Here is a 112437-nt window from a genome sequence, read left to right as displayed (position 1 = left end):
CCACATGACACAGGGAGTTGGGCCCGTACTGGTGCCCACCAGTGATCCAACATACAGCCAGCCATGGACCCTCATGGCCTTCCAGTCTGTAAATTCAGATAGTTCTGGGAGTGATGGCTGCAGCACACTGGCTTTCCCCAGGCAACTAGCTCTGCCAGCCAGTGAGCTATGGCAATATGGTTGGATCCTTGCCATGCCACCTTCCTGCTGGTTTTGAAGTGACTAGTGACCCTGGGAGACCTTGTGAAGAGTGAGCTTTTGCAATCATAGCTGGAACACTTGCTGTGGGAAAAGCTCATTGTGTACCTCTCTTCTTGTGTAACTTTCAAGGGTAGGCTGCAGTCTGAATTACTCTCCTTCCTCTCTCTTATCTGTGCTGTACCAATAGCAATGTACCAAAACCCAGAACACCCATTTGCTTTCTTGCTGGTGGTCTCAGTGGAAAGCCAGTGGTCTAATCAGTAGCCATAGTTGCTTTAGTATGTATTTTAATTGCAGAGGGCATGCTTAGGAAGGTTAGTTGGATGCAACAGGAATTGTGTTGTCTGGTCTCTGGGGGAATTCAGTCTCTGCAGCTGCTCAGTTAGCATCTCCCTGCATAGTAAGTCCACTACCTTTTTCTTTAGCTTCATGCATGTTAAACAACACTGAGCTGTTTGCTTCTGATTTCATTTTTGTGCCTTAGCCCAATATGTTTGCCTTTCTAAGACTTCTTGATGTAAGCAAAATACTGCAGGTTTAAATTGAGTGCCACATAAGCAAATCAAGGAAGTGGAGTTAACGGTGAAGTTGAGCTCTTCTGTCAAATGTGACTGGGAAGAAGAAGTACCCTCTGAACTGACCTGACTTGCTTCAGGTGAGGATGACTGCTGTGGACCAGCATGAGGCTTGTCAGTCTTGGTGAAAACTCAGAGTAGGGTAGAAGTGGAGCTTGAGGGCCTTTAAACCCCATCTTTGCATATTGTCTCAAAGCGCTAAAGGCATGGCTCTCTTCCTTCTTCCTCAAGCTATGGCAGAGGTGAGAGCAGAGACGGGGTCTAGTGTGGCAGCCACCCTTGTGGGAGTATCTGTGAGTAAAGGGTTGCTTAAGCATTGCTGGCAGTGAGCTGTTGGAGGTTTAGCCCTGCTATAGGGCAAGAGATTGTGGAGAAAGAGCCCTTTGGAGGGCTTCTGGCTGTTGGAACAAGTGTTGCCTTTGCCAGTGCATATGTGCTACAGTTGATATGTCAGCCTGGACGCGATGAGCTGCAGCAGTTGGAAAGCCCTGAGATGGCATCTCGGTTGAGAACAGGGCTGCCATACAAACGTAAAGGTGAGCTGTGGGAGGGCACCTGTAGGAAGACCCTGTCTCCCCACCCCTGCCTTTGGGAAGGGGTGCATTCCCACCAGCGGCACCCAGGGAGGAGGAGACAGGCACCAGTTGTGCTCCCTGTCTGCAGTAGTCCCAGGCAGAAAGGAGCTGACAGCATAAGGGAAACCTGGGGAACATGGGCATGAATGGACCATTTGTGAAGGCTGGCAACGGGAGGGAATGGGGCAGAGCAAACCTTGTAATTCCTGAGGAAGCAGTGGCCTGATCTTTAACTCGACCTGGCCTCAGAAAGTAGGATACTGCATGGTAAAATAAACACTCCAGGGTTGTCATAATGATCTTCAAAGCAGGAAACCTCAGAAATTCAAGCTTAAGGTGGCTCTTACAAGACTAATGAGCAGCTATGGTCAGTATTTTAGAGAAGGCATTTGCAAGGGTGATTATTTATATCTAATTGACCTTTTTTCCAGTTGGTCAAAGGTAGAAAGTGACAAGCACCCAGCTCTAAGCAAGGAGTAGTTCTTTGTCTTGCAAAGATGCAGTGACCCCATTTAATGCCTGAATGCAAAGCAATGGACCTGTAGCTCAGCTGGTAGAAGGACCTCTGGTTTTATCAGTATCTGTCCTTTAAGGAACCTAACATCTGCAGGCTCCCCAGTTCTTGGTCCATTGGCTCGTGGGACTAGAGAGCGAAACCGGAGTGTGCTGGTCTTTCTGAGGGGCAGCAGGTCCCTGGAGGCTTTCCCATCACATACTGGTTTTAATCAAACCACTCAGACACAGATGGTTGTGAATCATGTTACATGTTCTTCACCTTCTCTTGCTTACACTTTTATTTTCCAAATTTTTATTTTCTTTGGGGTTTTTCTCCCAGAGTAAATTGTTCTGGGGCAAGACCTGTGTTACCTGCTGCAGAGGCACAACTCATGCATGCGGCTGGCCTCCGTGGTAAAGTGTCTCTACTTAAAGCCATTTGCTATCAAAAGAAGACTGAAACAGTAAAGCTGCTGGGTGTGGGTTACTGTGTGGGTTACTAAAAGGCAGGCAAAAGAGATGCTGTTTTGAAACAATCTTCTGGATCTGGCGTGTGTGACACGACATAGCTTCCAGCAGAAACTGCTATTAAATGAATTAAATGAACCTGATGCTTACCATTGAATTGGTTCTGCTTTTGCTTATTGCTGCGTGGCTGTTGTGCTTCATGTTGGAAGAGAATCTATGCCAGTCTTTCAGTACCAGTTTAATACTGAAGCTGAAAATCTGCAGAGCAAGTGATCACAGCAAAAGCAATAGGAAAGGCCCTTTAAATTGTTTTTTAAAAAGCAGTGGACCTATTAAAATGCTTGGTAAGAGACAGATTCCAGTTTACTATTGCTCTTTTAAACAGTGGTGGTGGATGAGTGTGTGTATATGTATATTTATGTTCTTGTTTCCTATTTTCAAACAAAAAGATCTGAAGAATTCAAGAAATGTGATGTCAACATAGGACATGTTTTGAAAAGGATGCTTTTACTAAGTACTCTAGAAAACTTACTTGCTGGGAGCTATATAGAGTGCTGAGGAAAGTTTTCCTCCAGCTTTATTCTACCTGCAAGCTAAAGGAGATGGTGGGGTGAAGAAAACTCCATAGCAAATTTGTCTTGCCGAGAGCAGAAGCTGAATGAACAGCTTTCAAATGGATCATCTGCTGCTGTGAACCCCAGGCAACAGGCTCAGTGTGAAACTTTAATCCTGTTTCAGAGGATAGACGCAGGGACAGGCTCATTTTGTTTGGAAAAAAGGGGGCGTGGGTGAGGGGAAGGAGATGGGGGGCACTGAAGGAGGTGATTGGAAAAAAATGAGGCCAAAATACTTTTGTACCAGGAGATAAAATGGGAAGAGATTTGCTTCTGAAAAATGTGTTGCTTATTCATAGGGGTTTTGTTTTTGTTAGGGTATGTTACAAATACGTCTGTTTAGCCCTAACAACAAATTAGAGGAGCCCATAAAGGTTGTGTAACCATTTCCGTATTAATTGCCTTGTTTGAGAAGCTTAACCCTTTTCTAACTATGCTTTGGAAGTGACATTGTGTAAACCTTGATTCCTGCTAGAAAATTGACTTGGTCGTGGAAGAATGCTGGTGAAAAAGTCGTGCTATCTCTTCTTGATCACTAGGTTGGGGAGGGAGTGTACCTCCTCCTTACTATCTGGGATAGGAAGCAGTCACACAGTATTCTTCTACATTTTAATAAATGTCTTGGCTTTCAGAACAGGTAGGGGTAGCCAGTTGACATGTTAAATTATTGATGGTATACAAAATCTCTTTGAGGAACACACTGAGATCATGCTTAGTATATTTTGTCTTATGCTCTGTCATCAAGATTTAAAAACATATAGCTCAGAACTTGTTCAGTTGCCAGCATGGTGCCTATGTAGAGAAGTCTGTATACAGAAGAATATAGTAAAATGAATGTGAGCCACTCTGAACACATGGCAGTAGATGAAACCCCATAACTGCATTCACAGACATGACTGTAGATAATATAGGGAACTGAGTGTTCAAGCTTTTCTTTCTGCTGTTTGCCATCAGCAGTCTCAGACCTTTCATGACTCCCCACAAACATTATTTTGAGAGAGAGGCAAACTTGCAAATCATAGAATCATAGCATAGTTAGGGGTGGAAAGGACCTTAAGATCATCAAGTTCCAACCCCCCTGCCATGGGCAGGACACCTCACACTAAACCATGTCACCGAAGGCTCTGTCCAACCTGGCCTTGAACACCACCAGGGATGGAGCATTCACAACCTCCCTGGGCAACCCATTCCAGTGCTTCACCACCCTCACAGTAAAGAACTTCTTCCTTATATCCAATCTAAACTTCTCCCGTTTAAGTTTGAACCCGTTACCCCTTGTCCTGTCACTACAGTCCCTAATGAAGAGTCACTCTCCAGCATTCCTATAGGCCCCTTTCAGATACTGGAAGGCTGCTATGAGGTCTCCACGCAGCCTTCTCTTCTCCAGGCTGAACACCCCCAACTTCCTCAGCCTGTCTTCATACGGGAGGTGCTCCAGTCCCCTGATCATCCTCGTGGCCCTTCTCTGGACTTGTTCCAACAGTTCCATGTCCTTTTTGTGTTGAGGACACCAGAACTACACACAATACTCCAGGTGAGGTCTCACAAGAGCAGAGTAGAGGGGCAGGATCACCTCCTTCGACCTGCTGCTTACGCTGCTTTTGATGCAGCCCAGGATACGGTTGGCTTTCTGGGCTGTGAGCGCACACTGCCGGCTCATGTTCCTTTTGTCATCGACCAACACCCCCAAGTCCTTCTCCTCAGGGATGGTGGAGAAATGAAGCTGGTGAAAATGTGGTTGTTCTGCCCCAAGACTTATGTTTGTTCAAGTAGTTGAGGTCAGTACACCTTGGGAAGCAGATGTAAGGCCCATTTTCCTGTAGGATTCTGATCATAGAATCATAGAACCACAGAATCACAGAATGGTTCGTGTTGGAAGGTTCCAACCTGCTGCCATGGCAGGGACACCTTCCACTAGACCAGATTGCTCAAAGCCCTGTCCAGCCTGGCCTTGAACACTGCCAGGGATAGGGCAGCCACAGCTTCTCTGGGCAACCTGTGCCAGTGCCTCAGCACCCTCACAGGAAATAATTTATTCTTTACACCTAAACTAAATCTCCCTTCTTTCATCTTAAAGCCATTTCCTCTTGTCCCATCCCTCCATGACCTTGTAAAAAGTCCCTCTCCAGCTTTCTTGTTGGCTCCTTTAGGTACTGGAAGGCTGCTATAAGTTCTCTCCTGATCATTCTTCAGGCTGATCCATGTTTACATGTAATCTGCTGACTTCTGTTCCCCTTGCTGATGAGGAAAGCTGGTACACCAGCAAGTTTGGTTATGTCAGAGTTGCAGGCATCCAGTGCCTTACAATACTGTTTAAGAGCAACTCCTGCCTGAGGGAAGCTGCCTGAATAAAACAAGCTTCCAGCACAACCCGTTCAAAACTGGTAAGGAGAAAGGTTGATGTTATTTGGAGGAAATGGATATTCGGATTGAGAAGATGGTGGTTTGGTGTTATGCTCCTTAAGTCATTAGGCAACCAAGAGGGAAAGGAAAGGTGGAGAACTGGGAATGTCATTTGCCATGCCTAAGTGCAGAAGGAGTATCACTAAACCCAGACAGATAGATTAACAAGAGGGTTAAAATGTCTGCTAAGAGGACTATGATTCAAGCATGAAGTTGTTCTTAAGCAGCAATGTTTTGGAGATTTGTGAATGCCCACTCTAAGAATTATGCTGCTGTAATTAGCAGTCACATTGCAAAAGCAGGAAGCATTTGTTGACAGGGGTGAGAAACACCACAAGGCAAATATTTCTTAGACCTTCTTTTGAAAGCTGTAGAGACTAAACCAGTCTGGCTAATTGCCCACTCTGGTCCTGGCTAGAGATGGGAACCAGAAGGGATTTTTGCTGTTCCTCTGTCACGCAGCTTCTGGGACACCAAGGGATGAGCTTTGGTTTCAAACAAGGCATGGAGAACTTCTCTCAAGTCACTTCTCCCTTACTGGTGTATAGGAATCAGTTTGTTCTTTGCCTTCTCAGGGAAGGGGTCGCTGTGCCTCCATGCCAGTTACCTCCACAAGTTAGCAAGTGAAGTTCATTCAGATTGGAGCAGTCAGAAGAAATCTTGATTGAGACCCTCAATCCCAAATGTCTGCAACCCTGTGGGCAGTCCAATTCCAGCAGAAAGATTATCAGCCTGTTGGCAGGGGTGCTCAGCCTGATCAGCCCTTGCACTTAATGTTATTCATTTAAGCTGAATGACAGAAGTGCCAACCCCATTCTGGTGTCACTGGAGATCAAGCTGGAGTTAAAGCTGTATGTGACTCTCTGCACTGCCCTGAACGACCCGATCTGCTTGTGTAACATACTTCAGCAGTTACAATAGCTGTAGTGTAAGAGACACAATAAATTTTAGTAGGCAGAAGAAACCAGCACCCAAGTTCTTCTCTTTGCCATCCTGCTTCTGGCTGTCCCACTGCTGAAGACTGGGATCTGCAAATCAGTCCAGCGATAGCTGCTCAGAAAATGGAGTTCAACTTTCTTTCAATATTAATGCTTCTTCAGGGCAAAGTTAATTGTTCTCTCATTTAATGAGAGTCTCCAGTTATAGTGAAAGAATTAGGATGTAGAGTAGGCACAGAAGTTAAAAACTTCAGCCAGGCAGCTTTTATTTCTTTATTATCCTTGTCTGTTCGTACTGTCTTCAGCATGGGCACTCCTTGGGCTTATTACTGATGATGAATAAGAACAGGCTGTGTGGAGATTAACAGAGATGGCTGTAGCCCCAAGACTTGATGGGCTGTAACCAGAGGAAATAAATCTCTACTTTCAAGGAGAGCCTTACACAACAGAATTCCATGTGGCTCAGCTGTATTCAGAGTGGAATATTAAAATTGCTGAGCAAAGAATTGAATGGCTCATGTTGTGAATAGCCGTGTTGTACGAGTAAGTTGCTTACCACAGCCTCTCAGATGGAAAAAACTCAACTACGTTGTTTTCTTTTGGGTTAAAACAAACAAACAAACCCATAGAACAAACCTGCTGTGATTCAGAAATCTGTGGGAAAAAAACTGTAGTTCACCACAGCAAATGGTGAACTGTAGAGGCAGCGCCTCTGGAAATTTTGGCAGAGAAACGCTTAAGCTCTTGCTACAGGAATTGGTGTAAAAGCTAGAAAGTAAATTCTCCTTTCCCTTCAAAGTTTCTTTCATGTTTTGTACTCTTCTTGCGTCTGAAAACGTGACACAAGGGCACCGGTATGGTCCAAACTCCTCTGCGAAACCACGGAAAGTCAGTTTTAAAGCAGCAAACAGCAGCGGAAAACAGCTGAGATGATTGTGTAAGTTCTTGCTGCCAGCATCTGGGGCTTCAGCAGCTCATGGGAAAACAGGGACAGTTCTCTAGACTAGAGGAAACTTGGGTCTATTGCCACGTTCTGCACTGCGAGTTAATAAATCGCATCTTCTTTTAAACTGATGCAAATTAAATCTCCTTATAAATTAGTCATGATACTCTAGTCACTTTGTATGGGTTTCAGGCTAGATACAGCTCCCTTAAACAGATGGTTGAGCCGATGGGAATGTCTCAGGCTGTGACTTCCACTGCGAGGAAGAAAATAATGGAGTGTTATATTGCACAAGCTCCCAGTCCGCTCAATCATATAATCCAAAGGTAAAGACTGGAAGGGTTTTTATGTTTTTTAGGGAAGGGAGGGAAGGGAACATACTCTTAAAGAGCCAGTATCTTTCAGGTTGGTCTCTCTGAGGGACTCCATGACCTCACTTCATGACAAATTCTTTTCTGGGCTGGAGATTCAGCTATCTTGCCTTAATAGGAAGGTACAAAGTACGCTGAAATATTTTTGAGCACTCCAAAAATATATTCCTGCTATAGAATTCTATCATTGTTTTTCATGTAATGGTTTAAAAACAAACAACAAAGCAAGACCGTGCCATGGGATTTCAACATTCTTGAAAGTTTTGGAGTTTCGGGGGCTTTTTTTGGTGTAGAAACCATTAAGTTTCCATGTCATCATACTGGTTTCTTCTCCTGCTATGTTCTATAGTAGTCTTCTATAAATAACCATAGTTACTAAAAATAAATATTACTTTTACTTTATTGCCCTATTGCAAAAAAGTCATGAGGACATGTTATTGAATCAACCAGCAGGTTTTAGAGCAGCAATTCTACTTGTTTTTCTAGCTTTTTATATATCTATTTTCCCCCTTAAGAATGCTATTGCTAAGATGCTCAGTTGCTGTTTGAAAAGTCTGTTCACTGATTTACTGGCTTTTGCTCTGTGGACAGCAGCATTCCAGCTGTAGGTGTGTTTCCATGTGTCTTCATGGGCTTCTCCAATGTCTGATCAGGTCTTCAGTAAAGGCTGCTTCTCTCTACTCAGCTTCTTATCTTAACGAAACCGCAGATGGATGTCCTTAAGACTCCTGCCACTTTCTCAAGCCTAGTGATGAGTACCAAAGTGAGGAGAAGAGGCCAGTGTGTGTCAGATCTTTAAGAAATTAAGGAGAGAATAGCCTGAATGGTTAGCAAATTTAACGTCACAGTGATAGATGTCCTATCATATACATTCAAAAGACTCTTTTACAAAGTGTCTGAACTTCCTGCTGGTGAGGAATATTTCAATTTCTCAGCCCTGTGGCCTTGCAGGCTTTCATGCTACTCCTTTATCTTTCTAATCGAGGCTCTGCTTTGGGTCATAGACTGCCATTTCTTTAATATTTGTCTGTAATAATTGTGCTGCCACCATCAATTAAATTCACCAGATATTTTGCTTCCTGGCCTCCTGCAGCTTTAATCCGAAACTTTCCATTTTCCTGTCCATGGTCACCATCGCAGCCTGAACAGAGTCCAATTTTCCATTAATGGACACAGCAGGCTTTTAAAATAAATCAGACAAAGGGTGGAGTCTGCAGCTCTGGATGCACCGTGTGAAAGAGTCAGCCAGACCCGACTGCCAGCAATGCACCAGTTTCTTGCTGCTTTTCTTTCCATTTACTGAAATAATAAAAGATGAACCCAAAAAACCATCTAAACAGCAGCAGCCAAGCGAAATGTGCCTAACAAGGAATGAAAGAGGAAACGGGATCTCATAGTTCTTAATTCATCTACATGTTCCATAATTTAAACTGCGTTATCTGAGATGCTCCTCGGAGAGTACCTGTAAATGCAATGCCTCGTATGCTCCACTGACTGATAGAGGTCTCACTTGGCATGATGTTGCAGGATAAGAAAGAGTGGGTACTGGACAAAAAAAAAGGGTAATTTTTTCTTCTCTGTCTTAATTCAGCTCCATTCTGTACAGAAATGAGATGATGCATGGGTCACCCTGGAACACAGATGACAGCTTGCAGAGTCTTGGATTCAGAAAACAGTAATGAACCTCTCAGTCTGTCGTGGGAGATGAGCACTTTGCAGTTCCAGTGTTGGCTTTGTGTGTGTTATAATCACTGCCCGTGGAAATACTCTAGGTGCTGATTGGCTTCCAGTCTGCTGCTCATTAGAGGACATGTCCAGATAGCTTGGAAGATGTTGCTCTGGAAGAAGGGATTAAATACTGAGCTTTCAAAAAGCATAGTATGCTTTTGAAAGATGTGCATGAAAATGTTCTGTGATGGCTTATAAGCTTAAATTGGTCTAGTTTTGGCTAGAAAAAATGCTTACAACTAGAAGAGACTGAAATTGGAGCAACCTACTAATGTTTGGAAGTGTGTTTGGCTTTGTCCATCTAAAATATCTTTAAAATGATTTATAATGCTTAGATGTTTCATTAAAATCCTCGTGCTCCATGAGGAGCTACAGTGCAGTTAGACTGTGGGCTGCATCACGGGAGGTCAGAGCAGAGACCTAGCCCTCTTTGAACAGCGGCTCACTTCTGGCCTTGAAGGCAGAAGGAATGTTGCTAATGGTTGCGTTTCAACCATGCTGTTCAGCACCCTTCTAGTCCTTTCACAGCTAGTGGAAAAGAGGTCCTTTTCTTAAGAAGCGACAACGATGATGACCATGACAGTGATGATGTTGAATATGATGACCATGACGATGTTAACTATGAATGGGTAGTCATTGCTTCAATTCTCCTTTCTTTAGGTGGACATGTCTTTTAACATGCCTCAGTTCTCCTTTCTTCCTTCTCAGTTCACCCTTTTCCTCTAGGAACGCTCACACGGACAGCCCCTTGCTCCCCTTCTTGCTGATGCTGTGGGTTTCCTTTTAAAGGGAAGCTGAATGGGTGGGTGCACAGACAGGTCTTACCCCAACATACAACCAAGAGGCAGTCAATGTATACAGGTGGGAACTGGACCCACAGTGCGCTCCTGCCCTGCCCTGAAGGCAGAGCTAGTATCCTTCCCGATTAAAAAGGACTGCATATGGCAGTTTAATTGGCAGGAGCCAATTGCCTCTCAGGCTGTACTTTCACCCACAGATGCAGGACAGTGTGAAAAAGGTGTATGGGGGTTACGCCTCTGATTAGGGTGTTCACATGTGCATTGTGCTGCAGGGACATCTACCCACTGGCAAGTGGGGAAGGACTGAGCAAACAGCATGCTCTAGAGTGTTAAACCAACTCAAATGGTAACAATTCAGTCATTTTTGCTCTGAGTGGGATGAGAGCAGTTTAGAAATAAAAGCTTTTTATCCATCTATTTAGAACTCTGCAGCTACTATGTTTCTACATTAGGTTTTCATCTTTTTAAAAACAAAACAATCAGGCTGCTTTTGTTGCCAGCAGAAAATACTGCTGGAAACCACAGACTCCCATTGTTTTCTGCACATTTATAATTTCAGGAACCCTTCCTCCTTCCCTCACACAGGCTGCTGAGCCCTGTAATTCTTCTGAATCTATTCCTGGTGTGTTATCTTCCCTGCCCATCACAGGGGCTGTTAAGTCAAGACCACGTTGAGGTATGGAGGGGTGGAAGAAGCTGTCACAAGTGTGCTGCTTTACCAACCAGGGACTGCCATTGCCATGCATCCTCCTCGCAAGGAAGGGAATAAACCAGCAGCACATAGCACATCTCTTGCGCTTACCATTTGGTAAGCTTCTTGTTTGACATTCTATAAACATGTTGAGATTTGCCATCTTAACTATTTATTTTACTTAGTGGGTATGTACTGATGAGCTAAGTGTGAGAGAAGGAGAAAGAGGTGATACCCGTGTGCTCTCAGTGACAAACAGGAGGACAGAAATTTAGGGACCAGAACAGAGAACCTTTTATTTTCTGGTGTGAGACACTAAAAGCTGATGATGTCCCCATTGTTCTCATGCTGCAACACATTGCCTTTATTCTTTCTAAAACTAAGCACAATGCAGCCACACAGGCAACATAATAATTGGTGTGGCAACAGGAGAAGCAGGTGGCTTGAGGTAGTCTGGATGTCTCCAAACCTGTCTTAGCTGTAAGGCTCCAGCCTGAAGAAAAGCTTGTCTAAATCTCAGTCTAAAAACTAAAGGAAAATCCCAATATACCCTGACAATACTGAGTTATAAATTAGTCACCAGTGAAATTTGACTGCAAACTAGGAGGCTTCTTCTGGCATGAGGGATTAAGTCCTGGAGCATGTCTGAACAGTGTAGCAGAGACAAGGGTCCTAGCTGATTTGGGACGCTGCTCAGCAAAATTATGGAAAAGGGTGTATGCATGGAAAGGGCAAATTAATTTATGATAATAACCAATATTTTGTTATCACTAACAAAAGGAAGTGTTTGCTCAAGTCAACAGTACCTTCTTGGTCCCCTTCACCTTGCTTTGAAGGTACACAAGCCCTTTTCTGGGATCACAGCTCTTGCTCTTTCCTGGTAGTATGCTATAAGCATTGCTTCTCCTGTCACTGTTGGCCCTGGTACTTCCTGTTGGGATCTGGGCAAGGTTTCTAGTGACTGTAAAGCTCTTCTCTGAGCCCATCTGGACCAGCAGGCCCCAGGCTAAGGCAGGGAGTCTGCGGCTCCATGAGCTCACAGTGAATCATAGAATCAAAGAACAGTTAGGGTTGCAAAGGACCTCAAGATCATCAAGTTCCAACCCCCTGCCATGGGCAGGGACACCTCACACTAAACCATGCCACACAAGGCTCTGTCCAACCTGGCCTTGAACACCACGAGGGATGGAGCATTTACCACTTCTTAGGGCAACCCATTCCAGTGCCTCACTGCCCCGGCAGTAGAGAACTTCTTCCTTGTATCTGACCTGAACCATTTTGCTTGAGTGCAACTTTCTTTGAAGGGATAGCATCTGAAGTTTCTTTTCCCTCTTCTTTCCCCTCCTCTCCCTCTTCACTACAAAGTTTACAATGTAAGACGTACAATGTAGGTTCAAATCTGCCTCCCACACTTCTTCCTTCCCTTCCCAAAGGTGCAACCTGGGGCAGATTTCAGCCTCAGCTAGTGGCGTTGGCATTGTTGCTGTAATTGCTCAGTCTCTCACCTTGCTACTTTTACCCTTTTTAATTTGAATGTTTAATGTGGGGGCTGGTGCCAAAATCCTTTAGCATGGTGGGAAGGTGTTACCATCTCCTAACAAGTTACTCCTCACTGCTTCCAGGGAAGGCTTATGCTGCCATCTCTGCATTTCAGGAGGCTGGAACAACTAGCTGAAGTTGTACCATTTAAAGACATTACAGACCATCCCAAATAAGCCATTGCATGTCATTGAGTACTTCCGAAAAATAATTAGTAAAGCATTTTTTGTGTACTTGTATGTTCTGTGGTCTTTGTAAATCCAGCTGATGTTTGTATTGCCACAAACACGATTTACAGCTGAGGGTCTCTAGAGACCCCAGTGATGGGCAGAGATAGAGGGCCAAACCTTTGGCAGACCTTCACTAATGTGGGTGTTGTTTGGTGAGAGCACCTAGCTAGGTGTTGGGTTTCGGGGGTGTCATGGGTGGGAAGAAATAGCTTGAACGCCAATATGGGGTGGATAATTGGGGGTATGACCATGTATATTCAAAACTGAATTTTCAACCTCCCATTCAGAAGCAGAACTGCAACTCCTAAGGGGGCAGCTGTAAATTTTACTACCACTTGGAGTAAATCCCACACTTCCCAGTGAACCAGGGGTTGCGAGACACAAGAAATGCTGGGGAGCCTGCTTGTGCCTTGTCCTTCTGCACACCAATGGTTTGGGCTGGGAGAACCGGGCCCTGGCAGCTGGAGGAGGAGCTGGTGCCAAAAAGGTCTTAAAAAACACCAACAAACCCAAAACAGTGGTCTGGGACGAAGAAGATTAAGATCTTAGCTGGAGGAAAGATCCTGGAAGGGAGGGATCTTCAGGGAGATGAGTGCCAGGAGATGGGGAGGGCCCTTGGGCAATCCCACCACTGGCCTATTAATAAGTAGCTTTATGCCCCAGAGGCAGACAAAGCCAAAACCACTGAACACATACAGGTGAGAGAACAGAGTCACTTTACGTACCGTCACTGGTGGAAAAGAGTCTGGGATTTTCAACTTTTTTAAAACTTTTATTTTTTTAGAAAAGGAATAAACTCTGCATGGTAGAGTGTACGGTATCATTTCAGAACAGAACAAGTGATATGGAATGGATTATTTTCCCAAACTATGTAAAGTTGAACCTAAAATCATTCGTAAATCAATACTCGTTACCATGTAAGACAAAGGAAAACAATCAACATGGGTTTTGTTTGGTGCAGATTTCCTCTACCACTTCAGCCTGAATTTTCCCAAGGTTGGGGAGGAAATGGGGGCAAATCCTGCCCGCTGTCTTAACCAGAATTGTACTGACCAAGCTTTGTGCTCTGAGATATAGCATCATATGGCTTTATATATGTTCCTAAGCGAACAGTGCAACATCATCACCACCTTAAGTGTTTATTCCACATTCAAACTGTAACTGAACACCACTCTGAAACCCTTTTCCATCCCCAAAACAACAACAATGAAAAGCAGAAAGTCTCCAGCAATCAGATTTCATCCCAGAAATCTGTGTAAACTGTAGATCAGGGTTGGGTAGCAGCAAAGAAGACAAAAGATGTGACAGCATGATTCAATAGTGTCTCTAAAGACTACTGTAAGACTGTCATTCTTTAGTCTGCATCTTGCAATCACGATTTGCTTTTTTCCCTGCAAATACTATAAAGCAATGTAAGAAAAAAAAATCAGACTCAAAACAAAAGGTAGAAGCCTTTACTGAAAGGTAAAGCTTCTGCTTAGCATTGAGTGGTTGCTATTAGAAACAGATCTCTGCTATCAGAAGCAAATCTTGAATGTATATACACTGTTTTGGTGGAAAGGGATGCAGCCAAGGACGGGAGCCCTCCTAGCAGACCCACAGGCCTGTAGGTCAACACTGTGCTGCCTTTTTGAGCTGAATAAACAGGCAGGGCAGACAGAGGCATTAGGTGTGCTCCAAGCTCGTGGCTCCTCTGTTCCTTGGCTGCATGAGGGCTGGGAGGAGGAGGAAGCAGGAGCACTGGCAAGGGCCCCCCTCCCCTTGCTCCACAGCTGCGTGAGTGGCACATGGGTTTCAGCAACGTGGGGCATTGCACCAGGGAGGTTAAGTGCATGCTTTCCTCTTTACCCCCTCTTAGAATAGTTAGGGCTGGAAAGGACCTTAAGATCATCTAGTTCCACGGTAAGTATTAATAGTAACTGTAAGCTAGCATAGTCACCTTCCCCCTTAAAATGGAGGAAGAGCAACGGCATCCAACAAATTCCCATTTGTCCTGACATGTGTAACCTTTCCAGATTCTATAGAGCAATATGCAGGCATTTTTCATACTAGAATTTAAAGGAGTCAAAGCTGGTAAAGAAACTGGATGTTTCCTGGCCTAACTGAAGGAAACAATGAAACTGATTAAAGCAAGAGCGAAAGAAAGTAAGCATTAGTGTGTTTACATCTTCTGTTATGTCCCACTTCTCTATGGTCTGCTCACAAGCCCTTTCCATACTCTGAGCAAGCACTCCCAAACTTGGAGAGGTAAGGCTTCAGCTAATACCTCATAGTTGAGATTATCATTTATTTTATAGAATTACCATAAATGTAAGTATTTGACTTTGCCAGATACATGTGGGGCATGTGAAGGGCAAGGTTAAGTGAACCAGCACAGGAGAAGATTGGACAGGGGGGTAATCCCACAGGATTAACAGCAATCAAATGATGTCCATCAGCACAGCGTTAGCTTAGTGTGTATGTAGCATCGGGGTGCTTGGGTGAAGCCCTCCAGATTTCTGGGTGTCCAGTCAGAACCAGGGAAGCTGCAAGAAGTTTTACTGTAAAACTCCAGTACTGAAATGTCTAAAGGAGCTGGATCTCTTACTTCAATGGGCACTGATTTTAGGTTCCGCACAGTCAATTCTAGTTAAACCCCAAGCCTTTAATAGCTGATGGCCCTGGTGCTGAAGCCTTAAGACACCTGTTATACTGCTGAGCCCTACTCTTTTTGCTTTTTTTGTTTAATAAAACACTGTTTTAAGATAGAGCACAATAAATGTGCTTATTACGCACTCTAACATAGAGCACAGAAATACAACACTACAGAGTGCAAGTCTAACCATCTCCACAGTGGGAAAAGTGCGAAGGTTAAAAATATGCATGTGGCTTAACACAAGATAGTTTTAAAAAACATGACATGGAAACCTCATACTAATGCTTTCGTCTTTATCACAAACATGACTGAAAACTTAAGGTCAGTTGCCGATCCTTCTCTCATAGTAGTAGTAGTGTAATCCTGTCAAAGGTACAATGTGTGAAAGATCAGAGACTAAAAAAAACCAAGTGTCCAAAAAATGATCCCATTTACCACTTTTCCAGTAGTTATGTTTTTAAAGAAGTAAACACGTAAGGTCACCTTGATCTTCGCCATCGGTAACTGAGACACTTGGAAACAGCTAAGCCAACCACCTGGACTGAGATCAGCTCGGTGTCGCACACACACACACACGAGTACACACACAAACACCCCACAGGAAAAAGTGCACTTTCAATTGCTGATACAAAAATAGATTGGCACATTCTTTTTGACACAGTGAAGATATCCTCTTTAAAAGCTTTTTCACTTTAAGAAGTCCTCTGGGAAGTTGCAGTAGGTTGTTAGAAAAAGCGCTATGAGAATGCACTCACGTGGGCTTCCAGGGTTTGTGTGATAGAGAGAGGGGTGGTCATGGAGGCTGCCCTTCTAATTTTTGCCTACTTTTACAGCTGTAGTCCCCACAGATAGGGCCAGTCACCATGCAGTTTCAGCATGTTAACCATTTACCAACAGCTCAGACTTCACCTGCCTTGAGAAAGTAATTATAACGTAAATCTGTCAAAGCTGAGAGTCTTGAGTCAATGCAGTATCTCCTATACGTTGTTGGAAAAACTGTTTTGGGGAGAGAGAGAGCGAAGTGTCAGGAGTCTGATTTTGCACTTCCAGCAGTAACTGCGGCTCAGGAGAGCCAAGCGGGAACAGTCGGGAGCCCCTTCCCCGCAGGGCAGCCAGCGCTAGGAGTTCTGCACCAAGCGTCTGTAGTGCGGCATCACTTCGTGCTCGGGAAGGTGGAGAGCAAACTCCAAGGCCACCAGCACTGGGAACTCAAAGGCAATCAGCTCTCGCCTGTTCAGCCGGAACTTCTCTTCCAGTTTCTGCAAGGACAGCCAAGGAAACAGAACAAAATCTCTCTGAGTCAGTATGTGACTTTCTTACAGATGCCATGATTCAAAAACATGCATGCTGCTGTCATTAAGCCTCTGTCCCACTGGACTTACACGGCTCTAGGTTTAGAAAATGAGAGCAGGGTGAACTGGAGGTACTGATTCCTTAATGTAAAGGTGAACTCACAAAACTCAGCCAGCCATGCTATTTCTGACACGTTCACCATTTCGCTCATTCCACCTCCAGCAGCTACATCTTCTAATGATCACAGTGATTACCACTGCAGGAAGAGGAAACTCCTGCCTTCATGCACTGAAATCAGTTGTGTAATGGAAGACATGCGTCTGCCCACAAACTTCCTGCACTGCTTGAAATCACTAATTTTCCTTTCAGCATCACTGTGTTACAACACCCTATTGGGAAAATTGTTTCTGCTACAATTAGATACATTTGATCTTAATACCTCAGTTGTCATCTGCAACAGCCATAAGAACAGCAAGTAATAAAAAACTGCTATTCTCAAGGGAGATGAGATGGGTTTCATAGTTGGCTTTCTGCTGTAAAGTACTAAACCTCCCATCTGCTCTACTGTTCTCACTGGATTTGGATGCTACAAGTAGGCAGCCAGATGTTTAGGGGTATTTCCCCACTCCCTTCTTATGATCTCCCTGGCTTGCTACTTCTCTGTGCCCACTGTATTTTGGAAAAACTCTATGTGTCTTAAGGATGGCTCAGTGTTTCAGGGCAGCAAGAGAGGCCAGATCTTCCAACTCCCACCCGGTTGATTCTTTTCCCTGGTTATTCAGAGGGGTTTAGGACAAACTGACTGTCAACCCGAGTCTGTGATTGTGGCAGAAGGGCATGAGTCCAGTCCTGCCCTCCAGCCAAGTTCCCACATCTCTTCAACTGAGTTGGTTGTAGCCAAGTACCCAGTTACGCACCCAACTTCCTGTAGTATTAAATCAGATTGGTATCTTGGTGCTTGCAAAAGATTACGGAATAACACTCCCCTCTGTTAACATTTTCATATGGAGTGGGTGGAAGAGGAAACACCTTACTCTACAAAAAAACAGCTCGGGTGAGACATTCTGATGGGAACACTTCTTCAGGTTTTCTTGCCCAAAAGTTTAACTTGATGAAAGAAATAAAAAATTGTTAGTCTATTAGACTCCCTCTGAAATTAGTATCTACATTTATCTCTCAAAGGAGAGTCCTGTTGACACTCTCGAAAACATAATAAAAGGCAAAATGAATTTCCTGAGGGTTAACTTTTCACTTGTATTGACAGAATGGGGGTCAGATACCTTTCAGACCTCACAGTACCTGACACCAGGGTTTTCAACCACATCAAATGAGCGTCCCACACCTCTGCAGTGACATGGATCACTACTACTTCCACATAAATGTATAACAAAAAAAAGGTATGTAGCTGTCTGTACAGCTGGAAACCTAAAGGACAGCATGACCACTGACAAGCTGGCTTGAATAGACCACATACTGGCATTTCACGTAGAAGGAACACTGGAAACCTATGGATACGTACATCTATAAGATGCTTGACTTCATGTTTTCTGAGGTCACTGCCAATTTTGGCTGCTAAAAGAACACAGGCTCCAGCACAAAGCTTTCTATTCTGCTTGTTCAGCTTCCCCTTCAGAGCGAGCTTCTCAAAGTAGACAAAGGCCATGGCCACTGTGGGCTCTTCAAAACCACATTCTTCTTGAGCAAGCTTGCGCATTTCCCTCTTCAAGCTGAGTAAAGAGAGCAGACAAGTATGCTGTGAACTGTGTTTTAAAGCATTTCTCATTTTACACTAAGAATCATCCTTTCAGAGATTCCTGATTAGTCAAATGGAGGGGAAAAGGAAAAGGTAATTTACTGGGCAGCTGCCTTTATACTCTGTTCTGGGGACACATTTTCTGGCATGTTTTGAACTCATCCTTCCCCCTCACCGCCCCCAGAAAGTTGTGTCAAACTATAAAAGCAACTGAAAAGCTTTGACATTTTCAGCAACAGTATTTCATCAGAGGTCTTAAGCTGTGTACAATTTATTCAGCATAAGTAACAACAGGTTGATTGCTTGTGCTCTGTATGCAGCTTTGCTGCTGGTTAAGGTTGGTCAAATCCAAACCAACAGTCTTCCCATGTACTGCAGTATTGCTTGGCTACAGAGCCACATGGCTCAGTGTCCTTCTGGCCACTTCAGTCAAATGAAATTATCATTACTTCAGTGAAGCAGTATGTCTAGCTTGCTACACTGGAAACAGTGATGAAATACTACAACTTTGCTCTGAAACTGACCACCTGTTTTGCTTCTAACCATGCTCTTGGACAAGGCACAAAAGTCATTTCTCTTTCCTCAGTGCCCTTTTAAGCTAACTGCCGTGAGCTTAAGACACTCTGTGTTATTTTTCTGGGTATTTTAGTTTAGTGCATACCCAGCTCACATCCTCATCCCTTCAGATGTTGCATTTCCCTGATCTTCTTTACTCAGCCCACTAATCAAAGCAATCATCTGACTTGTTCTGCACCTCTGCTGGTCACTGCTCCTGGAAGATCAACCACTGCTGTGCTTCCACTCACGTACAGCAGCAATTGCACCGACATGTGAGACAGCTGCATCACGTTGCAGCCTTACCAAGCTTTGCAACGTACCTTCTTATTTTACTGAGGGTTAACTTGATGTGAGGGAACTTCTCCTTAAAGGTTTCATTCATGTCCTTCTTGAGATCTGATGGCTTCACGTAGTCTATGACTGTGGTCTGTAACACATGGTCAAGACAGAATTCTCTTTTAGTTTGTACCAAACAAGATCACTCAATTCCCAAAAGCAAGGAATACCAAACAAGGGCCAGTCAGTTCCAATGCTTTCAGCAGAGGGGCAAATTAAGTCAATTTGTTTATGACTGCTCCATCAGAACAAGTGATCCGGAGTCTGAGATAACCATTCAGCACAAGCCTTGAACAATACATACCTTATAAGGATCCTCCAGGTATTGCTAAGAGTGAGTTTAAGCTAAATATGGGTGGATAAAACCTGGCTGAGAAGTCTTGTTAAACCAGAAAAACCATCACAGTAACTGATTTGATGACCATATTTTGTGTGCATATGTCCATGCGGTTCTGAGACTTACTGTGAGTTTCTCTTACATTGATTCTTCAGAGGGACTGCTGGTACAAACTGCTGACCACCATAGCACACATTTGCTTGCAGGTATTTTCAATAATTAAAATAATATATGGGAGGGCTTGGGGAGGAGACAGAGTAATGGCTCTGGAGAGCAATCAGACAACTCTGTCACCTGACTATGTCCTTGTCTGGTTCTGAAATCAGCATGAAGGGGAGCAAAACACACCTAACTTTTCCTGCACCTTATTTAGGAGATACAGTACCGAAATAATGGATAATTAAAGCAGTTTCAAAGAAAGCATGTGTTTCCCCTGAACAACACACAGCAGGATCTGAGGTATACATATAGAGGAAAAAAACAGCTTCTTGCCATGGGGTGTTGTTAGGGTCATACATGTTTTAAAATGCGGGCCATTCTGCTATCTGATTTGCAGGGTGAAAACCATCATCTGTCCAGATAAATTGATCCCCAGAACAACCTGGCAGGTAATTCTGCTGTGCATCTGTCGTCCCAAGTATTAATGCTTGTGAGCCCTCTCCGACACAGGTATGTGTTAAGCATTAGTCCGAATTTTACTCAGTAAAGAGGATAATTTCTTAAGGAAATTCACTCCTATTAAGGAAAGCTTTCAGTCGTAAGGAATTGTCAAAAAAGGAGAAAGTCACATCAACCCTCTTCAGTCACTCCTGCTGCTCTGCATGCATACAGATGAGCTCAAGCGCAGATCTGGGCGGACACTGCAGTGCCACTGAGGTTAAATATTCATATGCTGTCTTGATGCTGAGGCAGGCAATGCAGTACTATGCCTGAATAAAAAGGAGAGGAAAAGACAGGGAGAAGAAACCTTGCCCTACCCAGGGACACAGGGAAAGGCTTCAACTGAATATGTGGGACTGGTTTTAATCTTGATGAGGTTGGCAGGATATACTCATGCACTCATGCAGCCGGGCTCTCCGTTGCAGAAAGCTTCTCATGTGGCAGGGGTCAGCCCTCTGAAGCAGGAGAATTAAGATCTTACTGACTACTCCTTTCTTTCTCTGCAACATTGCTGCCGGCCTTCCTGCTCCTTGGTTTTGCTGTCAGAGGATCAACAGCAAGTTGGGTGCTTCTGACACACAGATACACTGGGAGTTTTATGTGGTTTTAAGAGGGTTCCTCTTAGTACTGCTATAAAAGGACTATTGAAACAAACCACGTAACATAATTCAGACCAGTGCCATCTGCTACTCAATGTATAGAAACATCAGTTCATGCTGCTCTTACTTACAGAGTCAAGAGGCACTGAGCACATAAAGGTTACCTGCTACTAAATCCAAAGATGATTTTAGTTACTAAATCCAAAGTTGATTTCTGTTACTACCAGAGCAATTTTTGGTTGTCTTGGGCAATCCTAGAACAAGTGAGTTCTCTGTTACTGTGCAAAGCTACACAACACCTTATACCATGCTTTACTGCTCAACTAACTGCCTGTTGTTTGCTTTCCATTAGCTCCTTAGTTTTATCTTCATTATCTCCCTCAAAGTGATTACTTTTTTCTTCTGGCAGCCTTGCCTTTGGCTCTCTGCAGGTAATCATCCTTCCTTGAACAGAGGAAGATGCAATAAGGCACCAACCTCATGAGCACAACAGAAACCAGTTCACAGCAGACAGGGCTCAGCAATGGATGGAGGGCCTGCCCATCCTCTGGACACAGCTGAAGGGCTGCACACAAATCATGCTGGACAGCACGTTTCAGTTGCTTTCACCTCTAGCAAGCAGGTGCCAGTGTGACCCCAGATCTGTGGGCAAGGGTGCAGAGGTGGAGTGAGCCCTGGGCTCTGCCATACAGCAGCAGCAGCCCCCTGGGGTGCACCTTTCCCTGCAGCCGCTCTGCAGGCACCATCTGCTTTACCTGGGGCTCCTCCAGCCCATGGGAGGTTTGCCAGAATTCAGCTGAAATTATCTTTAGAAGGAGAAAAGCCCTTCGTTAAAACTGTATTTAAAGCAAAGCACTCCGAGGCTTCAGAATAAGCAGAGGGCTTAAAACTGAAAATGGTAAGGAGGTATGGCTATTTTTAAACAGGGAGATTTGTCAATTTTGTCCTGTTGATAACAATCTCCCCCATCCAGTACTCCAAATATTGCAGCTTCCTGCGAGACAACAGTCTCTATGACATAAATCACAATAATGAAATCCAGATGAAAGCTGGTGCGTGCTGGTTTTGATTCATGTAACAGGATAACGGCAGCATGTTTGAACACACTGGCTCTAAGGCAGCTGTCTCAGCTTGTCAGTGCCATGCTGGAGAGTGCAGCCAACTGCCCTCATTCTCAAGAAAAGGAATCGTGCAGAGTCTTTTTTCTGTTTTTTTTTTTCATTTCCCCTTGACTTTTTTTCATAGCTGCTGGAGAAGCCCAACTTGGTTTGAGCAGAGGGATGCTCTTTGCCTATAGAAGTGCATGCATGTGGGACTCTGCCCACCAGAGAGGCAGGCAGCACAGACCCCAGACATTTTATCTGTTGACAGGTAATATAAAATCAGTGCTGAATTACTGTCTGTTGAGTTATCGAAGCAGTTACCCCTTCTACTGGGTACCAGAGCACCCCTCTCACTGTCACACCATGGCTGGGGCACAGCACTCACAAGGCTACATGGAAATCCTTGTTCCAGACCCTGCTCCTGCCTTGGACATCTCCTGCAGCACTGCCAACCCTGCCCATGAGGAATGGATGGGAAGAAACCACTGGGGTGGCCCAGTGACCCACAAGGACAAGCTGGGATCTGACATGGGAAGGCTCTGACCTAACAGCACCCTTCACTGTCTATTCTCTGCTCAGCATTTACGCTTCTCTTCTCTTAGGCCATTTCCTTGTGCTTGAGCTGCCTGCAAGTCCCAAATGCCATGCTGGGGAGAAGACATGACTGTTAACAATGTGGATTTTTGTCTGTCCAGAACAATGCTGGTATTGCCCATGTAGGAGCACCCTTCCAACACCGATGCCCCAAATTTTATGAAGGATTTGCAAATATTTCCCTAAAAGTAACACAGCCTTTTTCTATCCAAACATTCTTTCTTATACAAAATGTTATTCCCTGCCAGGCAGGCACTCTGCACTCCCAGAGCTGTCAGACGCAGAAGCAAGGCACTGGGAACTACCAAACTGTCTCTCTCATACGCCAGTCTTGAATGTTTGCAACTTCTGTCATCCAGAAACATCTGTCTTGTTTCTCACAGCTTATTTGCACAAAATGCATTTCACTGCAGTATTCAGCAATCCCCCTTCCTGAGCTCTGTTCATGTTCTCTGTATACAAATCTGTGTATTTTAGTTTGGAGATGGAGTCCCACAAGACAAATGAAAGCCTTGATATATGGTAGCTGACAGATGCCTGGACAACTTGATGAATGCTTTGGCTGGAATCTGTACTCTGCACACTTTTTGCATGGCTGGCAGTTTTGAACTTGGAGGTTAGCTTGTGTGTTATCCACAAGCATTTTCAAACAGCTGCTTTCTCATAGGAAAGCTGTATATATAGCTTCATAAATATGGGAGAGGGGAGGATGCCTGAAATGGCTGGAAAGACTGGCAAGATGAAATATTGTTGAAAATAAATCCTACTTTGGCATGCTACCACTAAAAGATGATCTAGCCTTGGATGCCTCTATCTCCTTAAGAAGGATAAAATGAGAATAAAATAGGTGAATAAAATGAAAGATACACGATAGGCTCTCTTCAGTTGTCATTACTGTGCACCCCTGATAAATCTGCTTCACAGAGAGAGCCGACAGAGGACTGATACCTTTAACAGACTTTCAGCAGATCAATGGTAAATTCTCAACCACATAACAAATGAAGTCAATGACTGTGCACTGCCTACACACTGCAAGTGACCAGCTATGTACCTATAAACTGTCAGCAATCAACTCCATATACTTAGGCTGAAGATGCATATATATGGAAAATCCTGACAGAGCTTAAAACAGTGATGGAAAACTGGAGTGGTTCCTTATGCATAATTAAAGTAAAAAGAACCACAAGAGGAAAAAAAGGAAAGGAGAGACTAAAGATGTCTCTGTTGTTAGATGGTTATTAACATTCAATGCTCATGAACTGAAAGATTTTGAAGTTGACAATCTCAAAACTGCCTCTTTGAATTAAAGTACATGGAAGGGCACCAGTTTATGCAGTTAACACACTGGAATCATTCAATTAATGCAGTGTGTCATTGTTACAAAGCAGTTGTTTATTGGAGTCTCAGCCAAATCTAGCACCAAATTCATAGAGCACAGGGTTTAAATATGACTATGCACCACGACTGCAGTCCTCTGCTCCATGAGACTTTTGGGTACAAGGTCAGCAGCTGATAAAAATGCAATTTGGAGAAGCTTAATTTACAACTACAGAAGCAGCTCGATGAACAGGGTGATGGCACTGAAGGACACTGTCAGTAGCCGATTACCCCTGACCTTGATGCTGCTTGTGAAAGACGGAACAGGGGAGCAAGAGACTGAACGCGCTGTATCATCATGCAGGGTTTTTTGTTAGACTGCACAGCCAGGGCAGCAAGCAGTTCTAATTTTAAAATCATACTGAAGGACTAATCTGTAATAACAAAGCCTGGCTGTGCTTGACACTAGTGCAGTACCTGGCAAAGTCAGGCTGACAAGAGCTGCAAGAGCACTGCAGACCTTTGCTACAAGCTTTTTTGATTAGTGGGGTAGAGATGTCAGTTTGTTTTGACATATTTAAACCAATATACTGAAATTGTAGTGAGGTACCCAAACCAATTTCCATGTGTACCCCTTAGGCATGGGTAGATGGATATAGCAGGGATGTTATTACAGAAGGGGCACTCAAAGTCAAGATGCTACTGGTCCAGGCTTTTCTTCTTTTGCTCGAAGTTTTGGCAGGGCACAGCAGCCAGCTAACACACTCCTCTGTAGTTTCTTTGTTACCAACAAAAGCAGGAGTGCAGGGTCAGCCTCATGCCTGTTGCAGAGCAAGTTTCCTCCTGCACATAAGGAGTTTTCTTTCTGCTGGCAAGAACACAGGGAGGCAGGGAGGCACTCATGAGTCTGGTTGTATGCTAGTCAATACGAGGCTCTAGCAAAGAAATTACTGCTGTCTGGTAGATAAAATTCCTGTTCTAGAGAAATTTAAGAATCTGCAAGAATTCCTGGTTCAGCGCTATCAGCCAGGAAGACATCTGTTAACCATGACATGATGCTTCCCTCCTCCCCCTGCCCCCCACCATGAATTTTTCTACCTCTGACTGTTTATATTGTGGCAGAGATAGTAGACTCTCCTACAAAGACAACAGCAAGTGGAGTAATTTCCTGATGAGGACAGACCAGAAATTAAGTGTTACTAATACAGTAAACAAAAGCCACGGTTTGTGTTGGTAAGGCATTGAAGCTGCTTTTTCAGAATCACCCAGACAGGCTGTTTGTGTTAGAAAAGCAACAGGGAAGTGGGCATCCTTTCAAGCCAGGAACTTCACTGCAGAAAACAGACCAAATCAAAAGCACTTCACCTTCCAGAGGACTTACAGTTAAAAATCCTCTGCAAGCTGGGACTAATTTAGCTCAGTAAAATTACACGACCATAAAGTCAATGTCACTGATGATAAACTTGGGCTCCACAAAAATGGATGGAACCGTATGTTGAGTGTTAACTGCATGTATTTCAGAGTAAAATTCAAGCCAGACCACACATCCTGCCCATCTTATGCCTTGGGATAAAGCCTGCAGTGTTTACTGATGCAGCATTCACACAGACCTCAACAGAGTTTTACCAGCAGAGAAATGCTGGCCTACAAAGCATGAGCCAGGCCCCCAGGAGTAATACCCCAGCAGCATGTAGCTCTATCCCACTGTCATAACACACAGCTATATAGCATAGCACCTAGCATAATATCCCAGGAACATAGCATATCCTGCATGCTGCAGCCCAGCATCCACACTTGCTCATCCACACCACCCTGTGCTGCTCCCCTTCCTCTCACACACCTTCCCCCATTGCTCTGATACCCATAAGAAGGAGGGTACATGGAATATCTACAAGCTTGCAGCTGCCAAGCATTAATACTAAATGCTGCCCAAGTAACGAAACTTTAATTACAAGCTGCAACTCTCTGCACACAACACAATGTTTGGTGCTGACATCAGAGCTGCTCTCAGCTGCTCCAGCACTTGCAAAAGGCAGCAATTACTACTATGAGCTAGGTTCTGCTCAGGACCAGAGAATGGTTTCAATCTGTGTACAGCAGAGCTCTGTCACTACCTCGATGGCTGCGCTCAGTCAAGGAAAAACACAGGTTTCTCACTGGCCTCAGACTGCAATTTGCTTTAATTGCTGATTTTTATATTTGGGAAAGAAAATTACTTGAAATTACAGCCTATTATGCTCCTGTTCACATTGATTGGAACTGCAGGGAGGGGGATTACCAGCTGAGTCAGGAAAGTCTAAGATGGATGTGAGTAAAGTCTCCTACACAGCCAATATAGCCCTATATTCCCTAGCTCATTGCACAAGCCCTCCTTACCCACAGCCTGAGTTGCAAAATCCTATTTAACCTTCAAGCTCCCAGGACACACTGGCACTACCTTTTCTCCCTTCTCTCGGCTGAAGGAAGTACCAGTCCATTGAGAAATCTCAGCAGAGCACTGAAGAACAATCACAGACTCTCTGGTTTCTTACAAAGGTGTGCAGCTCTTGCACAGCACTGCAGCTATGCTGCTTCAACCAGGGGCAGGCAAAATCCTTCCGTAAGATAGCTCCTGGCATGTGCCTGTGATTCCCCCCAACAAAAGAAACACAGCACTTAATATACTTCAGACCCTTCTCAGATCAGTGCCTGCCTTCAGAGAGAAGGGAGTGCTGCAAAAACCTCAGGCAGTGATGAAGAAATGACATCCGAAAGGCAAATTCAGGCAAAAAGTACCAAAATGTCAAATAAGGCAAAAGTAGTAATTAACCCCTAGAGAAAATGAAAGAGCTGGGAGAACCCTGTCAATTCAGATATATTGTTGATAACAATGATGTTAACAACTGCCCTTAAAGCCCATTTTTCACCTTTGAGGTATCCAACTGTACCTCTGTTGCAGTGGAAATTCCCAGTTAGCTCCTTTTTCCAATAGAAGTACAAATATGGACCTCAAGATTCTGTGGTTAACCAGCATATGGAAAAGAGGGGCATTGAATACCCACTCCTGAGTGGAAACCTCCCCTGCAGGATGCTATCCTGGCTGCCCTATTTTAACTCACCCAATCATATCCATCTCAACACCAAGCTGAAAAGGGATCAAAGATCTCAGATGATCCAACAGGACTCATTGCCTGGTGCACATTCACTGCCTAGGGAAGGTTAGAAACACAACCATGACTGCTAAAGCTATGTTCATTCTGTATGCTGGTTAACAATGTCTTTCTCTTTGAGGGAAGACAGTTCCCCGTCCATGACAATAACCGTATCAAAACCTAACAAATATTTTCCCACCCAGATGTAGTTGCCATAAAAGGTTGAAAGTCTGTGAGTTGGCAGGCAAAAATTGACTTGCCAACTGGCTGAAAGTAAGCAGACAACGTACCGCACTCCCCATTTGAAAACTTAGCACAAACACAACCTCAGAGCTCAATTCAACTTCTCTGTGCAACAGGCAAAACACTCCTGCCAGCAAGGAGGTAACCTTCAAATCTATGTGAAACACTTAAAATCCATTTATTTTGAAGAAGTAGCACCCAAGAGCCCTATTATCGAATACAGATGAGGTTGGGTTGCAGAAGAGAACCTACAAAGACTGTATCTTTACATACATTAGTAGTTTCTTAAATAACATCTTCTGTTCCAAGTTAGGTGAGGACATGGATGACACTTTAGACCCCAGTGTTTCAAATCCTATCCTATTTGTACATAGATAAGAGTACTAGGTGACCACTTCGGAAAAAAAAATGCTTTTCCCTGCTGTCTACTATTACTTTGGGTGTATAATTCAGACAGATCCATGCTCACACACATACAACGGCACTGCATCTTGCCACAGTCCTGCCAAAATAGCACACTGAAGTCTACAGACTTGGTGCAATTAAAACAAGCCTACAGAAGTCTCTCACCACAGAAATCATCGAGCTAGAGGACAGAACAAAGAACAGTTATGTGCCTGTATTGTTACGGGTTTGGATATAATGAAAAACATACAGGCTCTGCTATAATTGCTGCAATTAGAGGAAGAACTATCCCATGGTGAAATAAATACCTGGGAAACAAAGGCCCTACTAGACACCAAAATGCTGTTCCGAGGAGTGAAGGATAAGCATCAAAACACAACGCAACTTCATGACTTCAGAAAAACCCCAATGGGCATCCTCTGATTTTGTCACAGATGCCAATTAGAGGAAGTATAAATTTTCCTCTGAACGCGAGAGAATGAACACATTGTTCTAACAAGCCTTTCATCTAAAGCATTTATGAAATACAGCGGTAATGCTAGCATTTACTTTTGTAATACCTCCACGAGTTTGTTTTTACATGTCTTGGTAAGTGTCATTTAGAACAAAGCATTCCAAACAGCTGTTATTAGTAGATTAAAAATAATAATAATAATCTTCTTAAAATACAGCCAAATGTAACCTCAGCCTTCAAAATACTGTTACCAAAATTTACCCGTGCTACCCCTAATTTTGCATATCACTCACCATATATGAAGGGAATATTAAAACCCGCTTATGTTTGCCACATGGCCACTGGGGATCATCTAAAAGATTTGGGTCGTATTCAACAAAGTCTCCCAGGTCACTACCTATAAAACAAAGGTAAATATAAGAAAGGAATTCATTATATCAAGAAATCTCTGGACTTAATAGATAATGACACAGAAGAGGCAAATGACTTAATAGATAATGCACAAGATGATCTTCATGGAAGACTTTTGAGAGTTAAAAAGTTACCCTATATCTTGAAAACTCCAAGTATTTCAACACTAATAGAATTTGCAGAGATATAGAGGACCTACAGCTTATGAATTACCTAGTAAATGTGAAATTAGGGTTCACAGAACTGCAAAACTATGCAAAGCATCACAATGACTTCCTGGCAACAAGTTTTCATCTGTTTATGCAGATGTTTTGATTTGTTTCATTTAACGTGCCAAAATATCTTAAGCATACAGTGCTTTGGCTTATGTTTTGTGCCCAGCTTTGTAAACACAGCCCTTCCCAGCCTAATAAAGGTCATAAGTATGGTTTACACTTTCAGCTACTGTGTTGTCACTGTAAATTTTCCATAGCAAAGGAAGGTAATGATAAGCCTGATGCAGGAGGAACAAACAATGCCCGTGACAGGAGGAGGCACGCTGAGTGTCATCAGGGCTGTCAATACAACCAGCAGTTTTGTTTACTTAACCTTCCATCATCTGTAAGCCAGCTTTGCTAAACAAACAGGGTATGAGCTGCACTTCACCCAACACGCGAGACTACATTTTGCTTAATTTAAGCAAATAGAAGAGCTTAAAATATGGCCATGCTCCACAACAGCTGCCTATCACCAGGATACCCAAGGATATTAAAATAAGCTTCTTGAGAAGTTACCTGCATCAATGCTCCCCTGGGTGCTGTTAGCTCTTGCCAAAGAAAGGCTACGATGGCTTGCATTGCGAAACTGGGAGAAGGATGAGGTGGAGTCTATCGTGTTTCTCCGAGTTCCCAGAGCATTGGTGGGAAACAGGAATTGTGTATAAGAAACCGTCTAAAAGGAAAGTCAGAAGAGACAGTTACTCTTAACCCAGCTCAGTCACAGCAGGATTCCTTCTGGTGCATCGCAGTCAGAAGCAAGGGAAGCCAAATTAGCAGAGGATTTTCTGGGTTTAATAGTTACGCATAAATGAATAAGCACCAGTCACCTACATTTGATTCAGTGCAGTCAGTTTATCCATGAAAAAAAAAAAAGCATTTCAAAGGCATTAGTTCTTCAACGAAACCACACACACAGAGGCACTAATACACTGGATTTACAAAATCCTACTCAAGGGTCAGATTTAAAAATAGGTCTGTTTGGCTGGGTTTTGGCTGGGTGTTTTCTGTGGGCCTTCCCTGTAGCAGATTTCAGCTGCTTCTTTACTGAAACAGCATCATTTATATGGGTCCCTCAGCACAGATGTGCCAGAGGCAAATCAGCTGAATGTTACTGAAATTAAGCACTTTCTCTGGTATTTTTCTCCTTCAGTATTTTGCCTGGCAGAGTCTTACTGGTGTAGTAAGTGAGCTCCAGTTTGTAGCAATGGTTGCAGGAGATCATTTACTGCCTCTCAACATGGACTAAGTGTGAATGAAGAACTTGTGACAAAATTATTTTTAGACCACACTGCTTCTCTGCCTGTATCCCTGGCCAGGAATAGGCAAAGCCTTGCTTCTCGTTGGTTTGTTGTCCAAAAATAACATTATTTGAAGAAAAAAAAAAGAGACTCAGGCTCTGGACTGGTTTACGATGAAGTCAGAACAGGTATCAAATAAAACATGTGAGCTTTCATTCATTTATAAGCAAACAGATTGTCCTCAGGAATTTACAGCCTGTGGTCTGGCCTGACACCTGGTTAAGTGAGCACACCATGTGTAGCAGCGTTGACCGAGGGCCTCTAAATCCACCTATGACAGCAGACTGGGTAAACTGAACTATAAAAAGTAAATCAGGCTTTCAGCAAAAACTGTTTTCATGTATGAGTTGTTTAAAATGGATCATTTTCCTTAAAGATTCGTAACTGCTTATTCTATTCAAGCGAATAAACTCCTGGATTTTTAAATACTCATCAGATTTGTGCTACTGTCTTCCTGCTCTGTGGGAAAACACACTGTTAAGCTAAAGTTATTTTATTAAATAAAATTGAGAGCAAACAAAATTACAGCTTACAACTCTCAACAGAAATTATTTTCAGGCCCCTGACAATATACTCTGCAGTGATACCACCTGCTAGAGCCAGGGGAAGGCTGCACAATTCAGCAATGCTTTACAGACTGAGATGTTGCCAGAGGCAAATTTCTTCAAGGAGACAGAATTGTTCACATTGACAGCTTGGGCAATTGTCCTGAATTTCTGCTAAGCTTATTTGCAGTTTGCACAGGCTGTGCTTTAACAACTACTGTGTTGCACTGCATGTTATAACCTAGGTTTATATTTGTGCCTGTTATTAGTTAAGCTATTTTCACCCTTATTACATAAACTCTAATGGACTAGGAACAGAAGCATCCCCACCTTCCCGTCTGCTCCAAGCTCCACACCTTCAAGACCAATTATCTCTTTCAGACATACTCCAGTAGAATGGCACTGGCGTCCACCGTCCAGCTTCATATCCCTGGGAAACAGAAACCAGAGCAGAAACAGCTCTTAATACCAATGCCTTGTTCACCTTCCACCACCCAATGCTGAAATGAGGTAGCAGCATTAATCCAAACATGCCCATGCAAAGCACAGACCAGACACCTTTTCCTACCAGAAGCATTTGTTACATTACATACGTTATAGAGAAAACCCTCACTTTGTTCCAGGCTGCACCTCTTACCCCACCTATGGTGCAGATCAATGTTCCCTACTGCTGGGTGCCTCTGACAAACCCTGGTATTGGGAAGCAAGTGAAGTCATACACACTTCAGGTGAGATCCAGCAACTGAGACTGAACACTTGCCTGCCACATATCTAGCAGACGGATGCTCCCAGCGTGTATACCCACATCCCCCTGAGCTGCTGGACAGAGGTAATTGTCCATGAAAGCCTCCAGGAGGGATTCCTGCTCCTCTGAGTGCAGGACAGTGTCCAAAGCCCTGTGACCTGCCAGCAGAAGAAACCCGGCACTCCATTGCCTGGGATGGAAACTTGGGGATCTACTTGAGGACTGACCCACTTGGCACCTTAGTCTTGGAAGAAAATGATATGACCAAGACAACAAAGTTGTATCCCATGCTTTAGCCTCAAGATCAGAATGTGAGTGAAGGCAAGAAAGACTTTGAGCAAACCTGTGCTCTGTGAGTGACAACCATATACAACTCCAAAGTATTTCTCTCGCAATATCTTCCTGGCTGATTTCCATCGAGGTCCAAATATGTGTGGAAGACATGCTAACACTGAGGCAGGGAGAAGCCCTGCAGGCTCTTCACCCAACTGCAGGGAGACGGGCTGTCTCATAGTGTGTCTCTGCACATCCTGTTCCTTGCCTTTCTTTTCCAACCTGTCACTCACTTTATTTCTCTGAAACATAGCAATTGACGAGTCCCCAATAAATCATGTATCTCAGTGCTGGAAAAATCCAACCCATCTATCTGCTGGAAAACATACTCCTGTGACAAAGGAAAAGACTGTATCAAGTTTCTAATCCCAACAAAGTCATCTTAGTTCTTTGATTGGGGTTCACTTAGCACAGTGTCACATTATCATTCCTGTTTCCTGATACCATGTTACTGAGGAGCTGGACAAATAATTACACAAAAATAACCCTCTGTCAGAGGCACGGGATTAGCTTCTCCGCTCTTGTGTGGAACATGCTTAAAGGAACTATTTCTCATAGAGATAAATGTCACACAGTAGCCATTTCAGCAGGTTTTATCTACAAAAACACACAACCTGAGGACACCCCAAACTGAAAACAAATTATCTCAATTAACTGAAATAACAACACAACAATTTAGTTCCCTTCCACTCAAACCCTTACGGACACAGAGTAAGAAGTGATGCCGTTACGACTTTGGCAGCAAGTCACAGAGAAATTTCCCCATGCAATTAGCAGGCAAGGATAGACAACCCAGTAATTCATCAAATGGAAATCCGGCACCCTTTGAAGAGTCAGCACAGCAGAGCTTTAAAAAGCAAAAAGAGCATCTCCTGGGACTGCATGACTGCTCTGGGAGCAGGGTGAGCTGGCACATGTGAGCACACACGGGAATAATTCCTGGGCATTAGCTGAAGATCAATGGACATTAATGGCTCCTTTTTCCCATCTTTCTGATGTTTCAGGGCCCTGTGAAACAACACTGCAGTCATTCTCCCTCATCCCAGGTGTTTTGCAAGGGCTACTTAAGGTCTTCCCCTCCTCTACGTATGCTCTGTATTTGAAGGCAGTATATGATTGTGTTGTAAAAAAGAGTAATAAAATATTACAGTTTGGAGAGAAACCTGTCCATAAACCTGAGAATTAAACTCCTTCTCCTGAGAAAAATCAGTACTAAACAATGTGCAGTTCCTTACCGGTGTATAAATGGAAAGGCTCATTTTAGCTTTTACACATCTTTCTCTCACTGGTAAATGATCTCAGTGAACGCCTAATAAGATTACTAGGTGATTTTACTGTATCCTTTCTGAGTTCCCTGCCACTAGATCAACACCAAGCTAGTCAAGTTTTCGCAGGACACACCTTGATCTTTTTTCCCTCCCTTCTATTACAGCCAAAAGCTCATGAATGCCTCAGCAAAACTCTTGCTGGGAGACCAAGCTCAAGGGCTCCCACCCTGCAGTTAGGGGAGCCCCAGCACTGCTGCTTCCTTCCCACATCCCCAAAATCCCAAGAGCAACTAGGAAAGACCTGGGGGATGCCTCCACTTTGCTCTCTCCAAACGGGTACGTTGTGCCTTGGGAACAGTCAGGACGGTTGTTTGGGTACCAGTGCTGCCAAGCACTGCCACCCAGTTGTTCTTCAGGACAAATGGCATGGCACCACAGTCAGTGGGCCCCACAAGCCAGAAGCATATGGAGGATAGGCAATTCATACAAAAAGATCAAGCTTTCACTGTGTTTATTAGGTTACTGATGGGACTGAGGAAGTGCGCAAACCAACATCCAGTAGTAAAAGGTGCTTTCAAAATGCAGAGTAGGAAAGATGGTCCTTACCAAAAGAGGCTTTTAAATGATGAAAAGTTTCCTCTTCCTCATTTTTGATTTTCCTGTTTTCCAAAAGCTTTGCTTTTTAACAAAGTTTTCAAGGGATTCAAGCAGACACCAAAAAGCAAAACTAAATTGTGAGAACTTAATCCTACCACCTTAACTTCGAGCAGGGAAGGCTTGAGGAACTTAGAAAATCAGGGATGATGTTTCCTTAGAAAGCAAAAAAACAGATCCCAGTTTCTGACAAAGTTTGGGGAGTTACCTTGATTTACACCAAGCTCTAGATATCCTACCCGTACATACCATTTCCAGAAAGCTGAGCAGAGTTATAAATTACACTCAGAAATAAGCATATTGTTTCAGTTATCCAGGACTACAGAAAAAAGAAAGGCTTCTCCCCTAAGAGTTCACAGATTTTATTGCAACAGTACCAGGTGACTTGGGATCCCAAATCTGTTGTGGGACAGTGAAAAGCTTTACTGAGCAGGGAAGGTAAGAATCAAAACAGGAAATCTCACCATGCCTTTTATTAGCCAGGCCAGGATTAACAGAACAGAAATTGGATGCTATTACCTTTGGAAGTATAGCATTTCTTTAATGAATCAAACATTACACTTTGACATGATCTCCAAAGCCCTATGCAAGACTCCTGCTGGGTACTTGCTCTTTAAATGACAGCAACAGTTGAACACTTTAACCTGTGAATAATTTAGGAGTCCATTAGGTATTAAATAGATTTTAAGGTACATGAAAAAGCCTTCTGCTTATTGCAAGATGGCATCTGATAATTATTTAGAGATGTAAACCTTTTGTGCCTGTATTTTATGCTTAGCGATTGCTGACTGTTAAGGTTTATTCTAAAAGCAGAAGTAGTTCATGAGACATCAAGAAAAGATAACTGTTCTTATCCATGACTGTAAACAATTTCTACTTATTGTCTCTGTAGGAACAAGGACAATGGCAGCTTTGGAAAAGACATGCTGCCAGCCAGTCCAGCAGTGGATCTCCTGCTGCCTAAGACTGCCTGCTTTAATTGACCAAGGGCTATCAGATCCTAATGATACAAAAATTCCACTGGGGAAGAATAGCAAGGAATTTGGTAACAAATCTAAGGACCTATCAGGGTATTCTGCTTTGCTGTGAGCTTATTGCTACAACCCCTATGGCCATTTAAATTTTTCCTGTAAATATGCCATTAGTACTGCTAGAACAACAACTCCAGTGGCAATTTACAGGGAGAGGAGGAGGAAAAAACCCTGGAACGATGTTTTTAATGGGCCAGTATCATTCTTCTCTCTCCAAACATATTCAGTTGTCAGCATGTCGGCGGCTCCTGACCTGATGTTTTGCCCAATGCAGAGTAAAAGTTCAAAATTTAAACCTATTAGGTTCTGGAGACTCATTGCTTCATTTAAATCTAAGGGAACAGGACAACTCACAAAAATGAGCAATGGTGGCTCTATAAAATTCATACATGAGATGATTACCTTTGAAGTGTCTTGTTGAGGGAAAAAAAAGGAAAAAAAAGGATTTATATCCCCTTATGTAAAGCTAATATGCACTTGGTTTTTTGTTCAATTTAGGAGAAGCAGGGAAAATGGGCAATGGTAAAGAAAAGCAGGGATATTTCAGTTTCCCTATTATCGGCAAAACCCAGATAGTTATTCTTCCCCAGGCCTATGGAACGATAAAAGCTCAGGAAAAGCACTCGAGATTAATGACTTAATCAAAACTGCCTCACATACAAAAATTTCACTGGGGAAGAACAGCAAGGAACTTATAACAAATCTAAGGACCTAACAGAGTGTTCTGCTTTGCTGTGTGATTACTGCTACCACCCCTACGGCCATTTAGATTTCTCCTGTAAATATTCCTGTTTTCCACACTCACTAAAATGTTTGTTACCTGACTTGCCATATAACTGATGGCAGGGGTGCAGCATGCAAGACAACCTTACCTAAATGCTTCTTCTTGCCTTATTTTGCATATGACTTTCTTACCCAGTTCAAACACTGAATATGAACAAAGATGCCAGAGTTTAGATAATAATGAAGCCCGCTGGGAACAACTGGTGTCGAACAACAATCAAACTCATCGATTGTTGTAGCTACATGTTATTGGGAGTGATGGTATTGAAAATTTCTTGCTCTCAGCATCACTGAACTCATCAGTGTCCTGGCCAGCACTTAGTTAAGTTCAAAGTTAAATTCAGCAGTGATTTATCTTTGGAAACTGGATGAAGCTGGTTTGTAGCATTTCTGAGAAGGACGCAAATTCTTTTTTATCTAACAACTTGCTGCTTTAATTCAGAAAAATGGTCCACTTCCTGGGCCTCAATCCATTTAATTACTTATATTGCATTATTTCCCTTAACTGGAGGAAAGTTTAGTCAGACGAATACCTACATTCTTGTCAAGACAGCAATATTCAAGCACTATTCCTGCTCCAGGTAAGCTTCTAACCACTTAATTAATTCAGTGACATGAAGAATAAAAGATGAGGTGAATTGGCCATTTTCATAAGAACATGCACTATCTGATGCTCTGGATTTTCCGTCCTGTTGCTCATCACCTCCAGCCCCAGTGGCAGTCAGTCACTGTGAGCCCAGCGGCATGACACCACCAGCTTTCCTCCTCCCCCAGGTCCTCTAGATTCATCTTCTGGGCAGGACTGGAAGCTCTTAAAAGATTCTTACAATACCACAAAATAAAATATCATCAGAATAGGTATAATTTGTGAATTAACAAAAACAAGCCTAAAAAGTCCCTTTCAAAAACACGGGTTTTAATTGTGAACATGATGCGTGCCAAACGAAAAACCCAACAACACAATGGAACTATGAACCCATCTAACTACACCCTGTGTAGGGGCTAATGACTTTGGGCTGGAACACTGCAGGAAGCTGGGGGCTAAGGGAAGCCAGCAGGCAAGATGCTCCGTGCCTCTTTCAGCTCCTGACTTGCAGTATAGCCTTCCTTACATTGCTTTCATGTGGCTGTGAATGCTCTCACAGCTGCTCTGCTGCTCTAGATGGGAGAAGAAAAGCATGCTCTGGTCCTGTCCATTACCCTGCTCTTGGCCACGGAAACAGATGAAGCTGTGCCCGTCTTCACACCACCAGCAAAGATGCCAGCACTCTTAACGCAGTCAGACCTAGAGAGCATTTATAGCCCAGATCTACAAAAGTACCTGCCTCTCAGTGGCTCCAGCAGGAGATAAGACATCTCAAAGCCTCTGTCAATTCAGTTTTAATTTTCCCCTTTCCCCTTACACAAAAGCGCTATAAGCCAAAGCACTAAGTTTCCATCAGATACAAGGTACAGACAAAATTTCAAGGACAGAAAGTTTTAGTGATTACTTCTGTTCATGACCTTTTTCCTCCCCACCACATCACTCTCAGCTTTGTGCTTTCCATTTGTCTTCAGCATAACGAAGAAAACTAGAGAAAGTAATTCCCCTGGTACAGGGTGTCCTTCATTCTCAGTCCTAGCAAGTACCACCAAATCGGCCTTTTGAAATCACAACAGAAAAACCTGTCACTCTGGATGGAGTATGCTCCCCTTCAAAAGCACGCTGCCAGCCGCACTCTGGTGAGGCTGCCTGGGAGGGGCATTTGGGAAACATTTCTCAGGGGATAGCTCAAACCTCATCCTCTCACATACTCTCATGGCTCCCCTCCCCTCATCCCCCAGACCTCCATTTGTACTTGTACAACCACTTAAAAACACAGCTTGGGGGTTTGGGGAGGGCTCTCGCTATTGTAGCTTGACCTCAGCATGGAGGGTGGGCAAGCAAGGGCTGCAGCCTGGAGTACACTGCTTGCACATGGTTAGTAGGGGGTGATGCTGCCTCATGCACCCCAGCCAAGTACATAGATTTCAGCTGTGATGGCAGGAACTGCCTTTCAGACAGGTTTTTAAAATGAATCTGTTAGTGCAGCTTAGCTGCCAGCATCCATACAGTAGGGCTCTTCTGTGCTGCCTACAATGTAATGGGACCAGCAGCCTCCTCAAAACACAGCTGTGCTTGTACATCTTCTTGCTGGCCTCAATGCCCATGAGTCAGAGCAGAGGTGGAGAAGCAGCGACAGCTCCACCATGTGCTACTCTCACATGGAACAGTCCTCCCTGCATGTACATTCACCCTGCTCTCCTGCTCCTGCCAGGGCTCATCCCAGTCTCACTGCAGATGTGCCCATGGCTCCCTGCATCGATTTATGTTTGTAAACCATTCAGTAATGCTTGCAGAACATAAACCAGTTCCAACATCTTGCCCAGGGACAGACATGAGCAATCCAGAGGTTCAGAGAAAGCAAAGGCCAAAGGATGCTGTCACTACAGAACTTCAAAAGCATTACCAGTGTCTCTCCCCATTCCTACTACACATCCAAAATGTGCAATGAAGTGAGCAAGCACTGTGCAGCCTTAACAGAGTGCCTACAGTTTATGCTATACTGCCTCATCTGTTCTTTGCACCAGCTGTTCCTAGAAGGAGGTGCCACTGAGTTGTTTCTCTCTTCCTCTGATGCTCTGGAAGAAAGACAGAGGGCATTTTTTTAATGTTGTGGGGTTTTTTTAGCAAAGGGAACAGGGCTGCATTGTTTCGTACTGGCACTTGGTACCTTCTCGGCCCATGGTTTCTTGCTGAGCAAGCATGGTACAAGATAATTACATGCTGAAATAACGTTCAGGTTTGCAGCTGGCTTTGTAACTGCTGTAATTCAGAAGGTGTAACTAGTCATCAGCATTTCAAAATATATTCACTTTTCAATAGAGGCAATTTCCACTGGGCAATGACCATAAATGAATGACAATAAACCCCAAAAGAGCAAACAAACCCACCAGTCCGTCAAGAATTTGCCTGATGAGTCATCCCAGTTAAATTAAGAGAAAAAATTTACTTTAAGAGACAGAAGAGCAAGTCGACTCTCCTACAAAGGTGCCTCCTTTCAGTTCTGCATTAAAAATAATCTCCCTTTGTTTTGAATTAGTGATGCACAAGCAGCTTGTGGCAAACAATCCTCCAGAATTAAGCAGAGCTGCTAATAAACATGAAGCCAAATTCATCCTTTATGCACTTGACGAATTTGAATCTAGATGATTTACAGGTCTTTCAAACCCACCTCAGTGTATTAACTGAGTATTCCCCCCAAATTCTGTGTCCCGCGAGTGCTGAGCCAATCCAACTACAGGTAACTCTCAGCTGTCCCGAGTGGCTCTGGTGGCCAAGCTTTACTCCTCTGCCCCAGGGGCACAGAGCTGCCACAAACAAGCACTGCCCTTCCCAACATTGCACTGTGTCTCTGAAAGCATCCAACAAGCTGTGCCCCAGAGCCTGGCAGGCAATGTCTCCCAGCTAAATCCAGTTTCTATCAGAGGTCTAGTTGAGGTTTACAAGGCAGCTCCACGGGTGCTGCTTACACCAGCTAAGAATCTGTGTGGTAATACGGAAAAAGAACCTTTCTGGTACTATGGCCAAAACAAGCTGTTTTCAATGACTGAACAATCTGACCAATGGCCAAATGTACAATGAAAAGGTATTATGCTTAAATCCAAGTATTTCTCTATAGTTCTGGAAATCTAGATACTACAGCACCACATTTGCATAGGAGAATAAGAAATCTAAGACTGCTTATAAAAAATGTTCTGTCTAGAGTACTTGTTTTGTCAAAGATGAGTGAAGTCAGAAGACACAATAAAAACAGTGCATTTTTCAAGAACATTTATTTCAGGGGAGTAGTTTCTTCCAGTTTCATAATCAAAGACACCACAACACATATATATAAACTGGGGACTGAGAGTTGTAGTTTTAACCTGGTCATGTTCCACAAGGCAAATATATCTAACTGCATTTATCTACTCAGAGCAGATACATAAAAGCAATATCCTCCATCATGCTGTTGTCCATTATCAGGTCTACATGCAGGCCCAGAAAGACTATGTAGTACATGTATAAATATACATACCCGACTTGGGTACAGTCTCGATATGGCAGCACTGAAAATATGCTACAGAAGGATCTTCTGCTGCTGATAAGGACTATTCTAAAATATAAAAGAAAATAAAAGAAATCAAAGACTAAAATTAAAAAAATCCCACCACAACAAGCAAAGCAACAGATGTTATCGCTGAGGAATTCATAATCATAAAGCTTTCATGACGGATAATTTCTCCCTCTTTTTTATCTTACAAGCACAAGGGTATTATGCTACCGAGTCTTTACAGAAGTGCTGAAGCCTGTGCCATACCTTACACAGTGAATGAGCAGTGCAGTTCCATCCCCTATACAAGCTTTCTGGAAAGACTATTTTGAATACATTACTTAGAACCTAGGATAGATGTTTTTCTAGTGAAAGGAGACCTAGTAACTAGAGCTCACCCAGAGAAGCAAGGAGTCAATCTCACAACTCACCACTATAGCTGAAACTAAACAGACAAATACAGCAACTCAGGTGATGCACACCACCACTCTGTGGTGGACTTGGAGTTTGCTTTTATTGGAAGAGAATTTCCACAGGCTGGTTGTGACCTTTCTCTGCTAAACCGAAGGACTCCCTTGATTTTCAGCTTCCTGTTCCTGAAATAGCCTTATTCATGGCTGAAGTCAAAGGTTGCTATTATTATAAGCTTTCAGATCCTTTCACTGTTTTCTAGGCTCCTCCATGAATCTTCTCCAGCTTTTACCCATCACCCTTCTTGGTCTCTAGGCAGCATCACTAGCCTCAGCAGTTGCACAGATGGCAGATATGAACATTGTACCTTTCAGTCTTAACCTTAAGATCAGTGTCTAGCCCTGATGACCCACAAGTGCCTGTGCTCAATAATCACATTAGCCCTCTTGGTTATGATGCTGCATGACTGATTCAACAGTTCCTTGCCCCTTCTCCTCCAGTGCCACGCCTATCTCAGCCACTAACTGCAAGTGCTGAATCCTTCCTCCTGTAAGCATGGCATGTCTTCATTCCTTATAGGCAAGTAGTTCAAGATGTGGCTACAGGAAATCATACATTATCTGCCTGCACAGAGATTATCTCAGAATACTGGCCACTGTTCCAACAAACACCGTGTATTTTTAATCAGTCTCCAAATCTCTGCATCAAAGTCATAGTATTTAATCAAGTACCTTAGAGCAACCTATCTGTCTTACAGCCATATCATTGCCTTTAGCTGTCAAGCTCTGATGTATCATTAAACAACATCAAAACCACCCTGAGTCAAGAACCACCTTCCACGAAACTGAATGGACTGCCAATAGCTATATTATACTTTGGGGAGATGCAGATTGGCAAGAAGCTAAAAGCAGCTTGATTAAGATGTAAGATAAAGAATGCCAATAAATAACTGATTGTTTATAAATACAGCCTCTTTCCTTATTACCTTCAGGACATCAACAACTCTACAATTGTACAACATACACTGAGAAAGCCCTTTTTCTTTCTAAAGTTGGCCAACAGGCTGCATCACCTCAAATTCCTCTGAGAGACAGTGATGGCTATTTGTGCCATCTTCTAATGTGACTGGTGTTACAATTTACTGATATTTTATGCTTCTAAAAATCTCCACTTGTGGTCCAAATGCTAGAATATACTCCTAGGTTGGTTGTCCAGGCTATTGCGGCTCCGTGCTCTGCTCTCCAGCATTGATTTCATGACATCGGGTGCCACAGATCTGTATGTAAGGGTTTCAGCTCAATTTTTCATCCTTTGTCCTACAATGGTCAGAGTCAGACAACAAACCCTAGCAAGCTATTTTGTTCTTTACTGACTGAAAACCACCATATGCACCCATAAATCTTGTACCAGTTATGCTGTAATTAAAACACTGCTTCCTTAAGGGACCAGCTTAGTCATCGTTCTTGGAAAAGATTTAGAACCCCAAGAGAGCTGCTGCATGTAATGCTTGGAAAAATGCAGAATGATCAATTTTCTTCCTCCTGGATCATTCCATTACAGCAATCTTATTTTCTCCCTTGAAAGCAAAGGGGTATTTACCCTTTAATAAATGAAGGGTTTCTAATAATAAACATGCATACCAGCATCAGAAGAAGTTCTCCTGCCACAGCAGAAGTATGATCTCATTGTTTGTCTGAATGCTGTAACACTCCTTACCTATGGTAAATATCTCATATCCTGTAAGACTGTCTCCTGGTGCAGCAGTAAGCTACAGAGTGGAGGGGGGAAAAAATTTCTAACATTTGAGAAAGGCAATCCACAAGCAAAAAAACCTGGCATGTGATTAATTTCGTGCTTGCCACTGTTTATTGCTGAATGGCTGGCTACTCACAACAGCTTGCTTGTTCCCTGGAAGCCTTGTTTGCTGATGTATGAAACTTGGCACAGACTTCGAGGCTGACATCAGAAAGTATCTTTGAATTTGGAAAACCACGGTACCCACTAAGAGCATTTCCCCCACTCCCTCTGGCTCCTTCTGGAAATACAGCTCTTCCGCCAATGCCCTACAACTACCTAAAAAACACCCAACTCTTAAAGAGAATACTCTGCTTCCATGTCGAGAAGCAGACACAACAGCGGGAAGTAACCATAGAAGACTTGCTGTATCAGAAGAAATCAGACCAGAAAGGAAATAAGAAGCACCAGCCCAGCCTCTATTCTTTTTCAGACTTCTTTCCCTTGGGACCCAAGTATCGCTTTCTTTCCACAAACTGGGACTCTCTTTACATACAGATCTCCCAGGCAAAGCAGGAGAGAAGCCCATGGCCTCCACTGCCAAGATGACACAAAACTTCACCTGCATGGCTGATGGAGGGGGCTGGTGCAAAACAGCCTTAGGAGCTGGACCGGAGGAGAAGCAGGGAAGGCAGTGGTCAGAAGCTCATCACTGAGGGATAAAATGACATTTTATTTAGAGGTCTGATGATATACACAGAAAACAAAACCTGAGGGCCTGCAATGGTTTGCTGGGGCAGAAAGTCCAGAAACTTGTCAAATAGTTGCTTTTGGGAAGGTGTGGTGGAATCCCACTGCTGTTCAGGAAAATCTAATCATTTTTCATGGGAGAAAAGCATTTTCCTGGATTTCAGCTCTTCAACAAAGGGCATTTACAGTATTGCGTAGCTCTGAATAAGACATCAGAAGCAGCCTGAGCCAGAGAGGGTTTACGTGCCCTGACTGCCATTGTGCCACGCAGACATGTTTAAAATTACTTCATGAAAAGGTTTTTATCCCCTAATTCTCACATTTCACCAAGAAGTTGTACTAATTACTATGGTTCAGAGCAACCATTAGTTTACAAGAGAGCTCTGACAATGTCCAACTTCTGAGACTGTAAAAGCTAATCTTCCAATTTCTTTAATGAGGTGTACGCTATGAAACTATAAAACCTTAGTGAGCACAAGGCTCTTGACAGAATCAGTAATCCACTGGACATAAAGAAGAATGTCTGCTTTAGTATCTGTCTAGGTTTGTGCTTCACCAAAAGGTTGAGATCAGGCAATGGGATACACACAGTATGTACCATTCACCTGTGAAATACCATAGGCTCTTTTCTCATACCGGATAGATGATGTTTGACTACAAGGGCTTTGCTACCCTGCATGCAACGGTGAACACACAAACCATGGATGCTGTCTGGTAGCAACTATCATTTTGGAGTCTCCCAGGTTCAAGATGGCGCTATTGGAAGGTGTCTGAAAGTAATTATGAACTGTGAGGATGCTGCAAATAGTCAGTTTCTTAGAGTGCATATGTATGCATTTCCACAATTGAGGAGCATTAAAAGAGACCTTTCATAGCTTATGGATGCTGTTTGGCCTTGGCTTAGATCTGTATACTAACAAAAAAATTGAGAAAGCAATAATATGGAGGTGGGAGAAGGGCACTGTTTTACTGCTTTTTTGTCTGCTATACAAGGTGACTCTAGAAATCTTATCTCGTTCTCACCACGTATTGTTTGTTCAGCTGGCTCAGGTTGCTGTTTTGGTGGCCTGTTTCTGGACAGGAAATCTGCTTCACAGCTTACAGAAGATGCCACCAACAAACCAGCTGAGTAATATGGGTGAAACGACACACTGGTTGGTATCTGTGCTAATTTGTATGTTAGGGTTGACTATTTTGTCTTGTAATGTGAAAACTTATTCTGTGCTATTTGACAAGACTGCTTTTTGATAACACAGTCTGGGAAACAGAATTTTCCAGCTCCTTTACTTAGCCACATCCTACAAATCCGAAGAAACCGGTTTAACCAGTGCACAGAACAGTCAACAGGAAGCTTTACAAGGACTAACTGATAAGATGCGGTCTGCGTATAAGTGCTTTTTCTCTGTGCTAAATAGCTGAATTCTTATTTTAGAATCATAGAATCATAGAATAGTTAGGGCTGGAAAGGACCTTAAGATCATCTAGTTCCAATCCCCCTGCCATGGGCAGGGACACCTCACACTAAACCATGTCACCCAAGGCTTTGTCCAACCTGGCCTTGAACACCGCCAGGGATGGAGCATTCACAACCTCTCTGGGCAACTCATTCCAGTGCTTCACCACTCTAACAGGAAAGAATTTCTTCCTTACATCCAACCTAAACTTCTCCTGTTTAAGTTTGAACCCGTTACCCCTTATCCTGTCACTACAGTCCCTAATGAAGAGTCCCTCCCCAGCATTCCTATAGCCCCCCTTCAGATACTGGAAGGCTGCTATTTTAACCACAGCCAGTCTGACCCTGCCACTGGAACACCAAAGGCTGGACCCAGAGCATCACTGCTGACCATGTATCATTCCCAGGGTTGAGAGAGGAAAAGCATTCAGTGTCACAGGACAAGGACATGTCACTTTGCAAGCTGAGAGCCACAGATATGGCAGTCAGCAGAGAAGGGAGCCCTGAGCTACCTACCACACTGCAGTTTGCTGTCACTCATAGTCACAAGCCAATGAAACAGTTACTGAATGCACTGGCCATTTTAATGCCCAGCTATCAAATTCACCACTCTCAAATATGTTCTGTATAGATGGTTTCAAAGCTGGTTCCTCAAGTTAAGTGAAAGTCTAATATGCTGTGACAGAAGGGTCAGAGGTTTCACAGAGAACCCAACTCCAGCCTGTTTCAGCAGTCGCATCCTGCGTGACCCTGCATGAGCCACGTGGGATGAAGTCCTGGGCATGGGAAGGAGCCTCAGGAGGGTTTTCTATCCATTGCAATAACTATGTTCCTCTTTGTCACAGGGAACTGGGGAGGACACCAACTTTAAAGGTCTTAACGTACTCAGAACCTGTTGATTTTACAATGAACACATGAAGTCGATCCAATGCCTATTATTTTCCCACTAACTTGAGTGACTGCAACAGAACCCAGACCCCTCAGAAACACCGGGTATGAGCTCAGGTTACTTACTGCTAGACTGAGCTGGCCACAGAAGCAACACAAAGTGTTGACTTTGCATTTTATTTTTAGCTAGTATCGCTGTGTATCCGTAGGACAAAAAGCATTTTCAAAACTGTCTAGCTTATTCTTACTGTGTCTGTGGTCCAAATAAAGAGATCTTTACTATGATTATGGAAATGTTCTGCAAAACTGTGCTGATGACGATAAGCCAGCAGAATAACAGAAGCTTACTCACTGTTTTCTTAGCAAACAATCTATGAATTAAGATAAAATGCTGCAAATATCCTACAAATATTTTTTTCAAAATGTGGAGAAAACAGTTTACAAATCACGTATTTATTCATTTTTTTCACAGGTAATATTCCCATAAAATGTATGCATGTATTTTATCTACCCATCTCAGAAAGCACTCGTTATCTGTGGAATTTGCATAATACCTTATGAATAAGTATTTTTTGCCATAAGAAATTCCCAGAGCACACATCTATTATGCACAAACCAGACTAAAATTAGAGGTCTGCTTTTCAGTGTTTGATTCCACATGTATTTATTGTAAAGACAATGATCAGCTGCCAGCTAGACAGTAGTCAAGTCAACAGTTCTTCATGTGTTTGTTTGCTACAAAAGCTGTTTCTAAAAAGCTGCCATCCCTTGAAGCCACAGTATTTCTGTTGATTACTACCTTTCACTGCATTTAATTGTCTGCATGAGAATAAACATGAGGAAAATTTTGCTTGAGCCAAGTAACACCTACCAGAATTCAACTCATAAAACCTGTGGTTCAATGTGATGTCAGAATTTCTACTGACCTGGTTCCACATTTAATGGAAACCATAGGCACAAATCAGTCCACAGGAATGTACGCTGTTCTCACCCACTGCAGTTTTGTAAGAACAGGCATATGCAAGGGTCAACTCTCAGTGGGACTACATGTGGTCTCTAAGCAACCTCTTCAGATAGCCTATTTCAAACCTTTCATGTTTGGAAGGGCAAGAATAAAACCATGAGGCACACAGGGAAAAACACCAGAGAGGGCAGCTGTCTTCTTTATAAGCAGGGAGGAGCTAGTTTCACTTCTGAGGTGGATGATACAGCAATAAAGAACCTACTTTGCTGATGGGAACATCACAACAAGCGCCATGCCTCTGCTGTAAGGGAAGTTCTGTCTGACCATAGACGTCAGGTCTGACTGTCAGGTCAGACGGTGCCCATGGCAGCAGTCTGGGCAGTGCACATCCCAGCTCAGGCTGCACCCCTCACACATCCAATGGGAGCCCCTCTGCCTGCCTTGAAGACATGGATCCCACTCCTCACCTTGCCACAACCATCCCCAGCTGTGTGCTTACCAGCCAGCACTTTGTATCCAACTGATAGATGTTGAAATACCATTCAGCCATTGCTAAACTTGACCCAGCAGGTTTGGCCATGTGTGCCTCTCACACTTCGCACTACCCTTGAAGAAGTGCAACAAGATTATGCCTAGTTTACTCAAACAGCAACACAGATTTTCCTTTTATACAGGTTGTTTGTACTAAGGAAACACAGGTCTCAAAAATGCACGGGCTAGCACTTCCACTGACTCGTGCTTCACTCAAGGAAGCATGCACTGCAGCCTGCACCTTCGCAGGCTATTTTAAAGGCCATTACTATGTATGGGGTAAGTGGCATTGGCACACTGTGCACTTGCATGGGGATGCTGACCCTCCCTTCCCTTCACGCCCCATGGATCGCCTTTGCAGAAGCAGGCTATGCATGCACAGTACCTGCCGTTTCTGGTATCGTGCTGCCGCATGTTCTTGATAAAATGAACCTTCTTAAAGTTCTTTGGTCTGGGTGATCCTGAGAGTGTCCGACATCTGAAAAATAAATCAGTTGGAGGGAGAGGGGAGGGAGGAAGAAGAAGTGCTCAGTTCCCTGCTGTATGGCCAAGAAGTCTACACAAAGGCAGGAAGGAAAGACGAGACAAATGATTCAAGTCACTCCGTGTTAGGAATGGGCAAGAACAATAAAGACAATAAGTCTGGAAATGTGACAGCTCAAATTAAAAAAAAGATATTTGAAATAATAATAAGAAAAGGCAACACCCTCCCACCCCCCTTCACGCAAAAAACACATCATAAAAAAATCTGAGCAAAATAAAACTTCCTGTAATCTGCCGTGACAGCTCAGCCAACGCTTTCAGAGGAAAAAACAAATGAAGCCAAAATCTGGTAAATATGTGATTTTCCCACTCACACCAACCCTCAAACTTTTGTGTCCTATCCTCCTCAGTTATTGGTAAAGGAGCTACTGAGGAAAGGTCTTTCTTCTTTTAATTTTAGAAAGATTTAAAATCTCTAATTTGAAAGGATAATTCCTATTTGCTTTGAACTCTAAATATTAATTTTCACGTTCCTGACAGCATACAAACCAACAGAATATGAAAAATTACCTCAGGAAAAAAATACCATTCTTCTTAACATTAATCCTTAAATCTATTTTACATCTGAACATACTTTTTAAATCACAGTTACAGAAAGAAATAGCCGGAGGGAGAAGAGATGAGACAAACAGCAATATTCCCCACCCCCTTCCAGCCTTGCTCTTTTTAATCAGCTAAAACCACAGCACATGTGAAAGCTTTCTCTGTTTCATCTCCATGCTGTTTTGTTACAAGGCACGGCACGGTGCACAGACACTGGAGATAACTGCGCACTGCCTGGCCAGGGCTGCTGCATCCTCCATGGGAGCTAAGGGACAGGCACAGAACTATAGGATGGTTTGGGTTTGAAGGGACCTTAAAGGTCATCCAGATCCAACCTCCCTGCCATGGGCAGGGACACGTTCCACTGGACCAGGTTACTCAAAGCCCCATCCAACCCAGCCTTGAACACTGCCAGGGATGGGGCAGCCACGGCTTCTCTGGGCAACCTGTGCCAGTGCCTCACCACCCTCATAGTGAAGAATTTCTTCTTTCTTTACTAAGTACAAGCAATCCTCAAAAAAGCATGTATCAAATGCACTACCAGCATATGGGACCAGCACAGTACTTCTGTATTAAGCCTCCCTAACCTACTTTTCCCATCCTCTCCTATGCACTGGAAGTGTTCATCAGCTTCCCAAGCCCAAGAGGTCCCTTTGTTTGACTGAAACAAAGAGACCACTGGTCTCAAGCCACCAGGGACTGTCAGTTCCTGTTGTACCAAATGCCATCACTGTGCACAGGTACACATCACTTGGCCATTTCTGCCTTCCTCCTGCTAGTAAAATCCTTGAGATTCCCTTACCCTCTGTTTGTAATTAATCAGCCTTGTTAGCTTCTTCAGGGGAAAATACTGTCAAGAGAGAGGATCCACCACCAATTCTGCAAATTAGCAAGTAAAAATACTGCCTTGCAAACCACACTTTGTTTGTATCTTTTGCCAATTATCCGTGTTTGAATAATTTATGAGAATGCTTCATAACATGCTGGTAAGCATTCAATGGTAAGCTTTGTAAAAATAATCAAGCCTTGGTAATAGGCCAGTTGGTACAGCCTCTGCTATTAAGTCTTTGCTTTGAGGTGTGGAAGAGACAGCCGATCTGCATGTGGATAAACAATGTCATAGGCTAAGCACTTACATAAACCAGCTGAATTACAGGTCCCAAGATAAAGAGACATTGAAAATCCAGCTGCCCCCTTGCCGAACAGCTGACCTGGGAGCATACCACGCACTGGTCAGATTACTGATCAGCCTGCTTCTGAACTGTTGAACAGTATTTTCATTTCCCATCACCCCAGAGCATTCCCTAGACTAATTACTGCAGTCCCCATAGAAGCTGTGGTCTCCTGGATGCAGAAATAAAACCACATTGAAGCTGCTGATATAACAAGGATAGGGGCAGTTTTGTAAGTGAGGTGGCAGTCACAAACATACCTGCCAACATGCAAAGACAGTAATGCTGGCTACCGAACCAAGACTGCATGTGCTGAGAGAACAAATCATAAAAATTCATTACAAAATGAGAATACTAAAAATACTGGCCTTCAGAAGCTTGCTTTATCAAACCAGCTGTACTCGCTCATTAAAGGTATTACTTACATTACGGGTCAGTTACGTTAGTGACAACTAACTTTTTTATTACTTGAATCTGACTTTTAATTTCCTGACATTCTATTTAAATACTGACTTCTTATTTAATAGCCTAAAGCCAGGGAATGTGTAATTTATGTCACCTACCACCTTGCAGGTTGCGTGAAGTTTCAATACCTTTACCCACTAAGAACATCTTAACGCAAACACCCAGCTGCTTTTCAACATGGGAACGGCCAGCAGGTCTGTCCATGCATGTGCCTTACAGACAAAGTAACCAGAGAGAAAGTGAATAAAAAGACCTCCGCAGTGGGGCATTTTCCTCGATGTCCTCCAGAGTCTCCAGAGAAGATCGCTGGGAGATCAGCCGACGTCTGCAGAGAAAACAGAACACAAAACATCACCACTGGTTAGAGGGCACGATGAAGTCCTCATAAAGCTCACAAACCACCACTCACTAGCCAACCCACACCTTTGGATATTAATAAATTTTGACCCATTCTGCTTATCTCACTGAATCTATCTGGTGCCAAACCAAACTTACTCCATACAAGCTTCTACAGCAAAACAAAGGTTGACACTTTCCAGCAGCTCCTCCTCAGTTTGTGTTTTCAGATTTTCCTTCCTTCAAGGGTTTAACACCAGCCTACCACCAGTCCCACATTTGCTGTGGTATAGTTTGCAATGCTATGAGTACAGTTCTTTGATAAAATAATGAAGACATAGAGCTACAGAGACTGCCTGTCATTTGCACAGCCACATGGGACAATTCTCTTTCCCCCTTGCCCTTTTTACAAAAAAAATGCCACTTGTTTCTCAGTGATATCCATCTCATCACTCCAGTGAGGAACGACTGAAGAGAGATGAAAGATGACAGAGCCGGCAGCACTGGGCACAAACCAGCAGTTTCAAAGGAAGCTGAGTAGCACAGATGAATTTAGTCCTGTTTTAATCAGTTTTCTATGGCTGAGCCAGATCCCTCCTCCAATTCAGTGAAATGAGGTAAAAAATTCTTAGTATTTCAAGTTTTTTGACTGTTCAGAAAAAGGGCAGGGAAGAAGCCCTGAAACAGGCTTGTGTTTAGCAGGAATTGCTGCTGCACATCCTCCAAACAACCCAAAGGCAGCACAAAATGAGGAGCTGCACCCAGCCCCCACAAAAGCCACTGTAAATACAGAAACCAAATGTGTGAGATACAGCCTACATAATAAAAAATTAAGCCAGCAATCATCAAAATGACCCTACCGGCAGATGGGAGAGCCAGCAGAGTGAAGGGACCATGCCACAGCACCCACCTAGCACAAGGACTGTCAGAACCCATCACTCCTAGGTGCCACTGCTGAGGTGTACATACCTGACCAGTGATTTTATGAGTATGAACTTAAATAAGCCTCCACAGACTACCACTATTTTTCCCCATTTACCTATTAATAATATATTATTTATATGCATATAATATATCCATTATTTTAATAATTATTACTCATTTATCTTTCCCACCAAGCTGCCTTACTGCCTTGATCTGCAAGCAAAGAGTTTCCAGAATCTCACTGTTATGAGCACCTCTATGCTTTCAAGGGTGCTCACTGATTTATTCCTAGGCTGTAGTTTCCCATTAAATTGTTTTCTCTGATGCCAGTATAAGCAGTTTCTAATCCCTCTTGCAATTTGCTAGCCACTCCAGTTGTGCTGCTACTACTGTTCCTGCAGCCGTGATGCAAATCTGATTACCAAAATGTTTTTCAGTTCAAAGTAACCCTGAGGCTCAGTACTTCAGTTTACTACTAGTTCAAACACCACATTTCCATTACTAACCCCCAGACAACACATTTCAGGACAGTTTGAATATGTATGCAGTGTTTCACATACTTAGAAAATCATGAAACCCCCCCTCAATTCATAGAGCAACTAAGTGTGAAACATAATCCTCTTAGGAAAAATATGCAAACCTAAATCCCTTCAGGCTTTGTCTAAACTAGAATTATAGATACGGTGCAAGACAGGATACGCCTTCAAAATGCTAAGAGAAAATAAACTGCATTTCAGGGTGTGCTGAATTTGCTGGGATGGACAAGGAAGAAGAGACCAAGTATCTGTCTCCTGTACCCATGGGTGCTCCTTCAGCTCCATTATCAGAAGACACAGAGATGCTCTTACAGGGAAAAACTCAGATCAGGAGGAGCTACCCCTCCATTTTCAGTTACACTGGCCTATAAACAAAGTTGGAAGGGTCAACTACCAGCCCCACTGATGTAGCAGATGATCACTGTTGCTTTTTAGTACCTCTTTATATGTCATTAGTTTAATAACATGCTTAAATGATAATACCCTCCCATCTTGTGGTATTACACCACCAAAAGCATACTTGGCATGTTGTTAGTCTAAGGGATATAAACAACAGTACAACTGTGCCACCTTCTTTGTACTAAATTTATCAGATTAGTCACAAAGTATTGCTTGTAGATGCCTGTTAGATGTCACAGGTGCTTGTACACCACCAGATGCATATTCCGGCCACCACTGCAACCCTCCTCCAAGTCTCTCCTCACCTAAAGTTATGCATCATCCTCAATTTCATTGCCAATAGCTTGGCAGAGGTGGGTTTGAAGAGCTCACATTTGCATCTGTTACTAAGGCAGATGCATTGGTTGGCTGAAAAACACACAACTGCATTTAATCAGCTGGTCATTCAGTTGCCTGGTGACTGTTCAGATTCCTCTGGCTTTCCTCACTGGTCTCAACTTCTTAAACCCAGAATGAGGGATCCTGACTCCTGGCTTTTGCTTGCTAACACTGAATGCAACACAGGCTGTGTAATAATTGCTGCCACCCCTGTTGGCACTGAAGCTCACAATGATTTTCATCAGTAATGATTTTGCAGTATTCTGGCTGCTAACATGGCAAGTGAGTCTTCACAGAGAAGGGGAGAAGCTCTTTGCTCACACAAGCTTGTGAAAGGCACACTGATACCTCAGTTTCCTTCCAACTGGTGTGAACATATGTACAACTCTGGATAAATTCATCCTGGAAGGAAGAAAGCAGATGAGCTCCCCTCTGCCACCAAAATCACCAGTAATGAAGAAGCATGGGTCACACAGAAGAGTGCAGTGATATAAACAGGGGCTGGCTCAGCCCAATCCCCTCCCTGTGCTGGCATCGTGGGGGGGGAAGATATCCAGTTCAGCATCCAACCCACCTGAAAACTGCCGCATCTTTCACCTCTTCTCAAAATCGTTAGTTTAACAGGTTCAGCTCCCTGCACAATCACTGGAGCACCAGTGAGGCAGATCTGCAGCAACTCTGCTGAAATCAGCTCATACTTCCTGTACCCTCTTTTCACTGAAGAAGCTCAGCCACAATGAATTATGTGCAATTATTCCACTTTATCTTCAATCTTTATTTTGAGGCCTAATTAAGATGACCTAAATACCAATACTTTATAAGCTTTCCACAGCTGGATATTACACCAGAAATGCTGGCTAATGAACCTACCTGCTGCGAACCAAGTCACATCCTGTGCCACACACACAGGAAAAACACAATTCTGGAAAAGCAAGGCTTTTGAAAGCATGTACCAGAGAATACAAGCAAAACCAGTTTCCCATTGTCTTCCTTTAAAATTAATTGCCTCAACTGGTGTTTAATATTCAGATTAATTTATCATCTTTCCTCAGGCAAGCAGTCAGGGATTGTCTATACAGCTTCTAAAAGCGTTATTGATTAATGTGCTCCAGCAGCTGGTGTATGTAGACACCTGCACTGAAATAAAGTGGTTTATATCACACACTACCATCATTCTTACATAAAGCTGTGTTGATACTTTATAATTAAAAATGTCCTATTTCAATAATAATTAGGGGAAAATCCTTCTATTATTAAGGAAGAGTATATGCAGACCAAAACAAAATAGCATTATGTGAATCACACAGGATTCAGGCTTTGGGATAAGTCTGTAGGCAGATACATTTTCAATATAAAATGCTTCAAAACTTGTGCAGAGTAAATGTCAGCCAGTTAACACATGGAACTGCCCTTAATAGCAAAATGAAAGATGTTTCAGTAAAAATGTTCATTTCTCCTAGTTCACAGAATCATAGACTCAGAATAGTAAGCCTTAAAAAACTCCTCCTAGTTTAGCTACTACATACGAATTATGACAAACACACCCCTCTCCCCAAACCCCCATGCATGCAGAAGAAAGCTGTTCAGCTCTGGGAAGATAATGACCTCCCAGTTCTAATGACCATCAGCTCCCGTAGGACACTGCCAGTCACAGCCTCATGCAACTTAAGGACTTTTTTTGTTTTAAAATCATGGAATATCACTTCCCCTTAAACATCTACCTAAATATTTGTTGTTTCCTCCTTGTTCCCTGTGTAATTGTTACACGAGCCCAGAAATAACCAATACCCAACAATCAAATTCAAAGCTCAGTTTAAAGACAGAGACTAAGGAGATATTTGATGCCTTGGTCTTTTAAACAGATGTTTTCTGAGATATTCATGACCCTGTCTGCATACTGGATTTATCTTTGACCAGCTGTCTGAATCTCTTTGGTAGTTTCTTGAAACCTACATTTTCCCTCTCCAAAGTCAGATTAATACATGGCTTAATGGCAAGAAATAAAGTAAAACAGAAGGACAAATAAAATAAAGGAGGTCTGTAATCAGAGCAGCAAACTGTCAAAGTGAGTAGACTGCAAAAAGATTCACCGTAACCAGCCCATCAATCGGTAGAAAATTAACTTCACTGTCTATTGCTGCAAAATATTCAGTTCAATTATGTTAAACATACAAAATCTTAAGCCCCTCAGACAGGAGGTGATCAAAAAATTAAGCTGTAATCAGAACACTGAATAAATTCATTCAGGAAGGAAGGAAGCCGATGATAATCCAAGAGATAAGGAAAAATAAATCCATGTGTAATGACTTTCTAGGACAGCTACAAAGCCAGGAAGAAAAGCTGCATTTTAAATACACCTAATTTTTGTGAAAGCTGTGAGTGTAGATCTCCTCTGCTTCTGTTAAGATTACAAACCTAAGGTGGCTGAAGCCAGCAGAATAGGTGTCACTGGCTCCCAGAACAAAAGCGTCCATCAAGACAAGCTTTTCCACTTTGTCTGGGACAACTGCATCCCTTCAGAGATGCAGTGATGATGGGACATGAGTGCTAATCATCTGAACATCTGCAGATTGAGTTAACACTGATGGGAGAACTTGGGAGGGCAAAGATGTTTCAGCAGCTGAAGACTGCTGGTAGTTCACATGCCCACCGGACCACCTCCTCCCTTCAGGTGGCCAGGGATGTGCAGATGTGCACCAACAAGAGCCATGGTGCAGAAACATGAGGGTTAGTACCTTCTGTGTGGTCACAACCACATTTCTAATACTGTAGCTTGGGAGCATCAGAGAAGCACAAGACTGCCTGGCACTTGGAAAATTCTGAATTCCTTATTTTCACAGTACCTTCATCACAAAAAAATGTATCCTACGCTCAGGAAGACTACCCTAGGTATGTACACAAAGGGAATGGAAAGAAAGCCATTATAAGACTTGCAGCAATGGGGAATGAGATCAGGATACCCCAAGGCTTGCCTAGAGGTGTAAGTGGAGGGTTTCCCTCTACCATCCATCCACCCTTCTGAAAGGTACAGGGTCCAGACTCAAAGAGGAGCACTTGCTCAAAAGCCAATCTACTGTTGCCCAAAAGCCAACACAGTCCTTTGCAAACATTTCCTGGGGACTTACCAAAACATCTCTCAACATGCAACTCCCACAGGTCTAACCAGGCAGAGCCTCACCGTGAACTCTAAAGGAACAGCAACCCTAGGACTGTTTTTTATATTGTGCCCTCCAGCACCAAAAGAGTTTGAACAGTAAAAGAAGGACAGTATGCAATGAGAGTTAAGACCAGGCTTCTAGGTGCTAGAATGCAAAAAGTCTAAAGTCAATGTATGTATTATATTTTACAAGTACATTTATATACAGGGTTTAGTGGTGGACTTGGCAGTCCTGGGGTAACGGTTGGACTTAATGATCTCAAAGGTCTTTTCCAACCTAGTTGATTCTACATATATATATAAAAACATAATTCTGGTCTATAGCCCACAGCCCCCTGGCTGTTCAGTACTTCAGTTCTTTCAGCATGTGCTGGCCACAAACACATCTTCCATGCAAGTCTGAGTTTTGAGTAAGTTACATGTACCATTCTCCTCCCTAACTCCCTCGGAGTAAGGATTTGGGAACAAACAGAAACGCAGCTGCCGGCTGGCTCTCCTGGGCCAGGGGAGCACACAGGCAGCAGACACAGGCAAATGCCCTGTCCCCAGCAGCCCCAGCCACTTCTTCACCCTGGGGAAACAGCTGAATGCCTCTGCCTGAGCTCCCAGGCTAAGCTGCCGTCAATTAATACACTCGTCTGAAATATTATACAAGACATCAGCTGTGTACAAATCCCTATTCACTTCCTGACCCCTGACTTCAAGACCCAGCATGAACCCAGATGAAAGACCCACTAATGAGTCACCTCTCACCCTCCCCCTGAAGCTTTTACTGGGATTCCTATGTCCCAGTTCATTTTCTTCCTATCTTTTGCCAATATCGCAGGAAGACAAACACAGGAAAAACAAACCCTGAGACTATTAAAAATTATTACGGGAAACAGAGTTTCCAGGAGCTGCCCAAACTGATATAAAGCGGGTTTTAATTGTATGCTATCATAATTATGTAGCGGAGGCAGTCTCTGCAAAGAACATCAAACTCCATTTAGGACTTCCAAGCTGCACAGCGCATTGGCAAGGCTGCCCGCAACAGGAGTTAAAAGCATCTGGCTCATGCTGAAAATGGGTTATCTTGTTAATTCAACAGCCCAACCCAAATACACAGGGAGCGTACACCAGGAGACCTCCATTTAGCTGTCATCTATGTGCGGGCAGGATGCAAATGCAATTTAAGACCACGGCCTTCTGCAGTGGGCTCTGGAGGAAAGTCTCTGACACAGAAATCCTGAGCTAGCAGGACCCCCGACAACCTGCTCTTCTTGGGATGCGTACTGTAAGGAGAAAGACCTTTAAACCTTAGGCTAGCAATAATTAGAATGACATGCCTCCTTGGTCTCCATCAACCTTTCAGGGTAAGCAGGAAGATGGGCAGAAAACAAAGGGAAAAGGAGAGAGCTATAACATGAACATGCTCCCATGCTAGACTCTTCCCAAACCAGATGTCTCTCCTGAACTTGGTATCCTATCTGCATTGCCATCCAACTCGTTCCTCACCCTCCCACAACACCCAAGGCATAAACCTCAAAATACACAGCGCTCAAACTGCTGCCTGCTGACCCATCTGCACATAACATCTCAGCACAAAAAAAAAACTACATTGCCACCCCAAAGGTAGGATATTTATTTTTTGTAGTGTACAAATCATACTGATGTTAAATACAGAGTACCAAACGAAAGAATTAAGAAAGAATGAAAGACATCAACATGAAAATACTGAAGTATCTCACTGACCTTTCTTTCATAGTGTGACAATTCAACATAATGCTTTGTTCACAAATTATTATGTAGCTTTACACACATGATCCTTGAAAGTCCCCACAAAATTTTAGCATGGCTCTATCCCAACGTTCCAGAGGTCTGGTTGTATCAAATATAAAAACAAGAGTACCAGCAAAGCTAAGAGACAGAGGATTTACACTACAATTGTGGAGAAGCAAGCTGTTCAATGACAAAACATTCATATAGTGTGAATGTGTATATGCATGTGCACAGAAAAACAGAAGGTATGGTGGAATTAGTTGGGGGGGGGGGGGTATAGCATCCTGTACAATTCATCTTGATGTATTAATCACTATCTTGCTATAAGACATGATTCTGGAAGGAAGTGCATTCAAAATTGGGCATTGATATGAAATCTCTAGTGAAGGAAAAACATGTGGTTGAGTATAAGGAGACTGGAAGAGCGATCACCACATGTTGATGATTCTGGAGGCCCTTTCATTTTTCCCTCCCCAGCTGGATTCCCAATTCACCAACAATAGATCTTGTTTGAAACCCACTATCTTCCCTCTGCAGGCAGCTGCCCTTGCACCCAGTCCTCCTACTGCAGGCTCTATTCGAGCCATAATGAGGAGCTGCAGCTGAAGTTCAGTAAGATTAGTGTAAAGACAGCAGAACGTTCACAGATTCTGAAGGGCCTAAAATCTACATCCTCTATTATCAGTAACCAGTGATTTACAGATTCACTGCCTTCACTTTACTGACTCTGCAGCAATGTGATAGCTTTCAGAAGGCTTGTGCACAGTGATTTATTTTGAGTATGCCTGCACACTGCCACAGCTGCATTTTTGAGAACAGCCATTAGCTCATAACCTAACACATATTATCATGGGATAACATCAATGTGCATCAGCTTAATTAAAGACACTCAAATCTAGCAAAGGAGCAAACAAGATTAATCATCTGTCCCTATGAAAACAAGGCTGCTTGCCAAAGCAGATACAATAACACTGTAAAGAACATACAAATTCTCCATCTTTATGTCCTTTATCTACAGTAAATCCCACACCATAATAGCCTTTGCCTGATCAACATTAATCTAACAGATTCTTCATGTGTCATTTCTGCCTGACAAACTGTGTGTGTTATAAAATGATTAATATTTAGGTCTGTCCAAAAGTAACACTGCTCCTTACATGGCACAACCTAAGGATACCTATTCCCAAGAAAATAAAGGAAGAATCCAACTTGTAAACCAAGTACTTGAGTAAGACACACTGCAAGACCAGTCCTTAAAGTATCAAATCCCATGATGTTATACTTCAGAGTAGCTGAAGTTCCAGAATTAAGTAAGAAATTCACTTGCAAGTCAAGGCCATATGCCATAGAGACCATGACACACATGCACTGCTAAGCCTTCTGAAAAAAAAGACTTCAATTCTAGCCTGCATACATGACTATGGAATTAAAACTGCTGTGTTTTCCTGTTTGTTTTCCTTATTCCATCTGTGGTATTTCTTAGATTACCTACAGCCCAACCTCGTATCCCCATCTTGCCTCCAGATGCACATATTCTACCTGGGAAAACATACTCCCCCATTTTAACACTAGACTTAGAAGAAGAGATCTGAACAGTCACTTGATAAACCTCACTGCTTAAAAAAATATATCCTAGACACTGTGAATTGCCTGGATAAAGTTCTTTTGCAGGAAAACATGTGTCCTGCCCCCCTATGTGAACAGGACACAAATACCACATCAAACAAGCGAAAGCTAGCATGAGGCATTTCACGCATGACGTATGAATGCTGGCACAGGTGGTGGCAATCAGACTGTTCACTGATGCACACTTTGGATTTAGTTCTGGGCATATGTGCTGCAAAGTTGCTCAGGATCAGGCACTTTTCCCACCATCCCCTTACATACCCAAGAATCAATGACCTCCTATCCCTAGCCGTGCATTACTAAAGCCCAAGCCAATTCATATGGTTCAGAGAAATCAAATATTGGATAGCTTAGATATCTAATACCAAGTATACTTTTGGATATCTGGGATAATGCAAGACAGTTCAGTGCCATAATTTTAAATATTATTACACTCACAGGGATTAATGCCTTCTTGCCTCACACACAGATAGTTTAATGTGTTAGTCCACACACAGACAGTTTAATGCCAAAGATATTTGAGTAAAAACAGATGTATTTACTTAAAATATTGCATTTGTTTATGCCTTACTTAAAAACATATTTGCAGTATGTTATAACAAGATCCATAATAGGTTAACCATAGAATGGTTTGGGCTGGAATGGACCTTAAGATCATCTAGTTCCAGCCCCCCTGCCATGGGCAGGGACACCTCACACTACACCAGGTTGCCCAAGGCTCTGTCCCACCTGGCCTTGAGCACTGTCAGGGATGGAACATTCACCACTTCTTTGGGCAACCCATTCCAGTGCCTCACCACCCTTAAAGTTTCTTCCTTACATTCAATCTAAACTTTCCCTGTTTAAGTTTAAACCCATTACCCATTGTCTTATAGCTACAGTCCCTGATGCAAGAGTCCCTCTCCAGCATCCTTTAGAACCCCTAATACTGGTAACATGTGGGTCGGCAGCTGTACCATTTGCTCACTGTTGACATATGGTGATACAGTAGTGTCCAATATTTAGAGAAGCTTGCCAAGAAGCCTCCCCACCTGTTTTCACAACAGGGAGTACCCAGCAGACACCCAAATGAGCTTTTCACTGGCTTGGCAAATGCAACCTGTATCTGCAGGCTGGGGAATTGCCTCTCCCAGGATCAATACTTCCCCAGAAGCGTATACCACAACTGGCAGAGCCCAGAGGCCAAGAAAGCATCTCCCCTACTCTCTACTGTGCACAGCCTCTTCCAAGCACACCGTTCCCACTCACTCACAGGACAAACATTGCTCTACCACCCAGAAACAGCTGGATGTGAAGACCTGAAAGGGTCCCAGATTTATGGCCCTTTATATTCTTATATTCCCCACATACTGTCATAAGTGCTGCATTATCAGATGTGCAGAAATACTGCTTATTTTGGTAATCTGAGCAGTCTCCTACTTAGTAAATTACTTGTTTTTTAGAGAACTGAAGCAGTCAAGCAGTTGGACTACATGATCATTGCAGGTCGCTTGGATCTGAAATATTTACTCCGTTTTATCCTAAAAGCAGATTCAACAACACACCAGAAGTGAGGAAAGCTGCCAGAGCACTCTGCTAGACTGGGTCTACCAATATTTGAGCAATAAAAAGCATCTCATAGTGACAAGTCCGGCCAACAAAGTGAAATTTAGAGGGCTGGTTTAAGACCAGCATTATTAGAAGGCAGCACAAGACCCATATTTCACGTTTACATACTTGGCAAGCTTCCCTGCCTTGAGTCACCCATGTCACTGCTGTGTGCACTATCTCCACATACAGCCATGCCGTGCCAGAAGAACCAGAGGCAGCAGCTCAGGCTGCCCTCTTAAAGTATGCTGATTGCTGCAACAAGTAACTCCAGTGATGATTCCTGACATGTTCAGTCTCTCCCCAGCACACCCAAAACATACATTACATTCATATTATGCAATGAAGAAGGGAAGAGGTTGGCTGACCTAATCCTAATGTCACAGTGACCCACTTCAAATGTTTCTTGAGCCCTTGACCTGATCTAATCTGCAATGCATATAAGAAAACAAATAGATACAGAAACCATTAATAATATATCTGCAACCTATCTTCTGGTAGAGATGATTAACTGAGAACAGGTTCACGCCTTCACCTTACCAGAAGTCTGGGAGTTATCCAGCTATTCTCATCACAAACAAATTGTTAACACAAATGTTATGCTGCTTATGGTGAGCTTATATATCCAGTACATTACCTCGGATGGCAGCCTACATACATAGGAGCTGGGACAAAATGTCTAAAAATAACAGCGAAGTTGCAATTGTTAGTGGATCTCCCACCTCCGCTTCCAAGGCTTAGCAGAGGCAGGGACAGCTTCCAGAGTTCTGTGTTTGAGGATGGACCTCCCCTGTGTCAAGGAGGATTGCCATAAGCTTTACCAACAAAGGTTTTAGAAGGGTGTTAAGACACTACTCAACATTTCCAAATCTTCCCAGCAGTCAAAGCTGGCTGCCTGAGTTGCCTATTTCCAAACGCCTGGTTTACTCGTCCTCCCCTTCCTTTCCCTTCTCAAAATCACTGCACTTCCACCAGCACTCTTTAAAGACAGGGGCCCAAGACTTTTCCCAGAGCTGCACTATTGCCTAGTCCTCCATCAACCAATAGCTTTTTCTTGATAACATAAGGCATTTTGCCATCTGACTCAGTAGAAATTTTAAAGCTCTGCAATGAATTGCAATGAACTTGCAGCTCATTAGCAATGAATTAAGTTGATGAAAGGTTACAAGGAACCAAGGACAATTTTTGCAGAGTATCTCCAGGCAGTTTTTCCAGGCCATCAGCTCTCTTTTGCTACCCAAGGAATAGGAGTACATCCTGCACTCTTTAGAAAGTCAACCTCCTCTTTCCCCATGAAAAACATCACAAAATATTGCCTCATGAAATACACAAAGAGTCCTTCTCATGCTATGGGAACATATTCATGATTCTGATCACATGTTGTACTTGTGGATGCTTTGATGTAATAGCATGGGAGAGAAATTTTGAAGGATTTACAGATTAATCAGTCAGAGCATCAATGTGGGCTAGGACTGCTAGAAACATGCTCCTCTGGGGTATTATCGGGCAGCTCAATTTACAGCAGATGAAACAAACACGCTTTGGGAATGCAAATGAATTAGGATGTCACAAAAAAAGTAATTCAACTTCAACCAGCGGGGCTTTAGATTTGGTTAGTTACCTACAAGATCTTTATTTAACTGTAAACCTGGCACATTAGCTAGTATGATCACCAATTTGGACTTCATTTTGCTGCTACTTTAAAAATTAGGCTTCATAACTCATTCTAACAGGTTTTCAGGTCACATCTATAATATATATATCTACCTATGCACTTGCACACTTTTGCATGCTCTGTGACAGATCTGAAGAACAGCGGAATCCTTCCTACACATAAAAACAAGGGTAAGATATTAATTCATATCACCAGTGTGGAAGAGATAAGTGGAACAAGACTGCTAATCAGTCACATTCCATTTCAACCCTCAGTAACCACAAAGAGAGCTTGTTTTTTTACTGCAGGCATTGTCTTACATCAAACAATTTGCAGATAAGAAAAATCAGTTCTCTTCCTGAAGGCACATAAGTATTTTGATAGAAAAGATGAAACAGCATTAGAAATTAACTGTAACACTTCTTCCCCTCCCTAGCCACCAGAGTATGTCCACTAGGATGCATTGCTAATATATAACTGTATTATCCAGACTGACAAATTTGGTGCAGTCTGCTGTTTTGGTACTACAGAGCACAAGCCATTAATAGCTGACTGCCTCATTCAAATGAAACAAGACAATTACCAGCTGTAACTTACACAATTAATACTACTGCTGCCAGCATTTTCAGCAGAGATTTGGTTGTTTTATAGCTCATTTGAAGTCTTTAGAGAACGTGTTATTAGTACATCTGTCCTGCTGTAAACATAATTATCATGCAAAATCCCATTTATCATGCTGATCAGGAAGCACTTTCTATGAGCCTTTCAGGCCCAGAACATTGATTAACAGGCAAGGGAATTTGACTGTCCCAGCTAGCCAGAACCATTCTCATCACCAGGAGCATTTCTGTTGCTTTCCAGCCAAGCATGTGGCAATTTTCTGAATAGGCATGAGGCTTATGCTAACCTGTTCCTGGAGTTTTCTCCAAATCACCTCTGAGCTTGGGATATGTCATATTTGAGCCTGGGGTATATCATATTTGACACTGCTTGCTTGTATCATTAGTTGATCTCACATTCTCCCGTAATTCGCTGCTCCTCAGTCCTCTCAAAGACTGAGCAAACGCCTTGTAGGTGTCCAGGCTAACAGAGCTGCTGCAGAAGAAGCAGGCAGCAACTGGATTCGCCATGATCATGACCTTTTACAGATACCAAAAATCACATCCACGTCATAAACAACAGGCCAACACCTACCTCAATACAGCATTCTTTTAATATACAAAAATGGGCTTGGGCCAAATGTAAACAGACACCAGTTAAACAAACACCAACCCACACTCTATGAATTTTGTCTAAGACGGGTAAGAGGTTTTAAAAAGTGAACACCATTAGAATTTGTCAAACTCTGTCACCTTACGTGCAGAACAATCCGCAGCTGGAGGCTTGATGTGCACAGAAACTGTCCTTGTGGACAACTTAGCCTTCAAAGACCTACAGAACATCCTGACACCAAACCAAGATTAAATGAAGTAAAGGTCAACACCCCCACACAGATGTCCTGCAAAGTACAGCTTCATAATTGGTTTAAAGCAGTCTCATTTACGCTAATAACCTTATGACAAAAAGGCACCCTGCTGCTTCAGCCACCTATCCACTCCCCACATCATGCCAGCGTACCTGCAGCCAACCGAGCATGGGAATCAATCCTACCAACAAGCACACAAGTGGGAAAAAAAACCCAAACCAAACTGAAAACCAGAAACAATTAGTGATCATCTCTGATTTGGTTTTGAGAGGGAAGAAAAGGCCTGCTGTCTTCAATGGGATCAGCCCCAAACAATCCTCAAATCACAGCAACAGACCTGCTGTTGTTGCATCCTTGGAGGCTCCCATAGCTCCTGTCTGTCCCCGAGCCTTCCTCCACTGTAGCTACAGGTCTCGCTTTCCACTCAGCCAGTTACTGGGCATCTAAAACAGTCACGAGTAGCAGGTTTAGGCTGGACTCCTTCAAGCTTGACAGATAGAGATGCCAAATAGGCCTATGGCCAATACTGATCAGATTCAGTCTTTCTGTACCCAACAGCACAGCTCCAGCAGCTTTTCTGCTTGATGCAAACAAAAGAAAGCACGTTACAGTAGCAAAATGAGAACCTGATTATTCTTCTTTATCAGTTCGAATATCATTTGTTCTTTTCCTGGCGTCTAAAAACTGCCTGGCAGGACGCAAAGGACTCACAGGATGCCCTGAGGTTGATGGAATCACACTGCTGGGCAGAGAAGAAGGAGACCAATTCCCCATGATATCAGAAAGAAAATGTTGTTTCAAAGATAAGTTATTTTACTGCTGATAAATGTGTGATAAAGTGTATGAAGTATTTTTTTAAATGTGGGAGGAATTCATAAATTTAAACCAAGATAACTGCTTCTGCAGGCTGATATTGGTACATGCACAACAAATGCATGTCCACAGAAACTACTAAATTCTCTATGTTAATATGCTGACCCATTATGGATCGTGTTTTAGGCAACTTATTCCCAGATCATTCTGATGTTTAATTTTGTTAGATACGGTGGCTGTGAGAAATGAGCTAGCACAGCGGTTCAATCAATTATGCTGTTTAAATTCAAGAACTGTACATATCCAGACTATTTAATTTCTATCATACATCTGCATTTGCACATCTTCCTTCTCTGAAGAGCTTTCAAAAGCTCAAGTTTTAATCAGAGTACTATTTTTGACCCTAATTTTTCCAAGCTGCAGTAAAGCTGCTTCATGACCTAATCTGACAGCAAACGTACCATTATTATACAGTGGTTTCAAACCAGTTGTACAATAACTAATTTCTTATTTTTAATCACTTATACACCAGGTGCCTTGTGCCCAATTAGAGCTACCAGGCTGCAGACATCATTTTAACTGAGGTCAGCAAATGACTTGTTGAAGCAAGTGCTGCTTGGTGTGAACAACATACATTGCAGAACAGCGTCTGCACATCAACCCCGCGGCCATACCCCAGAGCACAAACACTGCGAGCAAAGGCAGACCTGCTTCCCCTAACATCAGAATTCTGCTAACAGAAATGAGGAGGCCAAAGGGACACATTTAGGTTTCTATCAGCAAACAAAAGAATGCACATGTCTCTAAGGGCAGAATTTTTAGGCTGAAAATGCCAAACAGTTCCAGCAATCAGAAACATGGACTCCAGCACTGGGGGGCAGGGGCACCGATAGCTGTGGGGCGCAGGGTTTTGACTCAATTATGAAAAAAGAAAACAAAAAACCTATTTTGATGTTAGGCACTATTCTCAACAAAATAAATACCCTCAGATTTTGGGGGGAACAGAGCATTTTGAGTGGCCTGAAGCCAATGTTTCACTTTGATATTATTTTTTCTTATGATATATACACACATCTATATTCATCTGCATGCGATATAAAAGACTTATACTCAGGAAAAAAAATACTCCTCACTGTGTGAATGTGTCACCTTTCTGAAGGATTCTGCTTCCTGAAAAAAGCTCAGAATTTCTTCTGGTTTGCCTTAACAGCATTAAAGGTTGTGTTTCCAGGCAGGCGGGAAATCTGGCTTACCCACAGCTTCCCCCCTCTTCTCCACATTTAACAGTTTGTTGTTGTGACCACAAGAAAGACAGCAACCACCGCTAGAACTTTAACACCCCCTCCCAAAGTCATAATCTTTATACAGCACATATAATGAGCTTTCTCAGTGACACACCGCAACAATGCTTAACAGGATTGCATAAGCAAAGTTATATTTAAATCCACTGAAAATGCAACCCAATTCTCCCAGAGTCTGCTCATAATTAATGACAGATTTTATTAATATTCACTTATCCATTTGTTTTTCTTGCTTGTAGGTGTGAGCCCCACTAACACAAGGACAGAGAAGAAATCTCTTCTATTAGAGAAGCTCTATCAGGCATCACAGGTAACACACAAAGCATGGCCATGCTGTTCCCTATTACTCCTCAAGTTTATTCTCTGGCAGCTCCTTCAGCAGCTACTTCCAGGCTGCAACCACAGGAGGAGCAGGAAGGATTCTGCCACTTATGTCAGGCAAGCCAGCCTGAGAAGCAAGCCAGAGGATGGGAGAGTAAAAAGAACCCAATGACTTTCAAAGTACTTTGTAAAGTTGTCCATGAGTATCTGGGAGGAGATATGACCTTGTTTCAATCTACAGACTGTAGCAACAACTGGGGAGAAATTCTTAAAAATAAGGGTCACAAATAGAAGGGGCAGCTCTCTTCCCAAATTATGCACTGGGACAATTTTACAGTGCCACTTCTTGGTTTTCAGGCTACTTTTACCATTGCAGTAATTCTGTTATTGTCAAAAATTGTTCAATCATCCAAACACAGGTATTTTAATCAGACACTTCATGGCTGGCTTCATATCCCAAAGACAGGACTATGGGCAGCAGTCAGCCCCACAGCCACCATAATCCAAGTGAGAGGCTGCTGTTGGGACTAGTTTCATCAAGAGCCAGTGATGAGCTACTCACATGCACCGCTGCCAGTGTGACCATAAAACACCATTACGAAACCCATATTCATGCAAAACAGGTTAATTCTGAAAAAGCTCCAAGCTGGATTTGAACAACTTAGTCTAGCAGGAGGTGACACCCTGTCTCATGACAGGTTAACAACTTGCTGGGGATTAAGCATGCCCCAGAGCAGAGGGCTGGTTCTGTTGAGACAGGCAACGCTGCCACCGGGTCATGTCCAAAGGTGAAAGGCATTTTGGAAACAGGAGGCAACTGCCTTGCAGGAAAAGAACCATCAGCAGTAATATCAAAGTTAAACCAAAAGTCCCTCCTGATTGAGTTCGGTTCGGTATCACAGGTTTCTGGGAGGAGACAACAAAGGGGGTCCCCATACCCAGTCCATTTCCACAGATGCCACTTGAGGGGTAAGGACACGAAAACAAAATTGAACAGTCAGAAGGATTCCTTGCATTTCTCTGCACCTCCTCCTGTAAACACAGGTACTGCACTGCTGATCACAAAACCACAGAAAGGTTTGGGTTGGAAGAGACCTTAAAGATCATCTGCTTCCAACCCCCTTGTCACAGGCAGGGACACCTTCCACTAGATAAGGTTGCTCCAAGCCCTGTCCAACCTGGCCTTGATGGGGCAGGGATGGGGCAGTCACAGCCTCTCTCTAGGCAACCTGTGCCAGTGCCTCACCAGCCTTCTCTTTCAGTTTGAAGCCATTTCCCTACGACCTGTCACTCCATGCCTTTGTAAAAAGTCCCTCTCCATTCTTTCTTGTAGGCCCCCTTATGGAAGGCTGCCATGAGGTCTCCCCACAGCCTTCTCTTCTGTCAGTGTGTGTTAGCTTGTTTTCCAGCTTGACATCTACCTTACCCTGGCTCCTGTTACAGGAGATGTTAGCCCAGAGGCAGTTCACCAGGCTGTCCTACTCCTGCGGGATCCTTCAGTATCAAGGTACCGGAGCTGCCCCAACCCATCTGTGCTGTATCCACATCTGCATCAGAACATGCATCTTCCCCTGACCAGCAGTGCCAAGGCCAAAGCTAAAAGCAAGATCGTGATGGGCACAGTCGTTACCACTTCCATGGTGTTATTCAGCATTTTTTGAAGAGCCTTATCTCCATGAAAAAATAGACACAAGGACTCTACATGTGTATATGGTGTCTCCAGTATTCATGGCTGATTCTCCAAAAGCAGAAGGCACAAGAAACCTGTGATTCTGTATTACCCGTTTAAAGAACAAATACAAAGCTAAAACATATTAAAAAATCATGAATTTCTGTGAATCCTTAAAGAGTCTTATTTTTGCCTTTTGGCATGTACGTGTTTAAGGCTGTGCATCTTTTAAAAGCTTTTTTTGATCTTGGAAGTTAGGAACTTTGTCAAAAAGACATAATACAAAGAGATTAGACTGAGCACCTCCACCTCATCCCAACAGTCCAGAAACTTTAAAAAGCCTCTACCATACAGAGCGAGACTTCAAAGCTGGCAATATCGGAGTCATTTGCTCTGCAACAAAGGCAGAGAGGAGACATGGGACCCATTATTGGATCATGTGTTTTAGAAATGTCGTTAGTGCTTCCAACCACCATGAAAAAACATACCAAAAATCTTACAAACCACTAAGCTGCGGCTCAGAGTATCTGTTGTTTGCTCCTCCATTTCCCCAAGCCAGGAGCGTGATGTGCATGCATATGCTACCTTTCAAACATGATTACTGACTTCTGCTGGAGGCACTTGCATATGCAGAAAGAAAAAGCCCCTGAAAAGAGACGCAGTGGATCTGGCTCTCCTACTCCATTCAGTCTAAAAAGCTACGTATTTCTGAAAGCTAAAAAACCTATACGTGGGCTTACACGACAGTAGTGTGCTAGCTTAAACCGGCAGCTATTTCAGTTTAGCTTCTGGTTTAAGAGATACTTCAGGTTGTGAAATAAAATGTTGGAATTGTGAGCATATCTATTTGCTTCAGCCTCTGCTTTGGGGCCAGTAATCTATTTAATTGCCCTAAATCACCTAGCAGCACCTCCAGGCAGAAAAGCCTTTGCTCTATAAGCAGCATCAGACAGACAACAGAAAACTTAAACCAGAAAACCAGCTGGAGGAAAAATCTGAGAGCAGTTCATCATGTCTCCTTAGCAGACTAAGCATATAAAGGAGACTATAAAGCGCGAAATGCGTTCAAAAAATTTCATTTTGCCATCACTTTGGATAAAAATCAGCTTTTGTCAGAGTTCACTGATTTAGCATCCAGTATTCTCCCAGGTTGCAATATATTACATTCAGCTTTTAATATTACAAGAGCTAATTCCACATATTCATTTACAGAAGCATCTTAAAGGCAACCACTGAAAACCCATTCTCTCCAAGATTTTAAAATATGCCAGGCTAATAACTGGAAAAAAAAAAGTCATTTATACCAATAACTTGATCTGAACCTGCAAAAACTCATACACTTCAATTCTCCTAACAAAGGTATTAACTGCATGACTAATGATGCACTTCTGCAGAAGCCTCAGCTGATGGGGCTCGTGCTCAAATGAAACTACAAAACTGCTCATTTTGATTGTGTTAGGCAATGACTTTATAAGCCAAAGGCAGCAAGTTACCTGGGAGAGTAGGACTGAATGTACCTGCAAGTGTTTGTAAGATCGGGCTCTATTTTCAAAGAGCCCTTTATCAATAACAAAAGCTAATTTAGAAATACTTGTTTTAAACTAATCGCCTCTTGAAAGATGTGACTAAACATAATGCAAGGAAGTTTTGCTTTAGAACAGCCTTGGGGGGTGTGAAAACACACAAAAATATATCTTCTAAAAAGATATTCAGATGGCATAGACGTTAAATGCAGACCTGACAACTCCAGAACAGATTTTAAATTACTGTCATGCGAAATGGCTAACCTTACAATATCGCACATCTTAGATCATCTGACTTGTGTGTCTGCCTGCACAGTCAGCATCACAGCCCAAGGCTGAAAAAACACAGAGAAGAAAGAGATTCTTGTTTCCTGGTAAAGCTTCTTGCATTAAAGAAGTGAAAGCAGGGCAAAAGGCCCTATTCAAAAAAGTGTCCCAAAACACTTCACCGCAGACCTAGGAGCTTTGTTGGGAGAGGGTAAAGGGTAAAGAAAAGGATTCTCAACAACAGTATTGCCTAATGGGATTACATATACACAACAGTTTCCCATTTACAATACCCTACCAGGGTTTTGAACACAAGCTCAAGTCTTACCTGCACCAGTACCGGTTACATCATTTATGATAGACATAAAGCTAGATCACAAAGCTGCTACCAAAAATACTTGATCTTCCAAGGAGGGTATCAGACAGGCAATTAAAGAAACAATATTCCTCCCCAAGACAATACATTTTATTAGCTGTAAATACACGTATCTTTCTTTTCAAGTAGGAACTCAGGAAGCATATACTTTTACAGGGTATTTTTGGTAACATAAAGCTTTCAAATTATACATAAAGTAGTGTCTGGGTAAGTAAGCAATACACAGAAAATAGTATCCTGATGACAATACTACAATGTATGAAGGAAAACGGGTTAGCATTCTTTTGAACTTACTTGCATACAAAAATTTCTCTGTTATTTATATTAGCCAGAGGGGTATAGAGAAAGAGGCCCTAGGACTATTTCCCCTTTCCAATTCCTTCCCTTGTTTTTTTTTTACATCTGAACTAATTTTCCACCTAACCACAACAAGCATACTATGCTTTGAAGGTTTTTAAGAAAAAAGAAAAAGAAACTTGAAAACAAAATTTGGGAACAGAACTGCTGCAATTCAAGACAGGGAAAAAAAAAAAGTGGTTTTGCAACCAGAAAAACCTACCCCCGCACCTCACGAAGAATAAATACAGCTATCAGTACAGAATAAACACCTTTGCTTGTTCTAGTCAGAACAAATATGATGTGGACATACAGCTATTGTTAGAAGTAAAGCACATCTAAAGCCTTCACAGTGACAGTTCCAGCCACACCACCAGGCTCCAACAGGCACTGCACAGCCTCACAGGCTGCAAGAACAGTGTCAGTGGGGAAAGGGATGGTCATATAATCCATGTGCCTGTGGTGAAGCTTCCCCAGGGCAAGAATGGGTAAGAAGGATGCAGTAGTACAGAGGGGAGAGGTTCAGGGGGTTGCAGCTGATGCTCAGGTTCTCCCACAGGCACTGTCATGCGGCAGCCAGTGGTGCTCCTGGTAGTGGTAATCAGGATACTCTAATTCCCAACAGCCAGAAACCATCTGCTCAAGTTCAACAAGTAAAATGGGGGATGCGAGTGCTAACAGAGCAGCATTCAGCTACCTGTGACAGAGCGAGAAGGAGAACTGTGAATATTTCCTCTCCTGGGCAGATCTGCTAACCACTTTTTGGAAAACAGCAATTCACGTCTTTAATTTTCTCTTAGAAGCAGCAGCACCTTACAAAGAATCCATCCACTGAAGGAACCACAAATACACTTCTGTGGCCATCTCTCCAACTGCCCAAGCACCCACAGCATCTTCCTTCCTCCCCACAAGTCTCTGCAGAGGAAGAAGTTTTAACTAAGTGCTGCTATACGAGGGCCACGACCCACAGAGCAACAGAAAATAAATTATACAAAACTTGTATTGCTTTGCTTCTGTCATCTTTTGCATCCTCAAACCTGAACAACAATGAGCTTGTTTAACATGAAGGGGAAAGTGGAATGGCTTTGTTCTTGGATGGGTCAGAGCAGACAGATACAGACGTGCTTGCCAAATGCTGCCTGCATCTGGCTGTGAAAGGGAAGAAGCACAAACGTGCACATGAGGAGCTACAGGCAACACAGCTGGAGAAGTGTAACCCTCAACCTCTGTGCAAACCCCTGGTGTGGTTCCCCTTTGCTAACCTGGGTGGGACCCAACATGAAGGCTCATTTGGTACCTATTTACAAAGTCAAAGGCAAAATTTTGCCTTACTGCTTCCACTGAAAGCAAAATCAGTTATAAATTGTATAGAAGTGGGTTTATTTTCTTTCTTTTAATTAAACAAATGAACCCTCCTCCGCAGAACTCAAGAACAGAAACAACTACTTCCTCAACAGCTGTATGTTCGCATCTAAAAGCAGCACATGGCAAGGGTAAAGCCATAATGGGTATGACATTAGACCTCTGCGATGATCAAGCTCACAAACCACCACCACCATGTGATATAGAATTTTGAAATTTGGGGTTTCCTGTTTCACCTTTTCCACTAAACAAATGGGAAAGATGTCTGTTAATGGGAATAACTGTAATAAAAACAATCCATTTTCACAGAATCTACCATCTTAGGAAATGAAGATTTAGAAAGTCTACAACTGACCAGTAAAAAAATCAAACCAGATGCACCAGTGCTCTGATTCAACAAACAAGAAAAAAATGTTTTCCCCAGAGGAAAGAGGGTAGTCAGTGATTTCCAATGGAAATTACTAGGGAAAGACATCTGAGTTCACAGCGTCAAAAAAAAGTGCATTAACCCAAGTGGCAGGAGGGGTGTGAGAAATTTAAATTAGTTTAATATAAATCCCTTTGCCCCAGAGGGACAACAGAGAACTGAGACTTTCTGGGCATATCTCTATGGTTGATTCTGGCTCAGAAGCACACTTTGAAGCAGGTGTCCTGACCATGTCCGCTCACGACACAGAATACTTTGCATCATGGACTAGCCTTGGAGCATGAAGGCTTCTCCTTGGATGGCAGGAAGCAAGGTGACACATTGCCGGAGCACAGCACTGTGCACAGTGAACAGGAGCACTATCCTCAAACTACTGCTGGGTGTTCAGCACACAGGTCCAGGCTAGAGCTGGTCAGCATCTCCTAAGTGTGGACATCTGGTCATCAGTACCAAGCTCCGGGCCCTACCAATTTGCTCCTGATGGGTCATGCTGCTTGCTGACACAGACACTGCCCTTCTATACAAAGAAAGTCTAATACTCTTGCAAACGCTCCAGGTATAAATAATTCATAGAGCCAGTGTTTCTTGCTCAGCTTTGTTTCAGCACACGGGATGTTTAAACAGCTTGTGCAAAACAAGAGTGCAGCCTGGTGGGACTGACCATCACTCCACAGCATGGCACAGGCACATCATGTGAGGAGCTGACCAAGCCTTTGAGATGTCTTTTTATCCCAATTTTGCTCTCGTTCTGACCTTGTGGAAACAACAGCTTGAAGGGCAATCAGAGAACTACAATCACATTGCTTTAGAAAAGTATCTCAATTTTACGCTTCTTATGGCCCACACATTACCCCCCCCACAGGCTGAGATGCAAAGGATTGGTAGCGCTGTGGCCTCCAAAGTCACATTTCAAGTTTCATAAAGAGCACTTGTGTTCATTTCTACTAGTGTGTCAGCACAAAGCAAGCTCTCTGACCCGCTGATTAAACCGGAGGTGTGCTGTTAACTTCAGTAAGAGCAGAACCACAATTATAGTCTGCAACAATGCCATCCACTCCCCCCAAAAATGCCAAGGAGGACAAGTGTACAAATGGGAGCAGGTCTAGACAATGTGGCAAGCAACTGGTGAAAATCCATACAGGAAAAAGCACATGCTGTCTTTTCAGAGTGAGATTTTCAAAGGAGCTCAGAGAGTTTCTCAAAATTCATAGTTCAGAGGCTCCCACAAAAATCCCAGCTTGAACTGCTCAACTGCTCTGCTCTCTTTAGCTGGAATAACACAAGACAGACACCTAATTCAGAGCAAACACTGGAGCAGTGAAGACAAGTCTTTATTACCATAACTCCACATCTTGGGAAAGTGGATGCGAGGGTCAAGAGCCTCTCAAAAGCTGCATTTCTTCTAACATATGTAAATCACACACACACACAAAACCCCATACAAGACCATGTTGAAATATTCCTGGGGATCATACAAAACACAGAACTCAACAACTGCAAGACAACTGACAGTTACAGGAAAGACCATGCCACCCTCAACTGCTGATACTGCATTCATTTATCCTGTAAGATATCTGAGATATGCAATTGCTCAACAGGTTGGAAATATTACCTCTGCACCTAAAATAGAAAAGACAGGCCTAATCCTATTCTCATTTGTACTTGAGCAACCCTGCAATTAATTCAGAGTCAGTTCATTTTCAGATGCCTCGACCTTTGCAAACACACAGTGGTAGTGGTTCATGAGGGCTTTTTCACTTGAGCCTCTTTGCTCCCACACCATCCTTCCCAAGGGAGTGAATCCCAGTTAAAACCCACACAAAACAGTTCATGGGCTTGGGGCTTAGCTCCTAAGGGATATGGAGGAGTCATGGCATTTTGTACAGCACTGAGCACAGCAGCAGTACCACACCATAAAAAAATCCTTGCTCCTACTGCAAGGCTACATCTTTCCAGGAGAAGGAAGCCCACAAGCTCACAAATTCACTGCAAGAAAATACATGTTTCCATTCACATCATCCATAAAGCCTTCACACAGAGCATGAGGACAGCAACAGAAAATACCACCCTGAAAGTACCTAATTAAGGGTGCTGGCAAATTCATACCATTTGCACTTCTTGCTTTTAAATGCATTTGCTCAACCCTTGCTCCCTGTTACATCCTAGCACTGTCTTTGACTTGAATAGCCTTACATCAATAAGGAAGCTAATGAACAAACAAGAAACCAATATTTATAATAATCCCTTTAAAACAAACAGAAGCAAAAAAACCCAGACAATGAAGTCTGTTCCTTAAAACAAATGTTTGCAGGCACTTGCTACTGGTGAAGCTGCTCTCAAGTTCTGCAGTACTTGTAGTGCCTTCTAAAATAGAGAAGCATTTTATCTTGAGGTGAGTCCTGCACATGGCAAAATACGGACTTTACAAACGCATCTCAAAAGTCATGCTGGAACTACTTGACACTGGCATTTTCACAGAATTGTTAGGGCTGGAAGGGACCTCTGGAGATCATCCAGTCCAACCAAATAATTATGCCTTTTTAAGCAGCCTCCTCTTAACTGACACTTCTTCCGGATTAGGTAATGCTAAAAGATGGCATTCTACAAAACAGTAAACACCACCACTTAAAAATCAAACCCAGTTTTGCTTTAATTAAGAAAACAGCCTCATAAAATCAAGGAGATTCCCAAGACACACAATGGTTTGAAGACACGAGGCTATGTGAACTCCATTTTAGAAAACACAATTACCACTTTCTCTTCTAAAGACCACTCTTCCAGATGGCGAGCTTTCCACACCTTTCTCTATCACCGGCTGCAGCACGACCCAAGCAATTAAACAGTACTTTTCTCTGTAGCATCTAAAAGCTGGCTCTCCTCTCTTCCTATTACCCCCAAAACACCTCTGTGTTTTACAATCTGCAATCATACCATCCACGTCAGTGCACTTGGAGAACTACAAAGCTGGCTTGAAACTACCAAGCCTGCTCAACCCTGCCCCTCTCCCAGGTAGCAAGATGGAGTCTTTGTTTTCAGACAGCTCTCTATCACTTAGAGGACTTCACTCCCTGCTGTGCAAGTCCACCACACCTCACAGACACGTGAGTGATCCTCCTGTCACTCTGCATTAGCCTGGGTGTAGTTGATTGCAAACTCAACTGAAAAAGGAGGAAATTAATCTCAGGAAAATAACACTTTTGTCTGTAGAGGACTTTAACAGACAAAATACAAGAAACAAAGTTAGTGAGTCAAAGAAAAAGCACAAGAAGTCCTCAAGATGTATTTCAGACCAGATAGCTGACGTCTAGCTCCTGCTTTCTGTTATGTCCTTCAGACAGGCTGGGTACAGTGGGGTGGGAAGTTCAGGCTCCTCACGCATACCAGTGTGAACAAGGAGTAGCAAGTGCTTCTTGAACTGTAGGTATGGACTGTATTTGTGTACACCCAAATGTATGCACGTGATCCAAGCTGGCCTGAAGGCAAAGGGCCTTATGTGATATTTATCTCCTGGTTCTCTTTTCTCCATCCCTACATGTGCTGGGGGTAGTGGATGAAATGAGACATCCTCCAGGTGACACAATGGTCCTCCTTGAGTGGCAAAGGCATCCGAGTCCTTGGGGTTGTGAGGCTCTGCTCTCCCCTCCTCCAGCACCATGGACCCAGGAAATTAAAATTCAGCAGGTCTCCCTCTGAAGTATCCTGGTGAAGCTGTGCTGCTTGCACCCTTCAAAGGGCACATCACCTCGCTGGGGTTATAACCCGCTTCCCTGCTAGCGGCCGCAGTGGGGAACGGGCTGCTCCAGCGCTGTCAGTTATCTCTGTAAAAAAGCAATTACATCTGACCCCTTCACTGTGACGAAACTGTCAGATAAGGAGACAGCTCAGCTCGAGGTCTCTCATGTCCTTCTCTTCCCTTCTGGCATATTAACCTCTGTGTGATCCAACCTTCTTGGAGGGCTGGGACCTCGCACTGCACTTTCGCCCATGGCAGACCCCCCAGAAAGAATGATGCTGGGAATGCTGCAGCCTCCCACATGTTTCCCCAATCACTTCCCTTACTGGGAGCTGCTGACCCCATACCTGCAGGGGCTCTTTCTCCATCCTGAAATGGAAAAGGAAATGATGCCCTACAGAGAGGAGAAAGCAGAGAGTGACCCATCGCCAGCATTCCTGCACTGCAGCCTCTTGCGTCTACACAAAAAGCATGGATGGTTATGTCCAGTACGGTCATGGGTGAGGCCACACACAGCAGATGGCACACAGATGGCTGAAAAGAATAGTTACCTGCAGGCAGGCTGCAAACCAAGTGGCTCTACTGACTTCTTGGTGCTCAACATCCTACTCAAGGCCCAGAGAATGGGAAGAGCTAGCTGAAGAGCTTCATCTCTGTTCATTCCATGCAGCTCTGTTCCAGCTGCATGATGTGGTGCAGAATGAAGTCAGCAGAATGTTGCCTTACAGATTTTTCTGTTACACAAAATCAGGGGATTTCTTTTTTCTTTGCAGGAAAATTTATGCTTCTTTTGAATGCCTTTACCCATAAACTGACGTGCCTATGTCTGATTTGCTGTGACAGCATTTAGATTTGAAAACCTAATCATATTTACCTTGGTAATATGATTATATGTTGGAGCACCCAAATGCAATCCATTGTTGTCTGAAAAATACTATGAAGTTATCTAGATTCTATTTTTTAATCCCACCAATATTATGCAGTAAAATCCCTGATATTGCAAAAAACTGCTTACTAGCATAACTTTATACACTGGCACTTGATTGTACTGAGTAATCTCATACATATGCAAATATACAGTTCAGGCTTCGCTGGATCCTGGGTCAGAAAGGACATACCTTCTTTCCTCTCCTATCCAAGACAAGCAGGGGAAAACACATTTCAGTCGTGGTGAGTGAAGCTTTTTCCTCCCAGACCTCAATTTCACAAAATTGCTGGCCTGATCTATAACAACATGAAGGAGAGGACAACTGCTTGCTAAGAACATGTGCTTGTCCTTCATATTCATGGGCTTTTTCAAAAGAAGTACTTCTAGAGAGGAAGGTAGACTTGACTTCACTTCTCATTCACTTCTAAATTTTCCACAATAGAAAACCTCCCTTAGGCAAACACTGAAACCTAGCTGCTAAGAGCAGTGTTGACTTTGATATACGCCATGAGAACAGAAGATACATGTAGCATTCATGACAGGAAAGCAGTTGCTACAAATATAACAGTATATTCAATATACAGTAGCCCCTCTAAAGGAACCTCACAGTTCCTTTAAATATGTACTCCTCTAAACCTGTGTATTTCACCCTGAAAAGCAAACCCTGAGAGTCCTAGAAGTTTCCCTACTGGCACGTTGTGTTTTCTTCAACCACCAGTGAAGTTTCTTCTCCAGCTGATCTGCTGAGCTCTTTACCCTGCCCTTACAGCAAACAAGACTTCTGTGAAGCCCTTCTTATGAAGTCAAATACCATTCCTTACATTTCTCAGTGTGTTATTTGCAAACTGTAGGCCAGCAGATAGATGCTCCCCATATGCCAAATGATGCCAATTCCATTTCCTAGGAGTAATACTTCTTATACAAAACTGGCAACGGGTTTTCTAGTTCAGTTATGAAAGAGCCAGCTCTGTACCTTGCTGCACCTGCTGTGTTGCTTAGCCCACTGTCTGGTGGCACCCCCATAGCCATCAATGGCAATTCTAGGCGTGGAAGAAAGAGTTTGTCAGAAAGGGCTGATTACATCCTCAGGGGTATGAAGGAGTGGATTTTGTGTACAGATTTCTGTAGACACCAGCTTGTCCTATCTGCAGATAGAATGTGATTTCCCATACTTATCATGGGACAAGCTGATGTCTACAGAAGTTTCAGGGTACAGAAGTTCCAACGCGTAAACCCAAACTTACGTATTTTCAGGTTGAATTATGAAGATGAACCTTTATGTTCAGGTAGTGGAGAACTTTCCTGAGAGACTATGAATGGCTGAAATTTGGGACGAAATAAATAATAAAAAAAATAAATCAAGATTTGGTTCTGTTTCTCATCTTTACCTCCTAGCACATTGCTTCTCTACACAGCCTCTGGACAGCCCACCTGCTATTTATTACTTTGAAACGAGGAAGCCACAGAATTACTAGAGGACTGGGGTTCTTCGCTTTCAGAGAGCGGACTTGGGAACCTCATATTTGTGTCTTAGCTGTTCTGAACCGCTCCAAGCTATGTCCTCCACCGGAAGAGTTCTCAAAGTCATAATAATTACAGATTAAAGCACACTTTCTATCCAAAACCTGTCAACAAATTATGATCTGTCATTATTTATCTACCACTGAACTAGTTTTGTGATGGTCTGGAGGGTTGCAACCGATCTTCATCATTTCAAGATGCCTGCAGCAGGAAGCTGTGTAGCAGTTCCTAAGGAAAAGGGCCGGTATGGCTGCCTGCACAGGAACTTTGGTGGTAAAGAAAAGGGTCAAAGAAAGGTCAAGCAACGGGAAAGCAATAACCACATAAACAAACCTGCTGAAATGTCTCACTCTTCTGCAATCCTGATGCACAATGAGGGTTCACAGCACAACAGCACCTGCGCAGTATAACCGTGGGACTTCCCAAAGCGGGGCTGGACCTAGAAAGCTGTGAATTGGTGGCCAGTGAAGGCACCAACACAAACATGACTTTCCATATGTTACGGCTCAATTTTTCTCGCAGGAGTTAATGAGCACCCATCCGGCTCTACAGCTATCTCACTACAAAACCTGCAGAGTCCTGAGGCTTTGGCAGACGCAGCTCCCTCTCAACCTCTTCCCTCTGTGAAGGGCTCTAATTAATTCCCTAGTACTCATGAACACTATGTTCTGTCCCAGCTCCTCTTCTGAACTGACAGCAAAGGGTTTTTTCCTTGTCTGATGAATACTACCTTTTTCATCTGCCACATATACTTGCTAAGTAATGTAATAGCCTAAAATATGCCAGAAGAAACTTCTGTGGAACTTGTTTTTAAAAGGTTTGTGTATTAACAGAACAAGGCTGATGCATCTGTGCTGTCTGTCTGGGCATCTTCATACTGCAGTGGTTTCTGAACTACTGGTCAACTTCAGCTAACACCTGGAAGTGTGTGGAAGACCACACTTCCACAAGTTTCAAAGGAAGCAACAGAGGGATGCACAAACCTCTGCCCTGGACAAGGGAAAAGGCCAGCAGAGACCAACAGTGATGGATGCTGGTCAGTGTGATGTGGGGCTGGCCGTGCTCAGCACATGCACAGCTCAGAAAGCCCACCAGCAGTCCATGATCATTCCTGCACAGCTCAAAGTGACCATGAGGAACCAGCCTCCAAAGAGTGCTCATGCTAAAGGACATAGTTCACTCAGTTCTCACAGGAATCCTGGAGGAGCTTGCAGGCTGTGTGCATGGGGACTGCAAGCCCTCTTTTGGGTTGGGGGGGGAGCCCTCAGAAACAGCATCAAAGACTTACATAGAGCCTGTAGCACTTAAAACAGGCTGTGAGGGACCTGCACCAAAAGATACAGCAGGATGCTGGTACAACGACTAAAACAGCCCTTGCTACCTGCATCTTAACCCTGCTGTTGAACATCCCCTAGTCAGGGTGGCACAAAATGCCATGTAGCCTCCTGAAGTGACAGCTGAAGTCAGTAAGCATCCCCTTCTTCAGAGGCAGAAACCATCAGTGGTAGACAAGGTCACACACCTATGTAAAGACTTAGTTCAGCTCATGTACTTCCCATTCACTTCTCAGACCATTAAATCGCTGTTTTCACGCTATTCTTTTATACACCATTCTGAAATTCGGGCTGCCTGAAGGGCTTTAGGTTCAGTGAATAGCAAAGCCTCCATCATACACAAAAGGTCCCATATGCTTCCAGCAGCTCACAAGCCAGCTCCTGATTCTGCGATGACCCTGCAGGGTGGACAGTGCCCCCAGTTCTTTGTTTTGCCCCTTTCAGGACCCTGCCTGTAAGACACTTGTTTCTGAGAGATTCTTCTTTTGTCTCCAGCGTGTTTAGTCTGGAGGCATCTTCTGTGATGGGCTGAGCCTGTATTACATGCACGCCCAAGGCCATGGAGGATCAGGCTCTGACCTCTCAGCCTTTCACCATGAAAATGAACAGCAGGATTCAGCTCCTCTGCAACATCCTGGAGGCATTGTGAGACTTGTTAACTGTTCCAGCATCCCCCTTCACTGCATCTCTGCCCCATCCCTGGAACTGCTCAAGGCCAGGCTGGACAGGGCTTTGAGCAACCTGGTCTAGTGGAAGCTGTCCCTGCCCATGGCAGAGGGTTGAAACAGGATGATCTTTAAGGTCCCTTCCAACCCAAACCATTCTGTGATCTCTCTAGAAGATGAATATGGAGGCCATACGCAGCTCTGCATTTTATAATAGGCAGAAACAAATTGAATCTTCACAAGCTTTACTAATCAAAAATTAATTTCAGAATTACTCAGGAAATGAGATTTGTCTTGTAGGTCAATACATTCTGAAGAAACATCTATTTGGACCATGATAACTTCAATGTCCTTTTGAGTGAACCTCTCCCCACCAATTACTCAGCAGATACTCCTTTCTGCTTCCTTCCCAGCACCAGCTGCTTCCAGAAGGAATTCTCCTGCCCACCATCTGCCTTCAAGCCTGACACAGCAACACAGACAAATGCAACTGTAAGTGATGTTTAAACTCCAAATCCAATCCCTGATTTGCTTCCTTAGAAAAAAAAAAGGAAAAAAAAACAAAAACAAAAACAAAAAAAAACTCCACAACGCAAAAAATAACATGCTTGTATCTGACCACATGCCCACTGGAATAGGCCTTATGTAGAGAAGGAAACTTCACGTATGTAAACAGCAGTATTTTTCCCAAAGAAAATTATGGTAACAAGGATTCAAGGTACACACAAAAACTACTAACTGGGACCATCACCTGATCTACAGGTTCTGAAATGATTTTAAACCAGTGCTGCTGGAATCTTGTTCCAGATAGCTCCTCGCTGGTTTAAGATGAAGCTGTTAAAAGGAATTATAATTTGACATGAAGGGAAACTTGGCAGAACCTGGCCCTACTTTCCAGCAGCCTCATGTCCTCAGCCACCCCTTCACCACAAAACTGAAACAAACTTCTCCTGCACTAGACAAGAACCTTTGGCATCAACAGGCTGACTTCTGAACAAGAGTATTTTTTTCTCTTTACATATAATTATATGCTAGCCTCCAAGCAGCTAGAAGCTCCATGTTCTTTTTCTGTATCGTGTGCTTCTTGTGAATACACATAACAGCGCAAACCCAAACCACATTAATGATAACCTTGTTAAATATAAACTAGTACGCAATTATATAAACTGCTAACACAAACAAAAAAGCCAGGAAACTCTGATTATATGCTCACAATGGTTTCTGAAAACTAAATAAAAACAACACCATAAGGCAGCCTGTCTTGCCTGATACTGTAACAGAAAACGGCTTCATGTTGTAATTAACACATCTCAGCACAGAGGACTAGTCTATCAAATGAGGCATCAAAAATTTGAAGCCCACAGCAAGGAGAGGGCAAGGGTGGGAGGAGAGACAACAGGTGCACACATGAACTACAAAAACCATCTGATTTTTCTCTCTGCTTCCCTGCATCCTCCTTCAGGTGAGATAATGCCTGCTGCTGGGCTGTTGCTGTGACTTCCACCCTATTTCGTTGAGAGGGCAGGCCACGCCTGGGCTGGCTTTTGGCTCCTTCCTCTCCATTAAGAGAGCAGCAGAAGGTCTGCTCAAACCCTCTGTTCTTGGGCTTGTGCCAGCGCTGTGCGTGCCTGTGATTTATCTTCTGTGCAGCCTACTGTGAACTCAGAAATCAGAGCCCCTACCACATCTTTTCACCGAGATGATGAGCCAATGCCCCATGCAACCTCTGTGGTCTTCAGCTGTCTGTTCCTCATGTTTAAATATATATACCTTTTCCAGAACAGAAACGAATCCACTGAAGGCAGGCCAAAGTTTGCCCCAGGCTGCACACATGCAGCATCACGGCAGCCAGCAAAGCTAGGGGCATAACCCGGAGCTGTCCTGCACCAGCTGTAACGGAGAGGTTCACATTTGTCAGTGGGGCAATCCAAGGTCTCCACCACAGATGAATGTAGCTCTCAAGAAGACAAAAGAGCATGAGAAAACCAGCATTTTCCTTACATCTTACACCACAAGAAAATACACAGTCCTAAGGAAGGACCAGAGGAGCACCTCGACAAGGTTTCCTTGGGTGACTTCCCCTTGCCATAGGCTTGAGCTATCCCACAGCCTGCTTGCACATTAGCAGCACAGCTGGACTTGCATGACACTGGATTTCTAGGTTGTAAATAAGAACAGTAATTACCTTTCCCTCTAAAGTTCCAAACTGTTCTCATGTGACTAAAACCAAAAAGCACTGGTTGGGGAAGGAAGAATTCAGATATCAAGAAACAGGGGCAAAGGAAAACAATGACAGAACGACGAAGGGCTGAGGGAACAAGTGATACATAAGTGATAAGAGCACCCTTCCCAGGACTGAGCGCAGGATCAAAGCGTGCAAGCAAGGAAAATCAAGGAGGATCCTTTGGAATCCAGAAAGGTAACATAGGAATCCTGCATCAATAATGAACTCCCTAACTGGAAGGTAAAGGAGAATCCAGTCTCTTGAACAGCAGGATAATACTGCCAAGCGCATTCCCACCAAGTAATAAGTTTAAGAGTAGAAAAGAAATGTCCAAATCATAGTCTGTTGGGTCACTTCTCACCCTCAAGCATTGCACAGAACCATATCACAAACTAGAGCACACAAGCGCGTGTGTGTCACACTTCTGTGCTGGTGATCCATGGAACAATGAGAGAGCTGTCACCGCAGGAATTGTTTTGAGACACATGACTGGGAGAAGATGGGTGATAACCCACCAGCAGGCATTTTACTTGGGAAGGTGGGGCTCCCCCACCCCAGCACCTGAAAAGAGGCTCAAAAAAGCCACCAATACAATCCAGATGGAATACAGAAAAGCCAGCAGTCATGGGGCACACAGCTAAGACAACTTTCTCCTGGGATACCTCCAATTTCTCCAAGCTGATTGGTTTTGAAGGGACTTTTCTACAGGTGGCTATGCTCAATTACCCTTACAAACCCTTGCAGTATCATGTGACTCAAAGTCTACCTATTTGTCCAAGGGAGAAAAGAGAAAGGAGCGTGGCAAATGGGGAATGTGGGAGGGGTGAGCACCGTGGGCTTGTGGAGCAGTCATTTCCTCCAGCTTCTACCCTGGCTCTCTTCCCCAACCCCAGCCTTTGATACCCGAGTGTGTCGTTGAAGAAGTGAAGGAAGACGGTTTTTTATCCGAGGAGCAACTACTCACATGCATTCGTACATTTTTACATATTTGCTACCTTCTTAGCCAAAAGTCTCTGATTTTCGAGCAGGTGAGATTATTCCTTTGGGAATTAAAAGGCAAAAGAGTAGCCAGCCGCAAGGAACATCCCAGAGGAACATTACGTGCTTGCAGATAGCGAGCTTATTTATGGAGGTAGCAAGATGTTGGTCACACCATGCGCGTACACCGTAATCCGTGGACAGCGATGCAAAGGTTTCCTTCCCCTCTACGGGCTGCAGACCTGGCTGCAGCGCACTTGGTTCGGGGTTGGCTCCCTGCCTGTCAACAGGCAGCACGGCGGACTCAGTCCGTCACCAGCCACGAGAAAGTGGGGACAACTGCCCCGGCTGCGGGGACGATCGGCTGCACAAGCCTGCCTTGCTTGGCAGGACCGAAACTCTGGGTCACTCACACCCAGGCGCGGAGAACCGCTGCGGCGGGGCGGCTCGGCTACCGCCGCGCACCGACCTGCCCTGCCCGCCCGTACATCCCTGCCGCTGCCGCTGCCCACACCCCGGGCGAGCCGGCCGCCCGCCCTTCCCGCGCATCACCCGCGCACCCGCCGTCCCCGCGGCGCGCCTTACCGGGACCGCTGCAGCTCGAAGGCGGAGGCGGAACAGCTCTGCCCCAGCTCTCCGCTGCCGCCGCCGGGGCCCTGGGGGCTGGTGCGGCCGAAGGGCGCCGGCAGCACCCCTGCCGTGAAGGAGTTGAGGCGGCCCCGGCTGCCCGCCGCCGAGGCGCCCAGGAAGGCGGCGGCCGGCACCTGCACAGCGGCGAAGGCGTCCTCCTCCTCTTCCTCCTCTTCCTCCTCCTCCTGGGCCCGGGGGGTCTCGGCGGGCACCCCCGGGGGGCTGCCAAGCCGCGGCGGCGGCGGTGGCTGCGGGGCCTGGCGGGGCCTGGCAGCGGAGCCGTCGTTGCCCGGCGGCGGGGGCCGCCCGTCGAGGGAGATGCTGGTGAGGAAGGAGAGCGCGGCCTGCCTACGGCGGGGGTCGCTGCGCGCCGGCGGCGGCTGCAGCGGCGGCCCCTTCCTGGGGCAGGGCTCCGGCGGCGGCAGGGGCCCGGCGGCGGGACTGCCGGGGCTGGCGGCGGTGGCGGCCGCCGCCATTGTCGGCCGGCTCCCCCTCCCCTCTTCGCTGGCCGGGCTCTGGCTCTGGCTGCCTGCCCCTTAGGCGGGCGGGCGGCGGGACATGGGTGCCGTCGGCCCGCCGGGGTGCATGGGGTTGTCGCGGGGGTACCCTCCGCCCGGGCGCGCCGCGCTGTCCCGGGCCCCCGCCGCCCGCCCGCTCCGTATTTATAGGTGCAGCCGCGCCGCCGAGCGCCCTGTGCAATAACACGGCAATCACGTGTGGGAAACGGGGAGCTGGAGGAAAACAAAAGCCCGGCCAGCAGCCCGGAGGAGGAGGGAGAAGGGTGGGTCTCGGCGAGCTCCCTCCTTTCAACCTCTCTCTTTTTTTTTTTCCCTTTCACCCCCTTCCCTCCTCCTCCTCCTCCTCCTCCTCCTTCTTTTCCCTTCCTGGATGCGTGGGGGCGGGCGGGAGCCGGGGAAGGTGGAGTCTGTGCCTATAGTACACGGCACATGGCCCTCGGAGGCTGCCCCCGGCAGCGCTGGTCGCGCGGGCTGCGGGTCGGCACGGCTGCTGGAGAGGTACCGGCTTACAGCCGTGCATTGGGCAGCGGCCTGGGTGCTGCCCCGCTGGTTTCCCGGGCGGGGACCGTGGCTCCGGGGCTGTCGCAGGCACCCTGGGGATGCGCTTGGCTGCCGGCAGCTCATCCCCTCGGTACGGCAAGCCTGACCTGCCCCAGCTCGTATAGGCTGCCTGCTGCAGTGTAAGGCATGTGTGTGTAAGTCACATCTAAGGAGTTCCCCAGACCATTAAAGCAATCCCCTCCCTAACCTTTCCTTCTCTCCAGCACCGGCGAAAGTCCAGTTGGTTTGCCCTCTCCTATGTAGCGCAAGCCTCAAATGTCTGTATTCCCTGTCTTCTCTGAAGTGGTCTGTTGTGCAGCTAACTGCAGGTCTGCACCCTCCCTCCTCCTTGCAGCTGCGGCTCAGGAGGGCGAGCAGCCAGTCCAGCTCAGCAAAAAAACTTCTTCATTTCTTCGTTACTTTATTTTGATCAACTCAACCGTGCTACAAGTGCTCTTGCCCTGTGAAGATAATTTCATCAATGGCTTATGTAAGGGTTGGATAACAGATATATACAAACAGCAGAACATATGGTTGTTGCAAGATAGCAACGTGTGCCTTCTTCATAAAGCATTACAATGACTTGTGTTATATTCCACTTATAGTTGGTAGATGATTTACAAGCCATCCCAAACTGTCACAAAGACTAATGTTCCCTACAATTTTATCAAAAGCTTGTTAATTTGGTTAAAAAAAATTAGATTGACCAGGGAGGGGAGCCTAATCATAAGAATCTTAGAATCACAGAATAGCTTGTGTTGGAAGGGACCTAAAAGATCATCTAGTTCCATCCACCTGCCATAGGTAGGGACGCCTTCCACTGGACCAGGTTGCTCCATGCCCCATTCAGCCTGGCCTTGAACACTGCCAGGGATGGGGCAGGCACAGCTTCTCTGAACAACCTGTGCCAGTGCCTCACCACCGTCATAGTGAAGAATTTTTTCCTAATACCTAATCTAAATGTCCTATTGCTGGAGGAATCTATGGACCCAGGTTTGCATTCATCTCAAAACCGACCTTTTGAGCATTCAGTGACTTTAGAATCAAGTTCTGTGACTTGGACTGATTTCTGAACGTTTGGCTTTTACTGACAATGAGCACCGCAAAACCTGATCTTCAAGGGGTCAAGTCCCTGGGATGTGCTCCTCATGTAGTAATGATGCTATCCAGGAACAGGAAGCTGTGAGCAAGGGAAGGGGAAATGATGGAGGAAAGGGAAGTTTCCCAGATCCCACATTCTTAGAGAAGTGCTATTTTGAGACGGGCATTCTCATTTCAGACTGCTCTCTTGAGGTTTACCCAGATGCTATCTTTCTTAACAGAGGGCACTGTTGTGTCTGTCCCTGCAGCACATCAAGGATGGATCATTTGGATAGGAAGGCCTGAGTGCTAGACTTGCCTCCCCAGGGAAGAGCCCAGCTGGCATCTCCCACCTGGGACGGTGGATGCTCTGTACTCCTGTACTTGCAAAGTGTCCTTCAAACTTTTGTTTCGGAGAGGAAGACTGAGGAATTGCAGGCCTGCTGCCTTCCTTTGATGGGGCAGGCAATGTCTGTGCCTGACCAGAGGCCCTATATCTGCAGTGGGAGCTAGCAAGTTACGTGGTGTTGGGGCACGGATGCACTTGGCTCCCATGGAGGAGCTCCATGCTCCTTTTGAGACAGTACTGCTTTCAGAAGAATTCAGGAGGTTTTGGAGGAGGGTCCTCAGCCACAGAGAAATGTCACAGCTTTGTAGCTTGGTAGTTAGTATGTTCATTGGATGCTGACCTCTGGTCCAGGAACTACTACTAGGTGGTAGATAGGTCATTAAACACAGGCCTCCCACATTACAGCTGAGTAAGGTATACATTGGGAGGTTTTTTTCTCCTTTTGTGTTTCTGAGGGGAAGCAGCCACAGCATGTATTTTTCTCTGGAGCTCAAAAGCTTGCTATGGCAACTGAGTCCTGTGGCGTATTTTCCAAATCCAGCTTGTCACAAGACACAGGTCTGGGAAAGAATCACCCCTAAAACACCAGGTGGGGTTCCAAAGGATGGTCTAGCCTGGGACAGTTTTTATGAGTGCAGAAGTGTGCATTCGTTTCCCAAAATTACTCTTGTGAAGGGATAAATCGCTCTTGATTGCTGCATTATTTTAAATGGAGCAAAACCTCTGCTCTAGAGCTCCTCTAGAGCTGTCCCACAGGAAAGCATTCCCCCCTCCCTTGTCCGCATGTTCATCCAGATGCTTTCAAACACATTGAAACCAAGACAGTGGGTTAAAACATCCCTTCAACTGCATGTGAGAATAAACCCGTTTGAGAAAGCCACGTACAAGAAGAAAAGCATGAATTTCTCAGTCTAAAGTGAAGCTATTTTTAATAACGAGTGGGGTACAACAGTAGAAGTATAATTGGCATGTCAGAAATATCAGGTTCTCTAGACCTATTTATACATTTAGTAGCAAGTTTAAATGAACGTGCACAACCTAAGGTAAATGTTTTCCAGTTACTTATGTCTTTTGATCTGTGCTTAGCAAAACTGTAGATGATTACATGTGCCATAGTAGTCCTGTCTGCTGGAGGATACGTGGAAATATTAAGCTGACTTTGCCGGTTGAAACTTTTTTCTTTGATGGGGAACCAGTGGTTGGCCAGAGGAAATAGCAAAGTTGAAAGGAAAACCAAAAAGACATTCTGGAAGCTTGCTTCTGTGACTGTTTTTTCAATCATCTCCCTCTCTTGAGTTCTCTTCCAAACAACCAGCTCTACCCAAGTGCAAGTGAACTGTTTTTATTTCAGAGGTCACAGGCTTATATAAGTGGCTGGATGGCAAGTGGTAATAAGAGTGGTAGAGCATGATGGCTTTTTCACCCAGTGCACCAAGAACTGGCATAAAGACTCGTCAGTTGTGGGTGTTCAGAGACAGCATGGAATTTGGGGGCCCATTAACAGGCGAGTGGAGAGGCTGGCTTTAAAGAGGTTGAAGAGAGTGGAGAGAGTGTGGACAAAAATGAAAGCACAGCAATTTAATAGTCTAAGAAATGAGACTGGAGAAATGGCTTCTGCGTGCCTGCGTTCAGAGGAAAGTTAACCCAGGTGTGGAAGCCTCACATTGTCTTGGGTGTCCTTTAGCTAACATGAGGGTAGTCCTGCTGCAATGGGAGGATGCAGCCAGCAGGATGTGAAGACACAGTCTGAAAGGCCCCAGACTTTGATGTAAAGCTGGGCTCCTGAGTGGCTTGCCAAAAGCTCTTTGCAGGTGAATTGAAAACTTCACCTGGAATTTGAGTTAGAGGCAAGATTTGTATTCTTCTGAGAGTTACCTCTGCAGGTCCTGAGTCACAGCACGAGTCACCAGGCTGGTTCTTGAGTGACCTCAGCACAGTTTGCCTGCTTTAGTGACAAACCCAAGTTTCTTATTGTCAGTGATATTTGTGGGAGCTGCAGGAAGCTAGGGGAAGAAAAGCTAAATGCAGTTGTCTCCTGTAAATTCAACAAGTTTGTTTTCTGGCTGGCAGGACCAGTCAGGTGATGCTGTTATGAAAAGCTCAGCAAAGATGTAGTCTGGAGATACCACTTCTGAGTTCCAGTAGTTGAGAACAGATGCCATTATTATTGGTGGTCATGGATATCACTATCAGATCCCAACAGTCAGGCAGATTTCCCATGTTCTGTGAGGACTCTTGCCATGCAAGATTTTGTAGAAGTAAAAAAAAAAAAAAAATGCAATCTTTATAAATGCTTTCTTCTTTCCTTCCCAAAATCACCTTTCAGAAGAAAATTTCACTTCAAAAGAGGAAAGCAGCTGTGACATTGGAGAAAGAAAAATATGAATTTAATAATCTTTCTGCTTAGAAGGAGTGCCTGGCAGAAAAAAAGTAGAGGCAGTTTGAACACATTGCATTGAGAGCCATAGTTAAGAATGGAAATTGGATAAAGGCAGTACAAATTCTTTACAAAAGACTAATACTGCATCTGGATAGCAAGGCCTGTTTTGGTGCCAGGCCCTAACCTTCAGTCTGTTGCAAATTTAGCCTGATTCTCAGAAATGCTAAGTACTTGTGCTTCCCATTAGTGATTTTTCAGGAGCCAGGGGCTTTTACTTGTTGAGGGCCACCTTTGCTAACTGAAATGTAAAAGCTTAACAGTAGTACGAGTGTCACCCTGTTTGGAGAGCAGCATTCCCTGGGTAGTGTAGGTCCATACTTGCCTGTCTGCGAAGAACCTAACTTTGTTTGCGTTGTTCCAACGTGGGTGCCAACATTACCAAATTAACATAAAACCAAATTCATATATGGCATTGTAGCCACCTAACATTGTGGTTGGAGTAGTGTGTGTGACTGTGGGGCAAGATGTGCAGAAGCCAATGTCCTCAGCAAAGATGAAACAGATTGCTGAGTTGTGGGTAGTCAGGACACCCAACCTGCCAGTTATTTTGGATGTCAGAGGTGTGGCATGTGTGTGCATTGTAATGTTCCTGAGATCTGCAGTAAGCCAGTAGTGTACATGTGGGTGGTAGAGCCAATTTGATAGTCATTTGTCTCTCAGAAATTAGGGCAGTCTAGATAAGTCATGAATGGCATCTGTATCATTACTCCAACTTAGAGTACCTTTAGGTGAGGCTCATGGCAACAGCCATTTATTAACAGTAATGAATGTTTTCTATTACTAGATCCAATTCAGGCCAAACATTTCTTGGAAAACTTTGGTCAGAATGGTTATGCCAGCCCTAAAGGCAAGACCATGAGAAACACATTGCTTTACCCACATTAGAAGTTCTTGTGACCTTTCCTTTGATATTTCCCTTGTGACTTTACCTTTTCCAGCCCTAACTATTGTATGATTCTGTAGACTTGGGTGGCATGGTTTAGTGTGAGGTGTCCCTGGCCATGGCAGGGGGGTTGGAACTAGATGATCTTAAGGTCCTTTCCAACCCTAACTATTCTATGATTCTATGATTCTATACTCCAGCATCCCTGCACTGAGACAAGAATCCAAGAGGTGGGCTTCTGTCTCTGAGGTGGGGCTGACAAAGGAGAAGGGGGTGCCCTTCCTGTCAAAATCTACCCAACTCTGTTGAATTTGAAACCTCTGAATCATAGCTCACATATGCTAGCTAGGGACTCATGACCTACCAGCTAAAACTGCCAGTGAGGATACCTTTTCATGGAGCAAACTTCAGCCTCCTGCATTTGCCGAACGGGCTGAGCACATGTAGCACCCAGACCTACAGAAGCCTTGGGAGGGATGTTCCCAGTTATTCTGGGGCATGGTGGAGGCAGCTGCTGGACCATGGGTGCAAAGTAGGCAAGCGGAGTAGAGGAGGGAGCAACCTGTGTGGATTTGGAGGTGGAAGGAGCTGCAGGAAAAAAGATACCATCCTTGGATTTGATGCATGCACATGGGATGGGGGGCTGAGGGTTTGCACATCAAGCATGAGTTCCTCCATGATTGAATTTTTAAAGTTCTTCATTCAACTTAAGCTGGCTTTGACGTTTTTTGTTGTTTCTGCTGTTGTTTGTTCACTCTATACGCTAATGAATCCCTTAAAGACCCACACTAAACTGGGATCTCCATTTTACTGGGTGCTGCTGAGGGGCTCTCCCATGCCTCAGTGAGCTTGCAGGCTGACTAGACAAAACAAGGAAGGTGGCCATGTAGGAACTGCCACCGGAATGTGACTGTTGCTGGCTCCTACTGGAGTGATTAAATGGGAACAGGGCCACATAGCTCCTCCCTCCCTTGAAAAACAAAAACTGTGGGCACTTGTACAGAAAACAACCCCTGTCTCTGTTTGTCCTTGTCTTGCTGCAGTTCTGATCTGTGAAATCAGACTTTCTTTTTGCAGTATCACAATGTTAATGTAGACATAAAGTTCAAAATGGAGTAGTCTTTATTGAAACAAGGAATGGGCAAATGTCCTGTCTGCCTGGAAATGAACAAGCAGTGGTGTAAATAAAGGGCGACTCGTAACTGCAGGAGAACAGAAAGACTGGTCGCTAAAAAGAGCTTTTTTTTAAGGTTTTCATCAAGTGACAACTGTGATTTGTCCTGCTCTTTACTATTTTGAGAGAGTTTGGAATCAAATTCAGAATCACTGAACATTAAGGTTTCAGAGGGAAGCTGGGAAGAACATCCATCCTCATCACGGTGACTGTTAATTTTTAATCACCTTGGCATAATTTTAAAACAGGCTGCAGGTTTCTGACACATTCATGTGAGCGTCTCCTTTGGTTTGCTGGGGGTAGGAAAATCCTCCAGTTCACAGGACAGCCAGACTGAGGAGCTGGGTGTGAGTGAAAACGCTGTTGACACCTTCTCAGACATGGTCTTCAATGAGTAAAAACATGAAATAAATGGAATCTGAAGTTCCCAGAGGGACGTGCTGTTGGAGCATTTCACTTCAGAGACTCTCCTGCGAGTTCAGCTTGACTGGAAATGTTTAATATCCAAGAAAAAGGAGGAAAAAAAAGGTTCAAAGGACTTTTTTTCTCCTCTTGAAAATATTACATTCAGGGAGCATGACTCTAAAGGGAATGAAGGAGGCAAATGGAAAACTTCTTGGCAGCAGGAGCTGAGGTTTTGCATTCAGCTCAATGGCATTTTTTGGTCTGTGTGCAATGTGATATCCCGTGAGCGCCACACTTGGTTCACTCAGAAATTTCAAGGAAGGTTTCAGATCCCTTTTAACTTTGCTAGATCCTCAGTGGCCAGTACTTATCGCAGGCTGTTGTGGAAAGCTGGCAGCCATGGAGGAGAAATAAAACCTCTGCCTGCACCCTTGTGTCCTGTCACCGTGGGCCACCTCATGTATTATTTCCAAGTCCTATTTATAATGCTTTATGTGCATAAACTATGAGCAGCAGGTACCAGGGAGTGTGAAAATCCAATCCAAAACATATCCACCCATTATGCTGGCTGCCCAAGTGGCATGATTGGTTGTAAATGTTCCAAGACCCCTCTCTGGTTATAAGCATGCTTTATATAACCTAAATGATGCTCAGGTAATTTGCATTTGCTTCATTCAGGCTGTGTGCTCCCAGGTTGCTCAGGGGTCTGTGAGGTCTATAGCCACTTCTCCTTTCACCCAGGATAGGGCACAGCTCTGAAACCTCCAAGCAATACTTCCAGGTAAATATTTGCCACTGGCAAATTTGCAGTGTAATAACCCGTCAGTCCCAGGGTGGCCAAAAAACTGGCACAAGCGACCAAACTGTTGAGAAGGAAGGCGTAATGATGGCAAGCTTTGTGGCAGGGCATATGGGGCCAGCCTCCGCTGCAGGCTGGGTGGGAGGAGGATGGCTTGCAGGTCCTATTCCCAAAAACCTCTGAGCTGCCAAAGGCTGCACACCTCCGATACTGATGTGAGCCCAGCCACAGGGCTCGGTCACGTTGTGGACTTCCTACCACTCCAGAGGTCTTTCATGGCTCCCTGCAGCTCTGGGTCACTGCCATAGTGCTGATGTGGGACTACTGTCTGTGCTTCCCAAGTCCTCCTGCTTGACTTTATGCCAGGAGGAGAGAGACTCCAGCCCCCTAATCAAAGAACAGCAAATTCACCTGCAGTGGAACAGCCATGAGTGCCCCAACTCTGCACTGGGGTCTGCCAGGACAATTGCCTGCACATGGGGTGGGGAGCAGCTTCCTGCCACTGGGGGGAAACCAGCAGCTCGACACTATCCTGAATAAACATAACTTGTCACATGCATATTTATAGAACCCCGTAGACATTAAATCTGCTAAGAATCGGTCTAAACAGGATACATTTCTCCTCTCAATGTTTTGGCAGGAAAGTCTTCTAAGCAGGAAATGGAAATGACATAAACCGAAAGGTAATTCCCTGGCAAGACAGATCCAAAGTCTTCTGCTGTCTGCTCAAATTGAATAGCACCTCGGTGCAATAATCTTCACGTTGAGATCAATGAGGCTGTTTAAATAAATGAAGCATTCAAGTGTAGTCTTCTAAAGCGAGGCAAGAGAGATGGCATTGAAATCAAAAGGCTAAAATTCAAGCCTACTTGAGCCCCAAGGAAAGGATAAACCCTTTAAGCTAGCTGTGAAGAAATAAGAGCTGGAAAGAGTCTGACAGATCCATTCTAAAACTTCTTGCAAAATAAAACTTAGGGGCCAGAAAGCAAACTTACTAACAAGATTTTGGCTGTGTGTGTGTGTATGTATGTACATATATACATATATTTCACTTTGCCCTGTGGGGATGTAATGCAATTAGATATAATGAGACGTAATACATATGCTCAAACTAGAGCAATAAAAGGAATACATAGCAAAATTATTCTTCTGGTTTTGGAAATGATTTAGCCATCTCCATGGTGTCAGTGTGACTGTGTTCCTATGGGAACAAGCTGCCTCAAAGCAAGAGGCTTCTAGGCAAGAGTAGGTGAATCCTGGCTAAAAACTTGGGGTTTAGCACAAAACTAAATATTCTGTAAATATCAAATATTCTGCAATATTCGGACTAAATTCACTCATTTTCAAAACTCATTGAAAGGGTTCTTTTTTACTCTTCCAATGAAGCAAGATGCAATCAGCTGTGTTCAAACCATCTTTAGGACTGACTAGTAGATACTTGGTAGCAAAAACCTGTTTGCACCCTCCTTGCAACCATGATGTTACTTCCCAGAGCTGCACTCTAATGATGATAACCCTTTTGAAAATCACCGTACCACAGGAGTAATCCCAAAGGCTTTAATAGGACTACTGCTGGATTAAAGTACTATTCTTTGTGATGGAGCATATCAGAATCTTGCTTTATATTAACATTTGCCTTAAATGCGTATCTCCCCTGAAACAAACAAAGTCTTGTTGTGTATATTGTAAGGGGTTTACGTTGCTTTAATGTTAACATGCAGCAGGAACAATGCTTACAGAACAAAACCCTGGAACTTCAAAGCTTTCTTGAGTATGCCTTGAAAAAAAAAGAATTCTGAGGAAGAAAAGCATTGAGCTGACCAGTCAGTCAGAAATCAGACTGCTGCAGCTAGCCAAAGATGTCTTTGAATCAATATTCTGAGTGTTCATTCCCCTAACTGAAGCTGATCGAATGTGCTTTATTTTTAACTCCAAGCTGTTAAAATCACCATCAAACTGGCTGTCATGCCCATAACATATGAAGGAGATGGACCATAACCTGAGGTTTTCTGCCAGCAGGTAATGAATGAATGGACTGGAAATTACAGGAAGGCTTGGACTCGAATTCCAAGGCAGGATTGTAAATTGTGGGAAGTGGAGTCAGACGTGCTGTACATCAACAGTACAGATGTAAGTAAAACCTCAAGGGTAGTCCCATCTGGTACTACAAGTCCATAAATACCAGTTTTCTAGAGGAAAGAAATGAAACAAGGGTGCTGGAGCTGTATCTTCCAGTCCTGGTCTCATCTTTCCTGTAAACCCTGCTAAAATGTCTTCTGTAGCTCTGTTCTCAGTGCAGGTTCATTCCTATCTTGTGCCTGCTGTTATAGTCCTGTCTTCCCATTCTGATGCCCTAACATCTGTACAAGTCCCCTTGCTTCCTCGCTTGAGGTACAGAGGGTGTCTAGGGTGAGACATCCACATGCTAAAGGCATAGGGATCATTTGTGTGTGCCGTTTCCCCTGTCATCGTTAGGGCAGATAGTGGTGAGTTGGCCCTAAGAAGAAATCCTAAAAGTGCTTAAGACACCTTTAGATTTAAGGCACCAGTAAAAAACTCCACGAAAAGGTCTTGGTGGTAATATGGTGGCATTGACACTTGGTGTTGAGAAAGCACATTTCAAAAGAGATCTGTTGCCTGCACTGGTTCATGCAGTACTAGTGTTACGGGCCATCTCAGCAGCTCGCAAGGGTCCCCAATGTCCCACCTCCCCATACAGTTTTACTTGTGAATTATTAGGGGTAGAAAGCATGTTTGTGAGAAAAATAAGTGAAGAGGAACAGGCTGTAGAGAGCAGTTTAAAAATTGCAGAACTTCAATTAATGTTGAATTCCACTTTCTAATCTGAAGACAATTCCTGGTTTAAATTTTGTGCTGCTCTAAACAGCAATGGCACACTGTCGCTTCTCCCTATTTTTGTTCTTAAGGAGGTACAGGAATCTTAAACTGACAGCTAATCAGCATTTCAGTGGACTAGATGTAATATCTGATAATACATCATGAAGCATACTGTGCCCTTGGAAACAGCATTTTGCAGTTTCTGTCTGTAGAACCCTTAATAGCTCACAGGAGAACCACACAGTGAAAACATGGGTGTGTTAATCCTTTGTAGGCTTGAATTTGCTGCTCCTTTGTAGATGTGAATTTGTTTGAAAAGCCATCTGCTGGTCTTGAGCCTTTAGTATTTGCCTGCCAACCAGAATGAGATAGGTGGGGAGTATGTTGCTCTTACTGTTCTGTACAAGGCATACCTGAACTGCAGAGAAAAGCAGGAGGACGATAGCCCATAAAGGTAAGATGATAAATGCAGGTAAGGTCATTTGTCCCAGAACTTCAAATGCTCAAATTCAGTATGCAATTGTTTCCAAAGTGGATATTTTTAAAGGGCATCATGCCAAGTAATTTTAGGCCAAATATGTGGCTATTTAAGGAAGTACATTACAGAGCATTAAAGGCAAAATGAAAAATCATTTTAATTGTGCCCAAATCTGTGCAGTTGTGCCTCAGTTCAGAGCCGAGGACCCGGTGAGGCAGGACACTGTAATGCTCAGTGCCAAACAGACTGAGGGCCAGAGCTCTGAAAGGGGCACATCATGTTCATGGGGGATATTTCTTTTCCCTCTCCACTTTGAATATTCCCTTGCAAGTGTTGTGTTATTAAATGTAAATACAATAGCCTTGTGTGGATGAAACCTAGAGAGAGCATCTCCCTGTGTGAAATGTGCCAGCTCTGTTCACCATTTGCAGGATAAACCCTGTTTCCTGCCAGGGTGTCCCACTTTGAACAGGGAGTTTCCTCTCCCCAAACAATAGCAGCGTGGGTCAGCATTGCCCTGGGAGTGAGTGGTTTTACAGGGGAGGAGGTGTGCAGGTGGAAAAGAAATGGTTTGCAATAGAAGCAGGACTGATTTTTCCATGACTGCACCAGGATGGTGCTATGTCAGCCCCCGTTGGCGTGGGGTTTGCTGGTTTTCCACCCACCATGTGGACAAAGAGACTTTCCCCTAGACATGGATGTGGTCCCTGACGTGGGTAGTACTCCGTGCTCATCCCTCTGGAAGGAGAGCAGCATTGCCTGCGCAACTGATGATTTCTGCAGGCTGAAGTCCATCAAAGCTATCTAAAGATTCTTTAAAACACAGCGTGAACAACTTAGGGGCTGTTTTTTCCTTTCGCATTAGCTGCATGAGGAGGAAAGCACATGGGACATGGGACATGGCGATGCTTTGTCTTGTGCTGGAGCATGGGTGCTTCAGCAGGACAGGCTGCCAGAGGAACGTAATCTCTGCCCCACTCTTCCTGACCAGGGCTGATGGAGCTGTTTTTTTCCAGTGAATTTCCAGCTATGCTATTAAAATAAACTTCTCACTGAAAGCTTCTGCCTTGAAGCAGCCACCCTGCCTCTGTATTTGCCTCTGTTCTGTAACTCTCTGTGCTGTTGAATGGGGATCTCCTCTCCCAGGCTATGTCCTATGCAGCTGAAATTAACCCCTATGCAATCCTATGGAGCATTAATACCCACTATTTAAGGGCTTAAAAGCATCCTGCCCTGTGATAAGTTATCCAAATGCTATACATCAGCTGTATCGCAACCTGAAGTGAACTGGATGTTGTGCTATGCCTTATTCCTGTTTTGTCATGAAGTCACTAGGCAAGAGGGTTGGGGTTTGTCTGCTTTTATTCTGTTTTGTTTGTGTTTTAATAATCATTATTTGCAGCCAAATTCTAAAGTCCATGGTTAGGGACCCTACGGTCAAATTTCCCTTAACTCTTCTTAGGGGAGGGAAAAATTGAGTCAGGACCTTATGATCTGAACATAAGCAAACAATCTGTTGTGGCAAACTCATGGGGGGATAAAAAAATATGATGATTCAAGGCAACAATATGCTCATCCTGAGATCATCATTTTCACAAAGGCAGGGGGTAACAGCTGTCTGTTCATCAAAGGATTATATCTTCCTGCTGTTATTTCTGTGACCCTAAATAAAACCTCTAATGCCAGCGCAGCAGCGTGGCCAGAGAAAACAGCAATGGCAGGAACAAATCCCTCCCTTCTGCTCTGGAGAGGTTTCTGTGGATGGAGTTGTTTTTATGGAGTCTTAACTAAATTATTTTTCCTGTTAGGTCCAGAAGGTAGAGATTCAAATAATCTCCCACCTTCTAAAATCCTCCTCTCTCCCTTCTAAAATCATAGGTGAGGAGTCCCCATCCTGATGAAGATGTAATAGAAAGATGTATACAAATACAGTGTTTAATTCCAAGATTTTCCCATATTTTAGTTAAGAACTCGCTGGATTATGAAGCTTAGGTTGTGCTAGATTTAAAAACACATGTGTGTCCAAGAGCACATGAATGAATATGAGCATTAAATTCTGCTGACCATTCACTTCAAAATTTTTCCACCACATGTGATTCCAGGACAAATATTGATTGAATAACCTCTCTGTGTGTGAAGTGTGGTCTGACACCCACAGTGACCTTTCTCTTCCCTGTCTAATCACCAGAGATAGCTGTAAGCTTCCTTTTGTACCAGAAATCTTGTTTCATAACGCAGCTCCCCTGCTCTTTGGAACCTGAGTTTCTCTGTTTGTTTGTTCAGCCAATTGAGGTCTGCTGGGCTCTTGCTCTGTTTGATTTGCCAGTTAGCTTTGTCACTGGCTGAAATGGCCCCAGGGCTGGTTTGTTCAAGGCTTTTTTTTCCTCTGGAAGAGGTGGTGGAGGGTTTTGTTCTCCACAAGTTGGATGGCATCACTGCATGTGAGGTTTGCCTCGCTGCCAGCTGCTCATCCACTCAAGCAGGTGGCATGGTGTACGTGCTCAAACGTGGTCACCGAGCATCTGCCCGGTCTCTAATGGGTTTTATTCAATGGGCCTCCCTTTTATCTATAAAAGCACCATGGTTTTAGATCTGACTTTTTAGGATTCAAGGTGACAACATTTCTCACAGAGATGATGAGCCCTTGGGGCAGGTGGAGAGGGAAGGACATTGGGGCTGGTGCTTTTTGGACCGGCTCAGCCAAAGCTGGGGAAATACTGGGTGTAGCAGAGCAAAGAAGTTTGAATGAGATATCCTCTCTCTCTCACGATTGCTCTTTATTACAAGGAAAGAAGACAAATATTACAACTGACTTTACAATTGCTTTCACAAACACAGAGTGCAGTGTTTAAGGCTCCTGTGGAGTCCGTATCTCCCCTGAAGGTTTCCCTTGGGAAAGCTGGTGGAGTGCCTGGGTTCCCCCACACCCTATCCATACTCCACTGCCCTCCATGTCTTCAGGACATGTGCTAAGACCTATGGTGATGGGTCCTGGGACCTGTGGGGTTTTTATTCGTCTTTCACTGGTGCCATCACCAAAATTACTAATATCCCGGCCTCCAGCTCCCAGCAAAGACGTGCATATTTGTGGAGCACACATAGCCCTCTTCTAGCCTAAGCCTTCTTCTCATGTTAACTAAAAATACTCATAATGGCTTCCTGTGAGATTATGATTCTTGATTCTCTCTATAAATATACATATAGAAACACACCCACACTATATATCTCAGTAAATGCATATATACATGCATATATATATCCCTGCTCTCCCCTTTCCTTCTCTTCTCACAGGCTGAGTAGTCCCAGTGAGAGGACAGTAACTTTCCATCACAAATGCTTTTCCTGTGACTGTTTTTTGTTTTCTAAGCCTGTGAAAATATTTTCATTTTGGTTGTCTATAAATAAATAGAAATTTGCCTTCCAGAATGTGTTACTAGAGCAAATCAAGTGCTAGGATTGATGCCTTTTAAACAAATACTCTCATGATTTACATGCAGATAGCGCCCTAGTGTAAAAAGTACCATGATGATGAGCTGAGATCTCTGTTACACAGTGGTTAATTATAGCAGTTTCAGTTTTGGCTGCTCTATTAGATAGTCAGATCTCAAACCAATATGCTCACACCTCTTTGTTACAGCATCTTAAAGACACAATTGAAACCAAATCTCAATCCTCATACATCCAACCCTGCCTGTGAAGCCATGCACATGCTGAACCAAGGGGACAAACAGATGCAGGAAGCCTTCTTCCTCCCCAGCCTGGCTTAACCTAGCAAGTACAGACTCGTGCACAGACTTCAGCTGCCAGCAGAAGTGATTGCATTCTCCTCCTCATCCTCCTACTCTTCAGCGCAGTAGCAGAAGATTGCTTTCCCTGATGATTGCTCCTCCATGGAGTGTGTAAGCTGTACGTCCAGACAATTGCTCAGGTATAACCTCTGATGCAGGAAATCTCCAAACTGGTGAAGCTGGGATGCTGTGTCACAATGGCTTGCTATGCTTTACCTGTATCTTTTTCTAGACTCTTTAAGTCACAGCTGTGGTTTAGTGGACCTCTGCTCTTACTAGAGATGCTGCTCTTCCCATAGCTATATTTTAGACATATGGACCAAGCCTTGCAGCTGCTTTTCAGTTTTAAAGTTTCAGTATAAGGGAAAGGGGAGCTTTGTCAGGATCTGGCCCTTGGTGGGGAGGCCCATCCATGCAGCATGCACTGATGTGGAACAGATTGTGCCAGATCATTTTGCATTTGGGTCACTGTATCAGCTGCTCACTTTGACCTGCATGTTTCACTGTCCATTTCCCTGGTGCATGCTTTGGAAAGCCCTGCTCCAGAAATGTCCTCCTGCTGAGTGAGCAGGCTGAATAGTAGGTGGAGGCTAGAGAGATCCTTGCTTCTTTTAAGATATGCACGGTCAGCAGACGCGGTAGATTGAGCCTAGTTGAACATCAGGTGCCCACCAAAGCTGCTCTACCACTCCCCCTTAGCTGAACAGGGGATAGGAAATATAACAAAAAGCTCATGGATCGAGCTAAGGTCAGGGAGAGATAAACTCACCAATTACAGTCATGAGCAAAACAGACTCAACTTGGGGAAATCAGTTTAATTTGTTACCAATAAAATCAGAGTGGGGTAATGAGAAATAAAATACAAATCTTAAAACACCTTCCACCCACCCCTTCTTTCTTCCCAGACTCAACTTCCCTCCTGAATCTCCGTCTCCTCCCTGTTCAACTCTGGGACAAGGAATTCGTGTTTTAGGGCAGGGATGCCTGCTTTGTCAACTCTGATTTCCACAGTGATCTAATCCTTCTGGGCACCGCAACTTTACCTGATGGCAGAGGCTGCACCATAGAAGGGGTATCAGGAATCCCATGGTCTCTCTCCTGTGTTGGTCTCCTTGGAAGCTACATGTGCTGTGTACCTCTATACAGCACCTTCCTCCCTTCCCTTCCCTGTGACTCACTGGCCTCATGTTCATGGTGGCTCTGCTGTCTCAAGGAACTTATCCAAGGAGAGCAGACTGCATTTCTGAGCATAGGAGAGAGCCAAGGGAGCACAGGTCTTTTCTCTTCCCCCAGTCCCCCAGGAATGCTCCGGCTTTAGAGAGCTGACTGGGGATACAGGTGCAAGCCAGGGGGATGGGTGCCTTGGAAAAAGGGGGGGCAAGGCCAAGGAAGACTCCCAAGGAAATTCACATGTGTCCTGGACAACCCAACATGGTCGTAGTGGCATCTGGCAGTATTGTTTCAGGCTGGGGATGCTGCTGTACTGTACTCCATGGAGCTGGTGCATTACCCAGTCTTCCTTGTTATGACTTTTAAATTAGTATATTCTTCCAAGTTTTAATCTTTTTCTTATCACAAGGCTGTTGGGTAGAATTAAATCCTAACTTGCATCCATCTGGGAGCTGAAAATGTCAGTGGAGGCTGAAAAGTGGTCTCTGCTGAGGGACCATCATGCTGAGATGTGCTCCACACTCCTGCTGGTACAGCTTGCTGAGGCGGAGTATGTTCCTGCTTTGTGGCAGCAATGGTCATAGCTGCATGTGGGTGGCAGATGTCAGTATGGTGTGATGCAGGCAGGGATGGATGTCTGTCCTCATCCCACAGGCAGTAGGACCCTGACCATGTGAGATTTCAGCCTCTTGAAGCACTTGCAGGAGCACAGCTTGGTAGAAAATGGGAGATAATACAGAGAAAAAGAGAAGGCCCAATGATGTCTGACCAGTTTGCAAGCATCCCCTGATAAACTCAAGCTTGTCCCCAAAGACACCTCCACAGCAGCTGTCTGGAATTGTTTACTGCCTCTTATTATTTTTTCCCCCTTTTTTTTTTTTTTGTTTTGTTTCATTCTTTTTGCCATTGCCTTGTTCATGGAAAGCATTAGAAATCAGGAAGGATTTCCAGCCTAGTGCTGCACCCGAAGCCTTCAGCACAGGACGGTGTCAGAGCCCCAGCTGTGCAGGCATCTCATGTGACGGGACTGCCTCATATCAATGCATGGCTTAAAAGAGATTACTTAAAAAAGCTCCTTTGCGGGGGAAAGTGAGAGCGTGGACCAGCTATTCACACTCAGCAATGCTTGCAAAGTGAAATCATCTCACTTGGGACCAAAGGGCAGACAAGTGAACAAGGCTGAGCCGCTTCCCCCGTGTCTTCTGTTTGCCTGGTGGGAGGACGCAAGGCATCACCTGTGAAGTTTGCCATTTCTGCTCATTTGGCTGGTGGGTCAGTTATGCCAGCAGTGCCACAGCCAGCACAGCCGGTCATCCAGGAGAGTGCCGAGGCAACTGTCCCGCTTGATACCACTGCTCAGGAATTTTAAAGGACCTTGGGAATTTTAAAGGGTTTGAAAGCTTTCCATCGCTCTGCTTTCGCAAGAAGGTTTTCCCTGTGCTTGTCTGAGGTTTTGATGCTCAGAACAAACAGATGCTCTTTTAGAAATGGGTCAGAAATACTCTGCTTTATTTCACACTGTTCAGTACTGGAAGCTAAGCTTGCAAACTGTCCCTGTGAATAACCTCAGCCATTCCCCCATTCCAGGTACTTGTTGCTCATGCTGCGAGCTCTTGCATAGCATGAGCGGTTGGAGACCGTCTGTGTACAAGCTGGGGAAACTTATGTAAATATTGGTGCTTTGGGGCTGTTATTTAGAAGGTGCTGGGCTAAATGATTTATTAGTGTGCTCAGGGCTGATGCTGAGAGGGTTCTTCTCAGGTTGGCTTTTATCACTGACACCTCCTTACAGGGTCTCACTTACTGGAAAATTCCTGGTAACTGGATAGTGGGAGGGACCTGCAGCCCCACATTACATAGCTGATGATCTTGTGCTCAAAGCTGTGTAATACCTCACAGCATAAGAGAACAAACCCCACGGGCACAGAGGCATGGCCCTGTGACAGTGAAATCTGATGGGAGAGGCTGCAGCCTCTGCACTAGCTGTAGCTCATAGTTTCTCCCTCTGTAGTTTGTGTGTTTTGTTTTTGTGCAGGGGCTGAATTAGAGGTGCCAGGGCAGCAGTCAAAAGTTCCTTCTAACTGTACAATCCCTGAGCAGAGACCGGGCTGACACTGTGTGTGTTTGTTGGCCTTCCTCTACTAAGGGAAATCCTTCCTTTAGAAACCACAACAGTCTAAACCTCATTTAATATCAGATTTCGGGTCACTTATTCATCCCTGCTGCTAACAGCAGAGCAGACCCTGGACATGGGGAGTCTGTTTTGATGTTCATGAAGCTTTATTTGTTGGGTGTTGCTGGATCCAGCAGCCCGAAAGGTGAGGATAGCTTGAGGCCAGGATGAGCATGAATTACCAGTAGGAACACACACAAAACCTGGACACGCCTGGACACAACAGCACAACGCAGTGTCATAGTTTAACCCCAGCTGACAACTAAGCCCTGCATAGCTGCTCACTCACTCTGCCACTGACTGGGATGGGGGAGAGAATCAGAAGGGTGAAAGTGAGGAAATTCATGGGTTGAGATAAAGACAGTTTAACAGATAGAGCAAAAGCCATGCGTGCACAATAAGGAGTTCATTTACCACTTCCCATGGTCAGGCAGGTGTTCAGCCATCTCTAGGACAGCAGTACTCCATCATATGTAATGGTTACTGGGAAGACAAGCAGCATCACTCCCAACATCCTCCCTTCCTTCTACCCCCAGTTCTGTATGCCGACCATGACACCATATGGTGTGGAATATCCCTGTGGTCAGTTGGGGTCAGCTGTCCTGGCTGTGTGTCCCACCCCCCCCCCCAACTTCTTGTGCACCCCCAGCTTGCTCAATGGTTTGGTGGTGTGTAGAGCAGAAAAGGCCTTGGCTCTGTGTAAGCACTGCTCATCAGTAATGAAAACATCCTGTATTATCAGCACTGTTTTCATGACAAATCCAAAACACAGCTCCATACAAGCTACTATGGAAAAAATTAACTACCCCAGTCAAAAGAAGCACTGGTAGAAAACAAAGCACTCACACAAGCAGCACAAACAGCTTCAGTCTTGTCCCCCTCAGTGTGTGATCGAGATGAAGGTCCATCAGTGGGAAACACCTACGGACACACCATGTGGGCAGCAGCTGCCCTCATACCTCCACACTACCCAGTAGCTGCTGGCACCTGGGGGCACACAAGGCCCTGAAGGCCCCAGCCCACTCCAGTTGCAGGCACAGACCCCCTTGAGCACATACACACACACAGAGGCTGTGGACCACTCCAGTAACCAGCCGTGGACACTTAGTCTCCCTTGCAGCTGGACCAGGGTGCTCACCTCTCCCTTTGCACAGACACATGTACATGCACAGATGGGTCATGCAGTGAACCCCAAACTCCATGTTCTCCCCCATGGTGGACCTGGCTCCTGTGGCCCTGCTAGCAGCCAACTCCCCCAGATGTCTCAATGGCAGGGGGACACACGCTCCTGGCCCGGGTGTATCTCTGCATTGGTACCTGGCTGCCCATGCACCTACCCCACTTGCCTGCCAGCAGCAGTAGCCCCTGCATTCCTACCCAGGGAAGCAGAGATGGTGTTTAATGAACAGACAGCACAGACAGCAGCAATGAGATTCAGGGCATGGCCAGGCAAACACACTGACCAGCCACTGTTGATGAGCACCGACTCATCTTATCTCTTAATTTCCCCCCACTCATTATTCCCCAAACCACTATGATCCTTTCTTGTTGCTGCTTTTGGTTCCTCGTAACATCCTATGAGTTTGTGCAATCCCAAGATGCTGTTCCCCTGTGACCCATAGCGTGCTACCTGCCCTCAGTCTGATGTGCTTGGGAGAGCCTTTCTCATTGTCTCGCTGTGATGGATGTCATCCCCAGGCCATGGGGCTGAGGCTCCTCGGGGACAGCTCCACAAGGGACTTGTGTCCCCAGGGAGGTTATTGGGGTCTCTCCATGTGTTGTCATGCCTCTGCACTACTCTGCCAGGGGGTGAGCTTTTTGTCCTATACCTTAACAACACTAGGTCTGACATACAGAAAACGTTTTGATCTCCCAAGTTACTTTGAAATCTTTGCTTAAATAAAAGCTGATATTTATACAATCATTTGATTGTAAGGGCTGGAGCTTTAGCAATGCAACAACCATGGGCTAGGCGCTGAGATCATGACCCTCAGAAGCATTGCAGCAATGAAAATGGGGAAGTGGAAAGGTCTGAAAATGCAACTGAAATACTTAAATGCACACACGTAAGTAGCAGAAGAGAAAGAGCTCAGAAGGGCTGTCAGTAGGTCAGAAAAATCCTGGAATGTCACGCGCTGAAAATTCATCAGACCTCCTTAATATAAAGTTAGGTACAGAGCACTGCTGAGCAATAAACGAGTCTCTGTTACCTCAAAGCCTTAAAAAAATGAGTCGGCTACTGAGTCGGCAGTTCAGAAATCCTCCCTGGAAAATTCTCCCTTTTGGCATCAGCCATGGCCAAGGAACATCAGGTCTTTCATGCTGTAGCCTTTTTTTACCTTTCAAAAGAATGAGAGATGTGCAGAGCAGCAGATATTCTGCTTGAGGTCTGCAGGGGCAGCAGCCACTGACATAATCACATCATTTCATTTTTCTACGCTCTGTTCCCCATATTTTTCCACTTGCATGATTTATTCTTGGTTTGTATATAGCATAAATGTATTAAAAACATGCAGTTCTCTCTGCCTGAGGGATGTAGAAATACAGAAAAAGGTGACTAAGATTTAAATATGGTAAATCAATTTGATATATTTGGTTCAATAGGCACCAGTTGTATAAGTCTCAAGGCAAGCCACCAGAGCAGGTTACCCAGATTGGTGAGTTTTGAAAGTGGATGTAGAATAGGCCAGGATCTGACAGAAGGGTCTTGGCCATCCTTATGTTAACAAGCTTCTCAAACTCTGGGGAAACAGAATACATCCACACAAAACCCCTCCGTGTGGGTTTCCCTCTGCCAGTGCCCCAACCTAGAGCCAAGCTTCTGCAATGGGATGTGAATTACCGCTCCTTGCTTTCTAATTGCTGGACTCCATCATGTTTCATAGCATATTAAGGCTTTTTCCCTTCAAAACAACATCCCTTTTTGAAACCATTTCAAGTTAATCTGAGCCAAAAGCCTGAATGCAGAGTGGTGAGAGAGATGGGAAATTGCTGTGGAAAGTACTTTACCACGAGGAGTGCAGATGATGGTCCTTGTCAGGCAAGCATCAGTTTTCTTCTTGAAATGATACATACACCTAGGCCTTGGAGCAGTTGAGCAGATTAAAGCAGGGTGCTACCTCTAGGTAGCAAATTAGGGTGGCTAAAAGAAGAAGTGATTGTTTTTAGGGGACTCCTGAGAGTATTGTGACTCTATGTTGAAGGCAGTTCCTCTAGGAGAATGACTCAGTGTTTACTCCAGCTTGTGGGTGTCTTTGCCTGGTGTAAAAAGAGTTACCACAGGTTAAGGGACATCGGGGGGAGCTCCTAGAGTAGGTCATGTCAAGCTTACGCACCCGTTTGGAATAATGACTTGTAGTCTCTTGATACTAAATGCCTTAAGTCTTAGTGTTCTTATTCTCATAGTCCTTTCCAGTTCAGTCCTAGGATAAACAGATTCTGCAGACATTTTCTTCTGAGAAAGCTTGCAAAATCCATTTTTATATATACTGAATTGGAAACAGTTTTCATCACAAAGAGAAATGTGGGTTTAAAAATATTGTTTCAGTGCTAGATCACATTTGCTTTAATGTGAACATAATGCCTTTATAAATAAACCCCTTTCTGTGAGGAGATCATATGTGCAGTAACTTTGAACAGCTGGCACAGCCTGGAGGCCACTAGTCTCCACAGCATGTCTTTTTCAAGAAGTGCTGATCACATGTAATGATTTATGAAATCTTAGTTTCCACAATGCTGTGTTAGAACTGTTTGGTCTTCTGATATCCTGACAAAATTAGCACAGAAACCTCCTTTGCTTATTCTTAGTGTGGAGAAGAGCCTTAACAAAGTCTTGCTGAGTGCAGTTCTATCAGTAAGCACCACTAACCCAAGACTCCCCCGGCTTGATGGTCTCCATTAACTAAGGGAGAAGATGGCACAGACAGGACATACATGCAATTCCTTTTTCAGGAATGCATACCTTTCAAGAGTCACGAAGAAAGTACACAGTGTTAATATTCAGAGGATGAGAAATAAAAAAGGCCTTTTGACAGCCCCCCCCCCCCCCCCCCCCCCCATTAATTCTTTCAGCACAGGCTTGGGAAGAACAGAGTCATATTTCCAATGATTTCATGTGCTTATCTATTATACACCAAAGGAGAAGTAGAAGGAAGTGTGGCTAAACCCATCCCCTTTACAACTTTGTATATTTCCTTTTTTTCCCTTGCTTAAGTGTAAAATTATTAGGACTAAACTTCAAAAGTCTCATTGGTTTGTCTGAATGATTTGTCAAGCACTTAACAATTTATTAGCAATTAAGAGAGTGCATTTGGCAGGCTGGCAAACTCAAAAGTATCCAGTTGATACCCAGCAAGTAAAACACTTTCAAAATGCAAAGAAAGAGCACAGTGATTTTGGAGAGGGTCGTCAGGATGACTTCAAGTTTCTTGCCTCTTGCCTCTTGCTTCTATTAATTTGACAGCAATGGTATACAGTAAATTGCATTAGGATAGAGTGAAATACTTCAAGAAGCTGAATATTTCAAACCCAATTCTTTTAGATATAATTTTGTGGGAAATTTTGGCTTTTTATTCCAAAGTGGAATGCTACTGCAATTTGAGATACTGTATGTTTCCATGGGCTAGAAATAGGAAATCACCTTTTTTGATTTGCAATTCTTAGTGTTTTGGTTCTAATTATGTTAATCCTTCTACTTGTGGGAAGGAGTACCTGTATTTTCTGCAAACTGGCTTAAATAAAAGAAAATTTGAATTCAAATATTTGCCTCTTCTAGGACATCTGCTCAACATTAAAAGACTATCAACTCATTATCTGATACACATTACCCAAGATAATGTTAGCTAGGTTTTTTTTAATTTTCATTTTGTGCTTCTTTTCAATTGCAGCTTAAATTCCCAAACTCTTTGAAATGGTGAGTCATTAGGAATGTAATTTCAAAGACTGTATTTAATCTCTTTATCTTTTCCCACAACTGATTTACCCAAGAGCACAAGTAAAGAGCATGTAACAGACTCCCAAAGGCCCTCAAATCATTATTTCTTTCTTATCTAGCCTTATTTTATTCTCACTTTATTTAAAACTGTCCTAAAAAGACTCATCGAGTTGGTAATTTTGACTGTGAGGGAACTGAGTGCTTTTTTAGCACCGCATGGATTTGAGCTGATGACTGGATCTGAATTTTGCCTCCTCTGCTTCTTGTTTCACATGGGTCTGATCTGCAGCACAGACTCCTGTCTGTCTCTACTGATTTTGCAATACAGGCATATAAAGGTCTTTGCTATCACTATGTTTGGGGCTTTTTTTAAAGCCTTCTCCACATGAAATTGGTGGCTAAGTAGAAAAAACATCAGGGAAGTATTAAGGTAGTGAAAAAGTATTAATTCAAAGCCGTTATTAAAGTTGGTGAACATAAAAAAACAAAGACCAAACTGATCTGTACTCTGAAGTTTAAATTCCTAGGTAAGAACATCAAGGATGTTCTACATAAGCTACTCAGAAATAATAATAAGAAAAAAAAAGGGACATCTTCTCTCCCTTTCCAAATTGCAGTTCTGGTGCAGTAGTTGAAATGTATTAATATGTGACACCACCACACAGCCGTGGTATCTTCTGAGACAACACGGGTAGAATAGAGGTAGGCATGGGACTCTTCCAACAGTTATTTCTGGGGATATTTTCTTACTTTTCTTGTATGACTATCACATGTCTGTCACCAAATTGTATTTAAAACTGTTCAGGCATTGGCTAATTCCAAGTATAGCCACTTATTAGTGTAGAAGGCATGTACTAAATGTTACTGATGTGATCTGGTAACATATTCTAGTTTGAGGATGCCTTCCCAAGAAATACATGCTTTTAGCTTAAATCAGCTTTTCTGCCTGCAATGAAAAGCTCTTCTGGCATATTGGCCTTAAGCTCCAGCTAATTTTCCAAACAAGATGTTAAACAGGAGCCTCGGGTACAAATGAGACTCTGATTAGCCTTGCTCGTGGCTGCAGCTGGAATGCAGACAAAAACCACCCAAGGACAAGATCTCTTCAAGTGTCCTCCAAGTTCCTGCTGGGCAAGGTTGTCTCCCACCATTGACAAGTGTGGGAGACAGACGTTGATGTCTTTGACAGGAAACTTCCAGTGCCTCTCTTCACAATGAATCATAGACTGGTTTGGGTTGGAAGGAACTTTAAAGGTCATCTAATTCCAACCCCCTCCCTGCCGTGGTCAGGGACACATTCCACTAGACCAGGTTGCTCCAAGCTCTGTCCATCCTGGCCTTGAGCACTGCCAGGGATGGGGCAGCCACAGCTTCTCTGGACAACCTGTGCCAGTGTCTCACCACCCTCACTGTAAAGAATTTCTTCATAATATCTAACCTAAATCTCCCCTCTTTCAGTTTAAAGCCATTCCCCCTTGTCCTGTCACTACCTGCCCATGTAAAATGTCCCTCTCCAGATTTTCTGTAGCCCCCCTTTATGCACTGGAAGCTGGTCTAAGGTTTCCCTGCAGCCTTTTCTCCAGCTCTCTCAGCCTGTCTCCATAGCAGAGGTGCTTCAGCTCTATGATCATCTTTATGGTTCTCCTCTGAACTCACTAAAACAGCTCCATGCCCCTCTTGTGTTGGGGCCCCAAAACAAGGGGTGAGGGGGTCTCACCAGAGCAGAGTAGATAGGGAGAATCACCTCCCTTGACCTGCTGGCCATGCTCCTTTTGATGCAGCCCAGCACATGGCTGGTTTCTGGGCTGTGAGCACACACTGCCAGGTCATTTGAGCTTTTGTTAACCAACACCCCAAACTCTTCTCCTCTCGCAGTCCAGTCTCTGCCCAGCCTGTATAATGCAGGAACATGCTGCAGAAACTCCTCCCAGCCACCTGGAAGTCCATGTGGCTCTGCTGCGATGACACTTGTACCTCAAGTGCTGTGCCCAGGATGCCTAATGTCTAGCCACATGTGTCTCCTAGAAGTATTCTAAAGAGAAGCAGATTTAAAAGTGTGGGAAATAGAAGACAATTGTTTCCCAGGAAAAATATCATATTAATATGACCATCAAGGGGAGAAGAAATTTATCTACGTTTGCAGCATTCATAATTTCAAACTGCATTGTGTATCTTCGTATAAGACACAGCCACCCAACCTGTACTGAGCCATCACTTTGTAATCTGTAAAATAATTCACAGAAGACAACACTGTTTATGTCCTCTGCAGCACGTAATTTTAACATGTGCTGACACACAGGAACACAAATTATCCTCCCAGACTGCACCCAAAGCACAGATTAAGGAATTAAGAGGAATTCTGAGGAAAAACTTTACATTTCAGTTTTTATCCATGCTCTACGTGGACGTGAAGCAAGACTGGTCCATCTTCCATTGAGCCAAACTTTGGGCTTATTTTTGCACTGCCTTGCTCCCTCCCTTGGTAGTTAGTTGTTCATACTTGCACAGAGAATGCTCCTGGAAATTTTATGCTCACTCTGTGCAGGAACAAAGACTGAACCTGTTCAGAAAGGTTCAGAGCAGTCTTTCTGCACTAAGACACTTAAAAAGAAAGGTATCATCAGTTCATTGTTCAAAATGCTTTATGAGTGATTTATTTGAACACGGCAAAGCCCTTTTTTTTGAGGATCAGGGCGGACAAGGCCAGGCTGATTTTAATGTTGATTATTTCTAAGAAGAGTCCACTGATACCCTGTGACCTATCAACAATGAACACCTCACTGCCTCTTCCCCTCCCTCTTCTTCCTCTTCTCTCTTCCCCTCCCTCCTCTTCTTCCTCTGCTCTTTTGCCCCCTGTAATTTTGTTCTCTTGTATTGTTTATTTTTGACAGGAGTTTCCATTAATCAGTAGACAGACACTGTTTCCCTCCCTGTTTTCAGCAGGGACAAGCTATTCATCCTTTCTGCGTGAGAAAGGCAAAGTTCAAAAGCACAACTAATTAGAAGCAGCTAATGACCAAGTCGGACTTGCAGGCGGTGCAGGAAACACAGCTTGCCTGTGGACATTTTATCAGCAATCTGTCTGACTTCTGGGCTCCAAGCAGCCCAAGAAACGGTTTATGATCAAAGGTTTCCTTCTCAAGCGGGGAACATTTTGCAGACTGGACAGATAGTGCTCTAGATGTGCTAAAGCCATCAACTTGCCATCTTTATGGTTTTGGGAATAACATTAAGCCGCTGACTTGAAGGCTTTTCAATCATTGGGCCCATGCCAGTGTCTGAACATCACAAACTTGAATACATGCTAAGAAGCACTAGGAACACAGGAGGCCACAAGAAGCTCTGCTGGAACCCCTGAGTGTTACCTTGGATACAAGTTAAGATATACTGGCTTTCAGAAACCACTTTAACTCATTCCAACAGGGGTAATTTCTGATGATGTAAAATAGATGAGGGTTTAGATATTACTGTCTCTTTATAGACTGCTACTACGCAAACATCAAGTCCTCAAGTTCTGCCATTCCATGGCTAATAGAGTATCGCTAGATATCTACATATCTGTTAAAAAAGATGCACAAATCCCAGCAGCAATGATGCTAAGTTTTCCCTTATCTCATAAAATGAAAAGAGGCAGCATGAATCCAAAGACACCATCAGAGACAAGGAAGGGAAACCAGAAGACAGTTGTGGCTATCTTGTCAGGAGTGCCTGGTGGTTGTGTTGTGACCCAACAGGCACTGCTATTCACATGCACAGACCCCTATGTGGACACTCATACCTGAATACACTTGAAGAGATTTCTACCCCCTCTCAGTTTATGAGTGTTGGCTTTATGTAAGAAAACATATGAACACCTGGATTATAAACACTGGTTTTAGTCAATTGTCCCAATAACCTCCAAAGACACCAGCCTGCTCCAGCTTATGGCTTATATCCAAAATTCTTTCTCCTTCACTGTTTACAGATGTGTAAAAAAACAGCTCATCAAAGAAGACAGTCCACTCCTCCCACAGCACAGCTGACTGTGATCACAGCACACTGCCATGCCATAAAGCAAGCAAAGATGGCTAATGCTAATTATGAATGTAACAGTCTTTATTTATTTAGCAGACTTTCCTTGCTGGGTGTGACTGGCTCCCTTTTTCCTTCCATTTCCTTTGGATAAAAGTACACGATAATGCAAGATGGGGGCTTGGAACTAGATGGTCTTAAGGTCCTTTCCAACCGTAACCAGTCTATGATTCTATGACTTTGCTAAAAAATATAGGTAAGCTGCGTAGAAATCTTTAACTGAATTTCTAAAATGTACACATTTCACTCATCTTTTTTGGTACACAAAAATTGCTCAGACTTCTGGGATTGTTTTAGGGATTTCTCTTGCTTTTTGAAGGGAAATCAGTCGGGTTTTATTTTTGTTTCTAGATTTTAAAACACTGATTTCTTGTCAAGATGGAAGTCTAGTTCTCAATAGCGCAGCATTTTTTCTGGCATTAGAACAGGTAAGCAGGGCATCTAAAATTTTCACAGCAACTGAAGCCTTAAAAATTGGTGAAATAAAGAGGAAAGAGTAGTTCTTACATTTCTGTAAGCACAAAGCAGTTCCTTACTGTCCTCTAGTGGAGTAGTAATATCCTCACAGACACTAACTGGTTGTAACTAAACCTGTTTCCCTTTAGTGAGCAGCCCTTCCTCTTTACTGCTTCCACACTTGATAACCTATCTTACTTTCTGATTTGTGAATTCTCCCCTTCTCTTCTATATCCCGGGTCCACTTTAACAGTGAATAATTTAACCATTCGCCTTTGCCCTCTATCCTTCCTCAAAACACAAATAGGCTGAATGTAAAGGGGTCCTATGAGAACTCCACTGTAATTTCCTTCCGCTGTGGTGATTTATGTACTTTTAAATGGGTATAATACAGGAGAGAACTTCTTTCATACCATGACAGGCCGGTTCTACTATGAGGTGTCAGGTGAACCATGGTGTGACATCTTCAAAGAGCCTAAAAGACTGTATCAGAGTGACTTGCCTTTAAAAAAGCAATGATTTTTCACATATTTATCCACAGCCCTGAACACTGCGTTATACTCTTACCAATTATCCCACTGTTTCAAATACTCCATTAAAGCTCATCAGGATGCAGACCCACTGCACTCCGCTCCTTGGAGTCTTTTTTTTTCTGAAGTCTGCTGGCACAATTGCCAGTTTATACTCCTTGACCATGAAAGCTGCTCTAAGTGACAAGTTCCAACCTACAGCGAGGGGGGTAGTTAGCAGTTTCTTCTCTCACTTTCAGTGCTGTGGGAATGTGCTCCATTCCTGGCAGCTCACTGCCACCCATTTCATTGACCTTTCCTGCCATTTCAGTTTACAACAGCTCTGCTCACCAACCCACCCTGTAAAGAAAGGTTCTTGGGCATCACAATGAATGGAAGTGCAAAAATCCAAGCTTTTCTTGTCACTTTACCTTTAAATATTCCCATCACACTTTAATAGCTTGTCTCTATCAACGTACTGTGAAGCTTGCTCTTTCTGACAGTTCTTAAAAGTAGGATTTCTAATCGATTTTTTAAAGAAACTTTTTCATGTACTTAATAACAAATTTTACATTTGATGGGTTACAAAATGCCTCCACTTCCCTTTTTCTGGACTTAACTTCTTTGTAAATGTTCTCCCTAGCTAAAAGCAGCCTCCTACCTTACTTTCTTTAGCAAAAGCTTATTTTTGTTTTTTTCTTTTTTGGATAAATATTTATTCAGAG

At 43.9% G+C, this 112437-nt stretch overlaps 1 protein-coding gene and 1 long non-coding RNA gene across 4 annotated transcripts; one reads left to right on the top strand and one right to left on the bottom strand.

Annotated features, from left to right (window-relative positions):
* Positions 1-15479: 15479 nt before the first annotated feature.
* On the bottom strand, positions 15480-83879 carry CABLES1 (Cdk5 and Abl enzyme substrate 1). 2 transcript variants are annotated; one of them, XM_057397615.1, is made up of 10 exons: positions 83064-83877; positions 49134-49205; positions 46543-46635; positions 39412-39489; positions 30831-30930; positions 29174-29330; positions 28283-28386; positions 19131-19237; positions 18019-18226; positions 15480-16465 (listed from the first exon to the last, which is right to left on the bottom strand). In XM_057397615.1, the coding sequence occupies exons 1-10, from the start codon at positions 83582-83584 to the stop codon at positions 16325-16327; spliced, it is 1581 nt and encodes a 526-aa protein (XP_057253598.1). In that variant the 5' UTR covers positions 83585-83877; the 3' UTR covers positions 15480-16324. The 2 variants fall into 2 exon arrangements, with proteins under 2 accessions (XP_057253598.1, XP_057253599.1); XM_057397616.1 differs by lacking the exon at positions 39412-39489 and having other exon boundaries at positions 83064-83879.
* Positions 83208-94748, top strand: LOC130592914 (uncharacterized). Of its 2 annotated transcripts, none has more exons than XR_008970700.1 (4): positions 83208-83432; positions 89996-90142; positions 93316-93426; positions 94409-94748. It is a non-coding gene; the product is annotated as an uncharacterized LOC130592914 (long non-coding RNA). The 2 variants fall into 2 exon arrangements; XR_008970701.1 differs by lacking the exon at positions 83208-83432 and adding an exon at positions 83767-83889.
* The last annotated feature ends 17689 nt before the right edge of the window (positions 94749-112437 follow it).

The sequence above is a fragment of the Pezoporus wallicus genome, unplaced genomic scaffold (genome assembly GCF_028554395.1).
Source record: "Pezoporus wallicus isolate ANWC-B61680 ecotype Strahan unplaced genomic scaffold, APGP_CSIRO_Pwel_v1 contig_227, whole genome shotgun sequence".
Classification (NCBI taxonomy): Eukaryota; Metazoa; Chordata; class Aves; order Psittaciformes; family Psittacidae; genus Pezoporus; species Pezoporus wallicus.
This window is presented reverse-complemented; position numbering and strand designations above follow the sequence as displayed.

Bases quoted from the DNA above. Each gene is read 5' to 3' on its own strand.
- CABLES1 (XM_057397615.1), bottom strand. From the start codon at position 83,584: ATGGCGGCGGCCGCCACCGCCGCCAGCCCCGGCAGTCCCGCCGCCGGG. The intron at 49,206-83,063 runs GTAAGGCGCGCC...TTTTCTCTGCAG, and splicing joins TTCGAGCTGCAGCGGTCCCG to ACGTCGGCTGATCTCCCAGC. The intron at 28,387-29,173 runs GTAACTTCTCAA...TTTGTTTTATAG, and splicing joins CCAGGGGAGCATTGATGCAG to GTAGTGACCTGGGAGACTTT.